Genomic DNA, 144,179 nt, shown 5'->3' on the forward strand with positions numbered 1-144,179 from the left:
CCGCACGTAGTTTCTCACTGCTGCTCTCCCAGGTGTACCTCACGTGTTAGAAACGTCTTTTTCTTGCTTTTTTTTTCTTTCTGCGAGCCTAAACACGACATCTTTTTGGCTCGCACTTTATGCATAAATATTGTCTGAGCTTCCAGCAGCTGGCGCAAACTTGTACAACTTCTACACACTATTAAGGATTGAATAAACATGGAATTTCATCTTCACCAGTCCATTTCTGTGCCTAATTTTTTCAAAGATGAATAGATTTACAAAACAACAAGCAGCCTCGGCGGAGCCTCATTGCGCGCAGTTCTAGCCCTGGCTTCAACCCATGCCAAATCGATTCCAGAGGTCATTTTCCTTCCTTCATTTTCTCTTTCCTGTGCACCAGCGGTCCTGCTCTGCAGCTTGTACTGAAGGCTGTCTATGGCAGGACATGGTGTGTTTATTTTCACTGTAGGAGCAAGAAGAGAAAAAAAAGAGATCTGTCTCCACTTAGCAAAGCCTCAGCTCCTTCTCAGGCTTAAAACCTCGACGGTGGATGGATGGGCGATGAGGAGGGGAAGGGGGGAGTCTTAGATGTATTGATGCCGAGCGAGGTGTACATGGAGTTTACTGCGAAATGAAAGGGGAGAAAAGAATGGGGTGGTAAACAGCAGAAGAGAAAAAGGAGAGTAGTGAGTGAGGGGTAAAAGGGAGAGATTCTGCGTGATAGAAAGATATGGAGCTGTAAAAGGAAAAACTAAGATTGAGGTAGATGTAGTGAGCAAAATAGAGAGGAAAAGAGAGACTGAGAGAGAGGCCAGGCAGCTGGGAGCTCCCACAGACACGCACTTCTGTCTAAGCAGCTTTCCTCTCAGGGCAGGGTCGCGGCAGGTCATGGCGGGATTACACTTTTGGCAAACAAGAGGGAGCTCCTCTCTCACAAAGCCGTGCACGACTCCCCCATGACTCTCAGCAGCTGTAATAAAGCCAAGGCAGCCTGAACCTACAAACAAAAAGCTAACACGCTATCGATCGACAGCGGCCAACTTTCACGAGGTGGTGTCGAAAGGTCGACATTGTGCAGACAGCTCGGGCTGGGGTGAAGGGCTATTATTGGGATGAGGGAAAACTCAGGCGTTTGGTCTTATCACAGAAATTCCTCACTTAGCTGGCAATTTCACCAAACTGTCAGCGCAGGAATGGAGTTATTGTTATTCAGCAAAGGAATAAAAACATCCCCCGTGTACAGTGCGATATTCCAATCACAAAATCCAAATGAGGTTTTTCTATCCTTTCAATCAATAGCCATCCCCTGCAGTGCCTCCATGTCTCTTTACTTCCTAATCAACACTTCCACTCATAGGGAGGTCAGCTGAGCAGGCGCACAGTGCCCCAAGCGCTGCTTTGAACTTAATTAAGCAGCTTTAAACACAGCCGAAAAGATTCATTAATACACTGGCAAGATGAGCAGCTAGATGAGAACATGGCCCCTCAACAGAAGAGATTCGGCTTCGGATGGCTGTTGAACCCACATGGGTCAACATCGAGGGCGCGTTGATGGAGGTCCCGCAAGGACTGCCAAATCCTTTAGATTTGATAAAGGTTCCACTAAAACTCCCAGTTTTTTTTCGGCGCTAAAACCTCACTCTAACTTCAGTAAGCCGGGCGAATGAGACGGAGCGTACGCACAGATGTAAACAGCGAACACCGTCGGTGTGAAATATGCAAAGAGTGAAAGAGAAAGAAGGGTAAAGATGGAGGTGTGCATGTGGCTGGAAGGCTGCAGTGTGCCACCGGGGTGCTGTGAGGCAGGGCCTGTTAAAGGAGAGCTCCAGACCAAGGTGTTCTATAGCTCGGGGGCTAACGGTGATAAATGAGTCCCTTAATGTCGGCAAACACTTTATCTCTGCTTCATCTGTTTTCATTAGGCAGGGCCAACCTTTGGCTGGGCGAGAACGTGCTGTAACTTTCATTACTACAACACAGAAAGGAGAGGCACAGAGACCTCCCATCGGTCTAATAAAAGCACCAGCAAGACACCATGACAAATCCTATTCCTTATTATTATGATGGCATGCCACCGTTATAAATTAGAGAATGCCATGTCCCTCAAAGATGATCAGTGCTTTTCTTTAACTCGTGTCACCGTCTCACAGCTGAAGGATATCTGCTCTTTCTGCCGTTCTTATCAGTCCAAACCAAACTTTTGATCCTTCTCACCTCTTCCTGTCTTATTATTTCCCTCTGACAGAATTTCTGAATGGGAACCGAGGCCTTTGCATTCATTATTAGATGATAATGGAGGTATTTAAGCCGAGGGAAAACAGTTCCACCACATGGACCATTTGGTAATTGTTTCTGAGCTCTCAGTCGTAACCCGAGTTTTATTTAGAGATGCAAATAGTCCAGTTACGTTCAACTATTTTCTGGTCAGTGTTCATCGAATTTATAGATGCATGCTTTAGAAGTTATCCACATTCATTTTCCCAACATGCCAAAGTTGTAATTTATGATACAAAATAGATATATCACCATCATTTGTTGTCTTTCTGCCTGAATTTTCTGTGTTTTAATTTGACAAACTCCTCTTAAATCAAGGTCTGCTTACTACTAGTATCACCTTAATTATCAGGATATGGAAGAGAATCCGTCTGACATAGTTACAAATAAACACGTAAGTAAGTGTTAAAAATACTGAGCAAATACCAAATGATATGGCTGAAAAAAATCCAGTGAGCTGGACTCTGAGACAAACTGATTTACTTTGATACATTTAATACGACAAATATATCCAAAATTAAATTAAAAAATAAACTTTTTTCATTCCAGGTAAGCATTATATCAACTTTTAATGTGGAAAATAAAAACTTATTTTATTCATTTTTACGATGGGCCTTGGGTTAAAATTAACTGTTCTTCAAGAATGAACTTTGCTTAATGCTTTTCTATTTCTTTATCTTTTTACTCTGTCAAGGAAGCGGAGCCTCGGCGGAGTCATGTGATGATCGACGTTGGTTTGTCTGTCTGTCTGTCTGTTAGCAACATTACTCAAAAACGGACCAACGGATTTGGATCAAAGTTTCAGAGAAGGTAAGAAATGATACAAGAACCAATTGATTAGATTTTGGCAGTGATGCAGCTTATAGTCTGGATCCACGGATTTGTTAAAGATTTCTGTATCATTGTGCGGTAACAGCATCACTGTAACTATGACAACAAGTGAACGCTACGTCAGCTGCCTTCTGATGATCACATGATTGTGATCCTACTACAAATCGACTGCTGCGGACTTATCAGGACTTATCCATCAGAAATGATACAAGGAACAATTGATTAAATTGTGGAGGTGTTTCTGGGTCCCATCAATTCCCGCCGCCGGCTACATATTTAGGTTACACGATTCGGTACCCGTACATAACGTACACATGCATAACACACACCTGTGCTCAGCACAAGGTCATTTTGTTTGTGGGTACATCTATATTAAATGTCCACATTCTATGTTGCTGGGATTTCTGCCACATTTTTTTTCAAGATTTCAGCCATTGGAAATGATACAACTGAGCAGCTCTCTAGAGTCTTTTCTACTTATTAGTATGTTTATCCACATTCATTTTCCTAACATGCCAAAGTTGTAATTTAAAATGCAAAATAAACTATTTTTTGTCTGAAATATAACATAGAACTATAATGGACTGAATTTATTACGTATATCATCATCATTTGTTGTCTTCCTGGCTGAATTTTCCATGTTTTAATTTGCAAATTCATCTTAAGTCAAGGTCCGCTTACTGCTGGTCTCACCTTATTTGCCAGGATATGCAGGAGAATCCGTCCGAAACAAACATGCAAGTAAATGATAAAAATACTGAGCAAATACTAAATGATATGGCTGAAAAAAAATCCAGTCAATTGGACCTTGAGACAAACCGATTTACTTTCTGACACATTTAAAACAGCAAATATATCCAAAATTAAATTGAAAAATAAACTTTTTCATTTCAGGTAAGGATTATGCCAAATTTTAATGTGGAAAATAAAAACTAATTTGATTCATTTTTACTATGGACTTTGGGTTAAAATTAATTTATTTTCTTCAAGAATGAACTTTGCTTAATGCTTCATCTTATTATCCATACTTTATTATAGCAAAGCTGTGTTTAGCACTTAAAGGTGTAATATGCAAGATTTTAAACAGAAAATACATTTTATAGCAGCGAATGATTATCTGCTGTGTAACGATACAGTCGCATTCTTAGCAGAGAATGAAGTAACACTCTCTGTGTATTTTGTAATTTCAACCCATCTTTTCTAAGTTTTGGTAGCTGGTCTGGCTTTGTGTGCATGTTTGTGCATGTGCATCCCTTGCATTGAAACTGTTCATCCTTCCTGTGTTCATTAACAGACCTGCAGCTATGTCTTCAAATGTTATGCCAGGCCAACAATCCAACCCCCCAAAATATTGTTAATTTAATAATATGAAATGACATACAGATTGGCTAGAACCAAAAAAAGAAAAAGAATAACTGATACTTTTGCTCAATTAAACAACTTAAGAATTAGTTGATCATCAAAACTGTTGTTGGGGAAAAGAGGAACCAGACATGTAAATGAAATGACAGAGAAAAGACAGACAACAGATGTAATATCTGATGTAAGCTTTACTTTCAAATCCTGTTACATTTAGATCTGGCAAGTAGAACATAAAATAATGCCAAACAAAGAAAACAAATACAAAACCAAAAAAGTACAAATGATCTATTTACCAGTTATCGTCACAACCCTGTACAGCCTTAACAATGGAGTAATTAAAAAAAAAAGCTTTGTACAGCACATACCAATCTTTACCGAGTGCCAAAAGTTAAGATAGTTGAGCCTTTTCTAATCACAAAATACAGCCAAACTTAAAGCTAACCGAGACAGTGCAGTGTGATGCTAGTTAAATGCAACCGAGGGAGTTAGTTTTAAACACAATTAAGTGCTAAAGAACTAGAGAGAGGACAATGTCATGCATACTCTGAAGTGCTGAAAAGGTAGCCAAGCTTTAAAAAAAAAAAAAAAAAGGTCACTGTGCTGCTTACAGTTGGGCAAAAATAAATAGAATAAGTGCTTAAGAATACTGGTTTTCAAAAGGAGCCCTGTTGCCTTTTTAAACATTACACTCAAACTAAGGGGGGCAGAAAGAAGTGCAGCCATTCATGATTATGCTGTATTAAAAGGCAGACATTTTAAAAAGGTGTCAAGAGTGGACACATTCTTCTTTTTTTTTATCTCTCTTTTTTCTATCGGACCCTGACAATTAGTTTGACTCATTCTCAGAAGTCTCAGGTGGTTTCCTTCCACCAAGTGGCACTAGAGTATAAAAGATAACGTAGATAGTACAAGGATGAGTGTGTGTCTGTGTGTGTGTGTGTTGGAGGGATGCTCCTTTCACTCCAGAGACAGAATGCCAGACGTTTACCGAGCAAAAAAAAGGAACAAACAAACAGCAGTGTAAAAGAGAGGGGGGAGAAAATCAAGGCTTCGCTCCAGAGCAGGACGTGACGGATTCAATCCTAACATCACGTCCTGCGGCGAGTTACATTTTGGTCTTGATAATTCATGTTCTCTGTCCAATCAACATTTGTTTTTTTCCAACATGATTAAAGTAGAAAAAAAACAAACAACAACAATAGTTCATTTTAAGAAAATGCACATGTAAATAAGATAAATGGAAACAATAAGGAAAATAAAAACACAACCCCTTTACAAATAAGGGATTTTGGCTTGAAGACCACTTCGGAACACAAGCGCAATCAATAAACGGGTAAAGCTTTTTAAAAAATAAAATGCTTGTACTATGCTGCCCTATCTCGCAACTTCTCTTTTTGAGCATTTTACAGATAAATACATATTCTCATAATCAAAAAGTGCAGCACTGTGCAAAATTGGCGATCACAATTTAGCCTGGGACCTTTAGTTCCCAGGGGGAGCTTGACCTCTACTGTCTAATTCATGCAATTTGTATTCATTTACTTTCTCTGATTTCACAGAGGCAGACCCCTTTGCACCACTACAAATGTCTAAATGTGAAACTAAGGGGTGTCGATTGAGTCATTTCCAGCAACTACTGCTTACTCCACATTATGGTAACTTGGTGGATCTAAGTTTGCACTTTAAAAAAAAAAAAAAGGAAAATAAAAGTTTTAAGTGCTTTTGGCTTGAAGTGTAACTACAGTAAGTGCAATTAAAACTCAAAAGGTTTGACAGGAGGGTAGGGAGGGGGGGTGGGACAAAAAGCAGTACCATGTCTGCCGGCCTAACAGAAGCCTGTGCCATCGAACACAACGCTGTACAGATGAATGGCTTTGCTTCATCATCGCACCTACAGGAGCTTTTTTTCCCCTCAAAACGGGTGTCTGTGAATGTTAGTAGAAAATGTTTATTACAATGTAAAAGGCTCAGTAAAAAAGTAAAAACAAACAAAAATGAAAGACGAATAAAATGAAAAGAAAAAAAGACACAGAAAGGCCACCAAACACACTAACTTTCCCGTCTTAACCAACGCAGAAGACGTCCTAGTTCGCACTTCTGCGTCGCCTCTTTTTCATGTACATAAACAAAAATACATTCATTCAAGTCATTTTGGAACAGTTTTTTTTCTTTTTTGTACACAAAAATTACAAAAAGCTCCAAAAAGCACCATTGAATCGGCCTGTGGTGACCCTGGCTGTGGATAGCTCACTAACCCAGAGCTGGTCACCTCCACAAAACAGTTATCTCATATATCTCTTCTATGTATAGGTGCGTGATACATAGTTCTGCATATAACGCTGTGCTGATATCAACCTGGTCTCAGAAATAATTAATCAATGTCTCCATCTCGTCGCACCTTTGATGACTTCGCTGCTAATTCATCCGTCAGTGCAAATGCAGTCGCAAATTACATTAGAATAAATTTATGTTTCTTTACATGATAGGTCAGATTGAATATTTTCTATATTTACATTATCACAGCTTATTTATTGTTTTGTGAGCTTAAAAAAATTGAAATTAACTAATAACCCATTAAAAAAAACATTTATTCTGAGACAGAAGTGATATCAGTCAGCAGCTACGCATAACACGGTTTCACCATTATACAAAAAATGAACAGAAATCAAAAAGATGGGAAGGGCTACAAAACTATGTACAAGACTGATAAATAAGTAAGTGCGTGGTTTGAGGCGTTGCTTTGGAAAAGTGCCTTTTTCAATGAAAAGCATTCCGTTTCATTGGTTCTGTCCACATTGCACCGCTAACACTTCAGGATATCTCGAATTTAGCTTCCTAATGACGTCAAAGCTAGTTGAAACACAGAAACAGGCATGCTATTTCGATGCATAATAGCAATAGACAAAAATGCACTAAAATATAGCACTTGCAAGTTTTGTTTCGTCTTTTTATCTCGTCAAACGTCTAAAGAAAAATATCTATAAAACTGAGATACGTTAGTTTCATCAGATAATGCAACTGGGTCCAGGTCATTCAGACGTTTAAAAACAGAAAAAAGGTAATAGATAGTAGTACTTGAAGTAGTAATAATTCAATTGATAGAACTGATAAGAAAAGCAGCTTTTTGATATAAATGCATTTTAGCATGTACAGCCTTTATCTCTTATAAATGTTTTTTTTTTCCTTTTCTTCAATATGTTTGCCTGGTCCAGCTTATTTTGCTGGTCTGATTGGAAAAGACTTCTCCCACTGCAGTGGTCAAGTGTCATTCACACCACCGTCTGAGGAGTGAGGGAAAGAGTGCGGAGAGGGGGAGGAGAGGGGGAGGAGAGGGGGTGGGCGAGGTCAGACAGTCTTGGCCCTCTCCATCAGTCCCAGGTAGGCCAGGAAGGAGTGTTTGTGGGAGGAGGGTGAGGGGGAAGAGCAGGAGGGGGACGCCGAGTTGGAGGAGAAGAGGAGAGGAGATGTGGCCGGCCGCCATCTGGAGTGGAGGTGCGAGTGGAATGTGAAACGGCTGTTGTGGGTGAACAGGGTGGTGAGGGGGATCAGGTGGGCCCGGTCGCAGTTCCTGTACTGCTCCAACATGTGGCGGGAGGAGGGAAGGAAGAGGGAGGGGCTGCCGCTGCTCACGCCGCCGGGGTTTCTCGTGGCGTCGCCGCCGTTCACGCTGACCAGGCAGTGCAGAGGGCTGCTGGGGTCCAGCTGGTGGGACTTGCCCAGTGTGAGCGACAGAGCGACCGACTGGAGCGCCTGAGATGCTGTTAGGCTCATGAGAGGGCTGTTGCTGCCGCTCCCTCCGCTGCTGCCTCCTCCACTGAAGAGGAAGCTCTCCTGGCTCTTCTGCAACGATGAGCCCCCGGGTGACGTTCCCTCTAGTGGCAGCTCCTCCCCTCCCGCCTCCTCGTCTTCCTCCTCTTCTTCTCCTCCTCCTCCGTCCAGCCCCCCCATTCCTCCACTCGGGTGTTTCTTGAGGTGGCGGCTGAAGACAAAGGGGTGTGTGGTGGTGAAAGGGCACTCTTGGCAGCCGAAAGTCTGGCGCGGCGCGTGCTTCAGCTTCTTGTGCAGGTTGAGGTTGTCCTTGCGCTTGCAGCTATAAGAGCAGCGGTCGCAGTGGAAGGGCCGCTCGCCCGTGTGCACACGCACGTGCTCGATCAGCTTATTGGCCGTCTTGGACAAGTAGCCACACTGCTCACACTTGTAGTGGTTGCCCAGGCGGTGCCCGCGCATGTGGGCCTCCAGTGAGGCCTGGTCGGGCCACAGTCCCTGGCAGATGCGGCAGCGGTACTCCATCTTACAGTGCGTCTTAAGGTGGCACTCCATGGCCGCTGGACGATTGGTGGAGTAGATGCAAAAAGGGCACCTGGTTAATGCAACACAAGGAAAGGAAAGAGGGAGGGAGGGAGGGAGGGAGGGAGGGAGGACACGACACACAAAAAGCGAAAGTGACAGTTGAAAGGAAAATGTACATACACAACCATGTAACACACTTTGATATTTCAGAACACAAAGTGATGAAGAGGAGAAGGACAGAAAAAGAAAAACAGTGTGTAATGTACAGTTCTGTGTGCTCAGGGTGGTATGTGTGGCAGTTTAATGGTGGAAGAATTGTGGCGATCAGGTATGTGTGTGTGTGTGTGTGTGTGTGTGTGTGTGTGTGTGTGTGTGTGTGTGTGTGTGTGTGTGTGTGTGTGTGTGTGTGTGTGTGTGTGTGTGTGTGTGTGTGTGTGTGTGTGTGAGGGAGGAGGGGGGGTGACAGGCTGGAGAAAAGATTGGAGCAGTAGGACATGAAGGGAAATGAAGGAATGGAGTGGCACTTACATTTAAATAGCACCTTTCATCTGCTCTGGGCCCCAAAGCGCTTCACAAACCCTGCAGAACAGAATCACCTCAGAAAAACCTCGAAATGGTCAAGGCCCTCTCTCCCTTTCTACACACTCCTACATATACAGAAACACTTTACAATGCTCAAGTGCAAACACATGGACACACTAGTCTGGGGGGAAAAAAATGTATCTGGTCTTGGGGGTCAGAAAATGCAGGCAACTGAAAACCAATTTTCCCTTTAAGCTCTTTAACTTTTTCTACACCTGCTAAATTCTGCCTGCTTTGAATAGTGAACGTAAGTGTGGTTTACATAAATTAAGAGACTGTGTAAACCTGGCGGAATTTAAAGTAGAACCCACATGTGCAGGTATTAACAGTACAGCAAAGAAACTGAGTTGAAGCAGGTAAATTTTAATATTAACAACACCAAAAGAAGGGTTCTTCTCTTTTTCCTCCACTGAATACAAAAAGAATCTAAAATATCTACCACCGGATTCTTTCTCTTTGGAATCTGAGTTAAACAAATCAATCTGGCTTCGGAAACATTTACACCAGACAGAAAAAACATTTAAAACGATTACAAAAAAACTCTTTTATATTTATTCACTCGCACTAAAGCTAGCAGCAGGTCCTCCAGTTAGTGACTAAAAGATGCTATGTGAAGTTCTTTGCGCTATGAAGGGGCTTCTCGTGTATTTGTGTTCTGCTGTCTACAGGTTTTTCTATTGATAAAAAGAAGTCAGTGTAACTTGTTGGCAGCTTCCTGTTTTCACTGAGTGAAACGCTACCATTTCCAGACATGTAGCAATGTTGAGGACATGCTAACTGCACTGATGGCTGCACAGAAAAAACATGTGGAACACAGATCTTTGTTTATGACAAGATGAGGTGGCAATCATAATGATAGTCGATGGTTCCGCACATGCACAGACTGGAGTTATGTGAACGACTGAAAAACAAAAACATGGCTTCACTTATTTTTGACAACTATTCTCATGTATAGAAGCTTGTTTTTTTTTTTTTTTTTTTTTTTTTTTTAAAATCCCAGCTGCTGTTAACTGCCACACTAAAACTAAAGTAAATGATTAAGATTAGGGTACAATCACACAGAAACATGGTCACCGTGTGGTGTGTTGAGGTCAGCAGATGGGCTTTATGTTAGCTCGACGGGCCTAAAATGGTACAAAAAACGTGTCACAGTACAACAAAGGCTCCCGTGGGACTGGAGTATGGAGATGGAGAGGGAAGCATGTGAGGAGACTAGAGCTGCATAAACAGTCAATATGAGCAAAACATAGCTGCCTTATCAGAATACGTAAAAAAAATAACGACAATCAATATGTGGGTTTATATATTTAAATGTGTGGAGATGTGGACATGTTGGGATCAGTCTTTACAAAATGCATGCTGTGTATAGCTGTGAATCCTGAAAACATGCATTAGGTTTAGCAAACATGTATTTAGAGTGAGTGTTTCTGTCATACTGTAGATGTGACTGATCAGACATTTGGGCTTATGGAGTACATTTACGCTCTTGATTATCTTCCAGGGGTGTGCCAACAAATTCTATATAATCAACAGTACAGTATATTAAGTGTCTGTATTTGGGGGGGTAAAAATAGAGCTTTCTGGATTGCAGGTTTTCATCAGATATTTTTCTTTGGCATAGCTGTTAGCTGTGGGCAGTGGAACAACAGACCCTGAGGGGAAGCCCATTTCCATATCCTTTCCACTCTCCCTTCTGTTCAGAACAGCCACTGCAGACCACAGACCACTGTCGAACAAGTTACACTTGCCAAGAGAGACTGTCGAGCAAAACTACAGCTTGTATCATTTCATTTGCTGGCCGCAGATAATGAACATTTAAGTGAGGTTAACTGACTAAAGCCGCCTGGCCAAAATAATCTTCAAATAGACCATGTATCTGTGCTTCTGTCTCATAAATCAAAGTTTACAGGTGCCGTATGTGCAGCCGTTACAATCAGTTCAAGCTAGCTGGATCTATATACAGTTATGCACCTTTCTTTATCCTTTAAGTTAGTCTACATGCAGCATTTTAGGAACACAAAGTGAACTGGTGCATGTAAAATAATAATTTGAACTACTGAGAGATGCCTGTAACTAGTTAAGTGGCTCATCATTATCATTTGGCATTGTTCCATCTGAAAACTTCAGCTTTTTTTTTTGACTGAACTGAGGTGAAATTGAAATATTCTGAAACTAGCACACCCCTAGCATGGATCTGTGAATGTGTGTGCTCTGTATGTGTGAGAAGGTGAGGGAGGGGAAGGACGGGCGGAGTTAGGAACCTCTGTGTGTACTTGCTTTCCTTACTTGAGCCCTCCGGAGGGGACGGTGTGGCACTTCTTGTGCTCCAGCAGCTGCTCGGGCGTCTTGAGGAACTTGTGGCAAACGTCGCACTCAAACATTCGTGTGATGAGGTGGATCTGGAGGTGCCGCTCGTACATGCTTCGTGTCTTGCACACAAAATTGCAGAAGACACATTCAAAACCTGGAGAGAGCAGAAAGAGCAGGAGAAGGGGGAGTTATGACCGGGTCCATTTTAAAAATCTGATCATTCTGTTAATGTGCCTCTGGTTGTGGCCTGAAACAGTTTAAGAATAAACCAGACTGAAATTTCAATGGGAGCCCACCTGCTGTAACAGTCAGAGAGAGCTTAGACACAGTCAGGTTTAATAACTGCCATTCGGATAAATACAATACAAGCAAGATTCCCATCTTTGGCTCCGTTTAAAGAACACTCCAGAGCTGTAGTACTGCACTTCTATACAGTGGAGTGGCTCAGAAGAGAAAGAAAAAAAACCCTGTTACGGTCAAAATAGATGCAGCGGGGGCTGAGACATCCTGAGTCTAGAACTGGGCTCAAGATCTAAAAACATGAGATTCTGCGATTCTCATTACAAAACCAGGTATTTTGTTAAGATCCTCCTGACTGGTAAATGACCACATCACCACAACTTCACACTACAGCTGGTAACAAAAACTTTCTATTCTACATGTGGTCTCCAAGCCAAACCCCCAGATAACCCCAATAACATCATCACTGTATATTTTCTTAGACTTTACAAAAGCCCCTTCAGAGCCACAGAAAACATCATCTAATTTTATGCACAGGCTGAGTGGTGCTCCTCATGACTAGTAAACTAATCTTCATATGTAAAATTGGCAGAGTGCCCCATTAAGTTACCTAATGGAAGAAGAAAAATAATTCAGAACAGCCGGGATTAGGCCACACACAAACACAATTAAATGAATGAAGTTAACATGTAATGCTGTCACATCAGAACTCGTTTGCAACGTTCTGCAGCTGTTCTGCAGCTGTTGTGAATAAATGGGTGTATTTTTGAAGGACACAATGAGTTAGGTAGCAATGCATCATTTTATTGCCCAGAGAACACCTTCCTGACCAAAGAGTTTAGTCTTAATAGACCTCCAAAGGACAAGTGTAATTACAGTGGAGACAGGCTCAATGGCTCTAAAGCTCCTGAAAACGGAAGAATGGTGTCACATATGAACACAAACATTTCTGCCAAAAGTTAGACCTGGCTTGGCTTTTCACATTACATTTCACATTGTGCATTTGTTTTCCGTTGTGCTCTTCTAACAAGCTTGAAATTGGTCTGGAAAAGGTGATCAAACAATTACTATTCAGCAACATTTTAATCCATTTCTGCTGAATTTTGGCGGGCTGTTTGGCCACAGTAATCCAAATGTGACCAATTCACATCAACACAGTCCCTCTAGAGCAGATCTGCTGGGTTTTTCAGAGTCAAACTATTAATAAATAATACCTAAACATGTTTTTTAAACTTTGATTCTTGCTTATTTAATCATGAATATTTAATGTTGTGGAGAAACATTTCAGATTGGAAGCTGTTTTCAGCGGCTTTAAAGTGATGAAGAGTATCTGCTTGCAACATTTCCCACAGTTCCTTGCCTTTGTCAGACTTGTCCTCAGTTCCCGATCCCGAGTGGCTTCCGGAGCTGGACTGGCTGCCTGCGGAGGAGGGCGGTGCCAGCAGGCTCTTGAGTTCCTCGTTACCGTGGGTGAGGTCTCCACCCTCCGAGCTGTTCAGTGAATCGCTGAGGGCTGAGAGCGACGATGAGGTGCTCTTGGTCTCGCTGAGGGGACTTCTGGAGTTCAGACCTGGACACGAGCGGGCAGAGGGTACAACAGGTAATAAATGTTACTATTATGATCAAAACGTAATGACAGGAAACACCCTAAAACAAAGATGCCGATAAAATGTGCACAAATCATGGGATTTGCTTCATGCAAAAAAGCCCTTTCTCAATCCCCACTGGTATCTACATTCACACAAACAGAATGAAAGCAGGCAGCCTCCATCGTCCTGTGCTCCGACCGAGGCCCTGCTGCCAGTCCAATCAAGATGCAGTGTGCTTTTATTGATCCCCTTCTCTAAGTCTGCAATTCACTGCGAAGAGAGAGGGAATTAGAAGGGGAGGGGGCAGCAGGGAGGGGTGAGAAGCTCAGGTCATGGCCGAAGGAGTTAAGATGGCGGGAGCATCTCAGGGCACAACTCAACAAAGGGCATTCACTCTGGAGGGAGTGAATGAGAGAAAAGCCTGCACGGATGCTGAAATGGTTGACCTATCTTTTTAATACAGGTGCACAAACACAGAGGAATGTACACATGGGGTGCACATGCTTTTTCACATGAGGACTTTTAAAGTAATGAAAGATTAATTGCCTTCAATCAACTGTAAATACACGAGAGTCATTCACAGCAGCAGTTTGAATACAGTAGTAAACTGGCTTTAGGTAGTTTTATCTCCTTTACTGCAGTGTTCATCATCTACTGGCCTTCTCTTACTAAATCCCAAAGGCTAATGTCAAAGGATATAAAGAAAGGGGAAACAATACGCTGGTCTGAGCCGAAGGGACTCGACCTTAAAACGTACCTTAACTAAAGAAATATTCCATTTTCTCTTTTACCACTGTCTAGCAACATTTATGAACAGAAATAAAGAAGCAAACTCTCACCCCTTTCCTACTGAGAAAGGCACCCAACCAGCCTTTTCCCCCCTGCAGAGTCCAGACTTCACACAGGGTCAGCTTGAACTATGACACCTGCTGGGCTCTGCCATCTCTGGCCTGGGTGTGTCCACACGGTTGACCGGTGAACTAGCCTTTTACAGTCTGTCAGGCCTGCCTCTGAAGTTGTGCTTTGACCACTCTAACACCTAAAGTTTTACCAAACAGAGCTGGACTGTGGCAAATTATTAAAATCTTCACACAAACAAAATAAGATGTGTGTCTGTGGAGTTTAGGGTACATTCCCCTCTATGTTTGTATGTTCGGTGGTGGTGTCCATCTTGTGCGAGACTGAGATAAATGCCAAGCCGGGCAGAAAGACTTAAAAGATGGCCACAGTCGCATCGTAAACCCAGCTCGTCTCCAAAGGACCCAAGGCCTATTGATTTTTTCCCCTCAGGCACGATAAGGGCCAACCTTCTCAGATAAACAAGGCCACTGTGGCCTCTGAAAGACCCCTCAGCTGTCTGGGCCGGACAATCCCACCCACCCACCCACACGTACACACAAGAAGCCGGTGTGCTCACACACACACTGAGGAACAGTGGAAGAGCAAAACGTCAGCAATAAACTGGACAAAGCTGTTTTAGACAAAAACACTCATATCGACCACCGGGGGTTCAGACCGGCAGCAAAGTCCAAAGAAGGTCGATTGGAGGAGGCTTGTTTGTGAAACCCAGTTCTGCTGCTCGTCTCTCTTTTGTGTCCTCTGAACTGTGTGCGTATGTAGTACTACATCATGATGTCTGTACTTCAAACAGTGCACGCTGATTTGCTTTAATATAAAGTAAAAAAGCTCCGTAAATGTTGAAACAGTGACACAGTTTAGGTTGTGTTGGCTCTGTGATCACACAGATTTGAAGTGAAGCAGAAGCTGAAATGATTAGTTGATGAACAGAAAATTAACTGGCAATCATTCTGATACCCAATTATTTGTTTAAGTCATTTTTTAAAGCATAATGACAACTCCTATTCTTTCCAATTATTTTCTTTTTCTGTTGCCAACAAAATAAACTAAATCTGTCAAATTGGGCTCTGCGGTTTTTAATTTTATAACAATTCATTGATTAATCTTCAAAATAACTAGTGGATTCATTGATAACAAAAACAATAATTACTTGTCATCTTAAATAAAACACTGACTACAAGGATAAAATGCTTTAGCTTCGGTTTAAAGATGTTTAAATACAAATCAGTTAAGCAGAGTAGAAACCGCAGATGATTACTGATGATTCTTGAAACCTTTGAAGCTGAAAGTCCGCTCTTTAACCTCACTCACTGTTTAAATTTATAGCCCATGTGTTGGAGGATGAAGCAAAAACAATAGAAAATGTGTCACTGTACAAATACTGCACTGTATTTCTATTCTGAGCTGCGAACAAGAGCCACAATGTGTAAACTGCCACCCACTCTTACATGTTAGAGTAATTTTGAAAATAGCTCCATAAATCATTTTTTGCAGGAGTCGAATCGTGTATTTTGCTACTATCCGGGAGATTTTTGAGAATCCTTCACCAAAAAACCGGACAGTAAGATGAAAGCTGAAATTATTAGTCAATTACCTCATTTGTCGACAAAAAGAAAAGAGATGTTTTTAGAAAAAAAGGTAAACATTATCTTGTGTCTCAGCTTGTCAGTTGTGAGGATCTGCTGCTTTTCTTAATAAGTAATAGTAAATTCTGCATGTTTAGATTACACACTGGCAAAAAAAACTGAAATTCTGATGAGCCTTTTCTCAACTGTTTGCTATTTTATAAACTAAACAAACCACTTTACTGAGAAAACAGCACAATAGAGTTATGTCCGACCAAACAAAAGATTATTTAATTCATCTTGAACCGGTGCACTTCAATCAAAATCAGGCCCTCTTTACCTGCATGTCCAGTACTGATGTGGTTCTTCATGTCGTTCTCCTCCATGCAGACGTAGTCGCAGACGCTGCAGCAGAGTGAGAACATCCACTGCTCCTTGTCCACATGGAGCGACATGTGGCTGACAAACTGGGCGTTCAGCTCCGTCTGGAAACCACACACATGGCAGCTGGACAGAGAACAGAGAGGAAAAAGGAGGAAGATGGTGAGAATGAGAGGAGGGAGACAGTCAGCTTTAGTGTTATATTTTTGCCTGCATAAATTGTTAGATGGTATGGTGTAGCTGCATTCCTTTCAATGTGCTAAAGATTATTGAAAATAACCTCCCTCTGTAGTTCAGAAATGGTGAGACTGACCCATTTTCTAATCATTAGCCACATTAAAGTGTAAAGTAACATTTGTGAAATCTTCTTATTTGCTTTTTTCGCCGGGACTTAGATGAGGAGATTGAGAACAGTTGTGTCTGTGCGCTAAAAATACGAAGCGACAGCCAGGAGATGATTAGCTGAGCTTAACATAAAAAAGTGGAAGCAGAAGGAAACGGCTCTGCTCTGCGACAAGTTTAAAAACTGAACTACCCACAGATAGAAATCTCACCAAGGGTTCTCTAAAATCAGTGGAGAATCCGTAAAGTCACAAAACCTGATGGACATTTTTACAATTTGTGTTTTTATGCATTAAGGATGAGATACGGTGGTAATTATCTGTAGAGTTGCTGATAGGCTTGTTTTGTTGTTTTTTTTTGCCGTTTCCACCTGATTCCAGTCTTTACGCAAAGCTACTTACTGTCTTTTGCCTGATGTTCAAAATAAAATGGAATCTATCATCTCATCTTAACTGCGAGCAGGAAGGCGCTTTTACTAGTTTGTCGAACTATTCAGATAGTTGACTCACAAAATACAAAGAAAACAGAGCAGTGGGAGGGCAATTAATTAAATAATGAATAGGTAGCAAATGAAAAAAATGCCTTCATCAGGTCCAGTTGTATCTCTGTTACTGTCTGGAGACTCCGTAAGAAGATGTGGGGGGTGTGCTGGGTCTGTTATCTCTACCTGTAGTAGTAAGGGCAGTTCTTGCGCTCAGCAGAGTCGGCTGTAACAGCGCTGACGATCTGCTCAGCATCTGTGTTGACCAGCTTGACAGAGTGGATGGTCAGGTGCTGATTGAGGTTAGCCCTGCACTTGGCTGCATAAGGACACAGGTGACACTTGTACTTCCTCTCTTCTGCAACAGAACACACACAGACACAAAGAACCCCGGGTTACTGTAAATATTACCACAGATGATATTTCATTAAGTTGGGCTCAGCCTGGGAGCCTTTAAAGTGAGCTTAAACCTAATTACCTCTTGCCTAACCATGCCTCACCTTCGCCTGACCCAAACTGTAAATCTGACCCCCCAAAAACATCTTGAGATGTCAGACAAAATTAACTTTTCAGAAAAGCGTCCAGATATTCCTGCAGATGCCGCGAGATGGTTAAAAACATGAAGCGTATAATATAATCTCCCATAATTTTGAGTGCTATATAATCTACACAAAAACACATTTTCTTTCATCCAAAAACAAATTAGCATAACAACACACATGCACTCTCTCTCTCTCTCTCTCTCTCTCTCTCTCTCACACACACATGCACATACACACACACCCCATTTGCCCCAAGGACATGAAGCCAGGCAACCTTTATGTCGCCGGGGAAACCAAAAAGACCATCACACTGACATATGCCCCTGCTTCTGCTCTCTGTGGTGTGGCCAAGCTGTTCACAGCCAACACTCTCAGATGGTGTGTGTGTGTGTCGTGTAGTGTGTGTGCGCGCAGAATGTGAGAGCATGTCCAATTGTGTGGGGGCATTTTGTACACAAGTCTCCATTTGTGCACTCAGCGATTGGTCTGTTATCCCAAGTAGGCTGCATTAATTTCTAATCCAGACTGAAATTTGCTTGAAATAAAATCGCATAGGACGGAAAATCATTCATTTTTTCTTTCTTTTTTTTTTTTTTTGCTAATAAGGACTGAGAGAGGGATTGTGGAAGACAGCGATGGGGTAGGATGGATCAATTGGGAGCAAAGTGGGGCCAAGTTTGAAAACACAGTGTAATCAGGACACAGGGGAGTGAGGAAGTCTCCCATGTTGTCGAGTGTTAGAGAGAATGTGAAAGAGCGAGCCAATCGTAGCAGCATCGGAATTACTGGTGTGTGTGTATGTGTGTGTGTCTAGATACTGTGTGAGGCATCCTTCTAGCTGGGTAATTAGACGGGCAGTTTTCCCAGTGAGACTAATCATGGTAGTAATCTCTTTAAAGGAAGGGTAATCTAGTCTAGTCAACATTATTTATTGACTGTGGGCAGCACTAGCACACATGTACAAACCCAACACCTAATATCTATACATTGACAAAGAGACTGTACATGCAGATGTGTAGCAGTGTTGTGTGCAGACGCTAATAATGTAATTGTGTGTGTGGTTATTTACCTGTGTGTAGCGACAGGTGTCTGGAAAGGGTCTGCTGTCTACCGAACACCTTGCCACAGACGGGACAGGGGAAGAGCTGTTCGTTTAGTCTCCACTGGGCAATCCCATTTCCCGGCTCGCCATCATCCTTTTCTGAGTCTGGAACACACACACAGGCACACAAAACCATACTCATCATTCACTGCTGACACAACCAGCCACGAAAACATCTGCAGGTGGACCAAACACTGTAAAGTTGTGCTGCTGTAAATCAAACAAACTTAAGTTCACGATACGTCAGTGCTGAAACTGCAGCTAAAATAACGATAACACACGTAATGTCTACCGACTAAATTATGGGGCAACCTTAATTTTATCCATCCTTTTGAAGAATTTTTGTGGCATTTTGTTTTTGCAATAATTGAGAGATGAAAGCAAACAAGGGGAGAGAGGGAGAAAAGGAACGAAGGTCAGAAACAAGCCTACACAGTACAGAATATGGTCCACGTCTTAACCACTCGCCCACTGGGACTCTCCAGTTGCGTCCATCCTAACTGACACCGGTAAAGCAGCTGGAACGATACAATACAGAACAGTGTGTCCATTTACTTGGACATTTCTGGAAATATGTGCTTTATTACTAAGAGTTAGACGAGATGATCGATACCACTCACACATACTGTATGTCTGTTAAATATTAAGCCAGCAGTCGTTAGCTTGGTTTAGCAAAGAGACTACCAACAAAGAATAAGCAGTAGAGATATCAGGAAGCAACTGTAAGAGCAGTCGTAAAACACATCTTGCTGTGGGTTTTGTATGTGTTAGTGTATATCCAAGATACTTTAGATATATTCTAAGGCAGCAGTTCCCAACCGCACAGAAATAATAAAAACGTATTGGTGTTGTATTTTGAAAAATGACTAGATCGTCTTCCCGTTCTCTGAAAAGAGGGAGAGGCTGAGACAAAAGCAAGTAAGAAGTAAATACTATTTAGCAATAAAAAGTAATAGGACATTTTTTTAAAGTTAAAAAAAAACTAAAAAAAAGATTATTATTTGTTATTTGCACGATGACCGAACCGCAGAACTGTCTTGCTTGAAAGTGGTCCATGGTGTGAAAAAGGTTATAGATCACTATTATAAGATGTATTTTTGAACGTTGAACACAGTTTCTGTAAATAATAAACCAGTTTTTGTATAAACAAACAAAAAAAAGAAATGTCTTCCTTGGCGACCAGCAGACAAAAATTGAAGAGGTTTTCGACTGAACTGCAAGCTGTGTTTACACAGAGCACATAGGAGATACGTATGGAGACAGATTAAAAATGTACACTACCGTACAAAAGTTTGGGGTCACCCAGGCAATTTCATGTTTTCCATGAAAACGCACACTTCTATTCGTGTGCTAACATAATTGCACAAGGGTTTTCTAATCATCAATGAGCCTTTCAACACCATTAGCTAACACAATGTAGCATTAGAACACAGGAGTGATGGTTGCTGGAAATGTTCCTCTGTACCTCTATGGAGATATTCCATTAAAAATCAGCTGTTTCCAGCTACAATAGTCATTTACAACATTAACTATGTCTAGACTGGATTTATCATTCATTTTATGTTACCTTCATTGAAAAAAATGTATTTTTTTCAAAAATAAGGACATTCTTGCACTGCACATCTCTGCACTTTTAAACTTTATTTTTATTTTTATTTTTTCGGTTAAAAATTTTTTTCACCCTTGTATATATTGTAAATAAAGCTGCTGTAACAATGTAAATTTCCCCTGGAGTGGGGAGAAATAAAGAACTTTATCTTTATCTTTATTTCTAGGTGATCCCAAACTTTTGAACAGTAGTGTAAGTAATAAAATGTCCATAGTATGTAGAGGCGCCTTTTGCCTCCAGTGTCATTCACACCTCTAGACACTTAGAATTCAACTAAAATTTTTATGATTCATACCATAGATGGTGTTTCCATAGATGAGGACTTATTATTGCAGTGAAAAGTGAGACCAATGCGTAAAAACACCTAGAAACTGCTTGGGGTTTGGAGGGTTAAACAGTCCCTAAAACAAAAAAACAAAAAAAACAAAAAAAACAAACAAAAAAAGAGGTGTAGAAACCTTTGAACGACTTTGACAAGAGCTGAATCTTTATGGCCAGAAAAATGGGTCGGAGCATCTCTGAAATGACTTGAGGGCTGATCCCGCTCAGTAGTGGTTCGAGGAGGGACAATTTATGAACTGGCATCAGGGTACTGGGGGACAGCGGCTGCTCCAACTCACAGCTTCCAGGAATGACAGGATCCGCTGCATGTCTTGGTGCCTGATACTACAGGACACCATCAGAGCGCTGTGGAGTCCATGCGGGCCGCGAGTGTACATATAAATATTTTCGGCTCAGCTGTAACAATTTCATACAGTGTTCTGTTTCTGTGAAGGTGCCGATGTGGCCTCCCACCACCCTTCAGTCCTAACAGGCATGGAAGAGACAGGAACTAGCCATAGGACAAATGACTCAGATGAGAATAACAGAGACGGCACAAAACAAAACATGGATCAGAAAAGAGGAGTAAAAATGCTACCTATGGTTAATGAATGGTTCTTCCAGTAGGATTATGTGTCAACTATAACATCACGCTCACTCATTTCCGTTCTAGTATACGCAGCTTGAAAACTAGCTGTCAAAATAGCAGGTTTATTTTCCCAAAAATTGCCATAAATCAGTTTTTTATTTTTCTTTATATTTCTGTCGGTTCTAGTACAACAGTAGAACCACAGATACACTGTGGGCTAATTTGGTAACCCGCAACACTGAAACCTGTCTGCCACCATTTGACAGATGCTCCTTGTCTAGCCTGCGGATGGGATGCAGTGTAAATGCATTCTTAATGTCAACAACAAGCACCAGTCCTTTGCTCTTACGCCTGCAGCACAAGCACACCACTGAGGATCTCTTTTCTGTGTGTCACCCCATTTCCTTCATAAAGGAAATAAAAAGAATGAGATGGAGTACTTTCAGATGCTTTGATGAACTCCGATAAATTGAAGTTGCTGCTTTGAATTAACCTCACCGTATAAATAGAGCACAGAGCAATTCACAAGGGTAAAAACATGTACTTTTCTCATTGTGTTGTACAACTTCCACAGATGGAGGCAGGATTTTTATTTATTGTCTATATTGTTCGGAGAACAGGCTCCACAGCCTGGCCTTGGCCAAAACCTTTTAGTATATACGGCATTAAAAAGGGAAAAGCCATCATTAAATGACTCTGAGTTTCATTTATTTTATGTCTATAAAGGGATAGAAAAAGGTTGCTCCCTCCTCCCGCTTACACAAAGTTTGATTCTTTGCAGATGGAAATCAGTGCACATAAACTTGACTTTACAAAAGAGAACCAATAAGAAAGAGAATCTTTAGTTCACAGTTCATTTCAACAACAAACGGTGCTGCTTCCTATCACATCTGACTATTAAAAGAGCTTTTCAAAAATATAAAATAAAAAGTTGTCCTACAAAAGCCAGCCTAGCCAATTGATGAGGTATTTGTGGGGATTTGAAAAACCACAATGAGACAAAGCAAAGAATGTTTTCTGGCATTTAGGTGCAGGTTTTGTGGCAAGTGGTAAAGAACAGATGGTGGTGTGAAAGGACATTTTACTGCAGTTGCAGTGACTCACACAACCTGGAGCCTTTGTCCAGTATCTGTCTCACATATTTAATCGCCTCTTTGCCCTCTATATGCAAACTAGTAAATTTATGATATGTGTCTTGTTTATGTGATTTGTGTCACACCATTTTTACATTTTTAGAGCAGTCAAACCAAGATTTTTAATTCAAGCAAAAAACACACTTATTTACTTATTGAACGATTCTTTTTCAAGAGCAGCTATTCCATGGACACAAAGTGTCTTTTATTCACAACAGTAAATAGGAATCAAAATGAGGGCAAGATGCATTTGGGCTACCACAAAAATGTCCAAAATGTTATTTGAACTTGATATAATTTCATTGCCAGTCTTATGAAAAATCTTCATTTTTTTCCAGTTAAATTATTTATTTTAAATTGGCATTGTTTAAATGCTGATTATTTTTTGCAGTTCTAAGAAATATAGTTTCCAGGATACAAGCAATGGACCACAAAGTATGAAATCTTAAATCAGTGCAGCTTCTTGCAACATGCACATCTGTAACTGAAGCTGAAAAGATAATCTAATCTACAGAGAATCACCAACTGTGTTGGTAACCAATTATTAAAATTGATTTTTAAGCATAAATGTCAAACATCCTGTAGTCAGACTATCTCTGGTTTAGGTATTTATTTACTGCTTTTCTCTGTTTCATTTAATTGTATACAAGAAAATTTCTTTGTGTTTTGGACAAAAAGAGGCATCTGAAGATGAGAGGAAAATAATGATGGATGCTTTTATTATCACTTTCTGGTCTTTTGGAGACCAAACTGAGCGAAAAAACGGAGATTAATCCACAGTGAAAACACTTGTTAGCTGCAGTATTAGTTTTTATCATCATGTGAGTCCTGCAGGTCTGTAACTCACCACTGTAACAAGGGTGAGTGAGGGCATGTATGTGACGGTAAATGCATGCAAGTAGATCAGTGTAAAGTAACACCTGTCTGTAAACTAAGTAGGTAATGAGCTGACAGTGTGTGTATGTGTGCTTCCTCTAACACACACACACAGTGAAGTCACAGAGGTGTCGCAACACAGCACATGTCAAGAAGCTTGAGTTACTGCGATCTGGCTCATCTGCAGGTCATGGACTTTCTGACCTCTTGTATTAGCTGGAATCTGACTCAGCCTCACCCTAATATCGGACTTTTCTCCAAACTCCTCGTCAGTACAGGGCCTGTTCTAAGAATTCAAAACCACGCTCTGTGGTTTGTAGCTAACGCTTAGTGCATAAAAGAATTAACTTGTCCTGACTCACACAAGTGATACTAGGGAATGGCCAGGTCACACAGGGTGAAGAGAAGCCAGACGGCAGGGGCTCAAGGCGACCCAGCAAACACGCCGACGAATAAGCCAATTAGGGTGTGGTATGAGCCTTGAAGTGGTTAATGGTTTAATTAGTGCTATTATAGCAGAAGAGAGGGACACAAACAAGAAATGAAGGATTGTGCTAAACCCCAGACTGGAGGGAGGAGACAGCAAACTCCTAAAGTCACACTGGTATCACACCAACTCCTACTCATTTATTCTTTCTTTCTTGCTTAAAGGGAAATGCTCACACTTTTCAGCTTCGTCTCTGCATGATAGTTGTTGGCCTCACGCTCCATTAGCAACCATAAGAGAGCAGTTTTTTGTGTTACAGACACATTGCTGGAGATGCCACATTGCCAGCTACGTAGTTCACAGTCTGGCTTTAAGTTTAAAAAAACATTACTTTAGTCTGTATGACTACAGGTACTAAGTTAAATATAGTTGGGAGACAACCGTGATTTAGCAGCCAGTTGTAACACTTTTACAGTGATTTCACACACATACCTAAGACTCTCTTAACCCTTGACTGTATCAATCATACACCACTACATACTTTTTCTTAAGGCAGATTAAGGCACATATTAAAATATAGCACTGACAACTTATTTTTCATTATTATTAAGTTTTTATATGCTATATTTCATGCATATATGTTTTCATCTTGCAAACTGCCCAAACTCACTTCTTGACACCTTCCAAACCAAAATGAGTCACTAATGTACGTCACATGCTCGCAGTTATTGCACAAAATACACACTGCTCTGCTGTTTTATAGTTGAGCTCAAATGGACAGATGTGGCATCTCCATAGATTTTTCTTTTTTTGGTCAGAATCCTTTAGCTGAAGTGTTTCTAATTCTGAACAGCTTTTAGCTGACATCTTCCAGGTTGTGAGATCTTCTGGCTTCCCAAATTAGTCATGTGTCCTGGAAAACTACTTGTTCATGTTTTTTTTTAAATGAGATTCCTTCAACAAGCCTGACTTCTCATGGGACCACTGATTGGAGACATTTGCCACAGAAGGTTTGTTTTTAATACAGTTTGTCTGAAAGATCAAGCAGAAACTACCAGGCCGATTTTCAAGAAAGCTGGAGGACATACAAAACATGAACAGAGGAAGAAGTCATGAAGTTTTGGTGTCTGTGACTTGATTTCTGTATCGCCATGAATAGGTCAATGTTGGATGTGTATAAAGGTCTCTACACTTTCACCACCGTATTCTGCACCAAAGTCCCTTAGATCAGAGAATAAACTGCTATTACAAGTTCCATGGTCAGGGTTTAAAACAAAGAGGAACCACTCATTCCCTGTTTTACCCACAACACTCTGGAACAAGCTTCCCTTAATTGTCAGAACAGCTCCGTCACTGAATCAGTTCAAATGCTTTTAAAAACCCACTTGTACAGATGAGCGTTTGTGTAACATTTTATCTTTCTCTGATGCACCGTTACTGTTCTTTTTAAGGTTGCACTGTCTTTGTTAATGTTTTATTGTCCTCTTTTAATGTTTAGTTATACATTTATGTATAATAAATATATCGTCAAGATGATGGGAATCCAGCTCGTCTACCCTGATGTCCACGATGATGTTGTCTGTGTACTTGCATATCATAGACTAGTGAACTATTGGCCTTGGGAGAGTTCTGCACTCTGTGTCCTTCTAGTTTGACCATTCAGAGCAATCACTAGCTCATTTTCTGTGCTTTGGTTCAGCTTTTGAATAATCTCATTCTCGTTGCATAGTATTATTGAAAACACATACATCATTACATAGCTTGGATATACAATACACACTTCATAAAAACATTGAAGAAGATTTTTGTTTGTGTTGTGTGTGTTAACAGTGTGTTGTTAAATACGAATAGTTTGAGAAGCAAACCAGGGAGCAGAGTGTTTCATTGAAAAAAACGAATGAATTACAAAGAATGTATTTTAGGTCTCAGCTGCTGTTGATGACCTGAGGTCTGCATATGAAGGCCAATGCAGTATCAACAAAGTGTGATGGCTTGTATAGGAGAGGCAGTATGAACATGACAGGAAAAGACAGTGGTTCACTGGTCACTGAACTGAAAACCTGTTTATTGAAAGTCTACCTCTTTACAGCTGCAGCTAGTAAAGCTTAGTAATGTTTGGATCCGTGGATGATGAAAGGGGGAGAAAAAGAAAAAGAGACACACTAAAAAAATAGAACAAGCGTCCATAGACACAAACGAATGGGAGAAATAAGTAAAACAGTACAAGAGTAAAGAAAAAAAGGAGAAAGCAGCAGAGGTTGGATGTGAAGCTTAAACACACAAGGGAAAGGGGAGGTGGGCAGGGCGAATTAACTTTCAGGACACTCTTGACACCCAGAAGCCAATCAGATTTTCATTAACTGGCAGAGGGACAGGCAAAGCTGGCACAAGCTAATTAACCTCTGGATCTCTCGCTGCCAAAGGAACACGAAGGGAAGTTCTGGGATGCCAGGGAAGAGGGGAACAGAGGGAGGCAGGGGATGCCCTGGGCAGAGCCTTCAGGTTGGGGGAAATGCGTGAGAGTTCAGGAAGGCCAGATGAAGCTCCAAATATGAAAGAGGGAGAGGCGGTCGATCGCTGTGTGACTGCTGTGTGTTGTTGTTCTGTACGTTTGTACATAATGAGCATCTCTGCATAATCAATTATTTCTCTGAGCTACAGTGACAATAACATGAAGATCTTGATACTTATGTTTGAAGACACTCTGCTATGAATGATGCAGGGATACTGACTGTTGGCAATTAATTACATCTCTGTTTGGTTCAACTGCAGTGGACTTTCCGGTCTCTTTTTTTCTGTCTTTGTGTAAAACAATGTTGAACAACATAAAGACATCACGTGATTCATGATCATTAGTTGCAACCCAGTGCCATTTTCTCAAACAGTCAATCAGTCTATTACTGTTCACTTGTCCAAATCCTATATAAATGTTTTGCTTTTACATTTTTCATCTGGTGTTTCTTTTCTTAATGTCTGTTATGCCAGATGTGGAGCACATTTAAAAGTGATTTTAAAGTTAAAAATACAAATAAATACAGTCATTTATGACTCCTTAGAGTGAATATCTTCAACTTGGTGTTTTGTCTGGTCAACAGCTCAAAACCTAAACGATATTAACATGACAAAAAAGTAACACCATACATTTACATTTGCAAAGCAGGACCCAAAACATAATTTAGAAATAATTACCAAAATGCTTCTATTTCCAAAAAGCTATCAAAAAAGGCAGCGATAACTTTTCTGTCATCCATTTGATCGATCACTCGATCGAAGTTAAAGTTAATTTTACCCGCCTCCAACTCGTATTGATTTGTCCAGGTACTTTTACCATCTCTCCACCCATGTTTCCCTACAGTGTGTGTGTCTTTGTGTAACGTGTCTCACCGTGGAATGCTGCCCTGGTGGAGGAACTGGCCTCTGCGGGGGAAGAGCTCTTGGAGCGTGAGTTAAAGGGTGATTGTCTGAAGCACTCGTCCAGGAACGGACTGAAACAGAGAGATGCGACAAATGACACCAATCCCTCAGACTTTGAAGCTGGAGTTGAAAACGTGATGATTACTGATAATGACAATGATAAGAAACAGAGCTACACATCGAATAATATATAGAGTACGACTGACTCACCTGTTTATTCCCACCATGTTGCTGTCTTTGTGGTTGTTGGCTTTGCTGACTTTTTCTGAAAACAACAAGAAAAGTTTGAATTTAAAACCATTTCTAGAGTCATAGCTTATCACACAGCATTATCACATATATATGTTTTAAATTTATCTTTTCTAACTTGCCCTCAGAGGCCAGTTTTGTCACATGACTGAAATCAATACCTTCCCCCCTTTACAGATAATTTCTTTTTGTATCTTCACCCTAAAAAACAGTGACAGTGGAGAGACTAAGTCATGTGGGGAAACAGAGCAAGTGAATGACATGCTCTCAGGGTCTGGACTGGCTGGGAATTGAACCGGGGACTCACAGCTTGAAGCTTTATGTGCTCATGCGGTACGTGCTGTAACCACTCGGATATTGAGTCGCCCCTGAAGTTCAATACTTAGGTCACATGATGACATCTATATCAAAAAATGAGCAACCGACAGCTGCTGCAGGCTGTGGGAGGCGGTTGGAGACTCCAAAAAACCAAAAAAAAAACCAAGTTAGTGGACCTTAAGATTTACTAAATATTTCTTTTGTCAAACTGCTGTTTCCAAATGTTGAAATCTACTGCTGACATCTGATATTTAGATGTGACCAGCTGTCAGTTTAAGTTGGGTATCAGCTGGTAAGTTTTCTTAAACATCCCACAGGTCATATATCATTGTCTGACACAGAAACCAAGACGACGCATGTGCCCGACTGCTGCATCCCTTTAAGTTAAGTTCGGCTGGTAAAGTACGGGTTTGCCATGCCAGCAGGGGTGCCCTGGCCATCTGGAGTAGTGGGAGTCTCTCCAGTGGGTGTGCCGACCTGTGGGCCGCAAGCTAGCTGAACAAAACTAATTTGAAAACATTTTTTAAAAATAACAACGTGAATAGCTGCCCAGATCTGCATTAGCCTACACAGATGGCACATGTGTGTTGGTGTGCGGTCATGCTCTTGTATGTTAATGGGGGAACAAAATATTAGAGCCACCTTTCAACATTATGGAGTCCGAATGAACACCTCCGCTACCTTTGCGCTCAAAAACTGCCCAAGAGTTGAATCACCACCACTTATATGTGTAAAGATTTTAAAATCTGGTCCAAAAGTTAGGATGAATTTATACATAGCTATCTAATAGATCCTAAGTCCCTCCCCCCACACACACTTTTTGTTCCTTAGCATCTTGTAACTAGTTGGACTCTCTAGTTTTTCCAACTTGTAAAAAAGTCGTTTTCTTTTTTCCTGACATATGTGCTGCTCAGATTAATTAAAGCAAAGCGACCACACAATGCGATTGATTAATCAATCACCTGCTGAGCTGAATCAAACTCTTAACAAGCCTAATATTATATTTCACAAACAAATTGATAATTTGTCCTGGCACTAGAGAGGGCGCTCCATATTTCAGGTGGAGTGCAGAGCCTCTGCTATAAAATGCAACGCTGAAAATAAACTCCTGTAAATACATGTTCATATAAAAAGCATGAATATATAGTGAGAAGTGTCAGTAATTGCTCGTGTTTTTCAAAAAGTACTCGTGCCTCTGAGGTTACTGCAACTTTACAAGGTTGGCAAATAATTTTAAGAGGTTTCTAAGTGGTAAGTAAAGCAAGAATTGTAAAGTCAGCCACTACCTGCCCAGCTAATGTGAGCAGATCACAGGTTTTCAGTATTCAGTAGTAAAGAGCACTATACAAAATGCCTGAGAATGGAGCCATATGTGTGAGTTTCAAGGCGATGTACTGAAGTGAATTTCAAAGCTGCAATCATCTCAGTGTTCAGAGCGACCTTGCTACTGATGTGTCTCTGAGGTCCTACTGCTCTGGGTAATTCATATTGATTGCTCATTGTGTGACAGCAGCCCACTCTGTTCCAGTCCCCCACACATTCAAACCCAGTTCTAAGGGGGCAGTTGTCGCTGTTGCAAGGCTAGTGATGCCCTGGCCTGCCTGGGTGGGCATACTGTGTATCCCCACTGCCCTCTCTACCCTCCTTATCCTCTGCCCACCACTAAAACCCACCACCGCCGCCGCCACCCCTACCCAAAACACCCCACTCCGTCACACTGCTCGCCAAGGACAGAGGTCTCTTTCCACGTTGCCATGGAGATGCCGCACGGGAGAAATGTAAAGGGAGGAGGGAGGGCGGGAGGCAGTGAGTGAGGGAGTGAGGGAGGGAGGGGAAGTGCAGGGGGAGAGTGTGTGCAGCCAAGTGTGCTTGAGCCGGCATGTCTGAAAACGAGTCAAGGGAGTTAGAGAGAGAATGAGAGAAAGGAGGAGAGGGCGGAGGGACGAGGGGGCACATGTGCAGACACCACTCCCCATGGGGCCTTGTGTGAGTGTGTAAAGGTGTGCATGCAAGACTGTGTGGGAAAGAAGGACTGTCAATGTGTGAATTTGTGAATATGTGCAAGAAGAAGGGAGGGGGGAAATAAAAGAGATTTTTTACACAATCTTGTTTCTCTATATGGCCTTTAAGTGAAGCAATCAGAGGCTGGATAGAGCCGGGGCCACAACCCAGGACTACAAGCCTGACCCCCCCCAGCACACACTCACACACACACATATCTGCCTTTTCTCTGGGGGCCAATGGATACACCTCAAAGCTCTGTCTTAATCTAGCAACACAAACAGCTGTCTGCTGCCTTCAATGTCACTTTCATGGCCGGGCAGGTAAAAAGCAGGATGTCATTACATGGCATATATCCTTGACTTTACTACAGAGCCACCAGAGGATGGACATGGAAACATGTAGGTTTTATAGTCAAGTATCACAAACTGCCCAAGGTTTACACGCTGGTGCTGCGGGGAGATGATGCTATACACCCAGTGTGTGTTACAGATCTCCTGTGGATCAAAAAAAAATGAGGAGTGCCAAGTAGCATGTGGCTCGAAGGAACATACCTGACAATTTGAACAACAGTTCAGAGGCCATTTTGACCGATATGTCTTGGGAGAAGAGATCTTTCTGGGGGCAGGCCAATGTCTCGGGGAGGTTACTCATTGGCTCATTCTTCTCACTCGCCCCTAAAGTGCTGAAGGCCAGCAGGTGAGAGGCAGGTGGTGAGGGTTCTGCAGGTGGCGGGTCCACCTCCATGGGCTCTGCCTTTACTTTCACCTTCTGGTACTGGGCATCTTTATTGTTCTCTGCAGGAAATAATTGAACAAAGGGATAATTACCGGTCAGAGTTTCATCAAACAGATTCAACCAATACACATTATTTAAGGGTAAAGATTTAGATTTGTTCACAGAAGATTCAGATTCAGATTCACTTTATTGTCATTGCAACAAGTGCAACGAAAGGTAAGGTGCAGGCCATACAGTGCAAAATACAAAATATATATATAAAAGCTTTGTAATAATAAAAACAAAAACACAAAAACAGAATGGTGGCTACTGTGAATACCAGCCAGAAAAATCGAAACCTGTTCAACATAATGCAATGTGCAAAAGGCATCTTACTAAAAAAGTTTGGGTACTGTACATTGCTACATTATACATCATACTACATTTTAGAGTGAATTTTTATTGATATTTGACAGGTTTAGTTACTAACTATTTAAGAGAATAAAGAATTGACATAAAACACAATACACTTTTTAAATTAAATCAGCAGTTCCAGCCTTTGTGGCTTGTTGCCATTTACAAACCTCATCATGTTCCAGGTATCTATAAATTGTTATTTTAAATGTTCCATCAAAAGTGATTCCCCCTGAAACCTTCTCAGATGGTTTCATTTAAAGAACAGTTTGAATTCCAAAGAGATAAAACTCCCCATTTTTTTTTCAAAAAAGACAAGAACACAAACACAAATTTGTGTATCAAAACTGTGTTTTTATTCCTTTCTTACTCCGTTAATGACCTCACCTCTTCCCTGAAACTTCTGATACAGACAGATACTTTTCCTCAGTGAGATTTTGAGTATAAGACTTTTACTTACGTACTTTTACTTACATAGAAACGTAATACTTCTTCCACTGCTAGTATATGTTGTTCTTTATTTGCCCAAACTACAAGTACATCTCATATAATTAGAATATGGGGATATTATTATTATTGTTATTATTAGAATATTATTTGTTGTAATTTTGATCATAACAACTTGCAGCTCAGGGAACCTCTCTAAAATAAATCAAAATATTAGAATATTTCACAGCAGGCCACAAAGATGCCAATCAAGGACCCCTAGACACTCCTACAAAGTCCTAAGAAGACTTTTACTCAGCCAATTAACTCCAAACATCTGCAAAAAGCCTTTAATTTCTCAGCCTGGTTCAGTACACACAACCACAATCATGGAGAAGACTACTGATTTGACAGTTGTCCAGAAGACAATCACTGACACCCTCCACAAGGAGGATAAGATTAAAAAGTACATTGCTGAAAGGGCTGCTGACTGTTCACAGAGTGCTATATCAAAGCATATTAACAGAAAGTTGACTGGAAGGAAAAAGTGTGGTAGGAAAAAGAGCACAAACAAAAGGGATGACTGCAGATTGAGAGGATGGTCAAGAAAAGCAGATTCAAGAATGTGGGAGAGATTTACAAGAAGGGGAGGCTAGAGCCAAAACATCCAGAGCGACCACGCACAGACGTGTCCAGAAAATGGGCTACATGTGTCGAATTCCTACTGTCAAGTCCTCCTGAACACCCAACACCACCAGAAGCATCTTACTTGGGCTAAGCACAGAAAGAACTGGACCATTGCTAAGTGGTCCAAAGTCCTCTTTACAGACAAAAGTAAAATTTGCATTTCTTTTGGAAATCAAGGTCTTAGAGTCTAGAGGAAGAGAGTAGGGCCAAAGGATCAAAGTAGCTTGAAGTACAGTGTGAAGCTTCTATTGTCAGTGATGATTTAGGTGCCATGTCATCTGCTGGTGTTGGTCAAGTATGTATAATCAAGTCCAAAATCAACACAGCCATCTACCAGAAGATTTTGGAGCACTACATGCTTCCATCTACTGTACAGCTTTTTGGAGATGCAAATTTTGTCTTCCAGCAGAATCTGGCATCTCCTCACACTGCCAAAGGGTCCACGGATCATGACATCACAGTGCTAGATTAGATCTGAAGTCCATAGAAAATCTGCGGTGTGTTGTCAAGAGGAAAATAGGACGAACCAGAACCAACAATAAAAAAGAGCTGAAGGCAGCTATCAAGGGAACCTGGGCATCTATTAACCCTCAGCAGTGCCACAGGCTGATGGCCTCCCTGCCAAGCCACATTGCTGCAGTAATTGAAGCAAAGGAGTCCTGACCAATTACTGACAGAGCATACATGAACATACTTTTAAGAGTTTGGATATTTCTGAACTATAAATTCTTTTTTAAATTGGTCTTTGTACACCTTGTGAAATATTTTGAGATTAACTTGGGGGGGGTCGTGGGCTGTAAGTCAAACAAATAATGGCATGTACTGAGTCTAGAATATATACAAGTTTCCCTTTAGGCAATTTCTGATGAAAAATATTGAACTTTTTCCACCATATTCTGATTACATGAGATGCACCTGTATAGATCACCCACATTATTATTTAGCAACAAGCAAAATGCAAAAAAAAAAAAAAAAAAAAAAGTTACAGGACCAACTGTACTGAATTCCATTAAAATGCCTCATGTTTAATTAACTGTTCAGACTAGGAGAGGATAACTTTTAGCATTATTTACAAGCACTAAGTATAGGCATTCTGAACATTTGATCTCTGTCATTTACTTTTATTGAAAATATTTCCTGAAAGTCTCAGTTATTGAATTTTCTAGGATTAATAAAGTACAGTGAGTGAGTTAGACCGAGGACACTGTGGGCATCTTTCATTTCTCAAAATTTAAATCAATAAACTCCGCTCGCCTGATCATGCAATAACAAAACATCACTTTTTGACTAGGACTTCTAGGTTCAAGTAAATTAAGTATCTGGCATCCATATTTAGAGATGCTGCATGAATGAAATGAAATTGAAAATGAGGAAATCCTAATAACAGCCAAAACATGAGCATTGCCTCTAAAGCCGAGCTGAGCCGGTTAGCATCTAGCTGTGTGCTTATTAGGGCAAGAGGGCAGCGGGAGGTCACACTGTCGCTTGGGGACGGCTCCAGCAGCTCATGTAGGTTCACTGAAGCAAACGGGAACGTCAGTAAAAACACATTAAATGTTAACTAAGAAGCAATGAATCTAGGTTTATGATAATGAGAGGTGGTAGGGGCTTTTCAGCACACAAACAATAGTCAGAAAGGTGAAAAGAGCCGTCGAATCCCATCTCTTACGAGTTCAAATAGTGAGCAGGCTAAAAATAGTCAAGAGGGAGATGGCAGCTGTTAGGAATGTCCTGAACTGATCTGCAGGCTCAGACACGGACTCTCCTCTATCTATGGATATTAAACTAAAGACTGCCGGCTGCCATAAAAAAATATTGCAATCTATTAAAAGGAAACAGTGATGCAAGATTTATTTTCTAAATGGGTTGCTATTCCAATGTCAAAAATTAGTCCTCTAATGGTTTTCAGAGCTAAATTTTCTAGATTTAATGTTGGTCTGTGATGGGTAACAGTAAGTATATACTGTGCAGCTGCATAATGTGGAAAAAATGAAGTGGATCCGAGGCAGAAAACCAAGAAAAAAAAAAAAAAGATGGGGGACATCCTTTAGCATCTGTATTTCCAAGATAGCTGATCTTTGACCAGAGTGATGGCAGGAGGCAGTGTCTCAGTGTGATGACAAACAGAAGCAAGACAAAGCAGTGGGGTTGATACAGAGCTGCTGACATGGCGACTCAGCACGATTATGGGATATATGAATTTGGCAGGGCATCGGGAGCAGTGGGAGGGGCAGGCGGAGGTTAGGAGAGCTGGAGAAAGAGGAGGGAGGAAGGGGGATACAAGACAGTAACCCTGTGCTAACCCTGCTACCCCTCCCCTCGCATTTTCTACTCGTCTGCTTCAACAAGGCTGACGTGAGCCACAAAAAAATGGACCTACAGTACATAGTGTGCACGCAAAAATACGTACTGATTTGGTGTGCTTGTGCGTGTGTTAAGGTGGATGAATTAAAGTGGACCTCCTCCCTGAGGTCCAGGTGTCTGGTTTATTGGTAGTAACCAGCATGTGGGGGACACTGACAACCATCAGCCCCACTAATCCCTTAATCAGGTGGCCAGAGTTGGCCAAGAGTAACCTAGGAGAGGCTGATGGAGGAGCAGAGCAGCAGAGGAGAGAGAGAGGAGCACTGCACTGCAAGGGTCAACCAAGGGACACATGAGCTTCCATCACTGGATCACCACCCTAACGACAGAGGCTGAGTGGACTGCTGTGCTGCAAGAAAACACAAAACACATCGTCGTGCTAACGGACAGTATATGTAGTTGAGCTCCTAGTGCCGGGATAAACACACTTACATCCCAAAGAGCCATAATGGGCAGATCACATGGCCCAGAGAGAAACCATTTGATTGTAAACACTCCGACACCACAATGAAAGCATCACATCATAGCAGGCCAGATGAAAAGTCTACCTGTCACAAAATAAAAAATGAAAATATGGCCTCACTCCCACACTGATAATAGCTATGGCTTTTTGGTTTGGGTCACGACCTAATGTTCTGAAGCCATAAAAAGCAGCCCTCAGTCTGCCTGAATCTAGCTTGTGTGTGTCTGTATGCGAAAGTGAATGTGTGTGTGTGCGTGTGTGTGTGTGTGTGTGTGTGTGTGTGTGTGTGTGTGTGTGTGTGTGTGTGTGTCATCCCCTCTAGTGCAGAAGCCTCCTCTGTGATACACCAGCTGCCATTAGGCCACAGAATAAGGTCTGGAAAAATGTCTCGGTGTGTGTGTGTGTGTGTGTGTGTGTGTGTGTGTGTGTGTGTGTGTGTGTGTGTGTGTGTGTGTGTGTGTGTGTGTGTGTGTGTGTGTGTGTGTGTGTGTGTGTACAAAACCGCTCATGCCCTTTCTCAATAAATATCATAGCTTTCCTTTCGTGTCAGTGTCGCTCCAAATCTTTTCAAAATTATTTGAAAATATGTGAACAAAACTCTACAAATACAAACAAAACCTGAACTGAACACATTTTTGTGATTTGTAACAAGTAAATAGGGTTAAACTACAGTTAGTTTAGATACACGTGTTTTTGTCATTAAGGCAAAACGCTCAAATATTTTAAACTGCTATTTGGTGGTCTATATTGTGATATCTGAAAGAAAGAGAAGTCAAGAAAATTGGATTCCAAAATATTATGTTATTACAAGTAATGTAATATTAATCTTGCAACAAAAGCAGAACATCCTCCGCAGAGTTTGGCTGCCTCTTGTCGGAACATTAGATTTTTTTTTAACTGGCAGGTGCGGACAGGGACAACACAGTCCAATGTAACTTGCAACACTACGGTTTAATTTATCTCAGCCATTTTCAATTTAAACATCAATATTTGAAGAGGGGAGTGAGGCTACATAAAAACACTAAAATTACTTTGTTGCATCTGGGGTATATCGTTCCATTAAAATTAGATTTTTTAAAAACTTTTACTGCAGAATGCCTGTGAGCGTTCCTTGCTTTCCCAAAGGCTTTGACAGTGAATTGCTTAAGTTGTTTGTAAATTTAAGAAAAGGCGTGACAATTAAGTACACTTGCATGCATCTTTGTTGTTCAGTTTTATATTGCTCTATTCAGGTTTAGTTTCAGCGCTCAAGCCTCCTGTCTCCATTAAACAAGTGCATGAGGATCCTATTTGCTAAGCAGTAATAATCTGTCTGAATTAAGTTGGTTAAAACTTTTGTTTGTGTGACCATCAGCCAAAATCTTTCAAAGGAAAACTCATATCAACTTAATTAGGAATGTAATGGCAACGATTCTGCTCACGGTCACAATGTGCTTAAATGTGAACTGTACGCCTGGTTACTATAAATGCACTACACACACCTTGTTCCTTTTTACAGCTCCACACAAGCTCTGAGTTGGACTGAAAGTGACTGTGGTTTGTGTGATGTTCCGTTTTTAGTGATCAACTTTGACCTCAGGTGTCTGCTTGAATCTGCGTGGACTTGACAGCCTGTGCTGCTGAGAACATACAGTAGGAAGGTACTCACCCGGCATGGATTTGTAATTACACTTGGATGAAAACAGTCGCATACCGTTAGCGATTTAATGCACGCAAAGTCAATTTATGGCGCCACTTTGATGCATCGAAAGCACAGGAAGAAAAATTTGGACTGACAGGCAGTGAGGGAGACAGACAGAGGAAGAGGAGAAGACGAAGGACAAAGAGAGGGGAAAAAACTGTCAAAAAGTGCCAGAAAAAGAACACCCGAGGGTACGAGGAGGGAAAGAAGAAAGCAGAATGAGAAGAGAAAGAAGAGCTGGGGGAGGACAGAAGGATGAGGATTGGCTAGAGCCTAAATGACAACCTCTCCACCTCTCCCCCCTCCCGTTATCCTAGTCTACCCTTCTCCCTGCTCTGTTATTCCACATCTCTCTCTATCCCTGCCCCCATCCCTCGCTCTCTCAATCTCTCTATTCTCCTGCTCTCTAGCCGACCTGCTCAGACAGGGGTGAAGAGTTCAGGCGCTTCAAAGGCTGCAGTGTGGAGACTGCATGTCATGTGGGAGCCACAGCAGCCTTGTCTGCAGACTTCACAGACAGCTGCTGCTACAATTGATCCTCGACCAGCTAGTGCTCAGTAGTTGAGCCTTCCAACGGTTGCAAACTGCAGCCACGTCTGACTCTAGAGCAGTGCGGCTGATAAACAGCCCAAAAGGAGCCAGATATGGCCCCTATGAAGTGGTCCTAAACAAACACATTTGGCACAGGCTGGAGCTAATCTAGGGCTACTAAAGCTTTATCATATAAGGTCAAGACGTAAGGTGGCGAACGATTGTCTCGGTAATTCTATCAATCAATCCTGAATAGAAAGGAAGCACTTGGGAAACAAACACATGCAGCCAGGGCCAAAGGGAATCAACTGTGCATCTCTGTAAACAGAGCTATAGGCAGTGATGAGAAGCCAGTGAGACAGATATGGAGGTAGGGAGGGCGGGAGTAAGAGAGGTCAGCGAGCGGCCACGATGAGGAGGCACGGTGAGGACACTGTCAGAGCACTGTAGAGCTTAATGTAAGGTACTAATGTACAGTAATGCCGGTGTTGTGAAATAGAATGGTAAACAGCTTAGTCAGTATCCTGGGATTGGCTATCCCAAGTAAACAGTGAATCCTTTCATTTGTGATTAAAGAAAATAATAATACGCATCACCTTCACTTACTAATTGAAAGGAAATGGCTATATGTACATATTTTAAAACGCAAATTTAACGTTAATATGATAAATACTACACTAAGTGCTCCGTTTGCTTAGTTTTTGGATCTTTCCAAATCTTGCTTTGTTGTATTTTCACCTGGAAATTAAATAAATAAAAGGTTTCCATTGTGTTTATTGAAAAAGATTAAATCCTTTTCTTTGGCACTTTGCTGAATAGCGCACTCAGTTCTACACATTGCAGGCAAACAATATCATGAGAGTGACATCTGAAACAATCCTGGCAAGTTTAGAGTGTTGAATCTAGAATTCAGGTGTCATTCCCACTTTCCTGCGTCTTGCCATATTCACCTAATTGCTTTGCCACACAAACAGAACCATGACATTATAGTTTCTACTAAAATCACATACATCCACCATCAACAGACCAACAGGGATAAACACCAGTTAATATTAAACTGGGGGGGGCGCATTGTTGTTGCACCTTCAAGATGGCTGCAGAGGTAGTCACCGAGCTGCACTGATATCTGTATTCCAGAAAGAGCTGGCATGGCGGAACACGCCACACTGCACACTGCTGCAGTTGCATTACACGTCACACCTCTGACTTGAGAACACTGGCATGTTAGCACAGACTGAAGCTGCATCACGCCGGCTTGTTGCGTTCCGTCTGAAGTAGAAGTGGAGGCATAATGAGGGGGGGCTTTCTTAGTGGCATTATAGCATGATTTCTGCTGAATGCGCGTATAGAGTGCGGTTTCTGTAATAACCAAAGGAACCTCATAAGTTAAAAATTTGTAGCTGTCAGTTTGGTTCAAAGTCTTTCTGCTCCTTAGTGGTCAAAATGGCTTAATGCAACTTTTATTAGCAAGGTAACGAGCACTGTAGAGGGGAGAGGGCCAGTAAAATGTCCTCAGAGATGGAAGGCCTGTTCCTAAGGAATAAGGAATGAGTTAACTGAGTACAAAGTGTGATTTCACACCTATAGTGAGGGTGGCTGGATGGTGAGTGGGTGGCACGGCTGTTACCCACACGATGCCAGCCTGCCAGGGCACCACCTAGGGCCCGACAACCCCCTTCCCCCTCCCTTACTGTGACGCCATGTTCCCCTTGCCCTGCAACACCAGTGCCCATCTGCTAGGACACGTTAGCCGCTGGCGCCAGGGACTATTTAGCCTGGCGTAATTAGCCCCCAGACACCAGCAGCCTGGTTTTAAACAGATGTGGGGGAGGTAGCGCTAGCAAGGCGACTCAACACGACCAACAAATGTTTGATAAGGAAGAGGGGGGGAGAGAAAAGAGAAGAAGTGACCTAGTTAAAGGGATGATGCAACTCATGTTACAGCACAATGGGCAGTAATGATGACAACCCCACTTGCTCTAACTGTCCAATGTCACGGTCGAAGAAGGATGAGCAGCAGAAACTTAATTAGGCTGTGTCCATTTGTTACACTGAGAAATAAGAATGAAGAAATGACAGACACATAGCCATGTTTTGAAGAAAGAAAATGAGAAGACTAAACTAACAATGTGTTTTCCTTATCTAAGTATCCTCACTGGGTTATTGTGTTCTGTGTGTGACCTTTAGCAGGGGACAGAGGAGGTTACAGTGTAGATGCCCTTGAACCTCAGGACCATAATCACACGTGACTGTAACGACAATGACCTTTCCCTGGTTCTCTCCTTTCGTCCTTACCATCTTTCTCTCCCTCCCTTCCCCCCAGGGTCATACGAGGGTCCAGACTCTTGTCAAGGCTGTCACTCTAGACAGCCCTCTCCATCTACCGCCCCCACTGTTGCCATGGCAATGGACGGCACTGCGCTCCGAGGACTGTATGAGGGGGCAGAGGGAGCCAGTGGATGGATGAACGCTGCAGCATCTTTCCCTAACCTAGGTCAACCTTGCAGAGCTAGTGTAAGTAATGGGAGGGGATAAACGCTGGCCATGCTGCTTGAGGACCGAATAAACTGGCAGGATAACGTCAGTGCAGGGATTGCACAGAGCAAAAGTGAGAGGGAGAACAATGATGAACAAAGAACTTAGGTAGAGGCATTACAGTGAAGGAATTTATATACTGCTCACATCACTGTCTCCATTTACACTCACAGGCCAATACCTTACATGTGGTTTATCTGTCATTTTTAAAGTCGGAATCATGTCATCTCTGCTCTCTTTAAGCACACACACGCACACACAAAAGCACATGCACACACACACACAGGGAAACGTGACCTGGGGGCAGGCAATGGAGCAGCACACGTGTAGTACCACAGAGCTCCCAGCCAGCATGAGTCACTCTGAACACCAGTCGACCCAGAGAGAACAATGGCAACCGGTGTGTCTGTCAAGCACACACACATTGGCAGAGGATGAAAAGCCACGGATGGAGCAACGCCCCACTGCGCTACCATCAGACTGCCATTTACTTTGAGCTTTTTTTTCTTTAACAATGTGGATGCATATTGCACTAGTGTGTCACATTGTAAATTTTACGGCTGCGGAATTTTATTACAATCACAGTTCCGGTGTTTAAATCAGCCTGTAATTTTGCTGTATTTATAAATTAAAGATACACCCGGGTGCATGCTAAAATATGTGTTCATTCAAAAGAATACGCTATACACAGTATGCATGTATAGCCATTAAATATTCAATAAGGACAGGTATTATTCAGCAAATAATTCAGCTAGAAAGCTAGTTATGTCAGTGCATGCTGATACATACTTCAGCTTGTTTCATTCTTGACTGCCTGAGAGATGCTCTCCAGCAGCCCACAGTGGACAAACACCTGTCCATAACACACTTGAACCCGGCCTGGCATTCAGCAGTGATTTTGATGTCGGATAAAATGAGCACCTGCTTTAAAACTGTATTTAGCAGTGACACAAACTGTGTAGTAAGCTAAAAACAATGGCAGCATTCGCATTATGCCAAGTGAAGCAGCACACACACTGTGCTACAACATAACGAACGAGGTTTGAGTTCCTGCCCGAGGACTTGTTACCAACAGTCTTTCTGAGTTCAAACCTGAAGGTGTAAAGGCTAAATCATGCTGCACTGGATGAAGTCAGAGCAGTCCACACAGGTTCAAATATGGTGCATGTCAAAAATGTGACTCTTAAACTGTCTGCCATCGAGCAAGAGGCATGTCAGAGTTGAGTTTCAAGTTCAATAATGCAGGCAGATAACACATAGAATATGCTATTTGCTGGCCTTGTTTTTAGAGGGATGTGAGAGTGAAAAAGAGTGGAGTACACAAAATAAAACTACAATTTGTTCCACAAAAGTTGCAATAACCTGATGCAGACAAGTGTTAAAACAATATACTGTCAAAACCACTGACATGCGTTTCATCACAGAGGAAGTCGAGGCTTTGCAGTCAAATCTAGAGCAGATACTTCAGAGAAACAAAGACTATTTCACTGCATAGGTATGTTTTTATCGCCCTTGAGAGTCGTCCAGTTTTAGCTCAGTGAGGTGTGCCACGGTACAAAACAACAGTGACAATCAGTGTCATAACCTTTGGCCTACAGCTAACCCCCCGAGCTGATCTGAAACTCAAACAGCCGACTGGTCCAACAAATATCAGTATCACAGTGCGCGACCTGTTCTTTCCAAGAAATACTTGTCATCGTATATATACCGTATGTTTGCATTTATAGTTTTAGACAAACTTCGAAAATACAACATATACGTACAATGGATATACACGCAATTTCGATACCGCAGACTTAATGCTTTGCATAGATGTAGAAGAATTACTGAATTGACTGTTTTGCGGGTCGTTCTAAGAACTACAAAGCTCATTTGCATTGCTCCTTTATCACACATATACGCAAATCTATAGATAAGCGTACACCCTACCTGAAAGCTTAATCAGCAGCTCGGAGGCCACCTTAACATTGATATCCTGGCTCAGCAAGCTGTTTTTAGCCATGGGGCTTCCTTCCCTCGGCTTCAGTGGCCCTGAGCGCTCTGTGGCTCCTACGGTCCCCGTCGGCCCGTCCTGGCAGAAAGTCACAGGAAAGTTTGGCTGAACCTGGCTCTGGGACTGAGAGGAAGGTCTAGGACTCAGTGCTTCCTCCACTTTGGGCTCTTCCTTCAGGTGGAACGGAGACTTGAGTGTCTCCCTCTGGTTGGCCGCTGCAGGCAAAAAGATAGAAGAGATCAAAGGAATAAAGATGATGAAAAGAATATTGGTGGTGACCAAACAGGTGACGTTTCTTGGGTGCTTTAAACGGTGTGTATAAAGTTTAAAAGGGATTTAATATGGTAAAGTCGACAATAAAAGAAAACATGTATATGGAGCTTCTGCGATTGCGATGAGATTATCAAATCACAGTTTCTTTCAGCAAACCATTAATATGAGTGATGAAGCATATATATTAATATATACACACAACGTTGAGCACCACACACAAAAATGCAAATTAAATGAAACAACAAAGTAGTCCACAGTGGCCTTCAAAAGTCCTATTGTGGCAACGGGCACCACAGTGGGCGTACTGTGGGCTAACACAGATGGTGCAACCCCATGATCTCTTTTGGTCTTCAGGGTATCCACAACAAATTCCCCGTTCCTCTGCTGCTTCTTTCCTCCTTCACACCGCTCCTCATCTATCACATTCATTTCTATGCACTTTAATCTCAGTTCTATTCAACCTAAAGTCAGGTTTCCTCATCTCTTCTTGCTTTTGACATCGCCTGAATCCCCTTCAGACATAAGGACATGAAATAATTCCAGCAGATCTTAGAGTGGGATAGTAATCAGCTAAGGCCTTGTCTGCCATCTCTGCAGTGTGTAGCCTAGGTTAGGGAGTGAACTGTCACATGGATCCCTCTGCTCTAAAGTCATCTTCAAGAGAAACTGGGCCACATCTAATCCGCCTTAGATGAATAATTAATAATTAGACATGGAGCAACTTCCGATAGCCGACTAGAAAAGAACAGCAGGGCAAGTGCCTCTCTTTGTGTCTCTCAGCACATTCCACTACTCTCTGTACTAAAGCGAAGGTTTACACAGGCTATAGCTATAGCTTAGAGGACTGTTGAAATATAAAATGGCTATAAAACACTGAGTGGAGCTCAAGAAATATGACCTAAAATATGTTACATTTGTCTTTGGACAGTCACTTGATATCTGTTTCATTCAGGGAGGGTTAAAGGATACCATTGTCCACTACTGTTAACTGACTACCAGCAGGTCTACCCTGCCATTTTTCAGAGCTAATTTTAGTACAGAGTTCTTTGTTGAGTGGACTGGCTTGCAAAGGAAAATTAAAGTTGAAATAGTTTCATTAATAATTTAAAGTTGTGATGTTTGAGCTAAATTCAAGGTTAATTGCAAAATGTATTTTCTCACAATGTCATAATATTCAAAGAATAAACATTTTTCTTTTGACTCATCAAACATTTTGCTACTTATTTTTCAGACTTAATAGGACTAACTGAGTGATTAAAAAATCATCAGCTAGGATTTTACCTGTAAGGACCAGTCGTAGAGGTTCATGTTAGTCTCAGCTAATGTAAAGCAATGTTACTTTGATCTTGTTTTTAAAACTGTAAATATTAACCAACATGAATGCTACAGTATCTGCAACAGTGTGACGAATTTGAATGTGAGTGAAGAGGCAGAACCTTGTTGCTATGGCGAAGTATAAAAGGCAGGCCCTCCCAATGATAACCCAATGTAGCAGAGCTTGTTTACTGTATTTCTACATTTATCTTTGTTAATTACATAAAACAAACAAGGCTCAGAGTTATTTCTCCCCACAACACAAATCATTTGAAGTATGATGTCATAAAAAAGCAATGGTCATGCAATGTGAGACAATCTAATTGCAAAAACAGTTGAGGAGCTGCTCAGGAGCCATGTTGATATTAAAGTTCACCTCTGTAATTACCAGTAAGTGCTAACGTTGAGGGTGGCATCGTGTGTACATGTACTGACACAATTTTTGACACTTGTACAGCTTGAAACCTGCACACCCAAGCATGTACTCTCAATCTGTCTCTCTCTCACACACAGGGCATGGATATAAGAGAGGCCATCACTCTTGGGCAGACTGCTGTCCAGTCTCCTCTGGCCCCAGCAGAGATCTGCTCTGCTCCTCACCCCACCGTCTCACCTAACATCTCTAACCGCCACAGGCCTGCCGCCCCCTGCCCGCATCATCAATCTGTGCCGGCTCCGGCCCCTCTGATTAATGATGATCTATGCCGGAGGGATAGAGGGCTCAGGGACGGGGGATACGGGGCAAGAAAAGGGGACAGGTGCTGGTGTTCTGACCACCCATGTGATGCCATGATGCCACAATGCCACACCATGGCGGGCTGGGGCTGCGGTTCAAGAGGGCGAGAAGGGAAGAGGGGAAAAGGATAGGAGGGGTGAGGGGGGCAGTGCAGTGACCTTCAAGTTCAGGGGCAGTGGCGCAGGGTCGCACACGGCACCAGCTGGAAATGTCACACTGTCAGATGTCAGCGGGCAGGCTAAGTATAACCTGGTCAGCACCTGGAAGGACGTCCTCTAATTAGAAGCGTGTTGGGCCATGTCGGATCAGACAGGGACAGCACACTTGGTCACCGCCTTGCAAACACACATAAAAATACACTGTCACATTTAACCATGCATGCACACACATATCCGTGTTGTCAGAGGAATCTTCAATTTGTGTTGCCACATGCAACTGTACGCATGTTGTGTCACAACGCATTCAAACCCTACGTGTTCACCGCACTGCTCATAAGCCACTGACTAATACACTCAACATAATCTTAGATTCTCAAATTCTTCTCCTCATGAGAACAAAAACAACTCCAGGACGTGCACTCACACACAAAGTCACACCACTCCAGTGACCTTTTGGATTGTCGCTATAAATAGAGTGTATTTCCACTCAGAATCTATGTTACAGAGCCCAATGAATTATTTAGTAGCCCAATCCAATGGGCAAGTTTTTCATTCCTCCATGCTGATGGCTCAAGAACAAAAAGACGGAGAACAGTACCAACATGAGCAGTTCAGCCAACAACACCAAGCTTACACTTTAGCCTTTTGTCTGTCAAAGTTTCACAATCACAATAGCATCACGAGCATCCGGTCTCTGGCAGATCATTTTGTGAAGTGAACACAGCTCGGCGGAGGAGACGGGCATCTCTGGGTGACTGGGCTTCACTTTTGTGAGCTTCCTGCCTGTGGTGACTACGTACCAAGACCAGTGTCAGCTCCCTGTGCATGATACTGTAAGGCTGGTTCTAACTCAGGCTTGACGATGCTATCAGTTTGTCTCCATGTTATCACACCCCTCTGACACCTGCCACCAACGCTACCTCCATTGCCATTCTCTTGCCTGTTTCTCTCCCCCCTCACCACACTTTTCTCTTGTGCCTCATCCGTCTCACTGCCAGGCGCTTGTCCACTCCACCTCACCTCTCGCTCCATGGCCAGGGCTGCCGTCAAATAACTTCATTAGCTTTCCACCTCTGTCACGCCGGCCTGCTCCCCCTCTGACAATTGGCTGCTGTTTTCTCCCGGACAAAAAAAAAAAAGCACAGGACTACGTGGGGCAGGTTGAGAACCCAACAATAGCTGACAGTGTGCTAGACACCGGACAGTGATACTGATGGCTGCAGTGGGGATGTATGGACCAGAGGTCACACACAAAAGGCCTGCCTGTATCTGCTCATGCAGAGCTGGAAAGCAAAAGACACATCAGATTAAATCTAGATGTTCACATCAAGACAAAACTGAGGACATTTTAAAATCAAAAACATTCTGAGTGAAACACGGCCCTCACAGTATTGTACTCATGAACATACATTAGGTGAACACAAAAATGATATCTATAGCTATGACAAAGACGTAAAAATGATGGGGAACAAAAATCAGCATTCACATAAAGTACTCCGGGTTTTCCCTCTACGGCGTTAAAATTCTACCTCTGCATCATATTACTGGAGCAAAGCATTGCATGCAAGATACTCTCCCAGGAAAAAGATAAATAAGACAACTGCAGAAGCATCATGACAGATACAACACCTCCCACAACCCCCTGCATGCCAATTATTCACACCCAGCCAGGGTCAAGCTCGTTGTGCCTGTGTCACCGCAGCGGGGGGTTGGGGTGGTGTTCGGAGGGTGTGCAGTGCCCACTGTCATTATTAACTCAGGGTCCACTGGGCACGGGGTAGGGGCTGTGCATTTCAAAGTGCCTCGGTGGCTTTCATCTCTGAATCAAAATGTGGATCACACTGGATAGCTAACGGTTGTGTCAGCGTGCAAGGATAAAAATCAAAGGGATCAGTATAACACTCAATGGAAAGCAGAGCAGCCCAAAAAATGATATGCTTATTATGTCAGAGGTCAGGAAGAGTTCACTGGCTTTTTATGCCTGGGGAACTCGATGCAACTCCCTCTTTGCCTCTTACTCCCTCTCCCTCGCTGTCACTTTATCTGTCTCTTGTTTTTTTTTTTTTTTTTTAATCTTTCCCTCTGCAGCTTTTTATACGTTTCCCCCTCACCCCCCTCTCATAGGCCTAGTGGGATTGAGGCACTGAGACAGCAGTGTAAAAGCAGGAGGGATGAGCTGCTCGTGTCCATACTCAATCTGGGTTGGCAGGGAGGTCAAAAGAAATAGAGTCTAGAGGTCCCAGGAGGAACTTCCTCACCTCTCCCTCCCTGGCTGCTCCGTGGCATGGATAAGTCTCACAAAGATCTGAGCCCACTTCCTCTCAGTTTCATAACCTTCTTTCTTTAATTCCACCCCTCAACAAAGCGAGAACTTTGTGATCAAAGAAGCAGTATTCATTAAAACCCATCATCATGCATTCAAGTTCAACATCCTCTCGTCCTGTCTTTTTATATCCTCCCTCACTCTCCTTGAATGATGCCCTGACTAAGATGTCCGCCACTTGACACTGGACTGACACTGCAAGGAGCCATCTTGGGTCCTCCGGGAGTTGCCTGGGCTTGATTGTGCAGTCTGGGAGTGAAGTGCAACTGGCACCCAGGGGGCATCCATGTGGAGCCGGGGCGTGCAAGATCGAGGGGGAGTTAACTAAGCCGGCCCAGTCCCCGTGCATCCTGGCGGGGTCACAGGATGGCGCTGAGGGCGCTAATCATTTCAAATTATGAATTCCTTTTTAATTATGAATTATGCATAAATTTTTAATTAATCTAATGTTCCCAGGGTTTTTTCCTCCCATCCTTGCTCAAGATCTCAATCTAATTACACAGCATTAAGTGGAAGAGTGGCAGTTGTAGCCTCGACCCTGGCGCTCAACCTCGGTCAACCTTTTTTCATCAATCTTGCCATTGTCTCCAAGCTCATCCTTTGATATTCTGCAACATGGTGAAATGCATCTAAACATGGCCTGGACTTTGTATACCTGAGGACAGCATGTTTGTCAAGTTTGTATAGTTTTCTGAAAAAACATTCAGTATCATTAAGTTATAAAGCTTCAAACTGCAACTTTACTAATAGTGGAAAATATTACACTATGTGACAACTGTGTGTAAAATGTAGTATTATGAAGGCTTCTCTATTCTCAGACAACAATCTTTAAGTCCATTTATGTATTGTTGCAATCCTCACTCAGCAACCTTGGAAGAAAATTCATCACCATTTTGTCAGTCATAATACCTACACACAAACAAAGAATACTGCAAGCAGGAGGAAGATGCCTAGAGGTTACATTCCCTCGACTCCCCTGACAACTGACAAGATGTGGGTGAGGAAAATTAATCCTTCGTTGACTGCTTTCGAGGTGCCCTTGAGCAAATCATTTAGTTCCCAACTGCTTTAGTGAAGCTAATCAGTGGCCAGCAGCAGAGAACTGAGAATGTACTACTGGGCAGCTAATAAGTGTCATTTTTAAACAGTGGGCAATCTTGGCTGGATAAATAATGTAAAAAATGGTGAAAGAATGTGATATCATCTGGGTATTGTAATGACTCATTTTAAGTAAATAAAGTATATTCTAAAAATGAAAGATTATACTGCATGTGCCCTGATGTAGGGCTATATATTGGTACTTAAATAGATTTTTACGTGCATATTCCACTCTGCTGCAGCCAATGGTGTGTACAGTGGTGAATGTGGGGGATTGCACTTCAATTGAAAAAAAACACTATTTAAAAAATAAAATTTAAAAAAATAATCAGACCTGTTGTCTACTTGAGAGAAAAAGCTCACTATCGGACTAACTTTAGTTGTCTTATCCTCTCATGTTATGCTTGGAATCCATGTATTACCCTAATATTGTGTCTTCCCTCTTGCTTGTTCCAACACATCTTTGTTGTACATAAGAAACATCATGATACCAGTGAACAAATCAGATGTTCACGGCCCAACAGTCTCCACCATTTGTGCATGAACTTTGCATCAACCACTGAGGTGTGTCATCTTCTGAAAACATATTTATGGATTCAGATCTCTCCTTCCTGTGTTCATCCCAGTGCTGCATCAGCTGAGCAGGTTCTATGGTGATCTCATTCATATTCAAGTTTTTAACAGGAACCTACAGTGTATATTAAGCATCCCAGCAAGATGACGTTGTGCTAAAACTTGAAACAGAAACACTTTTCTCTGTGTAAATTCCACTAGATATTGGATGCATGCAATCAATGAGCGAAGTGTCTGTGTTCAAAATGTTACTCCTAACCCAGGTGCAGGCATGTGGTATTTTCAAGACAAGACAAATTTGTGCAAAGGCTAAAAGTCCATGACCTACTTTTGTTTCTCATATTCATGGGAAAGACACTGAAAGCAAGGCTGTGAACAAACCGGTGTGCAGCTAAAAGCATGCATGATATCCCTAATATGCACAGTAATAGTTAAGCAGCTACCCCTGCAAGACCCCAGCATTGCGATTTAGTGCGTATTGTGTAAACGATTTCTATTCATTACACTGTTTAAAGAATAACACCGGTGGGAATTTACATTGTTATCCTGTGCTAATGCCCATAAAACGTCATAATGCATTAATGTATGTACGACTGTAAGGCTAAAACTGTCTATTCACTGCATGTTTGAACTAACTTCCAGACATTTTGGGTTCCCATTGTTTTAAAATCCATTAAAAACAGTTCAGAGATGTACTGCGGCCTTGACCTGAAACGATAAACATAAAAAGTGTTTACACTTCTTACGAATGTTATTTCTGGTGACGGCGGAGAATCAAAACAAAACTTAAGGCGAAGAGGAGACAACATCTAGAAGGAGATCAGCACGGATGTCTTCATATTCAACTCTTGAAGAACTGAAATACTTGTGATGAAAGTGCAACTGCAATGACTAGAGTTACAAAGTCAAGTTGAGAAAACAGCACAATAAACAAAACAATTATGAATTACAGGAGTCACGCCACTAGTGCGTCTGTGTAAGCTGTTTTTCCATGTATTTTTAAAAACCACATTACCTGACGCAATCTGTCTTGCATCTGGAATGAAGCAACTGAACGTAGTACTGTCCATACCTAAAACTATAAATTCTATAGGCTCTTACATGATTCTGCCATTATACAGGTTCCCAAGAAGGTCTGCACTGACTGAATTAGAGCCAATAGGGATAAGTCAATCAATTAGTTCACTGAAAGAAAATAAATAGTAAAAAAGTTTTATAATATATTAATTGTTGAAGTAATCTTTAAAAGCAAAAATTACCTAGTTCTAGCTTTTGAAATTTGCATATATGTGGTTTTCTTGATATTGTATGATAGCAAACTTAGTATGTTCAGATTTTTGACTTCTGAATGTCATAATGAGCAAAATAAACGAGGTTGGATTTGATATTTGTTGACATTCTCATGGAGTAATTGATAAAAGAATAAAAGAAACTGTTACTAAATGAAATGATGCAAACCTGAAAGCTTCATAAGCAGGTCAGTGGCCGTTTTGGTAGTGATGTCAGGGCTGAAGAGCGAGGCTGTGGTTGGACCACTAGGACTGGATCTGACCCCAACTCCAGGTAGATCCAGGGAGTTGGCGCTGCTGCTGGGACGGTCCCTGCAGATGCTAAAGGGTGAGAGCACAGACAGGTCTCTTTCCTGTGGCTCCTCCTTGATGTGGACATGATTGGAGGAAGCCTCAACCGGAGGCGACGTCTGCTGCTGAGTGTCGGAGTGCAGCGGGGACACCTCTGTCCCCCTCAGGTCTGTGGAACCACTGTCACCCATCAGGGAGCCCTCGCCCTCTGTGTCGGTGGTGAGCTCCTCTTTCACCTTGACGTCTGTGCGGGGGAAGTGCTGGTGGCAGCGCATGTGAAGCTTCAAGCTGAAGTGACGGGAGGAGGTAAAGGGACAGAGTTCGCACTGAAATGTCTCACCCCGGTCCTGGTGCTGATGTACCTGTAAAAGGAGGACAGGTTTAAGTGTCAAATCACTGCAGGACACCAGGAGGACAGCAAGGGTTATTTGCTTCCTTCCAGTAATATTTGTCTTGAGGATACAGCAAACATGCAGCAGAGTTAAATCCTGCAGAGGGTATGTCAGCAGCATACCTAAAGCATGCTTCTCATTTAATTTGAACAATTATTTTCCAAGAGCAATAATAAGCACTGATTAGAAAAGACATGGTGGGGTGACAAGAGGTGAAGGGTAACAAGATGAAAAAAATCTATATTATCTAACCTTCATGTGGGACTTGAGATTGTCTTTTCGAGCACAGCGGAAGGGACACAGCGGACACTGATGGCTTTTCAAGCCCGTGTGGATGACCATGTGTCTCTTCCAGTAGCTCTTGCGTTTGATGACCAGCCCACACACAGGACACTGGAATGGTTTGCCACCATCCTCAGGGGAGCCTTGAGGGAACCAAAAGACTGTAAGCATTTACAAGAAATACCCAATGACTGTCAGAATCGAGGCTTGAGTCTTTGGTGCATGAAAAAGCATGCCGTTTTACTAAAATGTACCTTTGTTATTGTAAAGAAATGCAAAATCATCTCTTAAATAAGTGAGTAACTCAGAATATGCACAGATCAGAGACAATGTCTGCACACCTAATGATGAAAACCATCAAGGGAAATGCCAGCTGGAAGCAATGGAACAATGAAAGTAAAAACTCAGGCATGTTTTAGTATCTCGATTATTGTTGTTGGCTTCATATCCGGCATCCATTACTGTTTAATTGGTCTTATTAGAAAGAGGCATGATTGCATTACAAATTCTACAAGGGCCTGTCAGGATGGCTTCATAAGTATTCTAGTGCCGTTCCTTGAAAAACATCTGGTAATCAGTGTTTGGTGAAATTACTGTGCTCAGCCATTCATTGACCTGAGGTGTAAAACCTCGAGACTGCCTATTTGCAACAATAAACCGCCATCTGCGGCCCAACCTCTCCAAGCACAGCAGAGATCACAATGCAAAAATGACTTCTGCTTACTCCAAGTTGAGGCAAATGAAGCAGAAATAAACAGGAGGGAAGAAAATGTGTGTGAGTTTGTTGTCTCAGTCTTAAAATGTCTATTTCCTACATAATCACAATCGTGTATCAGAAAAAGAGAGCAAGTTTCCCTCAACCTACAGAGTGCAGAACATACCCATGTGATACAGCTTTATAGAGGAACCGGCAAAGGACGACAATAAAACAAGACGGCATGACAGTCAATAATCAAGGTCACATTTTTCAGTCTGGCGACCAAACAACTACCTGCATTTTTACAGTGCTGCTCGACCTTGACGGCACGACGGGTTAGAGCATACCCCCTTTTTAGCATGCAGATCACAGAATATTACATCGACTGCCTCATCTGTCTGAAGTCAATTTGATCCAGCCATTTTAGATTTGGCGGGGTTGCGACACAATCCCTCAAAAGTGCCCATCCATCTCCCGGAAAACATTCTGTTCTCCCTTAAGGCTACTTAGTTAGAGACTGCACTTTGAAGCTTTCTCTCTCCCTGTCCAAGAGTGAGATCTTTGTGTGCACCCTTGTTTGGTTTACATGTCTACAGTACACTCTTACAGATTATACTGGATGGCCATTTGTGAATAACAGAGAGAGAGAGCATAAGAGGGAAAAAGGAACCAAGAAAGAAAGAGAGTGAGTATGTACACGCATCTGTATCCAGTCAGTGGAAAGTATGATGCGTTTGGCCTTAAGTCTGCTGTGCTGATCAGTGCAGAGGGCTCTGGTTAGCGGGGGCTGAAGCCAGGAGGAGGCTGCCGAGATGGATATGGACTCCAGGGCTCCCTGCTGTGCCGAGCACACACTGACGGCCCCCTTTTGGCAGCACGCACATCCGAGCACAAACGAGCTGGTGGGGGAAGGCAGTGAGGTCTCAGTCGGAACCCCCCGTCGAGCCCACAGACCATTTCCCAGACTAGAAGGCCAGCCAGGGCTGTTTTCTCTCGGCTATGCTCTCTGCTCGGCTGACAGTTAAGCTGAGGCTACACTACTTGCTACTTCAGCGCCAGTGAGGTGAGAACAAAACCATTACAAAACTAGAGAAAACATGTCATGGAAGTTCAGAGCTGTGCTTTTCTGATGGTGTTTTGGTGACAAGTAAACCTACTACTGCTAGTGTCCCACACAATGACAAAGGAGACCTCTATCTGTTTGGAGTTGTGGTTACATAGCAAAATACTATTCAACAGTAATAATTTGCATTTCATCGTCTTGGATCTTTCGTAATGCTAAATGGGGAAAAGCATAATAATTGCAAAAATATTTCTCTTAACTATCAGTTAAATTTGTATGAATGCTTTTCAAAAGAAAAGGGCATAGTGAAGGAGGAAAACTTTCTGTAAAAGAAGTGCTGCTGAAATGATCTTTCACATTTCCTGTTATTCTCTACACAACCCTACTGTTACTAGACTTAATTGTAGCAGCATTGTTTGGGCTTAATTTGGCTGATTGTGTGATTAACACAAAGCAACAATTGAATGTGCTTTAGTGATTTGCAACTGTCACTTCCTTGAAGAACAAATATTTTCAAAATGGAAAAATATCTAAATGTAGCTGAGTAAAGCTGAGCTGTCATCTCTATCGGTGTGATCATTATATTGATTAATGTATTATCATTCTAATGATGTTTTACTGATTTCAAAATGTGTATTATGACTGTATTTTACATTTAGATTACCTGCTTGGTTGTTGGGTTTGCATCTGCCCTTTGGAGTAGAGGGCAGCAGCAACTCTAGGCTCTGGGTGGGCGTAGAGGGCGTGGGCGCCTTCTGGTTCTTGTCCAACAGGGGCTTCACATCCTCTTGGAGGACCCCAGCAGTTGCCAAGGGAGAACCTTCCTTCTTCTCTGCCAGCAGGTTTCCTGCTGCCCTGGCGGCCACCTCTTTGAGCAAGGCAGCAGAGGAGGTCATTGACACAAGTGAGAGAAAGGAACTTGCTGAGGATTGGTGGTCCGTAGCAGCACTGGTCGTTGACGAGGCTTGGCTCCGTTCACTCACTTTCTTGGAAAGTGCAGCAAGGGTGGAGCTAGCTGACTGCGGGCTAAACGGAGAATTGAAGGCATCAAAGCGCACCACGTCATCTCCTCGACCACCCCCTCCCAGGGTGGGCACTGCAGATGAGGCAGAGGTGGAGGAGGAAGAGGAAGATGTTGAAGAGGAGGCCACGGCATTTTTGTCTTGAAGTACAGCGTTTGCTGCTGCTTTTAACTTCTGGATTGCAGAGTCCGGGGACAGGCTGGAGCCGCAGGGTGTGGAGCAGCTGGCTGGTGGCCACTTATCTGCAACACCTGCCCATACAAAGCCACTGCCATTGCTAGGGGTGACAGAGTTAAAAGGGTCGAGGGGCTCTTGCTTAATGTTGGTCACTGAGGGTGCCAAGGAGGCTGGTGAGGCTGAGCCACTGTTATTGTTGTTATTGGCCAGTTTTCGGGCAAGAGCACTTAACTGCTGGGCATGATGGGAAGATGGGGACAGCGTCAAAGGTGGGGCTAGAGCTATTGGAGGAGACTCCCCCCCAGCACCTCCTCTGGATGACCGACCCAGGAGCTCCCCGGGGTCAAGTTTCAGTGACCCTGCCTCTAGGAGGCGCCGCAGGTTGCTGCTGAGCGGTTTTCCTAGCGCTCGAGATGCCGCCTCACCATACAGTGATGACACCACGGAGGAGAGTGTGTCCTGGGCCGTGAATGCACCTCCATCCAGTCCAAGAAGTTCCAAAGAGGCACGATGGACGGGTGTGGGGCAACCCAGTGAGCTCTCACCTCCACAGGTATCGTGTTCCCCGGACCCAGCGCTGACTCCAGGCCGTTCATCAGGAGAGGAGCCCCTGGGCAGGAGGAGCTCATCCTGGGTGTCTCCAAAAGACGACGACTCTGAGCGTGTGTCAGAAGCATGCCCAAACCAGCCTTCCTCCTCCACAGCACCGCCATCAGGCCCTCCGTCCTCATTGCTGTCCACATCTGAAAGAGAAGGGCAAACCTGACAATTTAGTCAGCAGCAACAGTAATAAATGCATTGCAAGTACTGTGACAAAGTTATCACCATGTTGCTCTCATGAACAGACTAGACATTATTTTTCTGGCAAACACTTGGAAAATTACAACCTGTTTTTAGGTGTATGTTAATGATGTTGGCAAGCAAATATCAATCTGTACAATGTGAAGCCTAACTGGAAGAACCATTTTTCACATCCAAATAAAGAAGCCCAAATCAAATGGCATTTTAAAGTGGCAAAAATACATTAGACTGCTCAGCAAGGAGACCACTAAAATGACTTCCAGCTCAAAGTCAACCTTTTTCTTATATAATGGCAGCTTTTCACAAGGCACATCCAAGATGTTTGAGTAATTTAGATTTTCTGTCCTTTTTTTAACCATATTTTTCCCACCCTTGGTCTGGAAGAGCCTAGTAAAGGGGTTGCCATGACAACGGGTCCTTCTGGGAGGCTAGACAGCAAAGATTAGGGTAATGGAGGTTACAGAACTAGATTAATATTCATGAGCCTCCAGATACCACCAGGGAGCCAATAAGGATAGGGTTAAGGTCACCAAGGGTCATTAATATACACTTCATGTATCAATATTCATAAGCAAAACATTACAGCTTGCCAGACAAGGGCGAACAAAGAAAAGTGAATATTCCTGATACATATTAACAAACCTCCATGAGAATATGTCAAAAGCACCAAGTCTGGGTGAAACAAAATGTCAAAACTGACATCTCTTGTTTGGGTTACTGTACACTATCTTGCAAAATGTGATAGAAAAAAAAACAACTTGAGATTTATGAGAAAAATGGGTACTCGTATGGCTGCAAAATTGTGAAGCAATGAAAGAATTGTTTATGTCTCACACACCAACATACATATATCCTCACACAACAAAAAGCCGTCTTCACCCTCACGACCCTAACAGAGGCCTGGTGGGGCTGCTCTCTGTTTACAGGCTAAGGCAAAATGGTTGCCAGGCAACCCAGCCCAGCAACCTGTTAGGATCATTAGAGTTGGCTGACATCTGGCCAGCGTGGCTCACTATGGTCTGCAAAGGTGACCACAATCACAACCCACAATGACCACTACTCTCATGCTGCAACAGATACAAACAAGGCTTCCACATTTTCAGATATCTTCTCATCTCTGTTACAATAACACACAACTAAATGCTGACAGAGAAAAAGCTGTCAGAAACCAACTCAGCAGGTTATGTTATAAAATTTTGCCTCAGTCTGTCTGTACACCAATGTCTAGTAGATGCCTAGATGGACAATGAAGGCTGTATGTTTAGAGACCCATGGGCGTACAGAACATGCATGACCCTTCTCAATTCCTAAGACTGCTATTAAAGCGAATGAAAACACCAAAACGCACTGATTGTGAACCCAATTTACCATGCTCCTTGAAGCCATTTCACCACCTGAGCAGGGTTAACAGGAATAAAGAGCGCGAAAGGGAGAGAGAGCCAGTGAGTCATGCAGGGCAGGGCTTGACCCATTTCCATGTGTCATGCGAAAAGCAGCAAGAGCCACTAATGGCCGTAATGTGGTTAGAGGGAAATCGCTAGATTGCTGACCCAAGGTCTCAGCTTTGAGGCTGAACTCTATTGCTTCCTAGGTTCACTCTTAAACCTCAGGGTTAGGTGCAGCGGAACACAACACTACGTCACTAGGCTTCTGGCTGATTGCTACAGTCCACTGATGCACTCCAGTGGCATGGCTTTGTGTGTCACAGGCGACTCACCCCCGTCGGCAGAATGATATTTCCCAAGGTCATGGTCTCCGGCCTAAGCTCTAAGGGGGCTTCATTGGAGCTCTGTACTCGTGGCTGTTGCTGTATACCTACCACACGCATGTAGACAAACATATGCACGTGCTTACACATATTTGAACTACAAACACACAGCCAAGAATGTGATTTAATGCTGAAGTCCTCCCTGTGCTGCATTTTTTTCTGACACACATTCAACTGCTTTGCCTCCGGAGCGGTGGCTGGCTTGGTGACAGTAACTGCAAACCCCCCCCCCCCAGTGATGGAGACATGGAGATACGGGCTGAGACGGCAAGCGTCTGCCACTGAAAGGGAACCATTTAGTGGTGTAATGGCGGGGATGACTTGCATGTTGAGACAAACAGCTGCGGGGTGCTCAGCAGTCTGGATCTGTTATCACTCACACATGGATGATTCACTGGTGCAGCGGTGGGGGATTTTCTCTCTGGGCCACAGAGATGTATAGCGCCACCACATTATAGACAAAGAGAAACCTATATCAAATCAATGTCCGGGCTCAGGCTACATAAAGGGAAGGCCAAAAGGCTTCAAGCCTGGCCAGAATAAACTGCCTTGAGCTTGGCCAGAGATGCACATAAAATATTCTGACTGAGGTCCTCTGTAAAGTACAATGTTTGGAAATCTGCAGTGTTAACTTGTCACAAAAAAAGAAACAGGGAGCTCACAGCCTGTAACAACATCTAAAAACAGTTGGACATTTCAGGTAGCAGAGTTGTTCATTGTTTCACCATGCGGTGCTGTCAACAATCTCCATTTGTGAACTTGGCAGGATTATATCGGCTGTTACTTTTCTAGGTCAGAGGGGGTGCACGCATGTGTTTGTGCATGCACAAACATACAAGTTCAACACAAGACTGTCCGATTAGAGCTAACCTTGTCACACAGAATGATCGCTAGTAAGGGAGAGGGTGTGAGTTAAGATGGGAGAGGAGAGCAAGGGGCTACAGTAAAGGTAGGTTAAGAGGTCACCCACCACATGACTTGTGTGAGGCTGCTGACTAACATATTCCCTCTGTTTCTCTCACACACACACACACACACACACACACACACACACACACACACACACCTATACACAAAGCTACTCTGTTGGTTAGTCAGGCATGAAAATTGGCCTCACTGACCCCAGGTCTGAACAGGGTAGAGAGGGGGAGAGGAGAGGAGAAGGCGAAGGTAGGGACAGACAGAGGGATGGTTAAGGGAGGGGCTGATTTGGCTGGGTAGGCAAGAAGAGGAGGCCATTAGCCGATTAAGGTTGGAAGGGGGTGCATCAATACTGCGCCGATGTCAAAAGGAGAGCCATGCCCCTGAGCTAATATAAGAATGAGAGAGAGGGAACAAGAGATGGAGAGAGACGCAGCAGGGGTCAGGGAATCACTGAAATCGCAAAGATCACTGACCGCAAAGCCCTATAAAGCGAAGAGACATGAAAGACAGCCACAACATACTGACAATAAAGCAATCACATTTACATCACCAAAATGATTAGCCTCTCCTTGCTGCTAAGGCTGGGACGGCAACGGTGGTATGTGTGTCTTTTCGGGTGGGTTAAGGAGATAGGGCAGGGGGTGAGGACGTAGGAAGGAAGGCAGTGCGTATGGATGTGGTGACGAAGGAGCCGTGATGGTAATTAAGTGTCCGGCTGGGCCCTGGCGGGGGCTGCCTCGGCCGCGGGCTATGCTAATGAGCACGCCCGGTGGTCAGAGCTGCCTTATTAGCGCTTGCTGGACAATATGCTGGGAGAGATGCAATAGTGGCGGGCTCACGTCTCTGCAAATGACTAACAGTACTCCCAAGGAGGAAGGTAATTCCATTAATTGGGACACACTGGATCAGGATCACCTCCCTTTCTTTTTTTTTCTCCATAATCTCTCACTTGCTTGATCTCTTTCACACCCACATGGTCTTTCTTTTTTTTTTTTTAATCTCATGCTTATCTCCATTCATCCCATTCCTTCTTTCTCTTATCTCCATAACTGGGAATGCAAATTTTAGCCCCCCGACACATCTGTCCCCGTGAAATTATGTGTCATCAATCTGTTAAATGCTGTTGTTTCTTCGCAGGAACAATGCGATTATCACTCCAGAGTTTATTTATCATGTTATTTCCATTAGGAAGCTGATGAAACATGACAGCCAACAAGAAAATGGATGGGCAAGGTATGCGATTGCAGACACAAAATGTCACACAACACAGAAGCCAACTTATTTACTTGTGTTGAAGTTAGTGGCAGTGAGATGGCCTGTCCCTTATATTGCAATGTGACACCACTCCTGTAAATTACACCATTTATAACATGCACCCATTACATAAACTGTTCTGTTGAAGCAGTGCCTACATATACAGAGTATATGTAGTCTGTTATATTGTGGTACTCAGAGACTTTACTTTCTTTTAACTTCAAAAACTGGAAGCTATTTTTCTTCCATGCACGAGTAACCCAAACTTTTAAACACACCTATAGCTATTAATTATGTTGACACAATGTCTTGACCCCGGAAAAACAAATCCTCCTGCGTATTGATCATGGATCATGTTAGACATGGAAATATTCAGTTCAAACATCATGAAAACTCAGAATAGACTTCTCCCTTTCTACTCCCTACTGTCTGTGTTCTCCTGTCCAACTGTTAGTCTGTGACAAAGACATAAAGAGCCCATCTTTTAGTTGGAATCTGAGGTGAGATGATACTCTCGGTGAGGATCAGGGTTCAGGCAGCAGGGCTATATATAATGGTGGTTGAGTCGTATTGAAATGTAGTGCAAATTACCATCTGTGTATTTTCGGCCTTGGCCTCCGTGGTTTGTGGGTACTTTGGGCGGCATGCCAGAGGTGAAACAGGAAGGAGAAGTGTTCTTGGAAGAGAATGAGACAACTGAGAGCCTGAGACCTCTGAAATTCCTCAATGCAGATGAAGTGCACTTTACCCCCTGGTTTATTTTTCCCTTCCATTTTTAGCATGTCATGTTAAAAAAATACTTGCTCATAACCTCAGATGTGTCATCAAAGCTATGGGCCTAAACTGCTTGAGGGAGAGAGGTGGTATATCTTTTGCAGCATAAACTGAAGCATTGCAAACTTTAGCAATATGTGAGATAAACATGTATCCAGCACTAAAAATGTGGAAAATACTGCAAATCAGAATGTCATTCCTATGTTTCTGTTACATGATTTGGACAGACCATGTACATGTGTTTCTATTATAGCATTTCCAAAACACTTTACATTGTATTTATTTGCTGCCTAAAAGCGCCATGTATGAATTCAGTTCAAGTGCATTAAGCTGTGCGGTTATTGTGGCACCTGCAGTTATAAGTTAACTGAGTATAGTGAGACATATATTACAATTTTTCACTTCACTTAAGAACACCCTGTCGCTGAGGACATAAAACATCTTCCTAAATGATCAGGATTATCATTTTAGCTCTAAACTGCAGCCCAGGCTTGAAAACTAACAGCATCACCCAGCTAATGACACTAATTGGTGAGTGAAAACAGGCCAGTATTCGCTACTTGTCACAGTCCCAAAAACAGCATCAGAATATTTGAAACGTCTACTGCACATCTATTGAGACTGTCAAATCTCATCGTTGTCTACCAACCCCCATTTCAAGTGAGTCGGCAAACGGCACTTTCTAATCTTTGTACCATACTGTCAGAGACGTTCAAGGTCACGTAAGTGCATTTAATAATTGTAAAGAAATGTGCAGAAAAAGAAGAATGATGATGACAATCCTGCCCGAGTGGCGCATTCATGTGCCATTGTACACTGTCGATACACGCGGCCCTCCTGATCAGAGATCTGTGGATACGTTGCTGTTTCAAAGAGTATCGTGGCCAAACTACGTGAGCTCTCAAAGGAGGATTTCAGAAAATAAAACTGCTATTTGCACTTGAAATGCTGAGTATGCCATATAATTATATGAGTTCAACTTCTACTCTGATATTCTGGTGTTTCCAAATGATTACTTCATTCCCAAGGGAAAGAGGATGAAGAATAAAACAAACAGTTACACAGAAAATGCTATTAAAATTATGCATTGCGCACAACGGAACCATATGGATTAAGTAAGGGAAATTAATTCAGTTACCAATCATTGTTTTGGGAAATTACATCTTTTGATAGTTCTATGTTTCCTTAAACATTCTATTATTCCTCTGATATATACTCATATGCTGAAACAATATTACATTGACTAGATGGAAGCAATCTCCAGAATCTGTGCATCCAATGAGAGACACCTATTAGCTGGGCACAGGCATTTTAAATGCATTCCCTTCACAGTCTCATCTTATTCTGATGAATAGAGGCTTTGCATTGCTGCACCATATTAAAAGCTTTTAGTGTTATTGTGTGCTGCATGTCTCATCTTTTTCTACTTTAGTTAAATGAGGCCTTTCAAACAGGCTATATATATATATATATATATATATATATATATAGATATATATTTTATTATTTTTTTTTTTTTTTAACTATTCTTTTTATTTAACCTTTATTTAAAAAGGAAAAAGACCCATTGAAATTAAGAATCTTGTTTACAAGAGCGTCCCGGCCAAGATGGACAGCAGGTCAATTTAACAGGTTACAGATTTACATGCATACAACAATTCAAATAAGGTTGGAAAATACGTGTCACAAGTCATTAATGTCAATAATCAAACAGGGGCAATGTGAGTCAATTGTAACATGTACACCCGCATAATATAACATCACTTCTTCATGTGCTATCTGAGTGGCAAAGGCAAACATGCTAGACTTCTATAAACCGGGAAACCTGGGTCAGTAAAGACAGAAAATAAATTAAATGCAATAGAAACAGCAATGATCTGTACATGGCCAGTGGTCATAAAACACTGATCAAATTTAAAAGGACTTCAACAGATGTTCTCATTGTCTGCGGACAGGTTTGAAAAAGTATTTAATCTTACTGTATGTTTCATTCGGAGACCTCAGTGCCTAAGGTTAAGCAGCATCTGCAGAGGTATTGTTACAGCTTACATCTCCTGGAACATCTTCATTAGCCTTTGAAATCTTCCTCAACCTGTTTGTGAAATTGCTTTTAGTTTTGAAGGCGAGTGTTGCTGAGAGAAAAGTGACTGCGGTGGCTTACGCATACAGAGCCACTCACTCCTTTCTTAACAATACGCTATTCATACACAAATAGCTAACAGCATATAGGACCATTAATGGCAGCCAAACATGATGTAAATATTTTGTTCAACATCAGAAAGTACACAAATATAAACACTTTCTCATCTATTGTATTTAGAAAGGCATTCATTATTATTTTGGCCCAGATACGGTCGTCAGTTTGCTGGTTTGTCAACATGGTAGGTGCAGTCGTGATACATGCAAGAGTACTGCGCAGTTTAGTTTGGCCTCCAGCAGTGTGCAATAGCTTGTCTAAATACATTCCTCCTACTTTTGTGGCTGATTTCAGTTGTGAATATGAGCTGCTAATAAAATCAACACAAGACACAGCTAAACCACAATGTGGCTCACTTCATGCTTGAATTTGCTACCAACAGTAATGGACATTATGTTTGTGTTATGTGAAGTTGCTGTTTTAATGACAGCCAGATTAAACACAACACAGCCATATATCCTTAGCATGAGCCAATAAGTCATGTTTCTGCCAATCGCAGGAGCTTTCTGAAGGTTCAGGACCTTCTAAGGCAGGGATGTCAAACATACGGCCCGTGGGCCAAAAGCAGCCCACCAGAGGGTCCGAGTCGGCCTGCAGGATGACTTTGTAAAGTGTAAAAATTACAAAGAACACATTAAATGCAATTTGTAAATTTGTAAAATTATAAATTTAAAATAATTTCTAGACCATGACAAGTTGTTTTGATCATAAAGTAAAATACTATATTGCTCATTGTTCTTGTGTCTCAGTAATACTGTCTTGTTTTTGTTGATTTTTTTTGTCTTTTGTGTCTGACGTTTGTCATTTGTCTCACGGTTTTGTCATTTTGTTTCTCGTTTTTTTTGTTTTTTTTTGTCTCACGTGTTTTTTGTCTTATTTTTGTCATTTTGTATTTTGCTTCATTCAATTTTTTTGTATCATTTTTGTCGTTTTGTTTCAGGCTTTTGTCGTTTTTTGGCTCATTTGTGTCATTTGTGTAATTTTTTGTCTCATTTGTCTCGTATGTCTCGTTTTTTGTCATTTTGTTTCTCGCCTTTTTCGTTTTGGATCTCATTTTTGTAATGTTTTGTCTTATTTTTGTTAGTTTTTGTCTTTTTCAAAGTAAAATATTATATTGGTCAGTTCCAGATACCTGACTAAATGTTTTGTGCCTTTGTAGATAATCTGTGATCTGTAAGTTGTAATGTGTAAATCATAAACTGAGACATAATGTTGTTGAAGTTTAATTTATTCAACTGTTTGTTCATAATGTTTTGTGAAAAGATGGTTTCTTAAACGAGAATATTTTCAGAAAGTGCTTTTGTACACTAAAACAATGATCAAATTGGGCTGAATGTTGCCCCTGAACTCAGATGAATTTGACATCCCTGTTCTAAGGTGTGGCTTTCAGAATTCAACATCCCAGACTGGTCAAGTGCACAAACATTTTCTGCATTCTTGGTATACACACACAACTTTTATCAAAACACAATTGTTGCTTCTTGGAAAATTGCAGTTTGTGGAGCTCTTCGTGAAAAGGTGGCTTAACCCTTTAACGTTCTGCTCAACCATTTGGTAGAGCACATTTTGATTCACTGTATCTTATTGAAAAATATGTTTTACTTAATTCCACCTGTTTCAGCCATCTCTACCACTCATTAGCTACCACCCTGAGGTACATTATACTAAAAAAAGTCCAGTAGATGTGACTGTGTTTTGAAATAGCATGCAGAGGAAGTTAGTCTGCTCACAGGAAGTTAGCATGAGCAAAATCACTCCTCACATGAGGTCTTTGTTTGCTGTGATTTTCAAAGGTAAAGTAATACTTTTGACATATTATGGTGCCTAAGGAGTTGCTGAACACAACTGTGTCATTTGAAATGTTTAAAAAAAAAAAAAGGTTTAAAAGGGTAAAATAATTTTTCTCATTCGTTTGGCAGAGGTCAGTATTTTAAAAACCGCTGGGTCTCTTCATAAAAAACATTGATTGTTGTTATTAGTGCCCCAAAGAGGTAAGAAATATAAAGAAATTTTTTCACTGCCTTTTTCTTGGTGAGGATGTTAAAGGGTTAAGTTACTGAATCCCTAACTAGAAGATAAATACTGCCATCACTTTCAGTCTGAAACTGTAATCATAAAACTACTCCGACTTCCAACTATGCTCTATTAAATTGTTTTGGATTAATGTAAAACAGCTCCTTTAATACAAGTTTGTACATGCAATAAATGTTTGATAAAACATCTGAAGCACAAGACACACCACAGAGTTCAAGGAGTTTGCTAATGTTAGCAGCGGGGAACTGTAACAACCAATTTGCAGCAAACACTGGGAAAGTGAGAGGAAATGTCTGGAGACAACCCACACTCGTAAATGTAACAGAAGCTTTTATCCAGTACACTGCTCTTGATGACCAGCTGTGGTCAGTTGGAGATATTATGAGATTAGCCATCTTCTCAACGTACTGGAGCTCAAGAAGGAAATTCTACTGAAGCTGCATGATCAAACAGCCTGTTGCATGACATTTCAGTCTTCATCTTCGTCACTGACATTTGGACTGTATGCTACAGTGTTTTATCGAACAGCACTGGGCTCTGGGAATATTTGGTTCCTAATAGGAGCTCCCCAAAAACCTCACTGCTCACCAGCGGATACTTCTGGAAAAGACGCTATCTGTTCTGCCTCTGTTTGATGAGTTCACCTAAAATGTAAGCTCCTGTGATCCTTTGGCATCAGATGCGGTCCCTGCTGACTGTGCTTCAGTGACTTCTGTCCAAAGAAACAGATGCAGACCATCGCATGAAAACAATGAAGGAACCTTCACTGCAGCCATCAAGTGATGCTTTGCAGACACAGAAAAAAAACACTCTGCTGCATGGCAACTGTACTTGACCCCCTATAAAATGTATATATGTCTGTGCATGCATCGGCCTGTCTCTCTGCAGATTCTTCTCACTGTTGTTAGAGCTGTAATGTTATTATTAAATACTCGTATCAGTCCTCAGTATTGACAAGAACCCAAATGTAAACCCTTGTGCTGACAAAAAATAGTATTAATGCATCACTACTAAGTCTGAAACAGAGTTTATTCTGACTGGAAAAATAAAACACAACATAAAAGAGTACAGACCAGTACAACAACAGAGAGACAAGGCTTAACTGTATAAATAAATACTGAAAAATTAAACCAGCATATTGGTATTTCCATGACCGTGGTCTGAACAATTAACAGGACCGGGTCAACTTCTTTGAGGCCCTGGGCCACTGGATGATTTTTACTGACAAACTCTGTGCCAGATTTTTTATGTTATGATGAATGCTTCTTTGCTTGCAGTGTTTTTGGTAAAGATGAGTCATGGTTACTTTTTTATTGAATTGGTTTTACACACTCTGGTAAATAATCTAAGCAGCCAACATGGAAAAGAACAGAACTCCTCTTATCTTTGAAAGCAATCCTATTTGAAGCTCATTATGAAATGAATAAGAAAAACTACTCCCAGATACAACAGCCAACTATCATTTAGCATATTCCTAACAGACTATCTTTAAAAGAAGTACTGAATGTTAAAGTTCAAAATGTACTATGCAGTGCCTTGGAAAGTTCATTTTTCTTATGGTTTGTAGGTAAGTGTGTAGATTTTCTGATACATTTTTCTAAAAAATAACAACTGATTGCATATTTATATATTGCTATGAAAAAATAAATCAACAGACTGGGGTCTTTAAAGCTCACTTCTGCCAAAAGAACCGGTCACATACACATATAAGGAGGCACATTTTTTAAATTCAATGTTGCGGTAAGTCCTTTAATATACAACATTTCCTAATTTGTAATATTTTAGTTTACTTCAGGTTCTAGTTTGGGTTATGTGGTGCACACTATTGCTTTAATTTCTATAGCTATAGTCTACCCAAAATTTGTAATCATTTGCATTGCCATCATGAATCATAATTTAACACTCCCTTTTTGTGGATAAAAGCCAGATGCCAAGTCTGTCTGCAGTCGGCCTAAACACATAGGAACAGGCATATGTGGGTGGCATCCTTTGTGGAAGTGAACACAGGCAAACACATGCAGCACACTTAAAAAGACCACATATGGCAGAAAAAACTTCAGTGTTTTTACATGAGCATGTGTGAAAACTGCAAGATATTATGGCACTGACGTTATTTGTGCTCACAGCAGCCTACATTTTTAAATTATCATTCCTACAAACACTGTTGATAACTTGCTTTAAAATGTACTTGGGAGCATTAGATCTTGACTGACATGACCAGATCAATTTGCTGTGCTGTAGTGGTTGTTTTACAGGGTTATAATGTATACAGTACTTTCTGCAGACCGCCATGCATCAAACACTCAAGCCAAGAAAATGTTAATGAGTTCAATACAGCTACTATGGAGAGATAATAATGTTTTTTCAAGTATGGTTTAACTTGTAAATTTTTCTCCTCTCAAACACTGAGTAATTAGCACGGCAACTTGTCAACTAACACAATTCCCTCATGTATTTGCGTCATATTGGGCAAAATCTGTTATGAATGCAGTGCAGGCTACTATTTCAAAACTACTAATTATAAACCACGTGACAAAACGCATCAGATGCCATCGATTTTTCTTCTGGTTGACAAAGTTACCTCATTCCACCAAGACGTGGATGTTGCGCTAACTTCCTCAAAAAGACAGAGTGCATTCTTTAGAACAAGTGCAAAAAGAACGGGCCATCACCCTGCTGCGTAGTTTTCTGGCATACTGAAGCTCCTCACAGAGGTGATTGTGTGTCTGTGGAAGAGAAGTGAGAGAGAGTAGGAGGGTGGAAGGTGGGAGTGTGTACAGCGTCCATGTATTGTTTGTAAATCACCATACTGGCAAAAGGGACACTTGGCTCTATAGCAGCCAATCCACCCAGGGATACAAAGCAAGGTCTGGTGGGAGGTGGGGGTAGAGTGAGAGGTAATTTTATATGTGCATGTATGTATGTATGTATGTATGTATGTATGTATGTAAGAGGACAGTGTGTTAGAGCGATGGAGGCATCGTCTTTTGCAGACACTGAGAAAGGATGGTAGGGGAGAATGAGCAGAGGCGCAAGGAGGACGAAAGAGGGAGGGAATCTCGAGAATGGAGGGTGTCTTTTTTTATGGAGGTATTGGTTTGACGGCTGTTTGGCAGAGGCACCCAAGGCAGTGCCTGCTTGGATTTTAGCCTGTCACTTAGGACAGGGACACTAATCAGGATTGGTCCCGGTCCCTACTCCGGGAAAGGGGGAGTACTTTCAGGCCATTATTAAAAAAAACGGAGAAGGAGGGACCAAGAAAGGGAGAAGAATTGCTGTGGCACAGCAGGAAATGCTAGCCGCTAACCTCATTTACATGCAGGTCCAGGGAGAATCGGGGGAGAGCTTATTCCGTTTCCAATCTCCATGTTAAATGCTGGCCAGGGCAGCTGATGGGAATGAGAGGCATTGTTCGCCCCATGCTGCTCTCCCCCACTCCGTTACACCAATACCTGCCTCGCTTTCTTCACACTATTAAAAGAGACACTGCCTCAATAATTTCAATGTCAGCCTGAAATCTATATGAACCAGACGAGCTATGTATGCAGCTGTTTACTTTGAGCAGACTGTATACTGCAACCAAGCCTCACAGGTTTATCTGTTCTGTCATAACCAGGTTGTGACCTGAGGCTGCCGCATTCAAAGCCATCCTTCACCCACTGAGTCTGTTCTGTGGCATAATGATTGCTATGACAACCATCACTTAAAGCCACGGGTAGGTGGAGGAGAGATGTCAGCTTCTCGTCTACTCTTCTGATGATCTCATTTCTGGCTGGCAGGTACAACAAGGTCAAACCACTGAAACTGGAAAAGTGGCTGCTTGCTACATGCAAATGACAGAACCGAGTTTCCAAACAATTACACTGCCCCTGTCCAAATCAACATGGGGCTAAGCTTTGAGAACCACAAGGTGGGGGATAAAAAAAAAATCAGGGGAGTCAGAGAGAATGAGATGTAGAGGAAGGGATGGCTGTCTTTGGCCAGCTATGAGCACAAAGTCTGGCTGTGCGTGCCAAATGAGGTTTTTAAACGGTTTTTCTGGGAGGATCTGTGCTAATCTAGAAAACCTTCTGGAGGAAGTGCAAATACATCTGCTGCTGACCACTCCCCTGTAGAGCACGAGGGATTAATGACATGGCAATCTGAACCAACATGGACCCCATTCAAAACATTCGTGGGGTGTGGGAATATATGGGCAATTATGAGCTGAGCCATCTGATTCACTTCTTTTATATAATGGCCTCCTATGTCCATTCACTCATTAGGTCACTCTGCTAATTTGTCCAGCTTCATCTGTTTCTACTTACGGTTTTGGTTCTTACAGGTACAAGATGCCATAGGGCTCTTCACTGAGAAATATCCAGTGATTAGCTAATCTCATTAGCATCACAAGGGCAAAATTAAGTGATCAAATGCCCTTGGTAAACAATGAGAGGATAAGTCCAGAGTAACATCTTTCTATTAATGCACCAGGGGATGCAACAACCACAGTGTGCAAATGGAAAGACGCTCTCTACAACTGAATTAGTCAAGATGCTCACCTGCATTTTCAGCATCATAAATAACCTTGCACTGACTACACTGACAATAGCTTTCTCAGAGATGACATCACATCAATGATTTTAACTTCTCCGGATTTTTGTCCCGCAGCCAAACACTTCTACTCTCCTTTTAGAGGTGATTTATTGTTTCCCTAGAGAGGTGTCACTGCCTTATGGTTCTACTATCCTGTGTCTGGAACAACGCCCCCCCGTACTTTAATCTGCCTATAAAACTGATCCTATGTCCCAAAAAGCTGCAGACACACAGCTGTTAGCCCAGCAAGTTGAAGACATTAGCCTGCGCCTTGGTCTCGACTGCCCAAATGTGCAAAAGTGGAAACACTTCCACACCGAGAGGAGCAAAGGGTTAGTCTGGCTAGTGCACTGAAGACTAACTGGAGCCAGGCTGCGCTTCAGAGAGAATGTGTGTGCATGTGTGTGTGTGAGGCCTCCTGCCCTCCTCTACCCACACAGGAAGTGAGGTCATCTCATAGCACTGCACCGTGGAGAGTGTGTTCAGTGAGGGCAACAAAGATCGCTGGCCAGCCTCCTTGCGAATATACATACACTGATGACGTACACTGAATTACCATGTTTCAAAATACATCTCTGTGTACAGTTAATGTGTAATAAGCTGAAGCTGTGAATTTGCAGTGACAGTTAAAAAAGCACAATGAAAGCAGAATCCATAGCCATGAAAAAAGAAAATTAGATGCCACCTTGAGCCAAAAACTTGCCAGTCTCATGCACTAGTTAAGATCGTACCACATGCTCAAACATTTCTTCACAGCCCACAGGGGAAGGTCTTTCTGTTAAGACAATTGAGGAAGTTCTTTATCTCTTAACGATGTAATTTTAGGGTCTTTCTAGGAGTGAAACGTGAGACAGTCAAACAATAAATCACATCCCTGTTTAGAGCAGGCGTCTGGCACGACTGGCCGGCTTCAGCTCCCCAGACCACCACCTCCTCCTCCTCTCCTCTCATGCTCTCCATCCCTCATGCCTGTTAAAGGCTTGTCCTGCAGGGCCTGGATGCACTTGTGTGGTACAACAACAGAGAAACCGCCCAAAGCTCTTAACAGCTCTTCCTCTCCACTTCCTCCCTCCCTCCATCTCCACACTGCTACCACCACCACCAGCTCCTCTCTCCCTCTCCACTCTGCTCTGTCTTTCCCAGCTGCACCGGCGAGCTGTTCCGTATGAACTGCTGCCAGCTGAAAGCCTGCTACTCCTGTGAGATTGCTATTACTCAGTGCAAGCAGGGCTCTGCGTAGCCAAAGGGCTGCTCTCCGAGCTGTAGATCTCCATGTTGTGACTTGTCAACACGGGAAAAATCGTTACCAAGGCTGAGGCACTTCCATTCCACACAGAGGGGGTTCTGATTGCGACCAGGCAGACAGGCAGGTACTGTACTGGAGGTATTAGGACTCTACTGTTGCCTGATTTTGTGCTGCAAAGGATTCTCTGCTGAGACAAGGCACTTTGAAATTATTAAATAACTGACATCAAGAAGAAAAAAAATACCTTTTGCGTTTACCATTTCAGTGTTAAGGTTTTTGTAATGCTATAATTTGAACTGAATTTTGGCAGAGTACTAGAATTTATTTTTAAAGTTGCCAGCAGACACACAACGCAACGCAAAAGGGATAAGAATAAGTACTTTAATGCTTCTTTACCATCACTTGTGAATGCTGTACTCTCTCAAAGTCTTTGCCACTGGCACAGACAATACCTCAGGTAGAAATAAATGTAATCCTTCATTATTCATTAAGCAACCTTTAGACTTCTCGGAGCTACACAACTAGCCTTTTACATATAAACACTTTATCGGCTCTTCTGCTCAAAAGGCGTTTGTGTTGCTAAATTATTAAACACTAAGGTCTCCTTCCACTGACCTCAAATATGTTTTAATAAAGAAAATTTGTGGCTCATAAGGAGAAAAAGAAGGAGAATCTATGCAAAATTCTGAGCTCACAGTTTTCAAGTCAAGGATTCACATTTCCACTATTCTCGCCATTAAACATTAGGCACTAAAAACCTGCATTAAAGTCCTTAAGCACTCTGAAAAAGGCAATATGGTAGAATTGCTTTAACACAGTCACAAACAATACTAACATAGTTACAAAGTCATGTGCACATGATAGAATACTATGGACGGCTAGTTGGAGCTTTGGTCATATGCTTAAATCCTTTGTTAGGCTCCGTATTCACTCCTATGGCATTTTCTACTAGTATGGCCTTTCTCACTACTCAGCCTGAGCAAGACAGTGACTTCCACCTCAGCCAGTCCATTTTACCCCTTTAATAAGAGCATCATGCTGCCAAAAAAGTGACTCTCCTACATAACTTACTGACACTAAACTTATGTATCTAGATCTAGATAAATCAATGAATCACTCTTTATTTACATGCAAACAGAACGGAACACAAAATGCTTTACCCACACACACAAAAACAAAAAGAAACAATTCCCTGCCTAACCCACAATCCTACCCATAAACGAGCAACGGTTGTGTCTAACACACTGCTTGTTGCCCTTGGACGCTCTAAGTAACCAGGAATCCACAACGATCCCAAACAGGAGATTAAAATAATCTGGGAGGGTCTTTGAGGTTTGGCTCTTCATTTGCTTTCATTAGAATATTAAATATTAGATAGCTGGGCTCAACTACCTTTACTGTTTCCTCCACACAGTTGGGGTTTTTTCAGTTCACGTCACACTGGGACACGTACCATTATCACCTCTTTAAAAAAACTACACCATGAAACTGCCCATTTGTGCATCTCCTAATGTATTGCCCTGAAACATACAAGAATCTCATTTTACTTAAGCTGTTATTTGTGGAAAAATCGGCCATTACTTTCAAGTCCAGATCTAGTAGATGTTAGATGCATGCACAGAGCAAAAATTGCCTATAGAAGGGGTTTTTGAATAGGAAAGTAGATATAACAATTATGCACAAAGTTTGACAACGAAATATGCTTCGTGCAAGGTTAAGAGCTTGTGAAGTGGCCTCGTGACTGGAAGGTCTCTTCTTCAGCAATTACTGCCAGTGTAATTTTGAAAAGAAGATAGTTGACTCCCAGAATTATTATAGTTCCATATTGATGTGGCTTTATTCACAAGGCATGAAGTTACAAACTTAACAAAAACTTCACAAATGTTGATGACTTGCCAGCATACACAGATTTGCACTGCTATTCAGTAAATTAACAATTTCAAGCATTTGGCCAGTTATATATATATATATATATATATATATATATATATATATATATATATTAATTTGCTGTTGTGAAACTCATGGGTACACCAATTTGAATGAATTTTTTTATGCGCCTGTGAAACTGGCTATTTTGAGAAAATTTCCCATTATTCTTGAGTAATGTGCAGACCCACACAGTTTTGATTCTGAACAACTGTTTTTAAGCTGAATAAACTCTGCTGTCTGTGTGGCTTGCCAATTGTCTGAAGTAGCAAATAAGGTTAACATTTGTGTATAAATATTGATCCTCACCCTGAGGCTTAGCAACTTCTTTGAAACTAGGCCCATTAAACCTTGCCCAACTAACTGTTTATTCACATCACTCTCAGTGATTTTTGTTACTCTCGAGTAAAACAAAAGGCAGAGTCTAGTTTGTCCACTGTATATGAATTTTCACTGAAAGCATGTTTCCATTTTTTCTCAGAGACGGTACACTGTTCGCAAGGCATCCACCACCTTTCAACGGCCCTATAACTCATTTCTAAGTTAAAGGCTGTGTATCATTATTGGCTTGAGCTCTACTCAGCCGACGTCGCCAGTGCACCCAAGCCCCATCAACTTGAGGGGAGACATGGCAGTGGTGGCGAGGTTGGGGATTCTTGGCAGAAATTCCCCACAAATTTTATGCCAAGAGCGAAATGGAAACCTCCTCTCATTTTCCTTTCCCCTTAATCCAATGTTTTCAAGCCCCAGCCCCACCAAGGTCATTATAATCATAGCAAGTGGAAGGCAGCCAGTGACCCACCATTACAGTAAGGTAGAGAGCCACCCAGTCAGTCAGCTATTGGCTCCCAAAGAGGAGCGCAATTCTGAATAAAAATGTTCAAAATCTCTCCATTTTAAATGAAGATAACCAAGAGAGGAGAGAGCAGGAAAAGCGTTCCTGCCAATCCACTTAAGGCTGTGTTTTTTATTACATGGCTCTCCTTTAACTGGTGCAGAAACGCTAATGGCAATTCTCTGATCAAATACACACAGAGCTTATAATATGTATACTTTGGCATGTAATATTACATAATGAAGCTATATATTTAGGACTATTCAGACTGATTCAACGTGCCATTTTTTACATTATGAAGTCAAATACATTAAAATATCCAAACTTAGTGTGTTCACTGACCCTAACTTTTAAGACTGAGTAATAAAGGCAGCAAAATTACACAAACAATAACACACCACAAGGTCATAAAGAATGGCAGTTTTCACTGTGGCACCAAAGGTCATGTTTACTTGTCAGAGTGAAGGCGCCATACTGTACTGTGACCTCCATAGCCAGCTTATGTACCCACAGACACAAACACACACACACACACACACACACACACACACACACACACACACACACACAAAAGGAGTTGTGTGTTTGCTTTCACATGTGCGTGCCATGCACACACACTTAAAGAATAGTCCCTTCTCACAAGCTGTGCCACAGACAATAGGACAGCGCACACTGGGCTGCACAACCCATATATCTGGGTCTGTTCTAAGATAAAGCACCTCCAGCATTAAAGCCAGTGTATTAGCTTGCCCTTTTTCACCACAGATGAAGAGATTTGAAGCTCGATATTGTGCTTGTTGGCTGGCACACCACCAGGGTGTTGTTGGCTGAATAATGAAAACACACAGACTGACAGCGAATGGCATGAGGTGACACTTCCATTCTAGAGTGGGAAGATTCAAAACAAAGCGCAAAAAGCTTCTGACAAATTCATACTTTTCTGTGACAGTTTGTTGACTGAGGAGGGAAACAACTCCTAAATCAGAAAAGGCTTTCATTTAAACCCAGGAACAGAAGCACAGCAGAGCTCCAGTACAGTGCCTACACGAGAGTACATGGTTTCAGATACGTGGGTGAAGAGTATTTTTGTTGCAGACCAATTACGAAGCAGCTTAATTGAAAGGTTGACATGGGCTTACTTTGGTTTTAATGCCCAAAGGACTGAAAATATTGGACTTCATGTTTGACTGATCCACACTACATATATCGATGCCAAATACAGCTTTCATCACCAAACGGTGTACCTTCTGAAACACTAGTGGTCTGAAATCAGGAAACTTTAACAAACATCACACATTTTCACAGTTGGATCTTACACTTATACAGTGCTTGCTTTTCTGATAAATTAGCAATAATTTTCAATCACGAATAAAAGGATTTTACCAGGTACTTCCTTTCGGCTCCAAACTGCCAAAGTGTGACCTTAAATATAATAGTAACTTTAGATCAGTGCTTGCTCTATGACAAAGTCTTGGTAGTGAATATTCAAGGTACATTTGGATGTTGTAATGGACAATCAATTGCTATTATCCTCCTTGGTTGGCAAGTGGGTGCTAAAACACGTCTGCTTTTATGTCTGCACAAAACATACAATCCGTTGCACTTTGACTCTTTAACCAAACAGCCACAATGGTAAAGCACTGACAGGTGAGGTGAATAACATTGATTATCTTGCTACAGTGGCACATGTAAAGGGGTGGGATATATCACGCAGCAAGTGAACAGTCAATGCTTGAAGCTAATGTGTTGGAGGCAGGAAAAATGAGCAAACATTAGGATCTGAGCAGCTGTGACCAGAGCCAAACTGCAGTGGCTAGACGACTGGGTCAGAGCACCTACTAAACAGCAGGTCTTGTGGTGTGTTTCTACTATGCAGCAACTGGTACCAACCAAAAGTGGTCAAAGAAAGGACAACCGGTGAAAAAGACAACAGGGTCATGCATGCAAAAGGCTCAATGATATGTGTTGGGAATGAAGTCTGGCCCATGTGGTTTGATCCCACAGAAGAACGATTGCAGCACAAATTACTGAAAACTTTCATGTAGGCTGTGACAAATAGGTGGCCTGTCAGAGTGCCCATGGTGACCACTGTCCACTGCCAAAAACATTATCTTTTACATCCTGTGTGCAGCCAGGTGTGTGTATGTTATTTACCTGGGGGAAAAGATGGCAGCAGGTTGCACTACAGGAAGAAGACAAGCCAACAGAGGCAGTTTGATGCTCTGTTGGGAAACCTTAGGTGCTTGCACTCATGTGGATGTTACTTTGACATGCACTACCCACCGAAACCACCACACATACGCCTTTGTGACATGTGTATCCCTGTTGACAGTAGCCTCTTTTAGCTGGACACTGCACCCTGCCACACAGCAGACATTGTTGAGTAATGTTTTTTAGGAACATGACAAAAAGTTCAAAGTGCTGACTTGGCCTCCAAGTTCCTGAGACCTGAACCTGATTGAGCAATTATGGGATATGCTGAAAAAACAAGTCCGACAAATGGAGCCCCACCTTGCATCTTCACAGGACTTAAAGGATCTGCTGCTAACGCCTTGGTGCCTGATACCACAGGACACCTTCAGAGGTTTTGTGGAGTTCGAATGCCATGACACGTAAGAGGCTCTTTGACAGCATGAGGGTACCTCTGCAGTATTAGACAGGTGGTTGTGCCTGATTGCTTTACATACACATTTTGTCCACTGCAATTATGCAAAACTATACATGTTGTCCTATTAGCAGGAAAATGTAGGTATAAACTTAGAAAAGTATTAGTCGTCTACACAGTACAAATATTTGTTAAAAGTGAATTGTAAATCACATTGATGAATATCCCTCACAATTCTGGGAAATCAAGCTCGGCTCATATACTAAATTAATGAACCACTGTTTGCATTTCTTGATTTCGGTCTACATGAAGCACACAAAATAACACACACATTCTGCTAGATGAGGAGGAAAACACACCGTGTGCACAAGCGCCCTCCAAGAAGCCTCGATGCATAGTGGTCGTAAAAAGGCTGCAATGGGTTATTTTCATTTGCACATCATGACCCTGCTCTGTGCGGTCCGTCCATGTGACTTGCACGCTCCTTATGCAGCATATCAGTGACAACTCACTGTCAGTCACACACACATGCACAGAGACACACACACACTCGCTGCACCCACTGTCACCCAGTCTCCACCTCTGTGCCTCCCAGCCAACCGTTGCAATTTCCCAAGTTCAGGCCTAGGTCAAACACCTGGGCAGCGGATCAGTGAATATTAACAGTCAAAAAAAAAAATCTGTGATGGGTGCTGCTTGGTTCTGAGCAGCTGGCACAATGTGACATTTAAGAAATGAAGAAGACAGTGTCACAAGATAAATGCATCAAGCCTAAACATGAATCACTCACTTAATCATTACATTTACATACTAAAGTGACTAATTGAGCTGTTTGCTTACGCATGTAGTGAGCAAAAATGATTAAGATCACCCAAAAAACTAAAAAATAAATAAATAAAAATGTCACTGCTAATTCCTTTAATAATCATTGTCATTGGCAACTAACGTCTAAAGCGATCCTCTAGCGGCCGGAGTGCGCAACTGCAGCGCTTCATTATCTGGACCGATAAAGGCACAATACGAACATCCAAGATACAGCGGGTCAAATGTGCAAAAGTAAACCAACCTCCTGCTAAAATCAACAACACGGGAATCATTGCGGCTTTCTGCTGCGGCACAGCGTTATTTTGAAAGCGACGTAGCGGAGCACAAGTGCCGTTTCCTTTTTCTAACCGCGTTATTGATCGTAGTCTGTCTGCAATGAATGGCTGCAAAGGGAAGAGGGGGGAAAATCCCTGAACTTCAGGTGACCGACCATGGCTCTGACATAGCCCTGCATGCAGACTGGGAGGGGTAGAAAAAAATTAACACGGGCTTGGAGGAGAGAGAAGAAAAAAAAGACACCTCAGCACACTTTTTTTTTAAAAGTCGACGACAAACAAGCGCGAACAAATTCGGGTTCCGCGATTCGGAGCAGCACAAACTATGAGGCGAAAGTTAGCCGTTTATATCGCCGAGGAAATGAAGTTTAGCAAGCGGTGCTAGTTAGCGCCGTAGCTAACTGGGAACACCAGGGTACGGGCAGCCAGACTCTGGCTTGTCTGATCCGACTGACCCTTCATTTTATTGCGGCCAGACTCCCAGATCCTCCCCTTTCTACCCGAAAAGCGGCCGAGCTGAGGCTGAACGCATTACCCGAAAACGCTCGGCCGTTGTGGCTCACACGCAATCGACACATATGCCAACTGACCGCAACCTTTTTAGCGGAACCGGACCTCTCATCGATTGTACTCTTTATTAAAGCCACGTATCATTTATCCACTCAGTCGCCGAGCTAACGTTGCCCATCGCCAACAACATGGCTGCCTCGCTCGGACCTAAAAAGGGAGAAATAACCTACGCCGAGTCTTTTGTCTGTTTCACCTCTTTAACCCTAAACTACTGCGCAAAACACACCGGAGAAGCCGTTAAAATTGCACAAAACGAGCGGGCGACTTACGTGAAGGCAGGCGCTTGGGTTGCTCCTGCTTCCTCCTTGGCATTTTCTCCCGTTTTTAATCACATTCTCGTCCTTGTTTGGGGATAAGAAGAAAAAAGGTTTTTCCCATTGAGACTGGAGGCGCCAGTGATGGCAGGGACTTGGTCGTGCACCTGGCTTTGCTCGGTTTAAAGTGTATTGTTGGGGAATGGGAACACAGGCGGAGGAGGTGCCGCTGTTGTTGTTGCCGTGTCTTGACTATGGCTGCTCTCGGTGCAAGTGTGTCTCCGAGCCCCTAACTAACACTAATGCAGGGATCAAAGGGCAGCAACAGCAGAGCAGACACACGCACGCACGCACACACACACACACACACACACACACACACACACACACACACACACGCCTCTCACACGCACACACACACGCACACTCTCTTGCGCGCACGCACACATTCTAAGAGCTCGCCCCCGAGAAGCAACGTTACGGACAAGGTGCCCCCGAAGCTTTACGGGAGGAAAATATATTAGGAATAAAAAAAGGAATAATTTCACCGCACTGATGATGATGATGATGATGATGGTGATGGAGACCATTTGCATGAACGGACTCGTAATTTTCATCCCTAAAAAAAAGAAAGAAAACCCAGTGAACGGCTGTAATAATAATTTATGCGAGTGATGCAAACGTGAATGTACATCACAGCTCTGACCTAGTGGCGTGTCAAACATGAATTTAGTATGCATTTGGAAGGAAAAATAATATACTCCACACACAATTTACTACTATAAACACATCTTTATTACATGTGCATTATATTATAAGCTATTATTTAATGTTTACACACGCAAATTTCTACATAAATCCATGCTGCTGTGTGCATAGCTGTAATGTTAAGACTTTAAATTCTTTAATAATTATGTAATAGCAGCTTCATCCAGGATTTTTACATTGACATTTCAAGATTTTGGCTTATCATATACACTGTTTCCCCTCAAAAGTTTCATTACAAACTATTTACAAGTTCCACGGGGGGAAAAAAACAACAGCCAAGATTAAATTAACCTTCATTAACAAACATCCTTCAGTGCTTTACTTTGTTTTACCTCCGTCTCCCTCCTCCTATCCTCGTTTCTCACACACAGGTTTCATACATGTCAAGCTGTTAATTTAAAAACTGCTTGCTGAGCTATTCCTAGAATTTGTCTATAATAAGAACAGTGATGAAAAAGAAATAAAAAGGTATATTGTGTGGGAACCTGTGCTGAATCAGGTGGGGGCAATAACAGGTGTCAGTGTCAGAAAAATGTCCAACAATTACCCAACCCAATGTAGTCATCTCCTCATCAAAGTTGAGAGAGCAGAACTGGCCAGAGCTGAATCCTCCTCTCTCTCAGCTGGGTGTTGGGGCTTTTTCACAGCGCAGGCTGTCCCCCACTCCCTGCTGTTGGACTCCTCCAGGCTGCGTTCTGTTGGCCTGCCGCGTTCTTTCACACCTCGGCCGTGTGTGAGGAGAGCTGTGTCTTCATCCCTCCATCCTTCCATCCTCCAGTCCTCCTCCTGCCATGCCTTCCACCCACCCCCAGCGGAGGCGCAGGAGGCTCGTTACCGTGGCAATTAGTGAAAAGCCCAAATTAGCCCTCTTGGCTGTCCACAGGTGACAAAGACACTTTGCATTTCTGCTAATTAGGAAACAGAACAACATGATTAAATGGGCCCTATCAGGAGGAGAGTGGACAAACATGTTCCACAAATAGCAAAGAGCGATTTATTAGTGCATCTCCTGCATGAAATGATTAAGACATCCCATTAGTTTTTGCAGTTTCGGAGAGGATAATGTTGGGTTGTGATACTCAATATTACAATGATTTACGTGACAATTTTAATAGACTTGTGTGATTGTGTGTGTGTGTGTGTGTGTGTGTGTGTGTGTGTGTGTGTGTGTGTGTGTGTGTGTGTGTGTGTGTGTGTGTGTGTGTGTGAGCAGCTGTCTCTCTCAACTACACCTGCAGACAACCACAGTCATGTGACCAGAGAGTGCATGCGTTTAAGGTTAAAATTTGTTAAATTTCTTACTTTCTAGCAGATGCTTTGTGATTTTTACAGCACAAAATAAGCTTTTATAAAGATTTGGAAAGAAGTTCTCAGTTTAAGCGCTTATAGGCTTCAGCTCTCAACTTTGAGTTGAATGTTTGAAGAGTTTTTACCACATATTTGTGATATTATGTCAGTGCACAGATAAGCGAGAAATGCGAAGTACAAGATGGAAAAGGTGATTCTGTTCATGTACCATTCCTGTAAATGTAAAGCAAAATGTCTTTTTCCACACAATCAGAGATGTGACAGCTCCGGTTTGTACTTTCTCATAAAATCCCAGATATGTGTTCCTCGATTTGTTAGTGAAACACTTACTACATTTGGAATTAACAATCCCAGAGCAGCAGAAACTCTCCTGTAAGCTTTTGCATGCTGGATGGCTTAATCACTGCTAAATCTTGCTCTGCGTGTCCACCCTTAGCTTATTACACCACATTAATGATCATTAATTATCGCAAACTCCATGTAATATCAAACTCGATTTACAGGGCTGAATTACTCCAGGCTCAAATCGGTGCAGAGCTGTGAAACTTCTGCATTCTGTGCCGTCATAAACATTTACACTAACTGCCGATAGGCCGTGGTAGGACACCAGTGTTTGTCTTCATGGTGCTTTTGTTCCCTATTGAGTTCGGTCACCATAGGGAGGTCACAGCCTGTTCTCTGACCCTGACAATGCCAGGCAGCTGAGGTAATGCTAGCAACAGGGCAGTCTGCTGATAGTAGCCATGGCAACAATGGCATGACCTCACTCAGGGTTGAACCTAAAGGTCGTTCCTCAGTGAGAACGAGTGCTCCAGCCACACTGCCAGTGATGCCTCTCAGATTTCACCGCTGGAACACACATTTACTGTATTTACTGTACGATGCTTTTGTCTGCTTTACCGGCAAAGTGAATATATTCAAGGTCAATTAAAACAGTTTTGTTCCACTTCCCAATAACCGGTGTAGGTTCCCCGCTTTGATAACAGCCTAAATTATCAGTTGGCATTATTACTACTTATTAAAATGGTTCCCTATAGTGGCACAACAGTTAGTGGGGGCTAAATGAGTTTCAGGTGCTTCAGTGGAGGATGGAGCAGACTGGAGAGAAATGAGCTAACTTGCTTATGTGCCTTGGGGGCAAACCAAGCATCCTCCAGTTTGTTCTTTTCTCCGTCTCTGCTCCTCGCTCTCCCCAATCCTCCCAGGCCCTGTCCTGCGCCGGATAGGCTGGTTGGGCTAACGTTAGGCTCGGCCAGTCAGATGTTGCCCTGGGGTAAACAGAAACATCTGTCCCCTGCCCAGCCGTGACTGTCGCTGAGTGATAAATCCTGGGGTGGCTTGTGCCAGCGCTGTCCATTGTACCACCTGTCCCCCTCCTACACAATCTCCACAACCCAACCCCTACACACTTACACACATGCACACACACACATACGTACACACACTTCACCCTATTTGCACTCATCCGCCTTCATCCTGAAAGTGTGACAGAAGCAGGTGGTTCACTCCCTTTTTGCCCTCTGGCCTTCTATGCTCTCGTCCTCGGTTGGCACATTTATGCAGGGTGCGAGCAGGGTTGTCGCCTCTAGCAAATACCAGCGGAGAGATCCCTGTACCAGGTTTTTGCAGTAGTGGTCTCAGGGAACTCAAAGGCCTATAGCAGTTGTTTCCTTTAATCAGGCATAAAGTCTGCAGATTAGATAAACAAACTTTCCCAGAGGCCAATAACATGCTCAGTGAAAAAACAACAAAAAAGAACATCATAAAGTGCTGGAAGTTTCAGAGGATGTGACTTAAATGACAATGATATTTACTTGTTTAAGAACTTTTACAGCCCATCTGATCTTCTTGTAAATTCAGCTGTTACACACATACGGCATTTGCTCATATTTTCTCGGCGTGTTTGTCTCTCTCTGCTGCTACCACTTCCTCCCTCCACTCAACTACTTTTACTAGTGTGACAGAGGCAGGTGGCCAACTTCCTGCCCTTTGACCTTCAACAGTTTCCCTGCAGTAAGGAGACAGTGCAAACACACACATGCAACACACACTTACACACACTCAGAGGAGGAGCCTAGGTTGCCCTGGGTGAACTGGGCCAGAGGTCTTGCAAAAGGCCCTAGAGGGAAGCGAAGGTCTTTCGACTCGGGGACAAGAGTTATTTTGGTGGCGAACCTGACAGGCACAATGATCATCCCTGCAGTGCCAAAACCTCAGTGAATATGCACATCAGAAAGACAGAGAGATGGACAAGAATAAAACGCAGCTCTGTCTGGTAAAAAAAAACGCACTAAAAACAAAAAAGGTTTCATCTAGCCGATCGCTAACACCCCCTTGCAAACACGCTTCTTAAAAACAATGTGCTCTTTTATCATCTCAAGCAGTTTGTGAGCTGAATTACAGTAAAACTAACTGCCACCTGCCTCTAAATCACTTTTTCATTCCCGGAGCTGAGCGAGCAAAAATAATTACAAAAAGTGTTATGAAATGGTTTTCACTTGTCTACCTCTCGGCTCTTGGCTGCTTGACTATCTTTCTTTTTCATAATATATCTTAATTGATCTAGCAAAAGGCGAGTGGTATTTTTTTTTCACCAATAAAAAGAAGATTTAAATTTATTTCTTTGGAGCCACGCTTCAGCTCGTGCTCGTCTGTGTGTATGATTTGCATGTTTGTTTTATGCCTCTATGTATGTGTAAGAGGACCCCCGCTGATTAATGTCACTTCATATTGTAATGGAGCGTGCTGAACATGTTCTGATATCTGTAATGTGTTACCAGTCTCAGCTTGATTTTATTGCCATGGTCTGATAGGATATTGCCACTATCACAATTTGGATTAACTTCCATATCACTGCCGTTAAACCAACTGAGGTTTGTATGTGTGCATGCACACAAACGATAGAGAAGGGGGGGACGTCTATCAGGGTAGGCTGCTCTGGTCGATTAATTTCACATTCAGCACCTCCTTCATAATGTGTCCCTTCTATTTGTCACCACAGTAGTTTTCGTTATGATCAGTTACAGCTGCTGTGTTTCCTCTCGTTGATGCTGTGGTGAGGGGGAAAACATTTTTGACCCTTTGAACAATAAGGCACTGCTGTCTAAATTTGCTGAGGGGATGGATATTGTACCGTTCATTGCTTTTATTTGTTCATTACACATAAATACTCACGCACACACAGTCAAACGCACACAGGTATAATGAACCCTAGCGAAGAGGTCTGGCACGATTTGTATGAGCGTTTTTTTTGTTTTTTTTTTGTCAGCAGGGAGCAGGCAACTATATGCAGAGGAGGCTGCCCTTGCTCTGTGAGTCCTTTGTTTCCCCACATCCCCAAGCTCCACCTCTCTCTCCGCCAGCCTTCCAATAGGAGAGCCTTCAGGTGTTGACCTTATCGGGTGGAGGTCAAAGCCAGGTCAGGGATCTGTTGCTAGGCTACCATCAGATAAGTGGCGAGGGTAGGCAACAGTGGGTAGCTCTGTCATTCAGGGCTTGTCATGTAATCTTGTTCATTTGCAGACAATTGTCTGGACGTCAGAAAGGCTATCTGGCCCATAATGTTGTAATGAAACACATTAAAATATTAAAACCAGCCATGCTGAGCATTGGCAGCTCCACTTGGCACATGCCTCTTTTTACAGTCATGCCAACTGTCATGCAGTAACATGAACCCCCTTAAATACGCTTGTGTGGTTGGCTGTGTCGAAATTTCAGAGTTGTAGATGATAGGGTGGCATTCATTTGGGTTTTTTTATTTGGTTAAACAAAAAAAGATCTTTTAATTTACTCTGATTGTTACAGTTTGATTTAACACATATACATGGTCATCTAATGTAACTAAAGGATATTATATGCCTTTTATAAAATACCTGAAAGAGACAATTATACAGTTATATCAGACATTCTGTAAGTCACTCAGACCAGCGACAAAAACTTTATTTAAATTATTAATAAGCAACAAGCCTTTATTCCAGTCTATCTGTATGTACGCATGTATTTTTTTTTACTGCAAATACTGTACATAAATAAGCGGATGAATTCATTCATGACTCACTTAGGGGTACAGGTGGGAAGGCATCTTGTTGTTTGCTAACCTACAACCTTTAAATAGAGTGCTTGAACAGGGAGAGAGAGAGGGGAAGGAGGGAGGGAGGAAGGGGAGGGAGGCAGGGAATGAGAGAGAAAGAAAAAGGGAGAGATAGTTGTTGCATCTTCACACAAACATAGTCTGTTCTCCCACTCTGCCATTCCGCCACCTGGACCGAGCTATGTGGGAGACTGAGCCACACAGTGATGAATGACACCAAACAGAACAATTTCTGTTCACACTGCGGGTCATATGGAGTAAGACGGGTTGACACAGCATCTGTGTCATATCACAGGTTCCTCTTTTGTGACACCTGTATTTTGTCAACGTCACCCACTCAGCCATTTAGGTTCACTGTCAGGTCTGTGAGGAAGTGGCCTTTGGAGGCCGTGTAAGGAGCAGGACCTCAGACAGTTAGACATAAAGAGACATAGATAAGGCATGTGGCAATTTATCCATGCCAGTCCTTGTACTGTAGCTCCAACATGGGATCTCGTCTGTTAGATTGGCGCATTGTGAAAAGAGGTTCTCAGTGTCTGGGCACTTGCCAGCTGACATTCCACGGAGACAAATTGAGAGAGAGGCTCCGGCAGATTTATCGGGCCATTGGCTCGCCTCAGGAATTCTCTTGTAACATGGCACTCCTGTGAAAGGGATAAAGAAATTAGTGTAAAACAGCCCCCCACGCCCCCTCTCCCTCAGCACCCGTTTAGATATCTAGCTTGTAAACCCCCTGAACACTCACACATACAGGCTTCCCTTTTTTTTATATATATAAATGTGGATGCATACAAGATGGATGGGTCTGAGCTTCAGTCCTCTTATTTCTATGAATATTCAAGAGGGTGGGCAAAAGAACATTGCTGTATTCTGGCTGTTGAGTCACAGGTCCTCAGTGGCAGGAAGCACTGCTGGTCAAATGACAGAGAGAGAGGGAGAGACATGGAGGAGAGAGAGATATGCGTGTGTGTGGGATTTGAAAGGAACTGCTTCTGGCTGTCTTGGATATTTATTCCTTTCTAAAGCAATGCGGTGTTTGGAGAAACAGGCCAGCTATGTTCTTAATGCTACAGTTAGTACAGGGAGCATTCTTCTGCACTCGCCTCACTACAGTCTCCGAATGTGAAAACATATCCTCACCTTTAACCTGTTGTTCATCAACAGGAAAATCCGATTGACTTTTCCCAAACTATTGGAAAAGTGAGTTCACCAGCATTCAAAATTTGACCTTTGATTTAATTATTTATATAGCCATACATTATATACATGATTAAATAATAGGATTAATCATTAATTACTTGTATAAGCATCGGCGTTGGAAAATCGCCTCCTGGTCTTGCATACAATAGAGCCCTAATGCCATCCCCCATATCATTTGTCAGCATCTAGAGGTTATCTGCCAAGTTGATGAACAGAGAGATTGGCTATGAAACACAAGGTGTGACAGTATGGCAATATGTTATAGTATGCAGGCAGAGCTCATCAGGAAAGAGAGGACGAGCGGCTTTGTTCCAAATGTCACGATGCATATTTATGGGCGCACTGGAGTGGCTCCTTGTATAAGCACCATTCACCATCTATCAAGCAAAACCACTACAGTGTCCCTTTGACAACTTGGTAGGATAGCATTGTGTGACAAAGTGATCAAACCGGGCAATCTGCTCATGGCTTGAGTCAAATTTTCCAGTGAAACTGACTGTCATTTAGACAATAAAGTATGCTGAGCTTAACAAAATGTAATTATTAGTTATTGTATGTATTTTATGGAAGCATTTTTTTCAGACTTACCCACAGAGGTTTGTTATATTGTTCAGTTTGAGTATTGTAAAAAATCTTCTTTTCGTTCCCTGATGTGACAAAAAAAGAAAACAGAACGCTGGATGCAGAGCCTTAAAATGAATTCCCTCCTCGCCTCGATTGAGATATTAAAGGGAAACAGGAGAGGATAAGGTGACACAGGAGAGTGTCAGACAGAAAGACAGACAGGCAGCCAGATACAAGCAGAGCCCACAGCATAAGCTCCACTGAGCTCTCTTTCCACTAAGGAGGATCTCAGGAGAGTTGTGTGCTGCCTGGATGCGCCTGGGCCGAACAGCACAGGATGGGCAGTCTGACTGTCTGGCTGCAGTGCCACTCCTTAGGGAAAGAACATGGCTCCAGGGCTGTAGCTGATTTGAGATGGTCTCAGGACTAACCCCTGAGGGATGCCAACTGGGCAGAATTGGTTCTCTGAAGCTCTCTTTTCAGACTTTTGCAAGCAGTGAAGCTTGATGGCTGTGAAGAGACGGAACAAGGGGAGGGCTTTCATCTTGACTGTGAGCAGCTCAGTGGATTTCCTCCAAATTACAGGGAGTGATTACATCCCACCTAGTCTGCCTCGCGCCACCCCGTTCTCCCAGCGTGGGGCCCCCAGGCCAGCCAGCCACTGTCAACTGTCAGCGCTCACAGCTGAGTCATTAAGTGGAAGTTGAGCAAAGTGTCATTGGCATGGAAATAATAAGGAGCAAAAATCCAACACACAGGGACACTCGTTGCACTTTGTGGGTGTTCAACCAAGGCAGACAAATTTTCATTGTTTGGCATTTATCTGCTATGATTAAGGGATTCAGAACTCTTACAGAAGATATATAGCGGATCTGAAGCTCTGAATACCTGTTTGGCAAGTGCTGCTGTTCAACAGTTAAGGCCAGGCATTGAAAGAGTCACAAGACGTTTGAACAAGTCAGTCATTTAAAACAACCGTTGTGGCTGCAAAAGCAACAGATTCAAGCATCAAGCTATGCAACTGAGGCTTCTGGCCCCTTGTGATGGAAGACAGGTCTCCCATCACTTCCAAGCTATTACTTCCATACAGTTAGGGATTACACTGAAGCAGGAACAGGGATACTCAGTCTACCAATCTGTTTTTTTATTTGAAAACTCCCCCAAGCTTTTCCATTATCTTCTCCATATCAAGCTTGACCTGAAGAGAAAACCTGGCTTCAGAAGGGTCAATGCAGTCTAGACTTTCTCCCCATCCTGCATCACCATCCCCCACCTCTGCCCCCATCCTGCATATTGCTTTAGGATACAAGAGGGATGTGCCCCCTCCTCCTTATTCCCACTCACCTCAAGCCCCTGCCTGCTTTGGTCCAGTCGCCCATTTCCCACCTACAATAGCATCTCCCGTCACCATAATCTTTCTATTTCACTAGCCCGTCCCTCGGGGTTACGGGGTCTGGAGATGGAGACGGGATTTGTCTGTCAATCGACAGCACTGCTGTTTTGCTTTCTGGCTGACCACTCTTACACTGGATGGTCAGAGCATTTTTGAAGACAAATCACTCACTGTTTGTCCAGACATTAATGTTGGGTGCGTTTTTCAAATGAGGTATTAGAATGTGGTCTCATTGAGCTGGTGTGTAGATAGATAAAGAGTGAGGGTACAAATAGCTAATGGGCTGATTTTTATGTGAATTAAAAACCTAATGTTATCACTGATATTACCACGACTGTTATTACCTATACATCCCCTGCTTCTCCTGCAAGTATTGCTACTACTTTAAACTGCTGGTTATTTAACCCTTAGATGCATAAGTGGGCTAAAAATGACATGGTGAGGTCATTTTCTTGCAATATCTTTGTAATGAAAAGTTTTTATCATTTCATATTATTCCAGCTATTCCTCAAAAAAACATGTTTTCGATATCATTCCATTTAAATTTTTAGGTTACCTTTCATATTTTTAAAGACATTGTAGTATTTGTATTACTACCCGAACTTCTTTATCACTGAAAATATCATAGAGGTGATGCAGTGTACAAACTTGGAGGGATGGAGAGTAGCAACAGTCAGAGGAAAAGAGTGGAAAAATGTCAACAAAATGGATGCTGACATTCTTCTATTGCTGTTCTGTGTAATATTCTTCTTTTTCCATTAGCAAAATGTTCAAAATCTGTTATAAAATGAAAAATAAACATATTTCAAACATGAAATCATTCCAGTGTGGACTAATATATAGTACAAACAATAATACAAATTATTATTCTTAATCAAAATGACAAAAAAAAGTTAAAAAAAACATATTGATTCTTACATGGGTCATTTTTGGTCCACTTATGGAAGAGTGTAGGGTCCAATCACTTGTGATTCTAAGCGTTAAGAGGAACATAAAATACCTGTATATCTGAAACATTGCAAAGAGCTATAGAGAGCATGAAACATAGAGCGTCTGTCTGTTTGGATACTTGGAGGTCACATAAAAAAGCTGTAAACACGACACTGACATATAACCTTTAATCATAAATTAATATGGTGTGACTCACTAGCAAACAATTAGTTATAAAACACTCATTTATATTTATGTTTGTGCCCACCTGGTAAATTCAATTACCCTTTCACACTACTTCAATGCAACTATCTGGCTCTTTAGCTGAAAATGTTCCATGTTCAGATGTAGACAGTAAAACCAAAACAATGAGCTGAAAAACACACAAATGCGCCATATAGCTGAGGGGAACTGCAAGGCCAAATAATAATACATTGTGGGGATTTCTATATTAAATATACGAGTTTTACGCATTGTTCACGTGAAAGTCTGCTGCCTAAACACATCTGAAAAATGTAAGCCCATCGGAATCTAACAAAAAAAGAGACTCAATACCAATCATAACACTAATGACTTTGTACAGTTAATTCATTATTATATTAATTAATATGCTTTAAATGCTGTCAACCATAAATTCGGTTAGAAACTAGAAGCAAAAACAAAGCCTGCTAATACTTATATATTCAACTGCTATTACAGAGGATGTAAAAACCTTGGCATTTTAAACTCCTACGCACTTTAATTTTAAATAATATATAGGCAGCAGAATGTGGCCACCATTGACATGTAATAAGTGGTGCAATGGGATGCAATTTTGACCATGATTTTAGACCACGGTGTCAATGTTTACAATTAACCTCTATTTCAGCTGACTTATCATCCATCGCTGGCGGATTTTCTGCCAGTTACAAGCAAAACACACTAATGTCAGGGGCTGTGGATGCCATGGTTTGTCTATGAAAGCTCAGGTCAAGCATATTTTCTGCCAGGCACAAAGCTGCATATTAAAATGTCTGCATCAAATGCCAGTGAGGACACAGCCTTGACCGTAAGGCTGAGTTTTACTTTAACCACAAACTTTATGACCTGGAAAAAAAGAAGAAAAAAAATGATCACATTATTATTACATCATTGGTTTTATTTTATTAAGGAATCAAATTATGGGTAGTAACATTCGGTGCCTTCAGGGACACAAGTGCATAATGAGCGTGCCACATTTTAAATAGTAATAGTTTCTATTACAACTAAGGCCATGTGTTATGATAACAAAGGATAAGTAAATGTAAGTGCACAGAGGTCATTTTTGAAGGCCACCGGGATTAAATGGGGTGTTCTTTTTTCTTTCCAAAAATTTTCTTCAAAGCATGCAACGACAAAAGGAACAGGGGACAAAGGGAAAAAAAAACTTCATTGAATATTCATTAACCGGTGCCTAGGTGTATACATGGCTCTTAACCACTCTTGTTTATGACTTAAGGACTTGTAGTACTGACCTTAGTTTAACACAGCAGCAGATACCAAATTAACCTCTAGCCTCCACAGGGCTAGCCATGCCCTGCTAACAAGCAACCTGTCTAGACACACAAGAAGTACTTTATGATTCCACCTCTCTCAATCCCCCTCTCTCTCGCCTTCTCTCTGCCTCTCGCTCTCTTTCTCTAAACCTCTCTGTCTCTGCTAACACGTACTGGCACATCCTCCCGCCCTCTATCCTCCTCTATCTTTCACCTCACCATTTCATCCCTATTTCTCCCCCCTACGCCATTTTTCATGTACCTCCCAAGCTGTGCACTGTTTGGGTCATGCACCCAACAACCTGAGTTTTATCAGATGGTAGACTTTCTCTTATCCTTCACAACACAACCTACCCACAGCACGATCAAAAAAAAGAAAGAAAGAAAAGATCTGGAACCTTTGGAATGCTTAATTTCAATTACTTACAAAAAATAAGACTCATAGTCCAGAAAACACATCTCATTCATTTTTGCATAACATTTTTTTGACATTTCAAAGCAGACATCATGAAAAAAAGAGGAACTCTATAAACCTTGTTTTGAAATATGTAATCTAAAGAGATATAAGGTCGCTAAAGTCATTTTCAGGTACTGTCAAAGGATCAGAAAGATTATAAGTATCTGCAATGTAATGATGATTTATGTTGAAGTGATTAAACTTTCCAGGGTGAAATATCAGGCTTCTATGAAATAAATTATTCCATCCATCCATTATCTATACACCGCTTAATCCTCATTAGGGTCATGGGGGGCTGGAGCCTATCCCAGATGACTTGGGGCGAAGGCAGGAGACACCCCGGACAAGTCATCACCACCTACAGACAATTTAGAGTTACCAATTAACCTCAGCATGTTTTTGGACTGTGGGAGGAAGCCAGAGTACCTGAAGAAAACCCACGCATGCACAGGGAGAACATGCAAACTCCATGCAGAAAGATCCCAGGAAGGCCGGGACACAAACCAGGGAAATTCTAGCTGAAAGGCAAAAGTGCTAAACACCAAGCCACTGTGCAGCCGTAAATAAATTATTAATTGTAGAAATTAAAACATTTCCTTTTCATGTCAGGACAAATCTGTCAAAATTTCAAACACGTTGGAATTTTTAGTAGTTCTCATGTAAAAATATAAGTTGTAATGAGATCATTGGTATATTTCATTCCTCTTTCCTAAGAAAAACAAGTTACTGTCCTTAAGTCTCCAGTTGATTTGTCTAAAAATGTCAGAAAATAGTGAAAAATGTTTGCTATAATCCCCCCAACCTAAGCTGATGTATTCATATTGCTTGGTTCATTCAGGAAAAATAAAAAAACCTAAAAACATTCAGTTTACTATCATATATGTCAATGAAAAGCAAGAAGTTCTCAACAAGAACAAGCAATATTTTTTAGATGAAAATTGACAAGGGCAAATTAATTATCAAAACAGCTGCCTTTTAATTTTCTGTTAATTTCTGTTCTGTGCTTACAAAAAGATGTTGCTTCCCTCTTTGCAGATCAGACATCAACCCAGTGCTGTACATCTGGTCACCAGCTCCACTGCCCAGCAGCAGCCATATTTCAATATTATACAGTGGAAGTTTGCAATGATGGAAACTGTACTGTAGGAAAAAAAACTACAGTATTATAGTCTGTGTATGTACATCTGTGAGAATTGCGGATTTCCAGGAATTACTGTGATGTTTAGGTACAAAAGGGCTGAGAAAAAATATTGCATAAACCTCCACCAACTCTCCACTTTAATTTTTATTTTAAAAAATTAATTGCTCATTTACCTTTTTAAAACAATCATACATACATACATACATACATGAGATTGTGCATTATTTTAACAGTAGAAAACATATACCGAATGAACATAGATGGTTTTACGTTTTGATTTTACCAAGACAATACAGTGTTAATTGTCAGTATTATTATCAGCAACCTTTTATCCAGATTACCTGCTCTCTATTAGCTTCAGTATTATTTTGATTTTAGCTTTAAATAATAACCAGATTACTTCTATTTCAGTTAGTGATTCTATATATTTTTCTAATAATGTTCTGATGATCTTTCTGTGGTCATGATATCATGATATCATGATATCAATCTAGATTGCAAGTAATGTGAATAGGAACGGTCTGTTACATTAAATTTTATTAAAGATATGTCCATTTTGAGCTGGGATAAGACTACGTTTAGTAATTGTATTTGAAAATACACAAGTTCAACTTAATATAGTCGTGTCTTCTTGCAGACACCGCAACATTTCTCCATCGTAGCAAAAAAAGAAAGAAAGGAAAAAAAGGTACAGAATATATTAGATATAAGGCGAAGAAACCAGACAGACTGAAAATGAGTCCTAAACACGGTAAATGTCATGCTCTCAAACCACAACATACCTGCAGTGTCTTCGCCTCTGTTTGACCAATGTGGTGTCTGTAGTTTGTGCGGTTGTCTCCTCACACATTCTGCACCGCTGCGCCTTTTTCGGTGTTTGTCCTTACGCAGGTTCCGTAGAGTGCTCTCCTCTGATTGGTCAATTCGCCGTCCATGCTAAACACGACCGTTTGGAGAACGTCCGTCTGGTGAGTGAGATGCTAGCAAACATTTAGCTACTAATAACTAAATTAAAAGATTATTCCGTAGTTGTGCTGTTTGTCTGCTTTAATATCTCAAAATATATACAACATACTTACAAAAAATACCAACCTTTTCCGGTCATTAAGCGCAAACTGAGTAATTGAGGAGTTAGCAGTTTAGCTACACCAATTAGCTAGCAGCTAACGCTACCTATTCGGACAATGTTGTTAATTATTAAGTTAGCGTTTGGACAAATCAGAAACATTACCATACTGAATATAAACGAAATAAATCTTACTGTTTGATTGATCGAATTACCGCCGTAGCGCATTAGAGAGTTAGATAGTTTGGTGCTAATGTAGCTACTTAATGTAAACTGCGTCTGTAACATCAGCTGTTCATCTTTAATCCTTTCAGATCACAGTCAAGATGAGTCTGAGAAAGCAGACCCCGAGCGACTTTCTGAAGCAGATCATTGGGAGACCTGTGGTGGTCAAACTGAACTCTGGTGTCGATTACAGAGGTAATGCAGCCAGCATGTCACCATGTGTCCATTTGTTTCCCTAAAGTCAGTCAAGTTTTACAGAAGAGTTCAACACAAAGCACTGAACGCGTTTGCGTGTCTGCAGGTGTTCTGGCCTGTCTGGATGGTTACATGAACATCGCCATAGAGCAGACAGAGGAGTATGTCAATGGACAGCTGAAGAACAAGTATGGGGATGCCTTTCTAAGAGGAAACAATGGTAAGATTATCCTGTTTATATTCATATTTGCACACCTAGAACGAAAATACATGGTTGATTTTACATCTTGGCACAAGCACAAAGGGGTAATGATCATTGGGTTCTTAAATTGCAGAAATATTACAACATTCCTGTGTGCAAATCTTTGGAGGGATTATGTAGCGGAAGAAACTAATTTGTGTGACTGACATGGGGGAACTATTCAGGACTATATTGGCTTTTGTAGGTTCTTCACCTCATTGTTTAGATTATTAACATTATTTCAAATTTCCAATCCATAACTGGAGAGTTGAAGATGGCAAGAAAAAAATTCAAAATCGGATTTGACTACAACTTAATTTACGGTATGACCCAAGTTAGGAACTGTATAAACTCTATAATCCATAGTGTACAAAATCGCCAGGTGACTGAGAAAAGTAATTTGCTCTGAAGGGTTATTTTCTTTATAAGAGAGGAAGCCGTGGTCTGTCAGATAAAGACGATGACACTTCTGGAATGTTGGAATGCTGCTTGGTATTTTATTTAGTCTAGCTATGATTTACTGATAAAGTTATGGCATCTATGGGCTAACACTATTTATCGTGGTGGCATGCTGCTTCAACTATTTCCTGGCTTAGGTTGTTAACACTAGTACATTCTTTGTACCAGCAGGCATTTTTACATGTCGTTAAAGTGCTCCAGTGAGTCAGCATGAACAACACCAGGACCCTGACACAGATTCAGCTAAGCAGAACTTATTCATTTTATTATTTCACACCTGGGCTATGTCTACTGTAACATCTCAACATGTTTTCAGTCAAAAGAGCTCTCGCATTCTTCAAAGTATTGCTGGAAGACTTATGCAAATAGTGATCACGGCAAGAAGACAGCATTGCATAGAAACACAATTAGAATAAAAGTTAACCAACAGCTGTAAATTTTGGTGGCCATTTGTTAATTTTGACTGAATAAAGTACACAATGAATTAAATGTGATCATGTTAAATAAATTAAATATACATTAAATATTATATATAATAATAAATAATTAATATATAAATATTTGTTTTCTGGTTCTTAGTGATAAGGGCACATTGGCACCACAGCACTTTTACACTGACTGTGGTGTTGCATTTTTCTTGTATTAGTTGTCTAATTAATAGGAATTTATGTATGAATACTCTTCATGTTATTTGGCATAGATACTGTAGATTAGGGAAACTTCATCTACAGTAATGATCCAGTCAATATGACAACAATATAGTAACACTAGACCAAAGAGAGTTCACTTTTAATCACGGGAGCGTGCCTTTAAATATGAGTAGTCATGAGTATCAGCTCAGTCCAAGGATCTTACGATTACATCCAGTTGAATCTGTTCTATATTCACCATAACCATCAGTGCCTTTGCTTTATTGAACTGTAGTCTGCAGCTTCCTCTGTCTGTCTACATTTTCCAGACAGAAGGCAGGTACTGTATCTACTGTATGATTCAATCTTGAATGTGAGTCACGCAGTCCAGTGGAGTTTCAGTGTGATGAAAGAGCTTACAGTCCCTAGATAGTGCTATTTTAGTCAAAATAGAACAGGTTGATGAATAGATTTAAGGTAGAGTAAAGATCAGAAAAACCTATTTATCTGTCTGCTTTTCAATACGTCCTGCAGCCATACATGTCTCCCCAGTAAGACCAGCACTAAAGAATTCTACAGTTGATCTTAAAGAACAGAGATGTGACTCAAGTGGGAGAAGTGTGCTTGAGTGGGTCAGTGTCTCCCAAAGACGATTTGTTTGTGGTCAACCATGGGAAGTGAAGGGTGGGGTGACTTCAAATAGCATTAAGCGTCAGGAGTCAGCTGTTGTAAGGAACGTTGCGTTCACAAGCCTACCGTTGGTCTCACATGAATGCACAATTGCAGCAGACTTTTTTCTTCTTTGCTGGGATCAACTGTATTTGGTTGAGCTGTCCAAAATAAAATCTATATTTAGGGCCAAACAGTATGTACAGTGATGATTCAATTTCTATTTTCTCACTTTGACTGTAATTTTCTGCCCTTTCTCCTATTTACTAATCACTTAATACCAGATTCCCTCGATGTTTAAGAACCAATATATTGCATTTTCCACTAATTTATCACTGCAGTGAGTTGCCTCAGGGAGAGTTTATTCATACTGAAAGCTGAAAATGTATATTTCATGTATTATCACGCTATTACATATGATTTCTATTTTTTCTTTATTTTTTCTCTCTCCCTCCTACAGTTCTTTACATCAGCACCCAGAAGAGGAAAGTGTAGTGAAGATCGTTTTGTGTTTTCACTTTTATTTTTTAGTGATTCCTGTTTCAGAGGACAACTGTCATAAGTTTTTGGTTCTGTAAAGCCTGAAGTTCTGCAGAATGTTTGTTTTGTATAAGTGGAATAAGTTAATAAATTCTGGTTTTTGATTTAAGTCTGACTTGGTGAACATTGTTTACACATTTTGGAGTTATCACAAGTAAAATTCTGTTCATTGGAAAATATAAAGTCCAATCTAACGTGTGGCAAAGCATTAAAAAAAAATAAATTCAACATAAACATGGAATTTATCTCCCCATCATTTAAACAGGAATCATTTGGAAAAATCTTGATGTAATTCCTGTGATTTAATGCTTGTCTGTCAGGCTTCCCCAGTGCTGGTGGCTTTGTAGAAGTAGAATAAAGATGCTTTTTTTTTTAAGCTAAATCACTCACTCACAGTTTATCCCTGGAGCAAGCAAAGATGTTCAAATCTACCACTGTTTTCCCACAAGGCTTCAAAAGGATTAGAACATAATATTGTGATTTGTCAGTCCTAATGTGCTAATTTTTGTAATTGATCTTGATGCGACTGGCCTGCAGAAACCCATTACTAAATGGCTCATGTACAAATGTACTCATCATTACATGTGACAATCTCACAGTTGCTGGTTTTATAATTTTAAATTAAGCAGTTCACGGAAAGTTACACACAAAAACTTACTTTCTCGGGGAAGGCTCTTTTTCGATCCTAATTTAGTGTTTATCTTTGGCATTCTTGTTTTTAAATTGATGTTGCTAACTGTATTTCTACATCTCTGTTTAATGACTCTACTTGAATATAACTAACTGAGCACCCAAGCAGACAAAAGCAACTTGTTGCTCATTTTAGTGCACCATTATGGACAGATTCAATATCTACCTGAGCAAAGATTTTTTTTTTTTTTTTAACTTGCTGGCCATGCAGATATGTATCACTGAATAACAAAGAGTGTGTCAGGAGTAATCTATAAATGGTGCCACCTGCAGGCTATGTCAGGCTGCATTAACATGTAAACAGATCTGTCAGATCAACTCCCACTGCCCCCCCAGCAGTCTTCCATGTTTTAGTGCTTTTAAATGTCTCCACAGTCCACCTTTTGTCATCTACGACTCAGCATAGATGGTCTTTGTTCAGTCGGGTTTGGTTTGGCTCTGGTGTTGCTGCCCTGTGAAAATCAATGCAACTGCATATGCAAGGAATTGGAAGTTTATTCCATTTCAGTGTGGCCCGTGGTAATTTAGCAAATGAGTTCAAAAGTGGCATCACCTCATTACGCTAAGATAAGAATGCTATAAATATATGATTCATTAGGTTCTTAATGAGAATGCTGTATGTGGAGTGAGCGAGGGGAATTCTTTTCCATCCAAGGGTGGATTTTTTGAGAGCCTTGTTTTCCAACCTGTACATGCGCACTCTGGCCCCTGGAAGGAGACAAAAGGCTGCCAAGGTCAGGCCTGACTTGAGAATGAAGGACGCGTTATTGATCAAACTCTGCCGAGCTGCAGCTGTAGAGAGGGAATGTTGGGGGGGATTGAGCTGCAACACAAACACACAAACACACAGGCAGACATAGGCACTGAGTGATATGTACACAGAAACACATTGTACTCTGTGCAACACACAAAGAATCATTATGGCACCTAGTGAGGGTTAGTACAGACAAATATTTACCCACTGGAATCATAACTGAGCCGCTGGCTGTGTGGCCTCACAGGGAGCCCAATTAATACCATTCACACAAATGACCTAGTGGCAGACATCATGCGATTGAACCATGTGCTTTAAAATACTTGAATTGATGCATCCACATTTTTATCTTCAATGTTTGTGTCAGAATCTAAGTTTAGATTTCAGCCTTATAAACCTTTTTCAAACAGTCTTTTTTTTTCTCCCTGTTTTGGTTCAATGCAGTTAAATTGCTGGTTATTATGAAGCATTCAGCTGCTTTTATTTTACATGGTTCTATTGCAAGACTGCCCTTGTCCGGCACTGTTTGTGCAGGGCACTGGTCCCCACTCACCCCATCATAGCGGGCTGGTGGAGGATGCTGCAGTGGCTCAGCATTGACGTACGGAGGTGAGTGATGGAGGGGAGAGGACAAAGGAGGATAGAATAGGTGACAGCCTTGTTATGTAGGAGAAAAGCAAAGGGGGAGACTTAAGTCTTACAGCACCACCAGCTGCCAGAGCTACAACACTACAGTGGAGACGTGGGAGGGAGGGAAAGTGGAGTATGACTTTGACCCTGACTGATCACTGCAGCATGACTGTCTAGCCTTTTCACAAGGGATCAAAGGATGACAAGGACAACTGGAAAATCTGTGCTTTTTTTTCCCTCTTTTTTTTTTTTTTTTTTTTTAATGTTTGGCTGTGTGTGTTCTCATTTGGACAAGGACAAATTTCTGTCTTCTATGCAAATCTATTCAGTGTGTTTCTTTTCATATGAATGGCCCGGCCAGGGTTGACGAAGAGGATACTACACATTGGGAACATTCAAGTAATTCTTATTTTTCCTCTCTCTCTTTTTTCCCCTCTTATTGTACATATTCAACAGTGTCAGTGTGAATCACCACACAGTAAATGAAAGCATTGTGCGTGATGAATGTGGCGAACATACAGCAACAAGGCTGTGTGTCTTGCAGTATATTATACAATCACTGTATTTGCCTGCGATTGTGTGTTTGTTTTTGCATGTGTAAAGAAACCGGCCCACTCGCATTGTATTAGGATGTGAACTTGACCAGCTTTAACCTCCGCCTGACAGCCTGTCATGTGTTTAGGATGTAAATGATGGCGGTGACCTCTAATTCCGTGGCTCTGCTCTCTCATTCCACAGTTTAGGTCAGAGGTCCCATTTGGTTCGAGCAGAGTAAACAAACACCTTAGAAAGAGCATAACAGAGGCGGTTTGAAAAAAACAAATAAACAACACTGCTTATAAGTCAATTAATCCATTAATTAGTTGCAGGTTTTTCAGGAGAAAGTGTGTATGACTATGCAATTACTGACGTCTTGATCCAAAGTATTTCCTCCTTCACCTCCTTTATCTTTCAGGAGCCCAAATCCAAGTTCAAGTTTGACGGTTGTTTTGATCTTAATTGAGTGTGAGGGCCTGTGCTGGTGTGCAACCCCTAGGCTCTTTATTTAGCCCTGGGGACAGTCAACCTTGGTCAGAAATGTCACCCTTGACCTTCTTATCTGGGAAAATTCTATTCCCAGCATGGACGGGGGCTTCTGTGATTTATCTTGGCTCCAAATGGCAGCTTGATGCAGATGGTAAGGTTAGGGGAGTGTAACTAGGTTATCTTCAGGAGGCTAGAGAGCAGCGCTGTTGCACTCACATAGCAGTCACTATACATGTATGTGCTGCACGCAAGTTACCGCTATGAACAATAACAGACTTATTAAAGCAGCAGAAGTCTTCAGTGAAGCAGTAACATGGTCCACGTGAGCCCTTGAACTTTGGCCTCAAAAGACTTTGCAGCTGTCCCACAACAGTAGGGTCTATTTTGGAAACACACTCGTGCTTATTCGTGTTAACCGTATTGTATTATTGACCGTGACCTGACCCACTTACATCACAATAAGTTGGATGGATGTGAAGACAAACTATCATCTCTACTCTTAACGATGGAAAATTGTTTTAATTTCGTGGTTTTTGTCAACAGTCTGTCTTAATGAACTTGGATGGAGTTATATGTGGCACTTATTTATCAAAATGTTTTTTAAAAAGCTATTTCTGAATTGCTATTAAGGATATTTTAAAAAAAAGTTTTGATGGAAAAGGCTACAATACAAGACATGAATGGACTGTTTAACAGAGATGTAGACTTGAGATTGAGATTCAGCTGAGACATACAAGCTAATGTACACTATCGTACAAAAGTTTGGGGTCACCCAGGCATTTCTTCCATGAACACACACTTTTATCCATGTGCTAACATAATTTCACAAGGGTTTTCTAATCATCAACTAGCCTTTCAACACCATTAGCTAACACAATGTAGCATTAGAACACAGGAGTGATGGTTGCTGGAAATGTTCCTCTGTAACCCTATGGAGATATTCCATTAAAAATCAGCTGTTTCCAGCTACAATAGTCATTTACCACATTAACAATGTCTAGACTGGATTTCTGATTCATTTAATGTTATCTACATTGAAAAAAAACCTGCTTGTATACAAAAATAAGGACATTTCTATGTGACCCCAAACTATTGAACCGTAGTGTACTTGTATTCGTTGAAGATCACGTGATCTAACCACAAACTCCAGAGCAGACAATAAATAGATCTTAAGAAGATGGTGTTTTGTTATCTGATGGTTTCAAGGCCAAGAACAACCTTTGAAAGCCTTCAGTGAATATAGACACAAAGTCCTCCTAATGCTCAGAAAACATGAAAATCTCAACATCTACAATAGTAGACATGACAAAGAAACAAACTCTTGATGGTTATTATTAAGACAAGTTACAAAAGAGCTGCTAAATTGGCCGAATTCAAGTCTCAAGTTTTAGGAACTGACAGGCTTTGTATAGTCACACAGACCAAATATTTATTTATTACACCTGTTCAATGAGAAAGCTACAAAAAAGAGAAAAGAAGAGGCTTAAAGAACAGGTTAGAAAAACAAAAATTATTTAATGTTCCAACAAGAAAAGCACTAAGAGAGCGCAGTACTCCACCAAAACTGCTCAGTCGTATCATTTCCGACGGCTGAAATCTTGAAAAAATTTGTAGCAGAAATCACAGCACGACAGATTGTGCCTATTTAATATAGATGTGCCCGCAAACAAAACGACCTTGCACAGGTGTTACGCAGGGGTACGTTATGTCCTTACACCGAATCACGTCACCTAAATATGTAGTGGGCGGGAACCACCCCTACAATTTAATCAATTGTTCCTCGTATCATTATCAACGGATAACTCCAGATAAGTCCACAGCCGTGGATTTGTAGTGAGATCGCAATCATGTGCTCGTCAGTACACAGTTGACATAGTGTTCACTTGTTGTCATAGTTACAGTAACGCCATGCCGCTATTGCACAATGATACAGAAATCTTTAACAAATCCGTTGATCCAGCTGCATCACTGCCAAAAAATCTAATCACTTGGTCCTTGTGTCATTTCTGACTCTCCCTGAAAATTTCATCCAAATCCATTTCTCTGTTTTTGAGTAATGTTGCTGACAGACAGACAGACAGACAGACCAACAGACAGACAGACAAGCGTACGCCAATCATCACATAACTCCGTTGTTCCTTGGCAGAGTAATTAAAGAAACATCCTGATTTTTTTTGATACAAGATATCAAAAGGTATTTTTGGTTTTATTCCAAGGTAATTACCAAACTAATTATATTCGGATAAAAAAAGAAAACCTCCACTGTTGCACATTCTTGGTAGCATGTAATTTTAGGTTTTATGAAAGTTATTGCATCAATGGCTGCCTTGGGACCTGTTCCCACAAAACGGTAAATTTACGGATGAGCTCATCAGCACTCGTGAGCAATAATTAGTGAATATGAGGTAAACAGCCAGTGTCAAAGAGCCATTTTCAATTTGCTTCAGAATGGCTACTGCTTGTCCTGTTTGTTAGCCAAGTCTCAGTACTATGCACATGAGATTTGCATGAAATACAAACTAACCCTGCACTCAGGCAATTAGCCTCCATTATACTGGTGTTCCGATTGCCAATTTGTCTGCCATGCAAGGTAATCCGGAGTGTTGCTGGCAAGCGCCCAAAATGGTAATAATGGTAATGCAAGAGTCTTTTGTTGTTGCTTCCTCTCAGACTAACGGCCACAGGCGTCTGGTGTGTCACTGGATGAAATGTTGAGGAAGTGGAAATGTTTGCAAGGCAGTCGGGAGTCAACACGTGAACCTTTGTCCTCAAATACTACAGTCAAAAGGCTTTTAGGGTGCTGCTGTCTGGGATCTGTTCCTGTTCTGCCTCACTGGGTTATTCAGGGTTAGTCTTATTCAAAAAACTAAGCATTAAAAAACAGTTGAGATATAGGTGTTTCCCCTTTAAACATTTTTAGGAGCACACCATAGGAAAAAAAATACTGTTATAGTGAAGATTTTGGATTAAATGAACATGTGTATGTGAAGAACATTACTAAGAAATCCAGCGATAATTATCACCCAATTGTGCCACTCCCCTCAGCACTTATAAGAGTTTCAGTATGTTTCAGTTCATTCTTTTGGTTTTAAAAGCCCACAACTTTACTGTTCAATCTCACCACCATTGTTAGAGTTGTTTCTCTAACAGCTGGTAGTTGTTTTCAGTGAAAAAGCTCTGAATGCCCACTGTAGGCTACCTTCCTGCAACAAGCAGCAGACATGAGAGCAGTTAGTGAAAATGTAGTGGACCATTTAGCAGCTAAAGCTCAGATAACATAAAGAAAACAGTGAATATTCAACTTGGAATCATCGGGTGACCAAAGATGGAGCTCCACACCACTACTAATGCTGTCCCATACACTGGATGTGCAAATAAGACATCTTATTAGCTATAAATCGTGGAGTGACTGGGCCTTCAAGAAGTTCTTTGTGTTTCTGTCTGGATTATCATATAGAATCATTTTCATTCAGGTGCACTGATGCACTTGATTTAGTCTGTTTCAAATGGATTTGTCATAATAGTAATAATATGTTGACAGGTTGTTTCTTCTGACCACAAGTGGCTACAAAGAAATCAGTTAACACGGATTTAAAGGAGAACTTTGGTTTATTACTCTCAGAAAAATAATGGTTCTTGATGTACTTTAAATGTTTCTAATGTTCACTAGAATTCTTTGGTTTCCTGGCAGATAATAGCATATAATTAGAGCTGCCACTATTTTCATCGATTATTCAGTTTAACCATTTAACCCATTGCAATTTCCCACATCCCAAGTTGGTATCTTGTAATATGTTGTTCTATCTGACCAACAGTCCAGAACCCAAAATGTTAGATGTATTTAACTGGAAGAGACCCAGAAATGCTGCAAATCCTTTTACATTTCACTTTTTTGCTTGAATATGACTAAAACAGTTATCAAATCCTGTTGTCAAAACAGAACCAGGTGCATCCAAAAAGAACTATCTTAAAGATGGTCCCTTTATTTGCTCTATTTTTTGGAACTCCATTTATACTGCCTAACAGAAACATTTTTTGATGGTTCTCTGAGGCCCCTTTGTTTAGTTTTTTTAAAAGAACCATTTGAAGAAATGGTTCTTAAAAGGTTCTTTGTGGAGTTAAAACTGATTTTTCTATGGTGTCACTGCAAACAGCCATTTTTGTGACCAATATTTTTGTGATATTTCTGTGCATCATTTCAGTGTTTTAGGATGATGCTGTGCTCAACAAGCCGATTGCTGAAATCAGGGGAAGCAGTGATGCTGGTAAAGAGTGGTTTGATAAAATGGACAAGAATGGAAGAGACTGGAAGAGAATGGTCAAATTACACTGCCTGTCCAAAAAAAAAAGTCACACACTTGAAAATTTCATTGGACCACCTTTAGCTCTGAGAATGACACACGTTCGCCATGGCATCGTCTTCATAAGCTTCTGGAATGTCACAGCATTTATTTCTGTCCAGTTGTATTAATTGTTCACCAAGATCTTATATTGATGATGGGAGAGTTGGACCACTCCACAAAGTCTTCTCCAGAACATCCCAAAGATTCTGAATGGGGCTGAGGTCTGGACTCTGTGGAGGCTGATCCATCTCATGCTCCCTGATCCACTCATTCTCAGTGTGAGCCCCATGAATCCTGGCATCGTCATCTTGGAACATGTCCATGTCATCGAGGAAGAAAAACTCCACTGATGGAAAGATCTGGTCATTCAGTATATTCAGGTATCAGCTGACCTCATTGTTTGGGAACATAATGTTGCTGAATCTGACCAACCCCAGATCATAACCCTAACCCCCACAGGCTGGTAGGAACTAGACATGATGAGGACATCACTTCATCCACCTCTCTTCTTACTCTGATGCCCCCATCACTTTGGAACAGGGTAAATCTGGACTCATCAGATCACATGACCTTCTTCCTTTGCTCCAGAGTCCAATCTTTATGCTACCTAGCAAACTGGAGCCTTTTTTTTTGATTAACTTCACTGATCAGTGGTTTTCTTAGAGCTACAGCTGTTTAGTCCTAATCCTTTGAGTTCCCTTCGCATTGTGTGTGTGGAAATGTTCTTACTTTCACCGTTAAACATAACCATGAGTTCTACTGTTGATTTCCTATGATCATCTAAGACTTTGTTCTTACCACATTTGTTCCTCCAAGATGATGGTTCACCTCTGTCCTTCAGGTTTTAATGATACATTGGATAGTTTTAACTTGATTTTAGTAGTTTCAGAAATCTCCTTGGTTATTTTCTTTGCTTGATGCAGGCCAATAATTTGACCCTTCTGAGACAGATTAACATCCTTTCCATGACCACAGGATATGTCTTCCAACATGGTTGTTTAAGAGATGAGAAGCTCCTCACTGCATCAGCTAGAGTTAAATAAGTTGTTGCAGCTGAAACATATTCATCACTGCAGTAATTACCCAATGGAAGGCTTTTACCTATTCTACCTTTTTTTTTTTTTGGACAGGCAGTGTATGATCCCAGCTGTAAACATCTATTGCGGTCTCCAGTACTTCACCATTCTGGTTCAGTTCGACCTCCTGGGCTAGGCCTGGTTGTTGCTAACAGCGTTGCATTTCTGGGGTACTTAATTTCAGGATAAACTCTTCAAAGAGGTTAAAATATACTGGCTTTGATGGTCTGACCTCTCATGTGTCATGCAGGGATATTGCAGCATTCTATGATGCCGGTGTGAGAAGTAACAGTGAAAACTACTGAGCGTATTTACGTTGAGCATGCAGAGTCCACCTTTTCCTTTTTTTTTTTTTGTCTGCATTTGTTCTCATTGTTTAACTCCACAAAAGAGGTGTCAACATTGTATGAGATTGATGCATATTTTAGTCTTACAGCCAAATATTTTAATATTTAGTGCATGTGTGTGACCATCACCAGCCCTCCCTGAAAGCTAAGCAGATATTCTTTATTAGAATTCCCTATTATGAGCCAGGGAGGGCAGTGCTACACCTCAGTGATGTGTGGGGGAAACAAAGACTGGACAGGATGAACAGGACGAACAGGACGAACAGGGATAGAAATTAACAGGCAGTGCTATTGCAATTAAAGATTGTAAGGTAGTGTGTTATTCCCAACTACTAACTATCCACCTTTTCCTAATCAACAGCTTTGTGCCACTTTGCAACATTAAGATCTCAGATGCATTGGCTGTCACACTGGAAATACCTTTACTGTCTGTGGTTGTTTCAGTCTCACAGCTATGGAGGGAGGCTCTGTGGTTTGACTCGCTGCACTCCGGTTGCCTGTGATATTGCTCAAGGGTAAAGACCGACAGAAGAGTTATGACTTCAGCCCATCTCTGGCCATCAGGGAGGTCACGAGGAGGCTACGCTCTCACACACTCACACACATTTACCTACACATGAGAACACATATTAAGCTACGTAATCTATCACAAACATATGCATGAACACACACACACACACACACACACGCACACACACACACACACACACACACACACACACACACACACACACATGCATCCTGGACTACTGGACTACAGCCAGCATCAGAGTCAGGCCACCATCATAAATACAATCCCAGCCTTTCAGTCTTACGCCTGAGTTGGGCCTTTTCCTCTGAAAGTGAGACAGATAAAGAGAGAATGCATTTGCGTCACAACATATTAAGAGGCAGACGAGGGAGAGCACCTTTCACATCAAGATATGATTTCCCGCACGGCGCAGCGCAGGAACAAGAGGCCATTAAATTCAATGTGACACTCCCCAGGTTAGCCACTGATGCTTTTTACGTGGGCGTGTCACTTCGAGAGTTTTTAACGACCATCATGGAAAGTGAAGAGGGGAAGCTCTCCAGCTCCAACACACACACACACACACACACACACATACGCACACCGACGGTGCCAGAAGGATTGGAGGAGCAGCTTTTATAGGCAACACACATATAAAGCCGAGGACCTGCAAGTGGAGACACCTGACAGACTTTTATGAAGAGCCAAAAGTGATGGGGTAGTGCTTTTAACTGTGCATCCAAATTGCAACTTGAAACATATTCTTACATCATTTTGTTTGTTTATTGTGCCATTTGATGTGATATTATCCTTTTGGAAAAGCTAACCTTCAAATTAAATGTGTAAGGTGAAGTCGTGGTTATCTCCATGCTATCTGGGCCGTCACCAGTCCCTCAGCTGGTGTACTGTATTGCTCTGAGATGTGTTTTCTCAGTTTTTCCAGATATATCTAAGCCCCTTGTGCCCTCTTGTGGCAGATATCGGTGGTGAGTTCACTCCCAGCCAGCCACTCTCACCCCTCTTGTTCCTTATTTTAATTGACCTGGATTTGTTCCTTTGCTTTGCTGTAATGAAAAAGCGAGAGGTGCCTCGAGACTGAAAATCCTGTCAGCTTCACCCTGCAGCAATTCCCACACCCCAAAACTGGGTCCCCTTTACAAGATCTACTGTTTGAAGCTGAGCAGAAATAAAAAATTTAAAAGACCTGGGTGCTTCAATGCCTTGCGATGAATAATTAAGAAATATGCATTTTCAGATAATAGAGAAGGGAATTTTAATACATTTGGATGTAAATCCATTGAAGCAACACTTTGACATATATTTGTGTGGGGCTTACACATGAGTTTTTCTTGTATTCTTATTTCTCTGTGTAAAGATACAGTAAAATATTCATCCAGTGCTTCACACTGAGCTTACTGCTATGTTAAACATACAGAAGAAGCACAATCACTTTTTAAAAAACAGAGACCAGTACAAATGGGACATGTGCTCATTTGGGTCCTGCACTAAGAGAATGAACAGTGATACCACTGGCAGCCTGATCCATATTAATGCTGTCTATAGCAGCTCCTCTACGCGCTGCTCAGGGGATCACATTATCAATACAGGACAATCAATATTCTACATCATGAACAAGGTCATTCAATCAAAACAGGCCGGATTAAAAATTGAAAGATCAAACTTTGAATTGAATATATTATACAATAATTTAGTAGATACAGACGCCTTCTGTGAATGAATAAAGTACCACATAAATACATAAAACACTGCATGTATGTGTGATTAAACACAGTAAAAGATAATGAAGCTTACTTTTTCTTAAATGATTGAAATCCTGTCGTCTGATTAAAATAAAGTTTGTAGGTACCTTGTAAAAAATTAGATGTCATGAATACATTAATACAACAATCTAGTCAGTCATACCAGTCATGCCTCTATCTGACACCAGGCCACATAAAACACATATTTGAGGATGAATTCTCCCAAGCTACTCTTTCCACTTGTCATTACAGAAACTAGCTTACAAGTCCCCGTGCAGTTATGAATCATAGACCACGGGCCTGTTTGATTTTATACTTGATGACTCATCAGAGGTTTAACTCTTCACATTAAAGCCTGGTGACAATTTTATGGTCTCCATACTGGAAGAAGAGTGAATATGTTGTGCCGTGCTACAACAGGAAGCCCTTTGTCTTCATAAATCACCTCCCTGTGATGGCAGAGCTGGATTGAATCATCTTTGCTCCGGGCTGGTAGCAGAAATCCTGGCAAGGCTGGGGCTGAGGTGTGTGCTCGGCTGTGCATGCGTGGCATTTGTTGTGTGTTTGTGTGTGTGCTCGAGTGAACGCTCGTCCTAATTAAGCATCAGCAGCTCCTTGGACCAGGGGGAGGCAAGACTTCACAGCCATTAAATCAGGACAATGCTTTTTGTGTCACTGGCGCTGGCGTAAGTTGCCCTGTTTCCCCTCCCCTCTCCTCCCCCCCCCCCTCCCCCACATCCTTACCCTCCCACCTCCTCACCCACTGCCAGTCTCACAGCAGCCATGCAGCCTAGGGCTCCAAAAATAAATGATGGCTTCCCAAGTGCATGGTCAAGGCCAGGCAAGTTGGCAGGGCCGGGCCTCCTCTGAGAGCTGTGGAGGTGACTTCTCGCTGCTCCGCCCTCTAGTGGGGGATCATATTCACTACGGTTACATTTCAGGAGGCACAATAATGCGCAACATGAAGCAAAATTACAGAAATACTGAATGTGACGCAGTCCAGCAAAGACAACACTAAAACCTGCAGAAAAATGGCTTCATGGTTTTACTGACTTCATTAGATTGTAGATCAAAAGGCTTTTGTGAAATTTAGTTTGCATGTGTGTGATTTATGAAATGTTTATAATTGACTTCTATCTCTCTGTCTGTCTGTCTGTCTGTCTGTCTAGCTGTCTGTCTGTCTGTCTGTCTGTCTGTCTGTCTGTCTGTCTGTCTGTCTGTCTGTCTGTCTGTCTATCTATCTATCTATCTATCTCTCTGTCTGTCTGTCTGTCTGTCTGTCTGTCTGTCTGTCTGTCTATCTATCTATCTGTCTATCTCTCTGTCTGTCTGTCTGTCTGTCTGTCTGTCTGTCTGTCTGTCTATCTATCTATCTGTCTGTCTGTCTGTCTGTCTGTCTGTCTGTCTATCTATCTCTCTGTCTGTCTGTCTGTCTGTCAAATACATGCTCAACTTCTCTTTAATGTGTCCTGTAGAGGTAGATAATGCATCAGTGTATAATATAAAGACTTCGATCCACAGATTACACAAAACACACCCCTGATCTGACTCTTTCCTGGAATTTAGTGTTTTCCACCAGTTTGTATCTTAAAGAATGCAAACACTAATAGACGAGGTATATGGAATAATCTGGGTTTCTCATCCAAAGTGTTACTGGACGGCAGGGAAGGGCACTGAAAAGTCCAGGTGGGTGAGTGTGCAGTATCCCCAAACAGTAGTTTGACCTCATGCTTAGGTTCTTTCAGGAAAAATAAGTTCAGTAAATGATCAGTGTGTGAGAGAGTTTGAGAAAAAGAATATTTAAACAATTTGCATAGTCAGATTTATCTGTAATACACTAAACTTAAGCTACTAGAGTTGGAGTCATTATTGAATTAAATGATTTGCCAGTCGATAGAAACTTAATTGGGAGCTATTTAAATAAGTGATGAATTTTGGCCTTTAACAGAGCTGCATTTGCTAATTACAGCTTTTCAAACGTGAGGATTTGTGACTTTTCTTTGTTATACATATCGAAATTGGATGGTTTTTTTTTTTGCTATTAAGTGTTGGTTTAACAAAAGAAGCCATTAGGAAACAAGCATTTTGATGGGACTTTTCTGTTTAAAAAAAACAAATGTCTAATTGCTTCATGGTGACACAAACTGTCAGATTAATCAACAATAAAAATAACCATTAACAGCAGCTGTACTTCAGACAAGCACTACTACATAACCACTACTGCTTTGCTACACTTAACAAGCATTCTTATCAGCCAGTTAACCTATTGATAGAAATAATTTCAGGGCCACTGTACAATACAGCCGTCCATCCATTATCTATACACCGCTTAATCCTCATTTCAGCTAGAGTCTATCCCAAGTGACTTAGAGTGAAGACACCCTGGACAGGTCACCAATCCAACGCAGGGCCTGTACAATACAAAGAAACTTCAATATCAACATGACATACATTTCATTCGTATCCTTTGGTCCACACACATAGTGAAATTATTCATATTCATAGGCAGCGTATGCACAGGCGATACAATACTGCAGCTTACACACGATGTCATGCAGATGAATGAAATACATGAAAATAAAATATGCAAAAAGAAATGTCATTCTTGCATCTGAATAAGAAAGCACCCAGAAGAACAGACACATGTGGATCTGTGCACGCACACACACACACACACACACACACACACACACACACACACACACACCGCCACACACACTCATCTGTCCTCCAAAACTCAGCTCAGTGCAGCAGCTTCAGCGCTGTGGAGTGGATGAAGTGGCTGAGAGGCAAGTCCTTTGGTCTGCTATTAATTTTACATACTCTAAGGAGGCCATATATATCTTTTATCTATTTAATTAGTTCTGCTGTCTCTAAGTTGGTCAGATCTATTTCACTCTCGACAATATGGGCTGGTCCAGTCAGTCACGGAATTCATCAAATATATGCACAGCATCTCTGAGGACTGTTCAGACATTAATACGTATTCAGAGTCTCAGTTATTGTTGTCAAAGGCAGACACACTGAAACGCAGTTCAGAGAATTGAAAGCAATTTAACTCACATTTCTGTACAGCCGCTTATTGACTTTGGCGTCGAGCATTATGAATAATGGCTTAGTCTACTTAAATACAAATAAATGTTCACAGACGCAGACCAGTGCTAAAGGCCTAAGGCGTTTCAGCTTGAATACTTTCTGCAAAACAATCCAGGACATGTGTTGCTTGTGAAATCCAATCAAAACATCTCAATAGATGATTTATTCATTTTAACAAAACTTATACAAGTTTTATGGATGTTTTCCTTTTACTCTTTTGTGTGATACTTGTGGTAATGATGGAGCGTACAGCCTCGGCAGGTGGACCAGATGTCCACTAGGGGTCAGGCTGACACTAAAAATTCAGTACCTGCTGCGCGTTGGAATAACTGCACATGCTGAGATGTTTAAACACTGTGAAATAACGCAAGGCCAGATGATCACAGGAAAATATCCACACTGGTGATTACAAAAGTGTTGATTTTGATGAAAAACAACAACAACAAAAAAACAACAACCAAAAAACCCCAAAAAACTTCACTTAATTGAAAAAAAATTCCAATTTATAAGCAAATAATAATATACAAAATCTTTACTAAACAATGAATGCCACATAAAGCAAAACACAGTGATGTTTGATTTTAATTGATGTATTTGTTTAACACATAAATCCAAATATTGCCCAAGCCTGCTGTTTAAAAGTACACTGCAGTACTAATATTTCTATTTATTTTGAGCAAATCACATTTTAAATAGTCAGTACTCTCATTTCAAGTACTGTCCAATGAGCAATACTATCAGAAATTACTGTAAGCTGTATTTTATATTATTTTGCAGGATGTCATACACTACATGTAATAATTTATGTAGCAATTTGCATTAATAGCTAGTATTTGCTGAGAAGATTAAGGTGGAAAATGCTTAAATTAGTTAAACTGTTAAATTTTGTGATTTAATTATTAACATTAAATGTACAGTTCAAATTTAAACCAAAATTGTTCCCAACTACACCGTCATTTGAGATTTCTTTATTCAGTTTAAGGATTTTTCTTACAATAAATATCTGTTGTGCAAATTAAACCTTTTCTCTTAATCTAAATTTAATGTCAACTTTGACTTGACATTGCCCTTTGACTGTACATGTTGTTTTGTTTGACCTTCATCTCTTTTATTCTTCTACTTGTGCCAATTAATGTGTCAAACTGCTGTGATTTCGACATGTTTGATTCAGATGTGATGCTTGCAGCTTGTTTGAATCTTGACAAGACAAATTTTTATCCTGTTCCAGATAACAGGAAAAGAACTTGGAACACATATAAAACATAGTAAATATATGGTATAAACAGTCATTTCTCAGGGACATACAGGGATTTTTGCTGCTTCGTGAGTCTTAATTACTCTCTGCAGTGATCAGCATTCACTGTTCTATTATTTTCATTGATTTAGCGTTATTTGAAATCCAGAATTAGTGTGTGCAATTTGTGCATGTTTTATTGTAGGCAAACCCTGCCAGAATTTGGTCCATCACTGCATTATTGCGTCATTTAAACATCTTATCTGAGCATGAACACTCTCAAATAAGTTTACAAAAGCAAACAAACACACAAAAATGAAAGCCATGTATGCTTATGTTTACTTGCTGAGTGGCAGCATGATGTGTTTCAGCTTGTACAGTAAAGAAAAAAGAAGAATTTCGGCCTCGTTCCACTCACTACTTTACACCCTCACATGTTAACAAACAAGAATGTGTGTTTGGGTGAGTTTCTGAGTGCTTGCTGTGGTGTGTATGCGTGTTTAAATATGTGTAGCGTATCGCGGGGTGCTAATAAACAACACAGCAGACAACAGGGTGAAGTCTTTAACAAGCTGTCTGGGGCCGTAACATTGTTCTCCTGCAACAGTTAACACAGCACAGCGGGCAGCTCCAGGTAGTGACACCCTCGGTGCACTGCAGAGCACCTCTGTGGTCCAAACACACACAGGCGTGCACACACAAACACACACAAAAAGCCATGTCTGTACTCGCATTCTCACTTCTGGCCCCATACACACCAAAGCAGCTAATAGTCGGCAGTGTTGTAGCTTAATGGAAGTGCAGAGAGAGTTCTGCTGTTGAGGTAGATAGGGCCCTCTGGGCAAAAACACATTAACCTATTTGGAGGGCGTGAATTCTAGATGGTGTTATTAGCAGAGAGTCTGAGCACCTTGAGCTGAGCTGCTCTAATACTCGGTGTGAGTTTGTGTTTGTGTGTCAGAGAGAGAAAGGAGGCGAGAGGAAGAGAGAAAATTCCTGTTTTCACTCAACTATCTCAGAACCACAGTGAAGGTCTTTGCACAATCCATCTCCACGGAGAGAATCAGCAGGTTGGAGGAAAAGCTGCACTTCCTTCATTCAGGGTTTTATTAGCCTTTTGGCAGCAGAACAAGAAGTCAATGCAGGTCCAAAGAGCGAGAGAGAAACAAAACTGACTGAAAGAACAAGTCATTCCAGTTTGACAGAAAAATACAGCAAAAGTTTAGTCTTCTTCACAACAAGTCGTGCAGTCAGCACAACACACTGAACAAAAACAATACAGTGACTTCATTGTACTTGTCAGAGCCACGTACTCAATTTAGCACTAAACGCTTAGAAAAAAAGGGGGGTAATTACGCTTATGCCATCCACCAATTCCATCCAATTAGCCAATTAAGGCTAATTACAGTTTTAGCTTTGGCACAAGGGTTTTCATAATTAACCATTTATCAAATCTCCACCCTCTTTCTCTCCAGAAGACACCCAGGCGGCAGAGCAGAGGAGTCTCCAGACTCCCAGAGCCACGTTTCCCAGAGGGAAACTGGGCTCCAGCCAGCATCATATTCCTCCAATTACCTTGTTAGTACTGTAAATAGATTTTTATTTAACTTTTCCTTCAGAGGACAAGCTAATTCATCACTTAATAATTATTTTATACACGCTGGCAGCCAGGCGATAGAATATACAGTATGGATTTGACCATATATTGCCACTGGCATGGCTTCAACTCATTGAGGTGACCACCGGGTCAACAGGCCTCCAACTGCTCCCATTTGTTGCTGCCACACACAACACTCTAACCACTATTGTGCCGCTGCATTATCTACTTTTAGTTAGATTCTCCAGTTTCACAGTGTAAGTGAATTTCGTCAAGTTGTACATTATTAAAGGGCAGAAATAATTTATCTAATATTCATTATTTATATTTATACAAGGAGCTTGTCCGCAGGGAGCAGGTCTCATTTTCAGCCTCATATTTTGTAAACAGGCAGTCAGTGAAGTGACAGTTCCTCTGATTTAAAGAGACAGGCCTGCTTATGGAGAGTGATGCCTACCTTGAATTCAAATGGAAAGGTGATCAATTTTTAATATTTTTTCATGCAGCATTTGCATTGACGCACTCTCAGATTCTGCTGCTGCCGTCCCTTTCAAATGGACAATGGGGACAGACAGGTGAGCTGAAAGTGGAAAAAGGGAAGAGAAAATCTATCAGAGCTGTAGAAAAAGGATTTTTGTTGGAGAAAATAAATGTAGGGATGTCCAACAGAAGGCCGCTCTTTGCTCCACTCTGACCTTTTTGAAACCTTAAAGAATTATTAATAAGAGAGTACATTATAAATATAATGAATTAATAGTTTTTGAGCTTACTTTTGTTTAAAACTGAATCATGGAGTTTATGGAAAGCCACAGACCACTTCTAGAGAACAGTCTCCACATAAACCGACGGTATCATCCACAAACTCAAATTCGGCTAAGAGTGAGCTTCTTTACTGAGAACTCAATGGAGTGTCGTGTATTAAAAAAACAGCGGCAGGTCGGTACGGATTGGAACATTCAGTATGCATCCTTCCATGTTAACAACACGCAGCAGACAGACGGAAGGGCTGCCAAGGCCAGACAACCGTGTGCATGTTTGTCAGGCCGAGTGCATGAGCCTTCACCTCCACCGCCGCTGCACCTCAGCAGCTCTAAGTATGAACAAAATCGCTTTTCAAGGGGAATAATGTAGAACAACATCGTGTCAACTTTAGGATATATTTATATATTTCTTTGGGCTGGCATTAATTTTAAAGGCAGCATTTTAAAGTTGAGGAAAAAGGAATGCTGCGCTCCGACCGAGTTATGCAGTTATGCAAATGACTGAAATAACTGTCAAAATTGCAGTGAAGAATTGATGAGGACAGAGAGCGCTTGTCTTGGTTGTGAGGCAAGTGGATGACTGAGAGGACAAGTGACGTTCATTTTCAAAGGAAAGTTTCACGCCGCTATCATGGCAGCCATTGTGACTCATAGATAAATTTTAATGCCCCACTCTGACGATTCTGTGTCACTCTCCCTCTTCCTTTTTCTTTCTTTTTTGTAAGCACCCGTTGCCATCTCCTCTCCCAATCTGCGATGACATCTGAACAGACACATGTGCATGTGGCATGCCAGGACCCAGCCTGTGCACATGGAAAAGAAAGATGGGGAAAAAGTCTGTATAAAAGATTCATCACAAATGTCTCTAATCCACTACTGCATTGTCAAGGAGATGTTATAAAGCACACATTGTAAATGGATTCTTCCCTCACTGACTAAAGCCATTTCTGCAGAGGGACGGGAGGGGGGGGTGGAGCTGGGGCAACAGGGGGCATCCTTGTGTGGCAGCAGACAAGTACATAGTGTGAGCAGATGAGCAGCACTCTCTGGGACTGCATTACTACCTGTCCCCAGTGCTGCGCTGCCTGTGAGCCCGACTCTAATGTACAAGCCGGCCACATTCCCCTTGTCAAGGCCTTGACGTGCTCGTCAAAAATTACCCAACCTAAAGTGACAGCCCCCTTTCTTCCCATCTCTCCCCTCTCTTCAGCCCGGCCTACTCTCCAACCTGCTGGAGGAGTGCTTTGAAAGCCAACACTGCCAATGCCACTCTATAGCGGCAGACACTTTATTTATTCCCCACCGCAGGCAACGGGAGGTAAAACAATATGGATGGCACAGTGGAAGCTCATAATATTAGCTTTAGCTGTGGGCACTCGGCCATAAATATCGCACCGCCTCATGGAGAATATGATTGGAGCCACTTGAAGAGGAAAAGGGAAAAAAAGAAGGTGGACGGGGTGTCACTACCTTTCTTTCATCTCTTATCAAATCGTCCTTCAGCTCCTCCATCCTCCCAGTGCAAAGTGACACAAGTCTCTCATGCTTTTAGTGGCACTTTGAAAAATAAGACCTCAGTGAAGCAAAACTAATCACTCTCTTTCAACACTTCACTTCATCTGGCGATGCTCTCCGCTCCTCCATTTCAGAGCCCCCTCAATCACATATGATGATATTGGGTATTACTTATTTATTTTCTGTTGGAGATGTGCAGAGGTTGGAAAGAGGGAGGAAGTGGCAAGAAGGTGAAAAGGGAATCCTGTCCTGCCACAAACAGACATACAAACATCTACAACCTGACACATGTCGTGCAGCTTTGATCTATTCCACAGTCTGACTATAACATTAGTAGAAACCTGACATTTTACCATCTGATGTTCTTTTTAAGCTGCTAATATGCATCCGTTGTTTCAGGAACAACATGGGATGTTTATGCATCTCGTGTCTTTTACTGCGCATTTCTCTGGACACACAAGTGAATTTTTGAATTGTAATAGGGCAGCTGAGGAGTGTATCGACGTGTTTTAAAACACACACAGGCATCCTGCTGTACCTCCTTTGGTAATTAAGATGAGAATAGCTTGGATCAAGGACAGGGATATGGACACCTCAGCTTGATCTGGAACAGAAAACATTCTGCCGTTTCTCCAATCAATAACCTTTTGTTGCTTGGATCTCGCCTCTGTTCTGCTCTACACGTCCCCAGACTGACAATCTTCAGTCAGCGTCTGTATCTCTATTAAGCTCAAAGAGAATGGGAAAATAAACTGTTTGTTTTTGGGCATAACAGTACAAAACAAAAGCAAAACTAATATGCACTATACAGGCAAACACGGCAACAGCTACTGAATAAAAAAAGATGGTTCATAGATCAGCAGGTTCATCACATGTTCTGTGATTAGAAAAATTATCATTACTGTGTACATAATTCACTGCACAGGCTTTAGGGCCTGAATGATCAATTATTCCTGGAAACAAAAAGCAAACTGTTATCTTTTAAGGTTCTTTATCCTTTCCCTCAACAACACAGTGTAGTACGGGGTCATTGGCTGTTTTTTAGTTAACTTCAATGCTGTAACTGCATATTTAACTAATGTTATGTAGCCATTCTCTTCTGAGAAGCCCAATACTGCAATCAAGGGATCAAATAATCTTTAATTTATTGAAAAAAATGGTTAATTTAGTGCAATACCAAAGAAACAGAAGATTTGGTTTATTTTATTCTATGTTTTCATTGCATGTGCAGGTCCCATTTCGGATTCAATCTCAAATTTTTGTTTTGGTTTTTTTCTGTTCTCTCAAGAAAATTTAGACGAGAGGTTTATGTGACTCTTATTTCTGTCAAAGTCACATCAAAGCAACTGATGCTGAATCAGCTGCAAATTCTGACAAAAGAAAGAGACATCAAAGGTTGTAAAGAAAGAGTTAAAGTGGTGCACCGGAGAGTTCACAGCAGGTCAGCTTAATGTGCAAAAATGGAAAAACTTGTATTTTTGAGTGGATAAATAGTAAATAACAGCTCACCAAATAATGAAGAATGATGCTTCCAATATTAAATGAACAGTAAGGCCAGTTTATGAAATCTTTGCCAGTTTTTCTACTCTTTGTACAAAAATCTTTGCTTTTTGCAATATGTTCTCACTTTAGCTATTGTTAATGTTATTATAGAGGTGTAAATCTCTCTCTCTCTCTCTCTCTCTCTCTCTCTCTCTCTCTCTATATATATATATATATATATATATATATATATATATATATATATAAATTAAAAAAAAAAATTTTCTATAGTTATTTTATACTTCTATTTTAATATTCCTGGAGTGACACCAACAGCCGAAGCCAAAAACTCCTTGTACGTAGTGTATATATTTTGCCATTGAAACTGATTCTGCTTTGGATTTCAGTTTAGATTTCAAGAAATCCAACAACTTCTTACTCCCACTATAGCATTTAATAATACATCTAAATGTCAACATTTTTATGTCTTTTGCCATAAGCATATTCCTTGAAGGAACTGATTGAGTTTTTCTATACTGAATGATTGATATAATCAGAAACAATTATAAAAAAATTACAATACCAATAAAAAATTCCACCTCCACCTCTCTCAAATTCATGAGAGAGGTGATATAGACTTGATATTGTGGCGGCACACTGTATGAAGGTATAAATATAGATCTGTTTTTTTGATGTTGTATGAACTCAGGGAAGGAAAAGCTGCACGGCATCTCGAGTTCATCATTTGCATCTCGAACTGTTATTTCAATACAGTCTCCATAATAATGTTTTTTTCTTTGTGTGGGGAACTTGGTAAAAGTACATGTACTATATTCAGATGTAGTGTTAGTTTGAGCTGAATTTAGAGTAGAAGCAAAGCAGAGAATGAGTATCAGCTCTTTCTCCCTTCTTGTTCTCTTGTATTCACATCAGCGCACAGACAACACTCACATCTGAGCCGGGTCACTCAGGACCTCTGCCTCATCACTTTATCTAAGTTACACAATCCTCTGCTCTGCTGTCTTTTAATCCTCGCCTTCCCTCCTCTCATCTCACCCTCCTGCACTCACATCTGTGTGCATCTGTGTCCCCAACTGCTGCGCAATTAAAGAGAGATGAGCAGTGCTGTTAGTTTAAAAAAAAAAAGGAGTGAGAAAACATAATGTAGTTTGTGTGTCACCATCAATTTACTGCATGCTGAAACTTTAAAGGAGCCGATGAATAATTTGAGAGGAGTGCAAAGGGGAAGACGGGTGGCAGTGGCAGTAGTGGAGTTGGGCTGGTAAAAGCAATAGATGGAACGTAGAAAAGAAGACAACAAGACAAGGAAGAAGGAGGGGGTGAAGGTAGAGAAAATGACATTGCTATTCATCCAACCCTTTGTCACAAGTTGAGAGTGAAAGATGCAAAACTTCAAGCACACAGTCTCCCGTGGGTGAGATACCGCAGTTCAAACAAAGTAAACAACTGTTTTACTCTGATGCACACTTTAGTCTTGCTGGAGGCTAAGTTGCCTTCCTGCTGCAGCTGGTATTGTGGCACATTTTGCCGGCAGGGGAGAGCGTGAAAATTGTTGCAAAGATCTCACAGTATTCTAACCGAGTGTGGCACACAGGAGACGCAGGCTTGTTGTTATTTACATAAAATAAGCAGGTTGGCTTTCATGAACAAGGAGCTGCTCGAGTAGAAAAGGGTCACAAACGCAGTATGACAGAGTACAAATAATGTGCGCTCGCTCAGAGAGAACTTTAACTGTCACATATGAGGATGTACGTTTGGGAAGAGCAGATGTGTTTGAAAAAAAGTTTCCTTATTAACTCCAGGGCAATTACTTAAGCTTTGTGTTCTTTTTAACCTTTTTTTTTTGTTGTTACATGTTTTTGCTGTCTAAATGGAAGCTGCAACAGTGATGAACAACTAGAGGAGAATGTTTTGCAACACTTAAATACACTCTAGAATGCAAAAATCGCACTCTTTTTGTTTAATTACATTAAACAAAATGGCCTTAAAATGGTGAAATTTTGTCTCACGAAAAATACAACCAAGATGTCAATGTGGATACAGTTTGCATCTTTTTGTGTTACAAAAACAGGTGGAACAATGTTGTCAAAAACACTCAAAAATTAAAAAGAATGGATAAAATGGGAGTAGAAAAAACGAGGGTAAATTGCCTGAGGTGAGCTACAGCTGTTTAGTGAAATGATAAGACTTTAATGTTTTACATGGTCCAGGAGAGAATCCCCCACAAGAACGAAAATCAAAGCTCCTGTTAAAGACAAAAAAAAGAAGCTGAATTATGCAGAAAACATGCGAGAGTTTGTGCAGCATCCAGGTTGTTTACCTAAACATCATCCAGTCTGAAGTCTGGAGGCTAAAACACCATTTATACCTCTCTCAAATGTGGGATTTGAGCTTTTCTCATGAAGAAGAAGAAAGAAAACATGCCTTCAGCCCTTCGACTGTAGCAATTTAACTTCTAACAAAAAGAAACACAGGTTGGGTGTGTGATGAGATGTACAGCAGCAAGATAAACAAGGATTAAAGCTAGTTTAGTTCAGATGTGTACAATAGCTGCTTTACTATGGTGGTTGAGATGGTAGCTGCACGTTACCTTTGAACTAATTACAGCTATGTTTATCAACCTAATATATAGTTCTGTGCAAAGGTTTCAGCTTCTTTTGATGTTTAGATTCTTATCCACTGTGCAATACCAGAGTGGAGACATCAGATCTGCCTCAAACTCAATCTGCAGCCAGACAAAACATCTTCAGCAACAAGAAGAACGAGTCCTGCAGCAGATAGCGAGGCCTCCACAGAGCTCAGACCTCAGCATCATGGAGTCAGAAGGAGATTACATGAGGAGACAGAAGTAAGTCAGACAGATTACCGCCACAGAAGAACTGCGGCAAGTTTTCCAAGATGACTGGAGATATCTTCCTGCCACGTAAATCACCTCCTGCTATCCCCACCCCCATCATCTCCACTCTCACTCAACCGGTCGAGGCAGACAGACGCCTTCCCTGAGCCCAGTTCTGTCGGAGGTTTCTTTTTTCCCCTCCCTGTTCTAGGTTTTTTTTTGTTCCGTCCCACTGTCGCTCATAGGGAATCCAAAAGCAAACTTTGGATTGTTGGGTTTTCTTTGTTCACAGTTTTTAAATTCTGAAGGTCTGTAGCTTACTATGCTAAGCACCATGAGATGACATATGTTGTGAATCTGCACTATATAAATAAAATTGAAAAGAGGTAGAGCTTGGTAGCACCAAATATAATTTTTTTTCTGCTTAGTACACTCTGCTAATTGATTAACAAAAATATTCATGTCATTACTGTTGAAGAATCCTCACCTGATATTTAGTACCTAAAATATTTGCACTGTAAAAAGACTATTTTTACTTCTAGTGTCCCTATGTCACTCTGAGACTCAAGGTTCACAGGAAAAAACTGCCATTTGTTTTTTTTAAGATTTCATATTTAAATACAATGCAGCTAAAAGGTTAAGAAACTAGCAGGTACATTTTGAGCTTAGCCTCATTTAACAGCAACAAAAGCTAATCAAATATTCTGAATTACATCAAATATTATTTTAACTCTAAATGCAATATGTAGATCAATAATGTTCACATCTTCACAGGGACACTGATGGAAACGTCTGTTATTCACATACAATTATTGTGTTGTTGTGCAAATATGCCATATCTACTGTTATGCTATTTTTAAAATATTAAATTTATATTCACAGAATAAGACAATAGATGCATTGTGCTTCATTTAAACCTGTGCTCAGACTGCGCACACACACACACACACACACACACACGCACACACACACAGACACACACACACAGACACACAGACACACACACACACACACACACACACACACACACACACACACACACACACACACACACACACACACACACACACACACACACACACATAGCCCATCATAGCATCAGTTGAATTTCTTCAGACATGTAATATCAGCATATGTACAGTACCCAATTAAAATAAAACTCCCCACAAACAGACAAACGTTACCACACACAACAAACCGGTGCATTGCTTTCTGTTCAAATGTACATACTAAATAAGATATGGGGGGAAAATGAACCCATTTCCCCTCTTGTTACTTTTAAATGCAAATTGGGTCCTTCATTAAAACGTGTGGCTAAACTTCATTAGCAGCAGATATTGATTTTCGGGCTGCGACGATCTGATAGGCCCTATAGGCAAGTGAAGGTACAAAGGTTTGTCTAAATGCTAACTGCTAGTACGTGGCTCGGGGCAAGCTGCAGTTCTGGCTCTGAGAGCTATAGAACATCTGGAGAGGTAACATTTACATAAGCTTCTCTTTGTACATGGGAACCTTCATTAACATCACGCTGCTTTGAACTTAGGATGAGATGGTAATACAGATGAAACTGAAGTTAGGGATCTGTATTGGACGGCTGCATTCATGTGTTATTTTCTCTGACAATCTTTGCTCATTTCTTTTTCTTATTTTTGGAAATCTGAGCTTGATTTTCCAGATTTATACACATCCCACTGATGGGATAACAACCGAAATGTAGAACTATATTAACTGCAGTCTTTAGAGTGAGAATTTAAACTATTTTGCATGTGGCTGGTGACTTATGTAAATGGATGGTAACTGTTTGACATACAAAAAGAAGTGAACCTATAGTTTAGTTTGAGACAAAATTGTTGCAGATCCGGTGTAATATCGTCGGTTTGTCAGAGTTATTTCTCTTGTATCACCTCTTGTGTGATATCTGTTGGTGAAATGAGCATTTAAGAGCAAAGCTGACACTCATCAGAATGAAAACATATGGCTGAATAAAAATAATAAGCTGCATGCTGTACCTACCCGTCATATAGTGAAAAACATTACAGATAATATATCTTTACTGAGATACATCTTCTTACAGGCAAAGTCCAGAACCCTGCTTCCCAAAAATTATATTTTTGTGCAAGTAAACTGCATTAAATTTTGTAGGCAACTTATTTCCTTGCAGTTTGTTTGTTGGTGTATCTTTGCCATGTATGTTATTGCTTTTCCTTTGCAGCCAACCAATCATATATTAGATATGTTGGGACTTTTCTCATGCGTAGAACCTTCAAACATAAAAGGGTGTATTTTAACCACAAACATGAATTTCCTTATTTTTCCCAAACCAAACCAAATAGTTTTTGGTGCCTAAATCCAACCAAAACCATAAACAAAAGTAAACAGTGAAAAAAATTTACCTTAAATGTAAAAGTAATAGCTCCCAGTTCCTGCCTTCAACCTCCGAACTCCGATTGTATGGAAACCTTTTCTACGATGCCATACTTTTCATTGGGAATATTCTTATTAAAATTAATTAAGAATGTATTATAGTTGTATAGGAACAGATTTCTTTTGAGAATATCTGTCAGCAACAGCACACCGGCTCAATGTAAATATATAATCAACATATAAGTGTATCCATACACACACAGACACACAACAAGCTCTTGTGCATAACAAAACATACATATGTGTACACTTCACATAAGGCTCACAGTCACTTCACTGCTCATTATTTCTGACTTTTTCTATATTTTAAGGAATGTTTTGCACAGCCTTGTCGATCAGTCACGTCGCATTCCTCTGCCTGTACTGTATGAGCATGTGACAAACCAAATCTCTTCAATTGCGAGACGTCATCCGAGCAGCAAACTGACAATTCTGAGGCTTCCTCATGACTCATATTTTACATTTCATTAAGAATATCTTCACTGCGTATCATTTTATTGATCAGAGAGGTTCACACAATCACAAATTCACTTTCCAATCTCTACCGCTCACCCTCGCTTTAGTTTTTCCACTGCTCGTCCTCCCTCCGATACCCAGGTCTCCTCCATAGACTCTCTGTTAATTCAATCTCATTATTTTTCCAAACATGGCTGCACCATGTGGCTACCCCCTCAATCAGCGGTCGGCCTAACCCCCTGATCTCTGGCAAATGGGGGCCCAGTAGTGTTCCACTCCTCTCACCGTACGGAGCACACAAAGGGCCATGACCCAAATTGCGGGGGATTTAGGCCCTAATCTGTCTTTACTCTGCAGAAAAATGGATGGCTTGGATAGAGACCAGAGGAAAAGTAGGAGAAGGAGGAGGAGGAGGAGAAGAAGGGGGGATGGCTTTATAGGATGGGGGGTATAGAAGCATTAGGAGCATACCCCGAGTTGGGAAAACATCTGCTCTTCATCATCTGGGTGCTCGTCTGGTCCAAAGCCATGTTATGCTTGTGTGTGAGTGTGTGTGTTGGTGTGTAAGTGCTCCGAGGTTGTGGTCGGTAGGCAGGGACGAACATGGCCTGCTTTACATTTTTAAAAAGCAACACATGAGGCATCTCCTACAATCACACAGCGAGTGTAAATTATTGAAATTATCCCCAGCGTCAGTGGTCTAAGACAGCACAACATGATACACAGAGACATGTGTGGCTCTACCTGCCAGGCCCCTCAACGCGCTTGTAAACAACTGTAATTCTCTGCAAAGCAAGCCCAAGTACAGTGTGTCTGTGTGTAATTTATTTATCGGCCTCCCAACAGGCGGCTGGAGGTGAGAGATACTGTGTGTTTACCCCTCTGCGAACATGCTGCACACACCCGGGCCACATGTGTGCTCAGACACTCACTTACTGTCTTAAACACAAGTGTCAGAGTTATGATTGCCGCTCCGGTACCGATCCCTCCGAATCTATGTTCGAGTCACAGCCTCTGATGAAGAGGAAAGTCAGAGGAGTCTATAGCTTAGATTGAGGGATCACATTCGAAGCAGTTTGTTACAGGATAACGTCTGATTTATTCAAATCTTGTGCTATTTTTTAAAATCAGTTATAGTAACATTGCATCCACAAGAGCCAGCACTAATATCTGGCAACACTAAGTCCAGTTGTACATGAATCATGACCAATGAGATGATCAGACAGCTTGTAAGCAGTCAACAGTTCATCCTCGTTATTTAGTCACCTTATTTAAAAGAAAGTAAATGCACTCAAAAGGCTAGTAATAATCTGTCTTTGTGCAAGAATAACTGTGTGTGCATGTACAACAGCAGTAAGTACAGTAGGTCAAAGTTTAACAAGTTTCACAGGGACAGATTTAACAGACTGTTTGGGGCAGATTTTACTGAGTGTCTGTGTTTTTCCTTCCGAACTGTTTAAAAGCCTGATCACAAACACATTTATGCGACAAAAAGCAGCTGATAGCTGCTATAAGTGGATTTGCTTATTGAGGCAAAGCGAATCAAATTCAACTGCAATGACAAACTTTAATTACTTGTGCTGCACCATTCATGTTTGTTTGTTCACCTTCCACTTCTCCTGTGTTTTTGAGGTAACTATCTTGCTAAATGACAGCTTGCAAGTTAACCCTGGGAGCTTTTTCCCTTCTTCAGAACCTCTCTGCTGAATAAAACCATGTCCAAGTGTTTGAAAAAAAAATGCCAGATGGCGTAAACAGCTCAGTGCAATGATAAGAGAAAGAAGCTCTGCAAGCTACTGGGACCAAGTGACAACCTCCAGGGCTGAACAATGAAGCTGAAGTGCCAAAAGCTGCAGTTCCTAAAATGCCCACTTGAGACTGATTTTGAAAGTGAGTCAATCTCCATAGACCCCCATGTTAAAATGTTCCAACTCTAAAGCAGAAATTAATATGTTTACAAAATGATACACAAACAGTTTTGGTCTCCATTTGGTGCTTTCCTCGTTCATGTTAACTGTATAGGGCTTGAATTTTATGTAGCTCATCTGTTTACATTTTTAAAAGACTTTAAGTTGTGTATAGTTAGGGGTCTAGATGCTCGGAGACACAGGTATTATCGGACAGTCCACGGCCCACCTCAGTTCCACTCAGGCTCCAAGTTTTTGTTCAGTTTTGGATTAGCCAAGTTCAGGCAACTGAAGGCAAATGGCAACTGCTAGAGCAACCAAATGGAGCTACAAAACCACTGTTTAGAGCTTTATACAAAGTTAATCATGGGGACTCAAGTGGTTCTAGCAACTAGCCCTAGTAGACCCAACATAGCCTAGCTTGTAGTAACACCTAGTTCACTTTATTTTCTTGGGTGGCCACATCTTATTCTGAGGGCTTGTTTAAAACCACTGTGACCCAAACTTAGATAAGCAGGAAAAAATGGATGTTTAAAGCCTGACAGATGGCACTGACAGGACTGATGTTCAAAATTCCAACATTAGGACACAAGTTGTAAAAAATGAAACTCATTATCCTTCAATAGAAGAACAGCTACTGAGATATCCTCCAGTCCACCTGACCTCCATCTGCTCAAGTCAGGTTTCACATAGTTATCAGAGGTGAACATTGTCGGAATAGAAAGCACTTTTGAGAAAAAAGGAAAGTGGCTCAGTGATGTTTTAGACTGAAATAAAGGAGAATTATTGCTCATATGAGTGTGTGTTTTCTGTGAAGCCATTCACTGGATGCTCCGCTGTCCCAGCAAAGCAGGACAGTCAAGCTTAACCAGCCCCAGGGAGCTAGATTATGAAGAACAACCATCTGATTTCTTCTTCCTCCTCCGACCCCCTGCTTTTCCCCAAAACCTCCCATCTCATCACCGCCTCTCACTCACCCCTCGCCTCCTCTCGCTCGTATGATTAAGGGTCAAGCGTGCCACCTCGTCTCCAGGCCATCATTAAAAGGGCGACAGAAAAGAGAACGAGAGTGAGGGAGAGAGACACCCTGGCACACAGGGCTAATGAAAGCCATGAATCACGGTGTGGTCTTTAAAGAACATATTAGTGGCATCATTAACTCTGCACAAAGGCCAGAGCCGGGGTGAACAGACAGGTCGCTCCCTCCACCAGCCTGCTGCCCCACCCCCTACCGCTCTGCCTTTCATATCCCCTACAGCCGCCTCTCATTAGGGAGGCACCCATACTGCCACATACGGCGGCTCTCACTCATTTGCCAGACAGATTTGAGAGATGGCAAAGGCGCAACTAAACTGACCGGTAGAATTCGCCGTTAACCTCCAGCTCAGTGTGTTTTTAATTCCTGCAAAAAACCTTAACAAAGGATTTATAAAACACCTGTTTTTGCAAAGTATCCCAGACAAACTCCGAAAACAAAAGCTCCTACTTCTGTGGAGGCAAACTGCAGACGTATTTTTAATGGACATGCTCCTCTTAACCTGCCACTTCCTGTTTGAACAAAAACAACTCTCCCTCCAGACGCCCTGCAGCAGGGGCCTGTGGGTACTCCTCATGGGCAGTGACCTTTTCACACAGCCTCGGGACAAAGTGGGTCTCCCAGCTCACCCTGGAGCAACACCCACCACCACCACCACCACCACCTCCTCCTCCAGCGCTTCCTCCCACGTCGCCCCCCTCTCCCTTCCTCGCCCCTTCAGATGCCCAGGACCTGGTGGTGTTTGCTGGTAGAGGCTGGAGCCCGTCAGAACCCTCCATCAGAGGTGTGTCTGGAGCCCCCGTGCTCAGGGAGACGGCCCAGGCCTCATTAGGAGCTCCATGATGAAACGAGCTGAAAGGCCCCAGCCTCAGCCAGCACCAGCCGGCAATCACAGCAGCCTGAACTGGAAAGGCTCATCTCACGGCCCCAAAGGCGTTAAATCATGGATAACCTTCTTGTTTCTCTCACTATCTAACTATCTGCACCGCCTAACTTGCTCTGTCTCACTCAGACTATGTATGGCTTGCCTCCCCTCGCTTGCTTCTGTCTCTCCTCCACAATGCCCAGCCTCCACCCCTGCTGCTACCCCCACATCTCTTCCCCTCTGTCTGCGTGGATAGGTCCTCGCTCTATTACTGCTGCTCACAGACCACACTGTACTGTACTGTACTGCATCACTCACTCGAGGCATCAAAGTTTAACACCTACAACTTACAGCTCTCAGTCACATCTCATCTCTCACTTTCCATGTTTCTCGCCCAGATTGTTTCTCCAAGCTTTTCATCATTCGGTGTAATTGCAATTCTTTTTTTTTCCCTTTTAGCCTTTATTCCACTCCTGCCCTGCTTTGACCGCTATCTTCGACTCTTTTCTTTCCACTCTAATGGTGAAAGAAATTCAAATATTGCAGCAGAGTGAAAGTATTAAAAGCACAAACTTTTCAAAATGTTACACCTGCCACTGTTAAATTCCTTTGCTGACAAGCGAACAGCGTTTTATGTTGTAGTTGGTCAAAATAAAGCTTATTCATATGCTGTTAGGTATTTGAATCTGTACCTTTGCAACTTATTTTATAGGCTTTGTCTGTCAAATCTTAAGTCATGTATTGGAGTACATATTTATCTAGTAATAAAAAAAGTATTTATAAAGAATTTATTTAAAGTATTCTGCTGCAAGTAAAAGCATAGAGTGTAGTAAAAAGTGAAAGCACTTTTAATAGAGGTAGAACGTCACCTGTCATTGTTACATTATAGATTATTTAACTGCATTATGACTGCTGATGCAAACGTTGATAGGTTGGGGATAATTTTTATTCTGTGGGATGGTTTAACATACATTACATTACATTCTATCTGTCTATCTATCTATCGGGCTTCAACACTGATGATAAGATCCTGTTCCCGCTTTGAAATTGTAATCATAATTCCCTCAGATGAACTGCACCGGTGACATGCAGGTGCCTGCAGGTATGCAGGTTTGAAGCATAGTCTGCTCTGCATGCACCACTGAAAGAATCAAAGTGACGGCTCTCTGGGAACCACAGTGTTTGAGTACCGATCAGAGAAAAGGGGAATGATTTCAGAGGATTATAGCAGACAGTGAAGAGATATTAGCACCTTATTCACCGTCTGCAGAGAACAACTTTTCATTGAGCTTTGCCTGAGCAGTGAGGTATCACTTGCAATCCAAAGCAGAGGAGTAGAACACCAGGAGCAGATCATAGTGAGCATTATGCAGCCTTTCTTGAATATATGCTTGAATAATTGAAAGCCACTTAGTCCCATTTGAATGGTTGAGTGTTGTGGATCAACTACACCTATGGAGGCCTGGGTCAGTATGGCTAGCAGGGACAGGCATTTACGCTACAGCTTCTAATATATTCATGAAATGTGCGCACATGAATTTTTTCTGAAGTCCCTGTGCATGTCACAACACACAGAGCCACGGATAATTAAGGATTGTCGCAATACTTTATTTCTGCAGGCAAAACATCCCTCCCCTGCCCTCAACTCCACACCTTGTATGAAAAGCATAATTCTATGATAAAGCTAGTTTAGGGAAACCTAATGTTATATTAAAGCAGAGTTAATCTATGCAAGGGGGGCCTTCTTACCATACATTATTATGCGCTACAGAATGCTTTAATGTGCAAAAAAGACCTTTTTTTTGGCCAAGAGTAGACATTATATTACTACAGGTTAATAAAACTTTGGGTTTCTTAATTTTTCATAGTGGTTAGTGCATATGTAAATATTTAATGAGGTCTTTATGCTCCAGATATTCCAACAAAAAGGTTAATAAGCTCTAAGATGGAAGATAGGGTATATAATCGCCAGCCTGTCCTACAGAGGAAGGAGGAATGGTGGAGATGTAATAAAAGACCCACAAGAAGAAAGTGCAAAGGAAGCAGAATGACACTTTAACTGCTGTATGAGGGAAGAAATATCAGGAAATAATATAGAAATTGTAGCCATACTCTTACAATCTTTTATAAAGGTGTGCTTGTCTGTGTAGGGCTGCAACTAATGTTATATGGAGTTAAAACTATTGAAAAATAGCCCATATTCACACTGTGTGAGCACAAGCCTTCAATATATATATTTTTTTGACTCGCTAATAGCCTAAAACAAGGAAAAGAGCTATCAAAAGACAGCGTCGACATTTGTGCTTCATTAATAACTGAAGCAATGAACAGTTTATATTAGTCCATGTATTGACGAATCATTTCAGCCTCACAAAAGTGAGGCACTTAAACAGTAAACGTTGCTAAAAAAGGTCTCTTAATACAGTCACATCTGTATATTCAGTATGTTTTGCAAATAAATGTATCCAGATATCTTATCTTATTCTTCCTTTGGTGCCTTTTTAACCCCTGCCTCAACAGGTAAAGTTTGTCCTTTTAGCTAACCCTTGCTCAGTTGTAGTTTTGCATTCTCTCAGATTCTGCCTAATGAAATGAACAAACATAAAACAAACCAGACAATGATGCTTCTCAATAGTCCAGTGACATAACATTGATGTAAAGAGCAGTTCTAAATGAGTTTTTGGATATGTTATGTGTAAAATTGCCATTTAATTTCTACTTTACGAACATACAAGCAACCTATGAAATAAAATCTACATATTGACACCAGCCTAGAGGTGGGAAACCCAAATGTCACTTTGATTTAACTCATCTTCCACCATTATGGTGTGTTGAAAGCCGCGTCCCATCTAAAGCATATAGCTCTTTCCTTAATTAACACACACTGTGGTGTGTTGCAATATCAAATTAATATTTCAGTGCCTGCTTCGTTTTATGGCCGCTACCATTTGAATAGGCCTTAATAGAGTGACAAGACATTCCCACCGACCACTGTCCCATGAAAAATGCAACAGCCACTTAAAACCAATGGCCAGTCACAAGAAGACACTTGGCCCCTCAAGACAAACCATGACTTCTTTCCTGATGAGGGGAAAGCAGGCATATTTTCAGCGCCTACTGTGGAAAGTAATGCAGTCCTCGGCACACACATCTGTTATGAAGATTGGATGAAATGGTTTGATAGTGAAACATTAGCTTCTTTTAAATCTCACGCCTGGTGAGCATTCTTCAAATGTAACGCAGAGTTAATAATTAAAGTGCCCTATTCGCCGTAGTATTAATCGTCAGGGCCATCTGATAGTCGCCTTGCCAAAAAAAAGAAAAAAAAAAGACTTTGACTCAGAGATTGCTTTAACATATTTGAACTGAACATCTGGCTGCAGATGCAGATTATGAATGGAAATACAACAAAGAGCAGACGAGGCTGAGAGGATCTGTGCTGAGACTGTTTTCATGAGGATGTTAGAAGCTTAAAATAATCAATAGATCTAAAAGAAAGCAGGGTCAGGAGGTCAAAAGACTTCATCTGGGCTGCTTAGAGGTCAGTTTATTCACTTAGTAATGTGCACTGGAAGCTACTGAATACTGTTGACCTCATTTGAGTCACAAGTGTCTCTAAGTGCCTGTTCTTATTAGTTTAAAACCCCGTGACATTCATGCAGGCAGCATTTAGTAAAACTGACTAATCCCCTTTAAATCTCTGTGACCATTTCTCTCATATTTGTAACACCTGATGAGATTCATTAAAAAGCATCACCCCGGTGCCATCATGAGATGTCAGAAAGCACAATTGTGTTTGCAGGACGTCGTTAAGGCACGTAGCGAATCCAGCCCTTCTAACTGTGCAAACTGCTGAAATATTTAAGCCAATAAGAGTCAAATAACATCTGGGGAGGTCTGGCAACAGAGAGAGAGCAAAGTTATTGACTGTACTGTATTAATCACATTACAAAGCACCTATTTTCCTTTCGCACACTGTCCTACAAATGGAACAAAATATAAAAATTTGCAAAGTTCATTTTGAAAGATTTTTCATTAACAGCAAAGTATTATCATGCCGTAACATGGCAAGTACAGTCAATAATTACACTGAAAACATGAATTACATTAGTTTAATAAGTAAATGTAGAATGATACAATGACTTGAATTAAAATGTTTAGTGTTATATGATATTTCTCTGTGGCTTCTTGTGTAATACACCTATTAAATGGGTCAGCCACTTCTGTTTAAGTCGCTTTTAGTGGCAAACAGAAAATAAAATGTGTACAAAAGCAGAAAACAAGCATTATGAATCAAAAAGCACTTGAAAGAAATCATGGTTGAGCAAAACATTCCCACAGATTTTCCCAAATTGGAACATCAGCACTACTTGCACCATTAACTTCACCTTCCTGGGAGAGAACATTAAGGACAAACTTAAGGAAAAAAGCAAATAAGTGATCATTTTCCGTGCAGCCAATCAGTCAGTAGTCAGGAGACAGCTACAGCATGCATTGTTTCACTTTGATCATGTATTCTATGTTTTAAAAGAAGAATTAAACTGGAAGCAAATTGTGGTTGTTTAGCTTTTCTGGGAACCATAGAAAGTTTTTTTCTGTTTGTTTTGGCAGATTTAACTCAACTTAGTTTTAAAAGAATATACAGTGCAAACAAGCTGACTAAGACCAAAATAAATTCATAAAATTAGCATTTAAACTGCAATAAACAGTTTCAGCTTGTTGGATTTGTAGAATATCAGTATCTCAATTACACCTGTTTACTACGCTGCTGTAAATAAAAATAAACACTGTATGTTGTATTTAATTATTCCATTCAGGTAATAAGTAACAGATATGTCGCAACACTGTTTAATTTATAAGCATTTGCATTTATGGTCATGGGTTCTTGAACATGTAACAAATTTTAAATGACTGAAATAGAAATCTGTGTCCACGCCAGTGCATCACTAAAGATGTATAACAGTGTGCTGATTTCCACTGAATTCTATCACTAGTGTCATGGAACTGTGCAGCAGATGCGTGATTCGAAGGAGAAATTAAGACAGAAATGTTTCCCTGTGAATAACTGATGATGATGATTGAAGGGTTGCTGGAGAAACAGAGGAATAGATGAAAGGAATCTGGGATGACAGGACGAGCCAGGAGAGGAACAGGACCCCACACGACGGGGGGCCTGAGAGGCCGTCTGCAGCGCTGCTTGATTGACACACAATCGCAGCGCTGCTGCCAGGACCCCTCCCAGAGTTTGGAGAGACAGAGCACAATACACACCTACTGCGATCAGACAAATACACCTGTTCGTACGCACAAAATGACAGGCAGAAATACACAGAAAGACATAAACACACAGGCATATGGCGAGGAAGAAAAGTAAGGCATTCTGCGGCTGTCATGTGAGAGCTATTTCTGAATCAAAGGCAGGTGAGGTTTGTATCTGTTGATCTGCAGCAGGAAAGAGGAGCTAAAGCTAACAGAGAAGCAGTTTTTCAGGAATAAATAACCCCTCTAAAGGAGAAGATTAAAGTAGATGCTGGTTTATAATTAGCCGCCTGGCCCACAGCTAGGAATCACTAGTCCATCTTTGCCACTGGTGATAGAGTGTGTGTGTCAGTGGGTTGACTGGGGGAAGGATCGAGCAACCTGTCAGCCATAATTCACACATAAACTGTGAAGTGGTGCATAGCCTGGCTGCAGTAATACCCAGACGCTGTCTCTTTCACACACATGTTTGGGGGCAGAAAAAGACAACAGCAGTCTTCTCTCATTCTTTGACGTATACAGTACATGACATGGACACACACTCATGTACGGAGAGCTGATGTTACTTTTGGACCAGCTGCTCTCACCTTCAGTCAAGTGTCTCATTCATTTTAGTGTTTTTTCCTGAAACTGTTGGATTTACTACCCATATTCTTTCACAAACGTGCAAACAGTTCAGTGCTTTGTCTTAAAATCTGGACCTAATTGGCTTCAACAAAAAATACATTAGCTGATTGTCTTTATTTTTTATTTTTATAATCCCCCCAACAGGTATTGTTTATGTGTTCATTGTCTATGGCACAGCTGCATAATCGAGCTTTTTCTGCTTGCATCTGTACCAGAAATCTCAAGATTAGTCCAAAAAGGATGAATTATAAACACTCATTAATCAGCATAGGAACTGTAGGTGATTTGAAGTCAATCTCAAGAATCTTACTGTCAATATTCACTTGCAAACCAAATCTATGTTATTTTGTGCATCCAAATTCATTTTAAAAAAATGTGCAGTATTCTCCGTTTCTCTCTTTTTGAATAATGTTTGCTTAAAACCACTGTATTCAGCCATTTTTGGGGAAATTCTCTTACCTTGTATTTTAAAACATGATTTAAATTGAGCAGAATTTGTGACTAATTTCCAAAGATTTAGTGCTTCAGTAGTAACTAACACACTTAAAGCCTGATCATATAGAGTACAGGGAATTTATAAAGCACTGAGAGACAGACTTACATATTGTTCTTTTTGTATTTGCTGAACATTACCTGCTGTATCTGTCAAACAGCGCTATCTAAAATCACAAAAATCTCTGCCATATTTTTGCTTGGATACTACATAAATGTACATTTATGCACCCTACGCTCTATTTAATTATTTGTTCTTTCTAAATGTAGTTCCCTTTGCTTCATCCTTCTTGTAGTGCTCGTGTAACGTCCAATTTCCCCCCTGAAGATCTATTAGTTGTTGTTTTCTTAAGCACTGTTCAAGATGTATAATTAACAGCAAACTGCACGACACAGTGCAGTTTGTTTTGTGAATAAACTGTTTCTTTCTTGTGCAAAACAAATGGCAAATGCTGCTTTCTAGCTGTCTCATTTATGCAGACACCAACACACAGAGCACAGCAAGTCAACAGGTTGCATCTTTTACATCCAGAAGACAAAAGGCTGTGGAAAACACAGGTCGACATGGCGACAGAAAGCCAATGATGCGGCCCAACCACCACCCCTGGTTTTACTAGTGCCAGGGGAGGACGCCTAATGTGGCCGTCTTCCTGTCCAGACCTGATTATGAGATACCTCTTTCTTTTTATTCATATCAGGTCAGCTCTGTGTTCACACACTCAAGCTCATCGGCACCCATTAAGGCTCCCAGAGGTCCATGACGACTCCTTTGTCTCTAATGGAGGAGCTGACAAACAATCTGTGAGCGCGGGAGTTCAGAAAACGCTGATGGAAATGCAAGAAAGCGGCGAGAGTGAGAAGAGGGAGAGAGAGAGGAGACAGAAAGACAACAACTGACATCTCAGGGAATTTCACAGGGATGGCTAATCCAATGTGATCAGCGGAAGATTTTAATATTTAAATAGCCAGCAACGCACCAGAAGTTTCTAATTAAATTATAACTCATGCTTGAAAAGCAAAAGTGCATGTGTTGTGGGAGCTTAAATAATTCAGCCCGCCCTATATCTCGTCTTTCTGTTAACCCGGAGACAAATGGCACTTGCTAGGGCTTTTAGACAGGGGGCTGGCACTGTCAGAAACATGAACAACATCAGCTTGTAAAGGGCCTCACCCATCAGGGCCCAAATCCAAACTGACTGGCCTCACTACAGAACAACGTCTCTAACCTACGAATTAATTTGGTTAATTAATCCATTATTAATTACCTTAAAGGCCACACAACATTGGCACATTGTAAAAAGATGACAGGAAAAAAGCCTCTTCCTAAAGAACTGGGGATGTTAATGAGGCACCAGACAACTATGTTCGGGCTCCTCTCACTACATCATCCTACCTGCTTGCTCTTATTAGAAGTTTCCAGCAAAAAAAAAAAAAAAAAAGTATCAGAAAAGAGTTTATTAATTAATACGCTCTTGAAGGATATATGAGACGCTCACAATATCCATGAGAAGCGTAAAATATTTAGCGTGGTAACATTCATATTAATGGCAAAATTACACATACATCTCAGAAATTAAATTAGAATTCGACCCAACATTGATGGCAGAGTCATGTCAAGCATATAAATGTACTTATGGCTCGAGGTTAGAATATATCTTTTCATTCATTATTTTTTTTTTCAGCACCAGGTATCTTCGCTTTTGGCTACTCGGCCCTCGCGGCGTAATTCCAGAAAAGAATTACATTTTTGATGGGAACTAATTAGACAGGCCTTTACCTGAAATTCTTCCAGACTGTTGCGTGTTTCTGAGTCGGGATGATGATGATGATGATGATGATGATGATGGTATAACTTATTGAGGGGCGCCAACTGTTGTAACTTCTGCTCAGGAACAGACAGAGCTCAGAGGTCTGTTTCACTGAGATTGTGCTTCGCAGAACAGAACAGAACAGAACAGAACAGAACAGAACAGAACAGAACAGAACAGAACAGAACAGAACAGAACAGAACAGAACAGAAGAGAGTGTCTGAAAAACAAACTCCAAAGAGACAGAAAGTCAATCAATCCACAAAGGCCTCTCACTCTTTTGACAAAAGCCTCGTGTCGTAGCCTTTTGCTCGGCCCTGAGAGGGGAAGCCGGCGTTTACGTACCAAGCATATGATGCTGTTGGAGAATTACAATACAGAGTGGGGAGAAAATTCCTGACAGAAAGTCCCTGCTGTGATTACAGAGTTTGATGCCGAGTACACCTCAGACATTTTGCTGAGTACCCTATATTTTTCTCTTTACCTGTGCCACTCTTTTTTCTCTATTCCCATGTCAGTGCGCACAGATACAACTGGCAGAGGGTGGCAAAGTAGTAAAGAGACTGTGGGTGAGGTAGGCAGTATCCTGAGCTGAGATGATGAAATAAAACAGGCTGGCTGCTCCCATCTTCCTCTCTTGCTGGCAGTTGAAGAAAAGCCGCAGAGGATTTCAGGTAGGAGGCAGACGCAGACATGAGATATATGTCAGCTCCAATACAGTTCAACACAAAGAAGACCAAACACCACAGACTACCAACACAAATTTGTGTCTTGTCCTCAACAACAAGAGCGCCAACGAAGGGCTGATTCCAGACTCGGCTGTATGAAGCAGGGGCGGAGGGGTGAGCTAAACTTGGAGATGTTCATTTTACAACTTGACGAGCACTTTGAGTCCGCGGAACAAAGACACGGCGCTTCTGTTCTTTTGTGCTCACAGTTCATACAGTCTTTGGCCTCAGCCTTCTCAAGTCCCCAGTCATGACTGATGTGAGCCAGTCAAAACAGATAATTCAGATCGCAACTACAAGAAAGCTGTCCACCCCAGGGGTCTCAGTCTGCCTCTGACACGCACAGATACTGTATATATGCGAGTGCTGCACGGCTTTGTGAGCGGCCCCTTCATGGTTCCCGCTAAGTTTCTAATTGTTCTGATCATAAAGAAATACCTTTCAAGAAGCTTCTGTTTCAGACCCGGAGCCTGATTAAAGAATGCATGATACTTCAGTGACAAGACTGTATAATTAATTCATTGCAAACAGTGGAATTTGGGCGTGTTACTTTGAAAAATGTTCAAAACTGGCGGCCTGTAATAAAAGCACTGAGAGAAATTCCAACTCATTAACATTTAATCAAAAAATTCTCTTTCGTATGAAATACCCAATATAGGCTGTCAGAATCAATCAGGTGTCCAGAAAAAGGGAGATGACACGCCAAAAGGATGGGGAATGTGTCAATTGTGGCACTTGCTGTTTCTTCTGGCTGTCATATTGCCAGTGCTGCCTTTAAGCCGACACTGGTAGGAAGTGAGGCTCCGTGGTGCTGCTTTAAAACACTCGGGGAGCCAAAAAAAAGGCTTCTGTTGCAGAACCTTTGCCTGACAGGAGTCAACAATGGAGGCTGTGCCATCTTTTGGTGTGGGAGAGGTGTTCAAAGCCAAGGCTGCTGGGTAACGGGGTTGTTCGGGGCGATGGGGGATCTAGAGAAATTCTTCACTCATAATTTTATAATTGGCCTGCTGTCCCGGGGATCCATGCCAGTACTGTTGTCTACACCTTCAACTCAACTCTTTAAAGTCTGAGGTTGGCTCTCATGTAAAGACCGGTTGTGAAGATGCAGAGCAGGGATCGGTGATGAGGATGATCCACATCTCCCATGACGCTTTAAAAGCAGGAAAAGGCACATAGCTAAGTTCAAAGAACTAAGTTTAAAGTTTAGGACACAGGGTTTCATTATAGCAGCTATGAAATGTTAATGGAAACAGCATCATACAAAGGACGGATGAGCTAATGTGCTGCAGGAAAGAGGGTTCTCCACACATCTTCCAGCAGCTGAAACAGGTGCTTCTCAGCTCAAGGACAGCATATTTACAAAAAAGGTGGAGCAAACTGCTTAATTCAGTCTTTTATTTTGCAAAATGGTTCATTACTTCTGTATCTTCATCAGGGTCAAAGTGGACAAGGACAACTTTGACTGGCAGGCTGTGAATTAGGCTCTAGTCTCCTCGTTGTACTAAAAAAATCCTGCTTCATACATGTATTTCAACTCTTTTGTAGTCGATACTGTACCAAAGATTTGCTCCATGCTATTGCCGAATGTCAAATATAATCTAGTAAGTTGGATTCTGAGAAAACACATGTATAAAGCCAAAGAAAGCATGCATCTACGTGTGTGTGTGTGTGTGTGTGTGTGTGTGTGTGTGTGTGTGTGTGTGTGTGTGTGTGTGTGTGTGTGTGTGTGTGTGTGTGTACAGGTAACATGCACAAAATTGAACACAAAAATCTTCATGTTACAGCAGGAAAAAAGAAAGAAACTTCCTTTTGCTCCATTCTTTACTTTAACTTTGAACTGTAAAGGCTGTTGTCTGTAGAATCCTTCACTTTGGAACACGATACCACACTGAGGAAAAAACTCCCAAATCCCAATGTTTGTTCAAAAACACATACAGCAAAAACATGAGCATCAATTATTCTTTGTTCAGAGGATCATTTATTCACAGCAATGTTTAGAATCATAAAATAGGAAAATGTCTGCATGTGAATCATCTAAATATTTAATTCAATCTATTCAATATGTTTGTGAGCCTTTAAACTCAAACTAACTTGCAACACATTCTCTATTTTTTTATCATTACGTCTTCCAAACAAATGCAGTTCATTAATTATAATTCAAGTTTTAACGTCTTCTCATGAACAGGATTGTGACTACTAACACATGCACTATTAGGATATTTTGTAAACTAGCTGTTGATATGGCAAGAAACACAACACATTTTCTTTAAATATTTAAAGTTTTATGTGAATCTGCTTCATTCGCAATGATTTTTTTTCAAATTTGGGTCTTTCTACTGCAAAAGTCGAGCTGCATTGTGATTTTTCTTTGCAGCCAGAAACCTGGAATTCAAGTTAATTAAAGCAAAGCCCACTGGCTTCAACATTAGAAGCACAGTGTGTAGGCTCAGCAGCATTTGTGCTTGTGTCGTTAGTTTTTCACTTTTCCAAGCCATCTTGGAAATACTGTGGCATGTTGGCCCAGATAATACTCTGGGAGACAATACAACACAAGGCTTATATGATTATCCATACAGAGAGGTGACAAACGGTGAAATATTTTTCTGTTAATTACACGTATGCATGCAGCAAATTAAATGAGCAACACAGCAACTGCATTCTTACTGTCTCACTAAACAAAATGATCATAACTTATTTAGTTTACATCATAATCCTGATGTAAATATTTGTGTTGCTTTTCAGCTCTCATCAGCAGGTTTTCCAGTGTCTCTTACAAAAGTGTGATTTCAGTTTTTGAGTCAGTCACACTACAGCAGTGATGAAGCATAATTTAACCATCTGAACTCCCAGCTTATTCTGGGCCTTCTGTTGCTCCTGTTCCATTTTTACTCACTGTGGGCTCATTCTTCAAGTGTAACAGAGTTGTAATGTCATAAATAATAAATAAGATAGAATAAAACAAAAGCTTAATATCTTAATTTTAAAATATTTATCTTGCAAAATACTTAAAAACTGGATTCAACACACACAACATTTTTCAAATGCTCATGTGTGTTAGCAAAACGCAAAGAAGGTGGCTCTAAATAGATATTTTACTTGTAACACTTTTAATTTGTTTCCATACTTTGTCTCCTATCTGCTTCGTGTAAACACTGCCTGCAGTTCATCCTAGTTCAGGCAAAAGTGCCAGATTTTCTGTAACATGAATGTTCTTGGTTGCGTCAAGGAGCGTAGAATTAATTTATTTTAATTAAATTTTTAATTTTTTTACAGCATTTTAGTATAGAACAGAATAGAGTAGAATATTTTATTAATTCAGATGCTACAGCAAGAAAAAATAAAGTTACCACCACCATAAATACAGATATATTAGCAAATGTTATGCTTTGTCAATTTCATAAAAGTGATTTGCAGAATAAATAGATTTTAATGAAATCTCATGATTTTATGCTTAAATTTGTTAAATTTTCTGAGAAAAGTAAAAGGCTCCCATGATTAGCTTGACTTATTCTGCCTGTTTTTACAGTTTCTTTGTCTGATAAATGGTGTATTTGTGCCATTAAAAAAAAAAAAAGATAACATGACTTTCTAACCCTCCAGCAGGTTTTGAGGTTCAGATGATCAATTATTTGAAACAGACTGAAAATTTCTGAAAAAGAAGCTGAAATCATCTGTAATTTTACCCAGTGGTTCAAACTTACAGCAAATATAATAGCTGATAATGTGCTGCCTTCTGCCATCTGTTTCAGAGAGAGGCACCACCTCCTGTGAGTTTTTGTTGTGACTTCATTGCCTTCGTGTCACTCTGACAGAGATGGCACCGCCTCTGGAGGCCTCCGTAAGTACTCTGTCTGTGATGCTATCAAAATGGAAAAGTGAGATTCAAACTGGAGGGTCTAGGGGGACGGAGGAGGAAAAATGTTCTCCTTGTCTGTTACCAGTTTATGTCTTTCTGTCCTATTGCAGATGTGTTGTAGCTGAAAACCCCATCCTGTCTTGATTCTGTCATTGTGACTCTCAGTCTGGTGTCAGTCCAGAGTGATTATTTTTCAAACATTTAGGGATGCTGAGCTTCTTCCTAAAGAATCTGAATATGTCTAAATACAGTCAGAGACAAGCTGTGAGTTCTGCACTGGGCCTTTCCCACCATTTGTGGTGACTCAACTCGAGTCTTTGACAGAATTTTGTATGTAGAGCAGATTTTTTGAATTCAGGTTAAGAATCCTACACCCCTGAGTGAAATGGGGAATTTACACGGTATAAACTAAATCAGATAATGATGCAGGTAAGTTATATTAACTCAGATTTGATCATGAGAGAGCACAATGGCTCCAAAACAGAATTACAGCAACAGCGACCACCAGCCTTCATGTCGTTTTTAGTTGAAGTTTGAGATGTTTTGGTGCCTTCTAAAGATCATGAAGTGAAAAGTCTATGAATATGTTAGGTTGCTATGCAACAAAGTATAGTGAATTTGTCATTAGCCTTCTAAAACTATCCAACTGACTGTTTCTAACACATAATATGAACATTTTTGATCAGCGGTTAATATTTATCACTGACTGGAGCAACTATAAACATTCAGTTATGGTTTGAAACAATGCAGTTATTAAGTGGAATGTAGAAATAAACCAAGACTGACTGCTGGAAGAAGACAGGATGCAAACACAGATCTCCATGTTTCACACTTTCTACACCCAACCACTCATTTCTTCCTACTAAAGAAATCCAGTCAGAATCAGAACCCAGCACACAGAATCTGAAGCGCTCAACAATGTGAAACTCAGAATCAAAACGTTTCAGTCTGACAGTTGCATCACCCCTCATATTGAACGAAGAAATGCACACCGAGCTCCCATGGATGTTTGTGAAACTCTGCGATTTGGACTTTCTAGAGGACATAACAGCTGGCTACAAATTGTGCTGCAGCAGAGTGTCAGTGCGATCATTCCTGAGGTGTGCCGAGATCAGTGGGTGGACGTGGCGCAGGATTTCTGGATAATTTAGAACTTCTCCCTGTGTTTGGGCACAGCCAGTGGAAAGCATGTCGAAGTCAAAACACCTCTGATGTCTGGCAGTTCTGACTTTGTTTACCACTCTTTTAACCCTGTGATACACCACATGGGTCAAGTGATGCCCATTTTCCATTGAACATGGGTCCCTTTTGACCCATGTTGTGCATCAAAGGGTTAGAAAGGAATCAAAAAGGTGTAGATGAACAAACATCTCCTTGTATAGCTGCTCCAAAGTAGAAGAATTAGTTTCAAGCACCATTTGATTGTCTTCGGACGTTGGGGAAATTCATGTCACGTATTCCATTGTGAATCCTTGTAAATTTGCAGATGTTTAATGCATAAATTGGATGTTGATTTTCAATGTAATCAGCAGTACTAGCAGCTGTTTCCCATTGCTTGAAGTCATTTAATTCAGCATAAATATAAAAACTTCCCTCACAATGCTATAAATTCCTCCCAACTAGTGGACTTGTGAGCCTTGGTTTTTCCATCCAGTAATTCCAACAAAACTATATGACACAAAAGCTAAAAGAAAAAAAGTTTTTAAACAGACCACAGCGCTGGGTATACTGTTGTGTAGGTGACAGCACACTTTGAACTCCCTTTGAAAGACTAAACAGTTTCCCCATGGGGATCAATAAAGCATCACATTATCTTTATTATTTAACTAGAGCCTGGAAACATGGAGTCCAGTCCTGCAGCCCAACCTCGATACCTACTTGACCTCAGTGAGAACTTCAGCAGCAGGATCATACAGCACACAGAGAGGCTATAGGTTAGTAGACCCTAGAGCTATGTGAAGGTGCTATTACAACTGTATGGGCTGTTGATCTCTAATGGCTGTGTGCTGGGCTGTAATGGTGCTCAGAGAGAGTGTAAAAGAGAAAATAAGAAGTAGTAATCTCAGAAAATGCTGACCTCTGAGGCACAAAAAAGCAGGTGAGAAGTGTTAACGGCTCCTTGGCACTACTCTGAGTTGTTTTGTTTTTTTTAATAACCTTTGGCCTTTTCTCTGTGTAGACTCCAGAGAGCAGACCTCACCTTATCTACCTCCTGTAGTTCATACAGCCCTCTTTTCACTGGCCTTATTTCAGGGTCAAATGGAACCAAAGATAAATCTCTCTTACACATGCCCTCTGGTTTCCTCCTAATTTTTGTCACGGTAATTTTACAAGTGCATGTGTGTATGTATCTCTTTGGAGGAATTTTAGTTTAATGTATAACTGAGTCATTAACAAAAGCAGCAATACAATAGAAAAACATGCTTTTTCATGTGAAATCTTTAATCTATTACAAGCATCGGCAGAAATGTGGATTTTTAAAGTTATGTAAGGAATATTTCAGCTTGTGTATGCGCTTAAATCTATACTGTTGGGTAATTTAATTCATCAAATACATCGGCGCATCGAAATTCATGATCTTTTCATACATTTCACGTGTAAAATATTAATATTCAAATGTAAGAAGCGGATACAGCTGTCTACAGCCTGAATTATAGAGAACCTCACTACATATACTTTGCTAGCAAACTGTCTGGTGAAGAAAGTGTGGAGGTAGATATTAAAGCAAATGAAGCACAGATGAATAAAACGAATCCAATGCCACATTAAATATATAGGCAATGCCACTAAAGAAGAAAGTAGGGTTAAAAAAAAAAAGTGTGTATAAAAGATTAAAATAAGTGTCAGTGGGCTGGTTGGCCAAAGAGGACAAATGACATGTCAGCTCCAAAGTCGGTGTTACCTTGTCACCAGTATGTGGTGACCCATCCACAGCCCCTCCAGGCCTCCATCACACCCCTCCAGCCATTAACACAGTCAGGCTGCAGCCGGAGGAATAAGCCTGCATTAGTACAGACCGGCCTGCTTGTGCGATATGGATGGTTGTCACTACCACAAGCTGTTTGGTCCTGACAGGACAGGAGAGTCACACAGGAGCATTTTTTATTTTTTTCCTGGTCAGTGAAAGCACCTGATACTACAGCGCCACGTTCAAAGTTGCAAAGACAAAATGAAGCTATCCTCGTGCACAATACAAAATCAATCAAGACCACACACACATGCTCTCTCACAGATCTCCTGATTAAGACTGACTCAGTGCTTGCACACCTCATCAACCCTCTGCGACAACTCCCCAGAGAAAACAGGCCTCATTATGCCAGAACAAAAACAATGACACCCAGTGCTCGCCGTGACTCTTTTGCTAATGGACGAGCCGAGCCAAGCCGAGCCGAGCCGGGGAAGAAGGAGACACACGTGGATCTATGGGTAAAGGCTCGTACCGGGAGCACATGAAACCTGATGTGATAGTGTGCCTCCTGGGCAAGTATTATTCCAACTGTATATCATTAGCAGGGTGCATTTTCTAATTAGTAATAGGGCAGAATAATGAATACAGCTTCATTAATCAAAAGGTAATATATGTAAAAGTACTGTTTTATGGCCTCAGGGAAGAGCGTGAAAGGTATGAGAGAAAACACAAAAATGAGATGGAATGTGAAAACAGCTATCGTTGGCTTGCTGAAAAGAGCATTTCATATTCATTTACACACATTCTTTTATGCAATTTATGGTGCTTGCTTTTTGGAGCCCAAACAGAGCAAGACTGGAAGTAGGGAGAGTCAAATGAACGGTGGAAAATTTGAGTCAGCAGAAGCTGTCCTCCTCTGTTTAAATTTTGGCACAAATTGTTGCATTACATTTTAATTCAGGAGGCAAAGTCTGTTGGATTCATAGGTGGGCTCTGTGTCTGGAAGAGGAGAAGGAAAAGAGGTTTGGATGGAGTATGTGTTAGGAATGATGAGGCCCTGATCATATTATCCACATATTATTTTTTGAGATAAAATAAGCTTCAAGTTTCAACCTAGAATCTATTTTGATGTGACATCAGGCTCAGCTGAATGATTTATATGTGAATGCAGGTGCTATTCTGTATTTTTCTTACTGTCAACAAATCATGAAACAGAGTTTTTCCTGGCTCAGACTGGAGCTTTCAGCGGGCGACTAAAGGCAATGAGTCTGCTTCTTTCACAGAAATCTAAGCATTTTCTTGTTATTTGTGACCTAAACAATAATGTCTATTATGTTTTAGTAAATGAAACCCCAAACTAACAAAAAGAAAAGGTGAAAAAAGATGATTCTCAATTCTTATTATTTTGTGCGGGTTGTTTCACTTCGGTGCACGTTAAAACCTCTGTGGAGGGGTGCCACAGATTTCTGTATGCAGGAAAAACTGTGGTTAAAATCACAATCAACAGAGCCTCGGTTCGTCTTTTTAAAAATTTTCTGACATCCATATCCTGCCTGTGGCCACGAATCTTTCATTTCTTTCTGCTGAAGACCTGAATCCCAGTTTATAAGGAACAAGGAGCTTAAAATAATGTAGTCAAATACAGCAATCCTGCACTAAATACTTCCTACATGAAAGGTACAGTGAAATGTTTTGGAGAGGTGTTTAATTGACTGCGTTTCTGTTACTTAGCCTACACTAATATAAATGGTGTGGATACACTGATAGGAACACGTCAGTATAAGATAGCACAGTTCAACATCACAACAAACTGAAGCCTCCAAAACGGTCAGGCTGCACAATTCTGTGAATATTAAAACCTTTTGCGCAGGTAGGATTCATTACAAGACTCTTACATTGGACTGAATCACATAAAGTGGAAGCTGAGAGGATTCATTTTTAAAAGAATTTCATACAAGCTTGGCACTGTAGCTTTTCATGGAAGCTAATTAAACAAGAATAACGTTTTTAAATTAAAATTCATTACAGGAATACAGCAGCAGGAAAGTGAAAGTGTGTGTGTGTAGAGATGCATTTACAGGAGACATTTTCACATGATGGCTGATTTTTTGTACAGTTTGGTTCGTTGTCTTGACTTACTGGTCATCATTACTGTTACTGATTGCAGCAGTGCTTTTCCTGCTGTGCGAAGGCAAAATGTCTGCTGTGAAAAACTTTTATTGACGACACCAATAATCATCATACTGAACAAACGTCATTTAATGCACAACAGTATGTCTCATTAATGTATTATTATTAGTTTCTGAACAATGAAAGTCTGTGTCATGAAGGACTAACCTATTATTAGGCAATATCTGTTGGTAAGATAAGTTCTTGGAACATTTCTTTCCTGTTTATACCTTAAACAGGAATCTAAGAGTCCCATCCACCTGAAAAAATGTTACTCAAAGTGACGATACAACAGTGAAACACTCCACACCGATGCATCTTATTGCACCAGTAATATTTTTCTGTTGCTCTCTAGCGCAGAGGGGAAATGTGCTCAGATACACTGTGGGTGATGTGTAGTAATTTTTTGGATGGGGGAGAAACAGACGAAGGGGGTGGGGAAAAAAGAAGGCGAGAAAAATAGATCAGAATAGTTAAAAGATGATCTTGATGTCTCTCCAAGAAATGTTTGAGAAAGCATTTAAGCGATCTGATATTTCTGCTGCCACAACACTCCTGGCTACTTTACGCTGAATCTCCAGCTTGAGCCTTTTTTCATACATTTGCACCTCGCAATCCAAAGTGAGCAAAGCCATCTCCTTGTGACAGCAGCCCGAGCTTTTAAATGCATCCTAAGATATAAATAAACTTTGCTGAGCAGAAGCTGCAAATGCATTTATCCACCCCTTCGAAAAAAATATAAGGATGAAACCAGAAGTCTTTCCGAGCAGAGAAAATAGGAATGTCATTAAATTCCTCTGAAATATAGATCACTTTTCACAGGAAAAGACACTTGGCACGCTGGAAGTCAAGTTTATTCATCTGAACTCGGTGCTGGAATAAATTGTTCAAGTTTTAAATTTAGATGCTGAATTACGTAGTAGAGCTTAAGCATATTTAAGGCTCATATATGAACAGAATTTTCACAATTTTTATAATTTACAGTGAACATTTTTTTTTCTTGTAGCGTGCAGATAAGGCAAAATATATGATATGTACAAGGCCTGGAGCTACATTACCGTGGAAATAATGTAAACAGCTGAAATCAACAAGAATTAAAACATTAAAGTAACATTTTTAGAGGCACAAAATGCAGAAAAATAAGCAAACTTTGCCCGCATTTGTTAGCTTCAATGAAAAGAGAATGAGTTGAGACTTTCGAAGGTAAAACGTCGAGCTTGTGTCTGACATGCATAAGATTCTCTGTGATTTGACATGTTGTCTCAACTATGATTTGTTGCCACTCCCTGGAGAGAGGAGTTAAAAGACTCGGAGTGACTTGAGGAAGACATACACTTTAATCACGTTAGCGAAGTTTCATGAAAATTTCAGATCAAGATGCCAACATCTGCTTTCCATTATTAATCACTGTTGTCACCACAAAGAAGATCCTGGCGACATGATACACTTGACTTCTGAAGTTACTTACTTTCCACTGTAACACAGGTATTACTGTCACACACACAAACAGCACATTGGCTTGTGCACACACGCACACACTTTCTTGTGCGCGCACACAAACATACAGGAGCAAAAAACAGATCACACGGGCACAGTAACAACCAATTAAAAGTTGCATGAAAAATGGTTTTCAAAAAATGAAAATAGGCTTGTATTAAATAAGTAAATTGGACTGAGAGAGAGTGAAGTGTTAGTGAGAAAGACAGGATAAAAGAGAATAAAATAAACTGGCTTTTTGCATTCTTCTCTTCACTTAAACATCATGCTCCTCCTCTGCACTTAAAAGCAGGCCTTCCATGTCTGTTTTCCCATTCTATCTTATCAGTGGCATTTACCTTCTAACGAGGGTAATGATATCAGCAATATCAAAGTAGCATTTTTGTCATGTTGCATTAGAGTCCCTCCCCCTCTACCTGCTTACACACCTCTGATCAGCGATTGTTTGCTGAGATACAGAGTGAAAGACAACTGTTTATGTATAAAAGAGAGCGCAGCCTGTCGTCTATTTGGCACCTGATCATCCTTAAGCAGCTCACCACCCTCCTAACAACCTGCATCTCTTTTCATTCTGCCTTTTTCCTTCATCCTTTTTGTTTTTTCTTCTTCTTTTTTCTTTTCTTTTTTTTAAAAACTTTGCTCAGGCTGCCTTTCACTCCTCTCTTCATGTGGACTGGCTTATCCGATCAGACTGTGAAACAAGCCAGCGAAGGGATGCCTGACAGTGCCAATTAGAGAAGACAGAACAGCGAGTCCTTTCTACATGCATTATTCCAAATAAGTCTTCTATGTACAAAGAATCGCAGTGAAAAGCACGGACAAGCATCACTGGCTATTTTGCAAACAAATGAACTTCAGCGCTTGTTGTGATGCCAAAACACGACAGATACATGAAAAATGTATCCTGCAGATAATTTGGATTTAAACAGATTCAGTATATATTCAGATAGAGGTGCAATGGAATTAATTAGAATTGATAGTAAGTGAGGAAAAATATACAGAAATACAGAGCAGTGGATATATTATATATATATTTTGCATTTATG

General features: G+C 41.2%; 2 protein-coding genes and 1 long non-coding RNA gene across 5 annotated transcripts; 1 reads left to right on the top strand and 2 right to left on the bottom strand.

Moving 5' to 3' along the window:
• Positions 1 to 4,619: 4,619 nt before the first annotated feature.
• On the bottom strand, positions 4,620 to 76,399 carry znf827 (zinc finger protein 827). 3 transcript variants are annotated; one of them, XM_055009871.1, is made up of 15 exons: positions 76,049 to 76,398; positions 52,633 to 53,910; positions 50,179 to 50,351; positions 49,413 to 49,896; positions 41,416 to 41,694; positions 30,223 to 30,465; positions 27,311 to 27,365; positions 27,071 to 27,171; positions 18,699 to 18,836; positions 17,274 to 17,445; positions 16,224 to 16,390; positions 13,232 to 13,441; positions 11,608 to 11,785; positions 9,268 to 9,318; positions 8,637 to 8,774 (listed from the first exon to the last, which is right to left on the bottom strand). In XM_055009871.1, exons 1-14 carry the CDS (start codon positions 76,089 to 76,091, stop codon positions 9,270 to 9,272), a joined length of 3,570 nt encoding a protein of 1,189 aa, XP_054865846.1. In that variant the 5' UTR covers positions 76,092 to 76,398; the 3' UTR covers positions 8,637 to 8,774; positions 9,268 to 9,269. The 3 variants fall into 3 exon arrangements, with proteins under 3 accessions (XP_023118006.1, XP_054865846.1, XP_054865845.1); XM_055009870.1 differs by having other exon boundaries at positions 8,670 to 8,809; XM_023262238.3 differs by lacking the exon at positions 9,268 to 9,318 and having other exon boundaries at positions 4,620 to 8,809; positions 76,049 to 76,399.
• Positions 76,400 to 82,014: 5,615 nt separating this feature from the next.
• LOC129348634 (uncharacterized) lies at positions 82,015 to 90,478 on the bottom strand. Its single transcript, XR_008601257.1, has 2 exons — positions 90,181 to 90,478; positions 82,015 to 82,843 (listed from the first exon to the last, which is right to left on the bottom strand). It is a non-coding gene; the product is annotated as an uncharacterized LOC129348634 (long non-coding RNA).
• Positions 90,315 to 93,531, top strand: lsm6 (LSM6 homolog, U6 small nuclear RNA and mRNA degradation associated). Its single transcript, XM_023262242.3, has 4 exons — positions 90,315 to 90,366; positions 90,779 to 90,884; positions 90,991 to 91,104; positions 93,343 to 93,531. Exons 2-4 carry the CDS (start codon positions 90,791 to 90,793, stop codon positions 93,375 to 93,377), a joined length of 243 nt encoding a protein of 80 aa, XP_023118010.1. The 5' UTR covers positions 90,315 to 90,366; positions 90,779 to 90,790; the 3' UTR covers positions 93,378 to 93,531.
• The last annotated feature ends 50,648 nt before the right edge of the window (positions 93,532 to 144,179 follow it).

This window comes from Amphiprion ocellaris, chromosome 4 (assembly GCF_022539595.1).
Source record: "Amphiprion ocellaris isolate individual 3 ecotype Okinawa chromosome 4, ASM2253959v1, whole genome shotgun sequence".
NCBI lineage: Eukaryota > Metazoa > Chordata > Actinopteri > Pomacentridae > Amphiprion > Amphiprion ocellaris.

Coding starts and splice junctions, on each gene's coding strand:
- znf827 (XM_023262238.3), bottom strand. CDS start 76,091: ATGCCAAGGAGGAAGCAGGAGCAACCCAAGCGCCTGCCTTCAC. Junction 50,352..52,632: donor CAAACCCAACAACCAAGCAG/GTAATCTAAATG, acceptor GGTTCCCTCAAG/GCTCCCCTGAGGATGGTGGC. Junction 18,837..27,070: donor CACCAGGGCAGCATTCCACG/GTGAGACACGTT, acceptor TGTGTGTTCCAG/ACTCAGAAAAGGATGATGGC.
- lsm6 (XM_023262242.3), top strand. CDS start 90,791: ATGAGTCTGAGAAAGCAGACCCCGAGCGACTTTCTGAAGCAGATCATT. Junction 90,885..90,990: donor CTCTGGTGTCGATTACAGAG/GTAATGCAGCCA, acceptor GCGTGTCTGCAG/GTGTTCTGGCCTGTCTGGAT. Junction 91,105..93,342: donor CTTTCTAAGAGGAAACAATG/GTAAGATTATCC, acceptor TCCCTCCTACAG/TTCTTTACATCAGCACCCAG.